The sequence below is a fragment of the Talpa europaea genome, assembly GCF_964194135.1.
Source record: "Talpa europaea genome assembly, chromosome: 8".
Classification (NCBI taxonomy): Eukaryota; Metazoa; Chordata; class Mammalia; order Eulipotyphla; family Talpidae; genus Talpa; species Talpa europaea.
The window spans coordinates 120976692-121102600 of NC_140075.1; the positions used below are offsets into that span (position 1 = coordinate 120976692).

The 125909-nt window shown below is 60.6% G+C and overlaps 3 protein-coding genes across 3 annotated transcripts; 1 reads left to right on the plus strand and 2 right to left on the minus strand.

Annotated features, from left to right (window-relative positions):
- Positions 1–10399: 10399 nt before the first annotated feature.
- CINP (cyclin dependent kinase 2 interacting protein) lies at positions 10400–18622 on the minus strand (the record flags this gene model as incomplete). The annotated part of the gene is made up of 4 exons (XM_084240337.1): positions 10400–10776; positions 11481–11610; positions 16242–16371; positions 18441–18622. Coding segments are annotated over 4 exons (645 nt in total), but the record flags the coding sequence as incomplete, so codon positions are not given.
- A 6122-nt stretch (positions 18623–24744) lies between these two features.
- TECPR2 (tectonin beta-propeller repeat containing 2) lies at positions 24745–57813 on the plus strand (the record flags this gene model as incomplete). Its single annotated transcript, XM_084240338.1, has 21 exons — positions 24745–24963; positions 30380–30508; positions 30871–31002; positions 32767–32924; positions 36272–36357; positions 37682–37741; positions 37986–38266; positions 39107–39207; positions 39626–39759; positions 42538–42855; positions 44016–44989; positions 46793–46976; positions 48487–48660; positions 51242–51521; positions 52417–52558; positions 54295–54535; positions 55051–55140; positions 55517–55572; positions 55819–55828; positions 56264–56497; positions 57740–57813. The coding sequence occupies 21 exons, from the start codon at positions 24745–24747 to the stop codon at positions 57811–57813; spliced, it is 4077 nt and encodes a 1358-aa protein (XP_084096464.1).
- A 15781-nt stretch (positions 57814–73594) lies between these two features.
- Positions 73595–74521, minus strand: ANKRD9 (ankyrin repeat domain 9; the record flags this gene model as incomplete). Its single annotated transcript, XM_084239872.1, has 1 exon — positions 73595–74521. One exon carries the CDS (start codon positions 74519–74521, stop codon positions 73595–73597), a length of 927 nt encoding a protein of 308 aa, XP_084095998.1.
- Between the last annotated feature and the right edge of the window lie 51388 nt (positions 74522–125909).

A 125909-nucleotide genomic window follows, 5' to 3' on the forward strand; every position in this document is an offset into this window, starting at 1 on the left:
CTTTTGTGATTAAGGCGATTGTTATTATTATGGAAGCGATATGGTTTCTTATCTTTATTGTAGTTCATTGGCCTGAGTATGTCAGATTAATGATGATGGCTAGCATTAATAGCATTCAGGCTTGTGTTAAGAAGTATTTTGTTGCTGCTTCTATTGAGCGTGGGTTGAATTTTTTTATTAGGATTGGGATAACTGCTAGTATATTTATTTCAAATCTGATTCAGATTATTAGTCAGTGGGAGTTAATTAGTACAATTATTGTACCTAGTACTGTGGTGAATGAGATTAAGGAAAATACTAGTGGATTTATTAGTACCGGAAGGATATAAACCAGCATTTTCGGGGTATGGGCTCGATAGCTTATTTAGCTAACCTTACTGTAGAATATGGTGTAATGTAGTAGCATGAAGATTTTTGAATTCTTAGGAGCAGGTTCAAGTCCTGCAATTCTAGAAATAAGAGGGCTTGAAACTCTATAATTTACTCTATCAAAGTAACTCTTTTTTTTAATTTTTTTTAATAGAGGCATGCTTTATTTATTTGTTTGTTTGTTTATACATGCACTGGGTACAGTCAGAAGCGCGGGAGGGTGAGAGAATTCACCAGAGCCAGAGCGGGGAGCAGAGCAGGCAGAAGGACCGAAGGACACTGCTGAGGGGAGCAGCGGGCGGCAGGAGAGGTCTGCGCGCCATGTGGGACCCTCCTCCAGTGGCCGGGGAGCAGCCGAGGATCGAACCGGCACCGCAGAGGCCGCGGGCAGCTTCGCAACCCAGCGCTCAACTGCTGCGCCACCGGGGAGGGTAACTCTTTTATCAGACATATTTCTTATGTTTGTGGTGGGATTCCGGATAGGAGCGCTGGCAGGGATACATGTCCTACGCACAGTGCCAATGTTCATGGTAGGAAGTTTTTTCACAGCAGGTGCTTAGTTGGTCATATGGGAGTCATGGGTGTGAAACGCGCACCCACGGGAATGAGATGGTTGAATCAGTGCTTTGTTTTTTTTTTTTTGTTTTTTTTTTTATTTTTATTTTATTTTTTTTTAATAGAGGCATGCTTTATTTATTTGTTTGCTGGTTTGTTTGTTTTGTTTATACATGCACTGGGTACAGTCAGAAGCGCGGGAGGGTGAGAGAATTCACCAGAGCCAGAGCGGGGAGCAGAGCAGGCAGAAGGACCGAAGGACACTGCTGAGGGGAGCAGCGGGCGGCAGGAGAGGTCTGCACGCCATGTGGGACCCTCCTCCGGTGGTCGGGGAGCAGCCGGGGATCGAACCGGCGCCACAGAGGCCGTGCGCAGTTTCGCAACCCAGCGCTCAACCACTGCGCCACCGGGGAGGCCCTGAATCAGTGCTTTGATTATGAAGTTAATTGAACATAGTTCTGGCATATATGGGTTGTGAAATGCTCCCAGAAATAAGACTGTGGTTAGGACATTCATTGTGATGTTTGCATATTCTGCTAGGAAAAATAAAGCAAATGGGCCTGCTGCGTATGCTACGTTGAATCCTGACACTGATTCTGCTTCTCCTTCTGTTGGATCGAACGGGGCCCGGTTTGTTTCTGCTAGGGTTGAGATAAATCACATTATAGCTAGCTGGCATGATGAGAATAGGAGTCAGGTGTATTCTGGTGTGATAATTAGGTTTGATAGTGAAAAGGATCTGCTTATTAGTAGAACGGATAGTAGAATGATAGCTAGTGTTACTGCGTGTGAAATGGTTTGTGCTACTGCTCGCAGAGCGCCAATTAATGTGTATTTGGAGTTGGAGGCGCGACCTAACCATAGAATGGAGTATACAGCTGGGCTTGATCCTGCTGGTATGAACAGGACACCTAGGTTCATGTTGATTTGTGGGTCTGGTATTGGGAGGGGGATCCGTATGGTTAGTGCTAATGTTAGGGCTAGGATTGGAGTGATAATAAATATGGAGATTGATGAGGTTAGTGGTCGTAGTGGTTCTTTAGTGAATAGTTTTACAGCATCGGTGATTGGTTGTAGTAATCCATATGGTCCTGCGATATTGGGGCCTTTTCATAGTTGTATATACCCTAACACTTCGTTCAATTAGCGTAAGGAATGCTACAGCAAGTAGGATTGGTACAATTAGGGTTAGGAGGTTAATTATGTACATGTTGTTAGGGAGAGGAATTGAACCTCTGAATATAAAGGTTTAAGTTTTACGCAATAACCAGGCTCTGCCACCCTAACGAAGCCCTTTTCTTGGGCAATGTTATTATAAATTACTAGATTAAGATGAAATCATCTATTAATTTTAAGGCTCTCGTGTAGGGTTGGCCTTATTTCTCTTGTCCTTTCGTATTGGGATAAATAAGTAATAGAAAATGACCTGGATTGCTCCGGTCTGAACTCAGATCACATAGGACTTTAATCGTTGGACAAACGCACCATTAATAGCAGTTGCACCATTGGGATGTCCTGATCCAACATCAAGGTCGTCAACACTATTGTCAATATGGACTCTTAAATAGGATTGCGCTGTTATCCCTAGGGTAACTTGTTCTGTTGATCAAAATTTATTGGATCAGTTGTGATTTTTTTACAGGTTTTGACTTGTAGGTCTTAACTAAAATCTCTCAGAGCTTGTTTTATGTCCCGAGGTCACCCCAACCGAAATTGTTAACTCAGTTATAGTTGAGTTGTTGCCTGTCGGGTTATATTATTGTTTTCTTGAGTTAGTTAATTAAAGCTCCAAAGGGACTTCTCGTCTTATTTTGTTATTCCCGCCTCTTCAAGGGAAGGTCCATTTCACTGATTGGAAGGAAGAGACAGTTAAACCCCCGTGTGTCCATTCATACAAGTCCTTCATTAAAGAACAGATGGTTATACTATGGAGAGCTGTGTGGAGATTTCTGGACCTACTAAACATAGAGCTTCCATATGATCCACCAATTCCACTCCTAGGTATTTACCCAAAGGACACAGAAACATCAATTCCAAAGAACACCTGCACCCCTATGTTTATAGCAGCACTATTTACAATAGCTAAGCTTTGGAAACAGCCCAAATGCCCAAAAATAGATGACTGGATCAAGAAGATGTGGTACATATACACCATGGAATATTACTCAGCATTCAAAAAAGATAAACACATGCAATTTGCAGCAACATGGAAGGGATCATGCTCAGCGAAATAAGCCAAAAAGAAAAAGAAAAATACCGGATGGTCTCACTCATAGCAGGAATCTAGAAAACTTAAATAAGGGACCAGGAAAATGAATATAAGAAAGTGAAAATCAAAATCAACAAAAAACTATGAACCAGAGACACTTTTTGGGGGGTGGGGGGCGGGAGGGGAGGGATTGGGGTCAGAATGGGGCGTTTGCAATTGTATTGGGGAATTTTATAAATAAAATTTTATAAATTTTATAAATAAAATTTATTATTTAAAAAATAAATAAATAAATAAATAAATAAAAAAGAACAGGTGGTTATGCTACCTTTGCACGGTCAGGATACCACGGCCGTTTAACTTATGTCACTGGGCAGGCAGTGCCTCTGATACTATTAATGCCAGAGGTGATGTTTTTGGTAAACAGGCGAGGTTTGTGTTTGCCAAGTTCCTTTTTTTTTTTTTTAATTAATATACTTTTTTTTATAGAGGCATGTTTTTATTTATTTATTTGTTTGTTCATTTATACAAGCACTGGGTACAGTCAGAAGCGCGGGAGGGTGAGAGAATTCACCAGAGCCAGAGCGGGGAGCAGAGCGGGCAGAAGGACCGAAGGACACTGCTGAGGGGAGCAGCGGGCGGCAGGAGAGGTCTGCGCGCCATGCGGGACCCTCCTCCGGTGGCCGGGGAGCAGCCGGGGATCGAACCGGCGCCTCAGAGGCTGCAGGCAGCTTCGCAACCCAGCGCTCAACCGCTGCACCACCCGGGAGGCCCTTGCCGAGTTCCTTTTACTTCTTTTAATCTTTCCTTTGGTTGTAGCACACCTGTGTTGGATTAACAGTTTGTGTAATAAGTGTTTTATATATAAGTTATTAGTTTGTTAACTATCCGTGGGCTATCCGATCTGATACAGGTTTGTGCAGGGAGAAATAATTCTTGTTACTCATATTAACAGTATTTCTTCTATTTTGATATAGATTGGTCCAGTTGAAGTTTGGGAGTTAGTTATATTGTTGGAATTAAAGTATTTTTATTGCAGAGCTTGAACGCTTTCTTAATTGATGGCTGCTTTTAGGCCAACTATGACAATTTTTTATACTTACTGTTCATTGAAGGTTGTATCCTGTGTCTAAAGGGCTGTACCTCTTTAGGTTAACATTAAATCTTACAATTTTTAAAGGTTTGGGCCTCCCCTGGTGGTGCAACAGTTGAGCGCTGGGTTGCGAAGCTGCCCGCGGCCTCTGCAGTGCCGGTTTGATCCCCGGCCACGGGCGAGGGTCCCACATGGTGTGCAGACCTCTCCCGCCGCCCGCTGCTCCCCTCAGCAGTGTGCTTCGGTCCTTCTGCCTGTTCTGCTCCCCACTCTGGCTCTGGTGAATTCTCTCACACCCCCCACCCCCCGCATTTCTGACTGTACCCAGTGCTTATATAAATAAATAAATCGTTTTAAAAATATATTTTTAAGTTTTTTTTTTTTTTTTGTATAAAGTTGAACTAATATTCTTTTCTGGACAACCAGCTAGCACCAGGCTCGATAGGCTTTTCACCTCTACCTGAGAGTCTGCTCACTGTTTTGCCACATAGATGAGTTCCCTCTGACACGCTGCTCGCAGGTAGCTCGTCTGCTTTCGGGGCACTTAACAAGTTCTCTTTGCTGAGGTTTTCTAGTTAACTCATTATGCAAAAGGTAAAAGGGGAAGCTTTGCTGTTCATTAATTTAAATTTTTTTCCACTCGGTCCTTTGTGGTACTTTTTCTATAGCGCCTTAAAAATATTTCTATCTCGGGCCTCCCCGGTGGCGCAGCAGTTGAGCGCTGGGTTGCGAAGCTGCCCACAGCCTCTGCAGCGCCGGTTCAATCCCTGGCTGCTCCCCGGCCACCGGAGGAGGGTCCCACATGGCGCGCAGACCTCTCCTGCCGCCCGCTGCTCCCCTCAGCAGTGTCCTTCGGTCCTTCTGCCTGCTCTGCTCCCCGCTCTGGCTCTGGTGAATTCTCTCACCCTCCCGACTGTACCCAATGCTTATATAAACAAACAAATAAATAAAAATAAATCTTCAAAAAAAAAATTTCTATCTCCTATACTTAAATTTTGATAAATGTTTTGTTTATGTGTTAGTTGTAACTGTAGTCTGTTCGCGGGGCTAGCTTGAGTTCAAAGTGGTCACTGTAATGAAATCTTCTGGGCGTAAGGCAGATGCTATTGTTTAAGCTACACTTTGGTTAGTCCAAGCACACTTTCCAGTAAGCTTACCTGGTTACTTGTCTCCTCTCGTTCTTATTACCTGTTAATTATTTATAGATAGTTGGCATTGGCACTTGAGGAGAAGGCTGTTATTGTGTCTGAGGTGTAGTGTATTGCCAGGAATAGTCCGGCGAGGATTTGTCGGATTAGGCAGATTCCAAGCAGTGAGCCCAAGTTTCATCATGATGAGATGTTCGATGGTGCTGGTAGGTCGATGAGTGAGCTGTTGACGATTTTTATTAGTGGGTGTGTCTTTCGGATATTTGTCATTAGAATTCTTGTAGTTGAATTACGATGATTTCTCATGTCATTGTGTTAGGGGGAAAGGATGTCCTGAGCTAATCCCATACAGGCTTTGTGGACCCCACCCCCACTCCAGACTAAAGCCATCAAGACATTGGGAAAGACAAATCCCATCACCACCAAGGGGAGGGTGGCTGGGACCTAAGCGTGGAGTTGGGCAGCCAGGTTGGATAAAAAAACCAAACACGTTGGCCTTGGGGGGGGCTCGCTGTCGCTTGCCTCCTGGCTTCACGGCTCCTGGCTCGCGCCAGCTCTCAGAGCGCCATTTGGGATTCCTGATCGGCGGATCGGGTAGGAAACATTTAAAACTTTGTCTCCCACTTTTCTCCCAGAGCTGGACATTTCCTCCTTTCCCCTTCCCTTGTGAATAAACCTTTTATGAACCTTTCACGTGTGCCTGCAGTAGAGCATTGATAAGTCCTTTTAAGCGCGCGGGTGAGGAGCCACAGTCAGGCACCCCGTTTTGTATCGGGGCTGCTCTACAACAGTTTGTCATGGTGAGAGTCCATGTGGGAATAACATTTATTATGTTTAAGTACTATTTTGGTGGTAAGGTTTGTTGGGTTTTCTTCAAAACCTTCTCCAAATTTATGGCGGGTTGGGGTTGATTGTTAGTGGTGGGGTGGGGTGTACTATTGTATTAAATTGTGGTGGTTCATTTTTAGGGATAATGGTGTTTTTAATTTATTTATGTGGGATGTGGGTTGTGTTTGGTTATGCAGCGGCCATAGCCATGGAAGAGTATCCTGAGGCCTAGTGTTAAGTTTATTTGTGCTAGGTATGTTAGCAGAACTGTTACTTGTTGCTTATTGTATTCATGATAAAAAGTTAGAGATTGTATTCAATTTTAGTGGATGGGGGATGGGTGATTGATGATACCGGGGATGCTGGGGTTTTTTGTGAGCAAGCCGCGGGGATTGCGGCTTTACAGAGATAAGGTACTTGGTTGGTTATTGGTACCGCATGATCTCTAGTTATTGGAGTGCTGGCTGTTGTAGAGATTACTCTACAACAAATTAATATCAAATTAATATCAGGTTGAGGACTAGAGCGGTTAAGAAGGATAGAGAGTCTACTCTTACTAGTCCTTTTTGGCTCGGCACCAGTGTTGAGGTGGTTATCTGAGGGTGAGATAGGCTTAAGGAATAGCAGCTTCTATTCATGTAAGGTCCAGTAGCATTGAGCCTTGTCTACCCCCTGGACCCGCTACCCCTGGACCCTCTACCCCCAATCCCGGCACCTTATTTTCCAGCGATGCTCTGGTTGCTCCTCGTCGCTCCTTGCTCTCTCGGCAGCCTTTATGTTCTCAGCCCCCGGCAGGTGTGCCTCATGAACAAGCCCTTCCCCCGGGTGCCCACCCTCAGGCGGCCGACGCCAAGCCCACGCTCCCCAAGGCCCCCAGTTTTCCTAGCTGCAGGTTTGCCACTAAGGCGTTGGGGATGGGGACGCAATCTTCCCTGACCCCTCCATTTGCCGTCCCCGGACAGTCCCCCCGGTTTCTCTGGGCCTCGGCCCCCTGCGCCGTGACCCGCGCGACCTCAGGACAGACCCCGCGCGGACCCGCTCCTGCCAGCGGGCGACCCTCCCCGGGCCGCGGCCCCAGCGCCGGCCACCCCCACGCGCGGGTGCGCTGAGGCCGGGGACCCTCAGCTCCGGGGGGCCGCCCGGCCCCGGGGGTGCTCACTGCGCCCCCCCCCCCCGCTCCAGATCTCATCGCCGCTGCCCGCCCGCCCGCCCGGCCAGGGAGACCAGCTGCCCGCGGCCGCCCCGCCCCGCCCCGCCGCCCCCGCCAGGCCCCGCGGCCCCGCGCCCGAGCCGAGCCGCCGAGCGCGGCCTCTCCCCACAGACCCGCGCCCTGGCCCGAGCCCCACGCGCCCGGGCCTGCTGGGGCCGCGCAGGGTCGCGCGTCTGGCGAGTTCGGGAGGGACCCGCGGCGGCTGCGAACGCGGAGACTCTCCCGCAGCTGGGGGCGCCCCCGGCTCGCAGCCCGCGCGCCCCGCTAGCCCCGCGCACCCCCCCGCGCGTCTCCTCGCAGGCCTGCGCGCTGCGCTTAACCGAAATATCCCAGGGACCCAGCGCGTCGCCCCCCAGAATAAATCATCTCGGTTCCCATGTGGGGTCCCCCGGCGCGTTTCCACGGCCAACCCCTGCCCCCCCCCCCCCGGGGGAGCGTCTGCTTCCACCCCTCGGCTCCTCCCGGCGCTGCTCCTGGCGCGCCTCGGTCCTGCGCCGCGATGGCTCGGTGCGCCCCTGCCGGCACCGCGGGGGCGGGGGGCTCTTCTTTTTCCCCAGGAGTTACTTATCGTGCATGCAAGCCCTGGGTGCAGGCCAGAGCTGGGGCGGGGGAGAGGATGCGCCGGAGAGTGGGGAGCAGCGGGGAGACCGGAGAGGCCGGTGCGCTGCGCCTGGCGGTGGGGTCCCTCTCTGGCTGCGGTGGCCGGGGAGAGCTGGCTGGCGCTTTCTCTAAGTCCTGTGCCCCCAGTGCAATTATTTAGTTATTTATTTCCCTCATGGCCAGGTGGGCGCGGGCGCTGTTGCCAGGCTGCACCCCCCCCCCCCGGGGCTGCAGCTGGCAAGACCTGGGGTGTTCCTGGAGCCTGGCATAGGAGGACTAAATCCACCACGAGGGCCCCACACATGACTTGGCACCTCCCAGTGGGCCCACCTCCCAATACCATCAGCTGCGAGGGTGGGGATTCCACCAGGAACTCGGGGGTGTTTAGTCAGACCACCGCATCTCTGGTGGTGATGAAGTGAGCTGGCAGCATGCAGGACAGGGAGCTGCTTCGCTCCAGAGGCGGCCCAGGCACACCCTTCCTCACCTCGGGACCCTCCTGCAGGAGCAAGGAGGGGGACCACCCACAGCTGTTTTCTAATTAGTGAGGTCTTTGTCAGGAACAGAGCACTCACGAGTCCAGAGCATGTCAAAGACCCTCCTCTGACCTGCTGTTGTGCCTGGCCCTGGCTAAGTGCCTGTTCTCGCTGACCCCAAATTCCCCCGGCGGGCACCAGGCCCCAGCGCTGACCCGCCTCTGGCCTGCTCTCCACCTCCACGCCAGCACGCACTGGCCCCGCACCTGCAGGTGCACCCGCGGCCTCTGCTCGCCTCTCACTAGTCACCCGGCCACACCCGGCTGCAAAGAAGGTTCGACGCCTCCCTAACTGGCAGCCAAGTGCCAGCCGAGTCTTAGATGAAGCAGAGAACAAATACCAAGGGCAACCGGCGGTGGCTGGCGCCGCCTCCAGAGGGGCCACTGCAGGGTGGGCCTGGAGGACCCAGCAGCTTGAAAGGGTGAGGGGGTACGTGTTCTTGCTTACACGCCACTCAGGGATGGCGGGGCCCAGCTGTGCCCCCCCCCCAGACACCGTTGGTGGCCACACCAGAGAGAGGGCTCCAGGGGGGCCAGGCTTGCAGGGGGAGGCCCGTCTGCTCACAACTCAGGACCAGAATCAGCCGCGTGGTCTCGCCCAGGCAGGGCGGGCCAGCAGGCCGAGCCCTGGCGAAGCTTCCTTCCTCCCGGGCCTCGGGCGCTAGCCCGGCGCCCCACTCCGGCGCCGCCTCGGCGCGCACGCCCACAGGTGCCCACGGGTGCCACGGAGGAGGCGCGAGGGCTCCCCTCCCTGGGCCCCATGCGCCCTCGGCCGCCAGGGACGAGCTGACGCGCGGCTGCCCCGGGGCTCGGTGCCCACCGCCATGTCTGCGCGTCGGGCTTCAGCCCGGCCCCCACCCCACAGCGCCCCGAAGGCCGCCCCTCCCAGCTGCCCGCGGTCCTGGGCGCCCGCTGGCCACCCGGTGATGCCTCGGGGGCGGACACCCCGCGCGCACCCTCGCTTTTGGGGCGTCCGGGGGCGCCTTCATCCCCATTTCAGAGACCGTTCCGCGCACGCAGCTCGCACCTGCCAGGGGCTGCTGGTTCCCGGCCGGCTCGGATCCTGCCCGCCAGCCGCGCCCACCGCGTGGGGGAACCTGCGGCCCCAGGCCCGCTGGGGAGAGGGGCCCGGACTCCCTCGTCGTTCTGGTAAGGTGGGGGTGACCCCCGCCCGGGCCGCCGGGGCCCTCCCGGTCTCCTGAGGGTGGAAGTCTGGGGATGTTTGTGACTGAAATCCCGACCCATCAGCCTGTAGTGAACGGGCTTCCCCATGCGTCGTGTCCCTGAAGTCGGGGTTTCCGAGTATCTACTGAGGATGCCCCAACGGGTCTCAACACACCCCCACCAGCCTTTATTTTGGGAGTCCTTCTCTTCCCGGCAGCCGTGTTCCTGGGGCCCCAGGACTTCGTGGCCTGGGACTGCACCCCACACCCACACCCCACAGCATGCAGCCCCTCATGTCTGCTTTGGGGGGGGCAATGGCAGGCCACCCTCCAACACCTGGCTGCACACACCGCCCAGCTGCAGGTTTGTGCCAGACGCATTTAGACAAGAACCTGGGTACAGGCCAGATGCGCGGGAGGGTGAGACAGAGTGGGGAACAGAACAGGCAGACTGACCGAAATACACTGCTGAGGGGAGCAGCGGGGAGACAGGAGAGGTCTGCTGCACCATGTGGGATTCTCGCTGGCCAGCAGGGATCGAACCCACGCTGTAGACGCTGCCGACAGCTTCACAGCGCGGCGCTCAACCGCCTGCGCCACCAGGGAGACCCAAAAGTCTTTTAAAACTTAAAATAATATACTGAACTGGGGCCATCTACACAAGTGTCACATATTAAAACACACACAGCTCCGAACACAGTCCCCCTGGCCAGGAGGAGCTCGTTTATTTCACACACAGCCTGGGACGGAGGCCCCCACGGGCGGGGGGCGGGGGAGTGCTGGAGAAGTGCGCTGACTGAGGGCCCTGGGATGGCAGGCGGCGGCCAGGGGCGGGCACAGAGATGGCCGGGTGTCCCGGGAGGTCACAGCGGCCGGTGGCCCGTCTCGAGCAGCAGGCTCTCCAGCTGCAGCTTGCTGTTGCTCTCCACGTAGGGCTGGTGCAGCCACATGGACAAGTAGCTGAGGACGAGGCCGCGGGCCTTGGTGTGGGCGAGCTCCTCGACGATGGTGCGCTTCAGGCGCAGCTCCTGGCCGTACATGTCCGCGAGCCGGCGGGAGACCTCGTCTGCAACACATGCGCGCCCTGTAACGGGGGGCAGAGGCGCCTGGCCTGCCCAGGACCAGCATCTGCCGGGCAGAGGAGGGCCAAGCGGCCAAGCACCCACGCCAGCCGGAGCGGGCAGGAATTAGGGAACCCTGTGACGTGAAAGAATTCGGCCCTTTGCCACTCACGTCTCAGCAGCGGCCAGGACGGGAGTGCCACCTGCCTCCAACCACTGCCCGCCGCAGCCACAGCCCGCAGGGATCTCACCTCCTCTCCCTTACTTAGAGGCAAGGTCTCAAATCAGCACCAGGAGGCGTCGCCCTTCCTTTAAGTAAGCCGAGGGCAGCCCTCATCTCTCAGAGCCCGTTAAAGCAGCAGTGCGCCTTCCCAGAAGCCTCCCTCCGTCAGTCCGGCTGAAATGACCTCCATTTATACTTAAAGCAAAAAGTAAAACTCCCTACTCCCTAAAAAAACAAAAACTCCCTCCCCGGGCAGAAATGGACCCCCCCCTCCCGTTTTGAAGGGCTGGCAAGGCCCCCGGCGCCTGGGCTTACAGCCTTTACTATTCTTTGCTGACTTTTCGGGCCTTAAAGGCAGGAAGAAACGCGCAGCTTAGGGTGCCCGCCTCCCGCCTCCCGCCCTCCGTGGATGCGCTTGGATTTCAAAGCTGTGTCCTCTGAGGCGCCGGCGCGCCCACGCTCTGCAGAGCAGCGCAGAGCACTCACAGAAGTGGGCCGTGGGCCAGGTGTGGAAGAGGGGGGGCCGCCTGGTCTCCTCCCCATAGTGGTAATTTTCCAGCTCGCAGATGCCCTTGGTGGTTGCAGACAGCCTTTCCATTTTCATCTGTATTTTGGTCTGAAAAGACATTGATTGGGACCGTGAGAATTCTGACATGGACCGAGGTCTCAGATTCAGGAACGTTTTAAGGTTTCAACGCTAAGATGTGTAACTGGTGACACCGAAGTCCTCTCAACACCGTGAGCTCTGAGCACACAGCTGCCAGGGCGTCTTCAATCTGGATGCTTCAGCTGTCACCTCCACTTCCAGTCCTGGAGGAGGAGCTTGCCGAGCCCCACTTCCTGGGATGGCCCCAGAGCCCGGTTTTGACGGCACGATCTGCGGAGTCGCAGGCGGGCTCTTGCGTCCAAGGAGGCGGCATCAGAGGAGCTCAGAGAGCTTACTACGTGCCCGAACAGCCTCCGTTTCCTCGTTTATAGAATGGCAACAACACAAGGGGGCCTGGCATGTTGCACGCAGGAAGGAAACCTGATGAACCCGATGCCGCCAGGCCGCCACGCAGCCAGCTCGGACCACGCCCAATACTGCTCCTGCTGGCGGCACAGCAAGGGTGCCCCACTGCCCGCTGGGCCAGCACAGGGGCCCGGGCACCCGCTCACGGGGCACTGCTGGCAGCCGTGAGCCCCCGGCGGGAACAGGCCCAGGGCTTGTTAAATAAAAGGGTCAAGAAGCTAAGGCTTCAGACAGAATTAGCAAAGGTCTGGAGGGGGAACAAGAATAATTAATCGTCACAAATCTTGATTTCTCGCCCTCAGTCCTTCAGCCACCCTCCCATCACATCTGAGGTGACGAGCACCGCCCCCGCTAGCACCGGTCTTCGCAGGACCACACGCCTTCCCGCAGGCGCTCTGGTTCTTTATCTCGCTTGGCCCAGCCCCAGGAGCTGGGCTCTTGGTTGCTGACCACAGCTGGGAACATTCTCAAGGTTGCTGAGCTGGAAGGAACAGGGCCAGGACCCGAGACCTCGCTTTCTGAGCCCAAACCCGGAGGCCCACTGTCCGATGCACCAGCGGCAGCTCCCTGATACACCCACTTCTGAGAGCTCGGAGGTCAGGACCTGAGGTATGACACCAGGCCGAAGGGCAGCTCCATTCTGGAGCTCCTGCTGACAGAGACCAAGTGCTGCTGCCACACAGCCCTCCTGCCTGAAGCCCTCTTGGGGTGTTCATCCAGCTCAGGTGGAGGCTGCACCCCTAATACCGCCCTACCCCCAGCTCCAGGATGAAGCTCACTCAGGACACACAAAGCTAAGTCTGGGAAACATCTTCTCTGAAGACTGGAGGGAGGCGCTTTCCGCCTGGGCACGGGAGAAGACAGCCCCAGAGCCACCTGAGGAGCCTCGGCCTGGGCTCCTGCTCTTGCCACGGCCACTCAGGCCAGCAGGGCCTGGCCCGGATTTCCAGCCTCTGTCTGTGCCACCAGCACCGCCGGCCAAGGACAGAGCCTCGTTACGTCAGCCTGAGTGGCCTCCCTCGAATGTGTCACCGAAGACCTGCCTCACAGCAGGAGCCGCGCTGGCTCCTTGTGCAAAAACCAAAATAATACTTGAAGACCAGAGGAAAATAGGAAAAATATGAATAACCTTAACATCAACATCTGATTCTGAGCATAAAATGAGAACTTATTTCCAAACCAATTTGAAATTCACTATAGTGAGAAATTCAGTGTCCAACAAGAAGTCCCAGATTTTGATTTTTAACACCTTTTTCCAATAAAAGGCTCCAAGGACGCCGGGGAGAAATGGCTGACTCCAGGGCGGAGGCAGGACGTGCACCAAGGAGCCTGAGGAACTTGCCATGCCAGGACTGTGAAGAAAAACCAAAATGACAAACTGACAAGGGACACAGGAGCCAACAGAACCCCCAACAGCCAAAGGGGGCAGTTTGAAGAACAAAAGAAAGCAGCTCTGAGTGACACCCCAACAGAGAACACACACAGCACCGTGTGGGCGAGCGGCTGCGGGATTAGATGGGAGACACACTCCAGGTGCCGTATCCGCAGGCTCCCCTCGGGATGCCGGCCCCGTGACTCCTGGAGGGGAGGGCACTTCCCCTGCCCCACCCCGCTCCTCAGCCTGAACTGAGAGCACAGACCAGGCCAGGGGAGTCCTTGACATCCCCGCCGCCCATGGGAGCCCAAGGAGACGCGAGCACTAGGCCATGTGGTGTCCGGCGTGGGCGCCTGGGCAGGACGAGGGCCCAGGGGAGATGGCCACTGTGCCGCTGCTGCTAATGACCCTGTGTTGCTATGACGCACCCGCTGAGGGGGAAGCAGCGGGTGTGAGTGCGAGGGCGTGGCTGGGGCGCTTCACAGACACGCACCATCTGCCCCACTCCCCTGGAAATTTAAAACTGTCCTAAAAAATAAAGTCCACTGGGTTAAAGAACACACAGGACGACCTGGTGGGGCAGGGCCTGACAGGAGCAGCCCTGGGCGGGCAGGCTCTGCGGCCTGCGAGCTCTGGACTGGGGCAGGTGTGGGGGGAGACGCCGCGTTTCTTCAGCACTCACCAGCATGGCCCAGACCTTAGCTGACTGCAGTCACTTAGAACCCAGGGGTCACCTTCAGCTGGCCAGGCCTTCCTCACCTGGACCCTCTGGGGGGCTTCCAGAAACCAGGTGCCGCTGCCCACATCCAGGCCCACATTTCATCTGCTGCTGCCCCATCCTCCGGGCTTGCTGACTGGGCTTTCAGGGCCGTGACGCTTCCTCCTAACTGCTCTGAGATTCCTCCCAGGCTGTCCCTTCTCAGAGGGGCCAGGGGGCTGAGGAAGGGGCCCAAGGTGCACCCCTACTAGTGGGGAAGACAATGGTGGGCGATGGAAGCCATCAGCTTTGAGTTCTCACCTGCAGGGGCGCACCCCCCTTCCCCGCGCACGCCCCACACCCCTTCTGTGGGTGCTGGGAGAGCGCTGTGAGCGCCCTGTGAGCTGAAGGGGCCAATGGCGCTTAAAAACGAGGCTGTCCTTGCACATTTTCTAGAAGTCACGTTAACGTGGCAGTGTTTCTTGTAACACTGCATCACACACTTGGCCGCCTCCAGCGGATCTCAACAGTCCCCATCACAAGAAAAGTTAACTTTGTACTTGAAAAAAAGGGTTTCTGGGCCTCCCCGGTGGCGCAGCGGTTGAGCGCTGGGCTGTGAAGCTGCCCGCAGCCTCTGCAGCGCCGGTTCGATCCCCGGCTGCTCCCCGGCCACCGGAGGAGGGTCCCGCATGGCGCGCAGACCTCTCCTGCCGCCCGCTGCTCCCCTCAGCAGTGTACTTTGGTCCTTCTGCCTGCTCTGCTCCCCGCTCTGGCTCTGGTGAATCCTCTCACCCTCCCGCGCTTCTGACTGTACCCAGTGCTTGTATAAATAAATAAATAAATCTTTAAAAAAAAAAAAAAAAAAAAAGGGTTTCTCCTTGCAGCAGTTTTGGGATTCTGCACTGTTTTCTGCCAGACAGGAACGCAGCAGGCCCAGGAGGAAGAGGCTCTAGTGGGAACTGGGATGCTATGGATGGTACCAACCCGCAACTGATGCTTTGGGTGACAGGCCCAGCCTGGAGGCTGCTGGCTGTTCAGTTATTTCAATACAGGAATTTGGGTCAACTTTGGAAATAAAAAGAAACCAAGAAAGTGCCCAGCTATCAGTAGATGATTACTACACCACAGCTCATCTTTGTGTCACTGCACGGTCCGGCCTGGAGTGAAATCCTCGCCCGTCCAGAGTCACATGTAAGACACTGCCCTGGACGAGGAGCAAAGTGAAGAGCAGGTCCCACAGAGTCACATGCCTGATCCCCTGCCTTCCTGAGGGTCCCACAGAGCCACATGCCTGATCCCCTGCCTTCCTGAGGGTCCCACAGAGCCACATGCCTGATCCCTTGCCTTCCTGAGGGTCCCACAGAGCCACATGCCTGATCCCCTGCCTTCCTGAGGGTCCCACAGAGCCACATGCCTGATCCCCTGCCTTCCTGAGGGTCCCACAGAGCCACACGCCTGACCCCCTGCCTTCCTAAGGAGCAGCTTGAAAGAAGCCACGGGTCCCGCTCAGAGCTTGGCCTGACTTGGAGGCTGTTCTCCAGGTCTGGGAACCACGCCACAGATGTTCCTGGGCACAGTATTCCCAGACCTGACGCTTTAGAAGCGCTTCCATCACAAAGGCTAAAGCAGAAAGAGTCCAACTGCCACAGGTTACTTTTGCTCTCCAAGTGCAAGCAAGTGCCCAGCCTTTTCCCTGGCTCTGGCCGACGACAGGTGTTGAAGCCACACCTGGGCACTGACATTCAGTCATTCCCTCAGAAACAAACATGTTGCGTTTCTCAGATGCCAGGGGAGGACCCACAGGCCAAACCCAGCCCATGGCCTAATTCTTAATGGCCCAAGGCCAGGAATGGGCTTTACCTTTGTCAATGGTGGTAAAAAAAATCAAAAGAACATCCTATGACATGTGAAAGAGGCACAAAGTTCAATGTTCAGGGTCTCAAAGTCCTGTGGGGGCCTGGCCACGAGGCTCCGGCCCCATCCTGGCAGGTGGGGCTGCGCAGCAGAGGGGCCACAAGCCTCATGTGAGCAGGACACACACAGCAGGGGGCATCGCAGCCTGGCAGGGGAGGGAGGCTGGGAAGGGAGGCGTGTCTGAGTAGGGAGTGCCCGGACCGCATGGGCCCAAGCGGGGCGGTGAGCGCAGGGTGGGTCTCGTCTCACCAGGCCGTCCAGGGTGGCCCGCAGCTCCTCGCACAGCGCCTCCAGCTCCAGGCTATATTCTGGAAGCATCTTTTCTACATTGTCTCCGCAAGCTGGGCTGCTGCCTTCTAGTTCTATCTCATCTTTACTCCTGGACAGAATGGAAAAAACAGGAGGAAAATCACTCTAAGTTCCCCTCATCTTGTTACAGCAACAAATATAGCAGAAAACTGGACATCCACAACTGTAGCAGTCACGCTGGGCCTGTTCCATGCCACAGGTGCTTCCTGGCCCTGTGCACGCTGACCGCAGCTGGCAGTTCCTAACTGGCCTAGAGCAAGCCAGTCAGGTTCGCACTGTGGCCTCCTCGGTGCAGGGCAGGTGGTGCCAGGCGCACGAGGTGGGTGAGATGTGGCCCACTGCTCACCCCAGCATGTTCTGGGTGAACTGGAGGTCACCTGCAGGTGTGAAGTTAGTCTGGAGGGGCCACAGTTAACATTTAAGGGAAAATCAGACATGAAATGGGAAAGGAAGCATCAGAGGGCCTCATGCAGGCTGGGGCGAACTGCTTCATGGAACCGGCGAGCAGGATGCCCCAGGAGAGGGGGCAGAGAGCAGGGGTGTGTGCCTGAGGGAATTCAACATGCCCCAGGAGGCAAAGACCGCATGCTGCAGAGAAAGGTCGGCTGGACGAGACACGATGTGTCACATGCGTCATGACTGAGCCATGAAGTACAGGAAAGCGCAAGCAAATCTTCCCACCAGAACTGGCAACTGCCGAGAAGATTTCTTTTCGTAATTCCTTTGACCTTTTTAAAAAGAAATTGCTAAGAAAAACACATTCCAAGTATCTCCTCGAGACTGTCCACTCTGATGCCCGGACCTCTCTGCGCATGGTGGGTTGTCCTGCACTGTCTACCTGGGCCGTGTCAGACCCCACAGGTGGAAGAGCGCAGTCCTCCAAGACACCCCCCAACCACTTCAGATGCCAATCCCAGGCCAGGCTGTTCCTGCGCTCCTGAATGACTGGCTACAAAGTGTGGGGTCCCCACGCTAGGCTTGATGAGTTTGCTGGAAGGGCTCACAGGCCTCCAGACTGGCTTACTGGTGAGGACACTGCAGGAAAGTGATGAAAACAAGTGAAGACAGGCAGGGTAAGGCGCTGGAGGGCACAGCCTCTGTCTTGTGGAGTTTGGGGTGCTGCCTGTCTGCACACGGTGCATTTTGTTTACCACCCGGCAGTACCCTGGGCTTCACAGAGGCTTCCCCAGGCAGGCACAGCTGGAGAGCAGGTCACCTCCAGCCCGCCCCTTCCCAAGGGTGGGTTGGGACTAACATCCCAACTCTGCTGGTGCATGGCTAGTTCCCCAGGATCTTCCCAAAGTCCCCTCATCATGTGCATTTAGATGGTGGGGTATCGGGGACTCACTGAGGGACGAGTCGTGGAGCAGGTTTGCCGGCAAGGCCCGGCGGCCTGGCTACTCCCTAGCAGCAGCGAGCATGACTGAGACACGACGAGAGCAGGAGCAGGGTCTGCAGACATGAGCTGTGATCACCTTCCGCCGGGAGCGGAAGGGCATGGGGACTGCATGTGTGGGGAGGACCCCCATGCAGGTACTTGATGTCCTTCCCTAGCGGCTCCCAGACCGCATCAGACATGGCCACACAGTCAGCCAATGGCTCACGGGCGCTACCGCCACCGCGCAGGGCGGGCCGTTGTCTTGGGGCAGTCATGCTGGGGGCTTCTTCCAAACCCCACATGCGCAGGCGCAAAGAGAGGTCACAGGCGTGGCCGAACCACGAGACACCCCTTCACCTTCACCATCGAACCTTTCAGACCTGGAGGCTGCGGCCTGGACGTGAGGACAAAAGGCCGACTCTTACAAGCAAAGGCCTTCATTCACCCTCAGCCCTAGGAAAGGACAGGGCTCCGGAGCTGCGCTGGCCAGGGGTGCGGACCGAGCCTCAAAGAATCACAAGCAGCATGAGACGCCCCACCGCCCGCGATCGCTCCTCCCAGATCCCACGCGCAGGCCGCAGCCTCCGATTCACTTTCACAACTTTATAAGCTGACGCGGTCAGGAACAACGGGAGGGTTCGTAGCCCAACAGCACACACAGCCCGCCCTGGCAGATGTCACCACGCGTCCCCGTCGCCGACACTGCCGTCCCGCCCTGAAAAGCTCCAGGGGAAGAGCGCAAGGGGCGTCACTGTACTTACGACAAGCTGATTTTCAGGTTGGCAATGTTACTTGCAGTAGCGAAACCTGCATCATTGAGGTTTTCCCATTTCAGGATCAAATTATGCCAATCAGCAGCATTGTCCTTAATTTTTCTTGCGCTGACAGACAAGACAGGCTTTCTGGGCGTTGAACTTTCAAGGGTCTTTGCTGGCAGGAGACAAAAGAAATGTAATTGTTATGAAACTCATGATCTTAGTTGAAAACTAATGTCTTTACAACTTTCAGCAGTAGCGCTACCTGAAAGGCTGCATCACCTGGAGAATAAAAGTTGTGGAACCTAAGAAGTTTGGATGGACATGGAAGTTCCTGGAACAAGACAAACGAAAATGGCTTTTACCCTTTCAGACTCACCAGTGAGCGTTGAATTCTTTCCCAGCTAAAAACCCTCTACAGAGTTCTACCTTAAGCATTCGAGCACTGGAGAGGTTGGGGAGTTAAAATTGGGGTGTTTAGCTAGAATACCAGAGCCCCCCACACGCCCCGCTACAGCTCTCCCACCACATGCCTCATTTTTGAGACCTTATGCCTGTTCAGAAACTTCGGGTTTACAGGGGCTCATCTTTCCAAGTCAGTGACAAGGCTGGACCCCAGTGACAGGACAACCTCCACTTGTCACTACCCACGTAAGATGCAGGAGGAAGTCCAGAGTCCTTCCCAACCTGGCTCCCTCTCTACTCACCACACAGCTCAACCCCCACCTCGCGCCCCCACATCCAGCTGAAAGGAATCACTGGCAGGTCTTCAAAACTTGGGCCTTTGCACATGCCATGCTCTCTGCTAGAAAGCGCTTTCCTCCTTGAGTGAGCATCCCCCCAAATGCCAAGGTACAGAGACCCTCTCTCCTGTGGGAGGCAAGCCCCAGACCACCAGAAGCCAACTCAGCTGTTTGAGCTCTCCCTGCCCGCCCACGCCTGCTGCTCTCCTCAGACTCTCCCTTCAGAAGCTCCTGACGGCTCCCAGGGCCACGCTTCTGTGAGCAGCCCCTTAAGGAACTCAGGACACTACAACAGTTTCATTGGGGGACCTTGAAGACTGGCAACGGGGTCTGAACCGCAAATCTACCAGGGTCAGCTGTGCCATCGCAGCCAGGTGACTAACGGCTGGGGCATCGGTGTGCTCACTTATAAACTGGGAGCCTGGATGTGCCGCCAGATTTATCTTTAGCGCTTGAGCCCTGAGGTCCTGGCGCCCAGCAAGTGTCCCACAGCGTCCATCCCACAGGTCAAAGGTCACTCCCAAGTCCAGGATGCCGCTGTGCCATGGGTGGACTGGCTTGTGGAAGAGGTGGGTGGTCTGTGGCTGTCTTTGGGTTTGGTGAAAGCTCAAGAACTGAGGAAGACGCTCTCACTCATTAGATGGCAGGTTTATCGTAAAAGGGTATGAAGCAGGAAGAGCCAGGTGGGAAGGGGTGCACTGGGCAGACTGCCAGGCCCTCCAAGGGAGCCATGCTCCCTGAATTCCCCCGCGTTCCCTGACCCCGCAGATGCCTGGACCCCGTCCTTGTGGATTTTCATGAAGTCTTTACTACAGGCACAACCGAGTACATCATCAGCCACTGGTGACCGGTTCAACCTCCAGCCCCCTCCCCTCCCTGGGACTCAGTTTGACTGAAAGTTCCAACCCCCTCTCCAAGTCCTGGTTCTCCTGGCAACCTGCCCCATCCTTGGGTTACTTTGGAGCTTTCCAAATATCACGTCAACACCGCGCACTGGTGGGATGGTGCGCGCACAGCTGCCGCCAGCCCCAAACCCACCTCATCAAACAGGCTCAGCCTCCTACCTGCGTCCCACCCATCGCTTCTTCCCGGCTCACCCGCTGCTTCTGCTCCGCGCTTTCCCTGTCAGCGCGTGCCCACCCACCCGCTCACTCTCCCAACCAGCACAGCGATCTCGCCTTCATCTCCCGGTTACACAGCTGGCCCACGTTTGCTGAGCACCCACAATATCCCAAGAGTGGGGGACGAGGCGCGGGGCGCCGAGGCCGACCAGGGCATTTTCACGGAGCTCCCTTCCCGGGGAGGCCGCGCGGGGGCGGGCGGGGCGCACGGAGCCCGCTCGGGGGGGACGGAGGGAGGCGCGGGGGCGGGCGGGGCGCACGGAGCCCGCTCGGGGGGGACGGAGGGCGGCGCGGGGGCGGGCGGGGCGCACGGAGCCCGCTCGGGGGGGACGGAGGGCGGCGCGGGGGCGGGCGGGGCGCACGGAGCCCGCTCGGGGGGGACGGAGGGCGGCGCGGGGGCGGGCGGGGCGCACGGAGCCCGCTCGGGGGGGACGGAGGGCGGCGCGGGGGCGGGCGGGGCGCACGGAGCCCGCTCGGGGGGGACGGAGGGCGGCGCGGGGGCGGGCGGGGCGCACGGAGCCCGCTGGGGGGGACGGAGGGGGCGCGCTCGTTACACACTCGGGGGCCCGCGATGGCGGACGCCCGGGGTGCGCCCTCGCCTGCAGTGAGTCCGAACCCAGCCCGGGGGTGCAGGAAGACGCCGCCGAGCCGCTCTCCGCGCGGCGGAACGCCCCGTGGGCCGCCCGGCCCGAGGCGCCCTCCCCGCGGCCGCCCGGCTCCCGCCCGCCGCGGCCCCCGCCCCCGCGGCCCCCGCCCCCGCGGCCCCCGCCCCCGCGCACCTGCCATGCGGCCCGGCTGCCCCCGGAAGGCGACGCGCGGCCGCCCCCCCCGGAAGCCGGACGTCACTTCCCCGCGCGGGCGGCGGGGCCGCTCTAGCCGGCGGCGGAGCGCGTTGCCCGGGATACCGGCTCCCGGCAGCCCCCGCGCCCGGAGCCCTCCCCGCCTCCCGCGGCCCGGCGGGGCCGACGCGTCCGGAGCGGCCGCCGCGGGAGGTGAGTCCGGCGCGCGCCCCTCCCCGCCCCGCGCGGCGGCCCCGACGGGCTCGCCCGGCCGGCCCGGCCCTCCCTGCGCGGCGGCGGCCGCCCCAGCCCGCCTGCCGCGGGGCCGCCGGCTCCGGCTGCCTCCCCGCCGTGGGCGCCGGCCGCGGGGGGCGCGGGCCGGGAAGGGGCGCGGGCGGCCCGGCGCTGCCTCCCGGGCCCTTTGTCGCTGCGCTTGCCCGCGACGTCCCGCAGTGGCGCCCCGTTTCCTGGTGGGTGAGGCGGCCTCGCCCGCGGAGCCGGCGCTGCCCGCGGGGCTCGTGGCTCCTGCAGGCGGGGCCTCGCGCCCGGGAGGGACAGGAGTGCCGAGGGGTCCCCGACCCAGGGCCCAGCACCCGCAGACTCTGCCGCGGCTGGCGGCCCCGCTCACGCCCAGCGTCCGGGCAGCTGCGGACACTCGGGCCTTGCTTTGCTTTGGTCACTTGGCTTATGACGTCCAGTGCGCCTTCGTGCAGCAGGGAGGCTCTGGAGGCTCCCGTCTGCCCCCCCCCACGGGCTCGAGGTGCTGTGGGGGATTAGATGCCGCCCTGCCCTGGGAGAGCTTCCCGTGAGGCACCAGCAGGTGTGGGTGCAGGGGCGGCCCTAGTTGCCTTTTGGGGGCTGACTGGGAGGCCATCCTGGGGGAGGAGGCAGGAGGATAGCCCTGAGGGAGGGCCTGGGAAATAGCTTCTGTGGGTGGCAGCTATTTCCAGGCAGACACTGGAAAGAGCTCATGGACGGTGATGGGAAGCCAGCCCGGCGTGGCTGTGATCCTGCCTCATGCCATCTCAGTCAGAGGGGACCGGCGTGGCTGAGGGCGGGCGAGGGCTCCTGGTGGAGGGCTGCTTTTTTGGAAGGAGGTGGACTTTGCAAACACAGGCTCCTTGGCGGCATGACCCGGGGCTGGTGAAAAGCTGCAGTGAGGCTGTGTGGACGGAGAGCACCCTCCGGGCCTCAGGGTCAGGGAAGTGGCGGAAGGTCATCTGCCACAGAGCCCACTTCCCCACCCTCCTGTTCAGAATGAGATTTTCACTCTCGAGAGGATAGCAGCTGTCATAACCAGACTTTAAAAGGAGACCGTAAGACCAAAAAAGAAAAAAGAGACAAAAAAGAAGAAAAATTAGGAAAGCAAAATTTAAAAAAAAACCTGCTTGTGCAACTGACATACTGCCCGCCACTTCCTGGAGGGTTTGGAGGGTGGGTGTGCCCTGGATGCTGTCTTGCCACGTTCCGCTGCTGCGCCTCCTCTCAGCGCTTCATCTCCTCGTTCTGCGGAGAACGAGCCCATTGTATGGATTCACCATCTTCTGTTCTTTTCAGGGCCAGCCAGTCCTCGCTGACATCTGTTCACTTCGGGCTGTTCTGAGTAGTGGTATGGACATTTGTGCACAGGCTTTTGTGCAGACACAGATACTGGTTCTCCTAGGAGTGGGGTTGCTGGTCACGTGCACACTGTCCGCCTTTTGAGGAACTGCCGGGTTTTGCCAGAAGGCTGTGGCGCTTTCTCCCGTCCGTGGGCACCCGGACCTGCAGGTCTGGTGGCACATCCTGGTGGGCGTGATGGCCCCTCACCAGTCTGGTTTTCACTTGTGATGGTTGGTGAAGGTGAGCGGTTTCTCCCGTACCGACTGTACCTCTTTGTAGCGGTGTCTGTTCAGCCCTTTGCCCACTCAGAGATGCGTTGGACACAATTCCCGTATCAGATCCACAGTGAGCCGGTGTCTGTCCTGGTCTGTGGGTTTTCTCTGCGCGTTCTCGTCCGTGCCCCGGGGGGCCCGAGGTCTTCCGTGTCCAGGAAGTCATTCTGTCTGCTGTGTCTGGGCTACAGAGGCTAGGGCTGCACGGGCCAGCGCCGTGGAGGACGTTGTCTCAGGCACAGCCTGGGAGAGTGCGGAGTTTAGGGTCTGGGGCTAGCGCGGGGGACGCTAGGATTTCAGCTGAAACGATTTTTACTCAAAATTTGATGGTGACGCCACCTGCGCAGTCGTGACCGTGTCCGACCCCCTGGAGCGGGCAGTACTACCATCGTGTGGCGGCGCTTCCAGGGGCTGCTTAAAACCGCCAAAGCCACTCAGGTGAGTGTGCAGGCTGAGGGAAGAGCAGGTCGGCGCGGCGGGCCCAGTGCTGGGCCCAGCCTGCACGGCGCCCTCCTGCCTGGGCGTGGAGCTGCCCATAAAAGCATCAGTCATGTGGGTGGACGTTTGAACTCCGAATGTCATAATTCCACCACTAATTAAAGGGACAGGCGGAAACAGCCCTCGCTGACATCTGTGACGTGCTCGGCCTGTCTCGCTGCCCGGGGAGGCTGCAGCCGTAGTGAACCAGGCTCGGCCACACATGTGGCGAGGGCAAAGGATAAAACGGTCATCCCCTGGGAGTGGTCACGGAGCTGGCAGTGCCTGCGATTCAGTGACCAACGCGCCCACACGCGTGTCTCCGGCCCTCTGTGCCTGTAGCACGTGACGGGCGTCCTTGGGCTGTTTTGTGTCTACATTTGCTTACAGTGAGCGTTTGGAATTGTGGAAAGACAGTGCCCCAGGCAGAGGGGACTGCCGGCGCCACGCCCGGCGGGAGGAGCGGGAAGCCAGGCTGGCCCCTCAAAAACAGAGCCCGCAGTTGGCGGGGGACCCCACCCAAGCATCCCAGGACCTTTCCACTCGGTACGCCTGGAAGTGTCCGTGGAACCTGTAGGGCTGCGATACCCTCCGGGCCTACCCCGGCCCAGGGTGTCCAGAGCAGCTGCTGCCCTCCACTGTGCACCTGGGGAGGCCGGGACGCGGCGGGGAGATGCAGGTTCAGGTCCGGCCCAGTGGGTTCCGGCGCCTGGGGAGCCTCGGGGCTCAGTTCCTTCACCTGAGTGTGGGGGAGGACGGGCAGGAGGTGAACGATGGACTCCTTGCCCTTCGCTCTGTGCATGGCCGGGTGAGGGCGAGGAGGCCGGGTTGCCAGCAGCTCCGCTTCTCCCCTCAGGGGGCACCAGTCTGGGTCTGAGAGGGGCTCCCCCTTGCAGGGCCGGGTCCTCACTGTTCTCCTCCACACTCCGTGCTCTCGGGAGTGGCGCGTTCCCCATGTGCCCCGTGGAGCCTGTGAGACACGGTGCACGCCCTTGGTGTCGCCCTGGGCCCAGGCCGCTGGCTCCTCGCAGCGGGCTTGGCTGCACTGCAGGTCCTCCACTGCTCGGTGAGACCAGGCGGTGTGCGAGGACGGGCCGTGGTGACAAAGTGCCCCAGGGCGCTGGCTCGTGTTCACGCGTAAGCTCTCGCTCGGAATTTGACTCCCGGGACGTTCCCTGTGCCACTGTCAAACTAGACTTCTCTTTGACGTGACCAGACACTGAATGAGCCTTAACGCCTGGTTCTTTAGCCCCCAGGTCCCCAGATGCCGGATCAACACAGCTCCTCTTGCCTGAACACCCTCTGGAGACCTGGCCATGGCGTCGGTGGCGGAGCCTGTCACCTTCAGAGAGTTCTGCCCTCTGTACTATCTCCTCAACGCCATCCCCACCAAGATCCAGAAGGGCTTCCGCTCCCTTGTGGTCTACCTCACGGCCCTCGACACCAGCGGGGACTACATCGCCGTGGGCAGCAGCATCGGCATGCTCTACCTGTACTGCCGGCACCTCAGCCAGATGAGGAAGTACAACTTCGAGGTGAGCTGGCTGAGGTGGCTGTAGCTAACACTGCTTGAGCTTTAAGCCTTTTTTCCGTCTCCAGAAATCCCACATTCTTTTTAAAGAGACTAGTTTAGCATCTAACATAGAGTAGAAAACTTTGGAAGTAGGCATTTTCTCCTAACTGCTGTGTTTTGCAGGGTACCTTGACTCGCTGCCTTTAATACTCTCCCACTGTGGTGTGGAAACTTTTATGAAAAAAGAATTGATGTCATGTTGGCTGGTTTCCAAGACATGTGCCTCTTACACGATATCGTTCCATGCCATGGGGACCGCAGCGACCCCTGCTCTGGGCCACTGCCTTAGCCCCTGTCAGGTGGTGGTGGCACCGCCATCATGCCCACCTATTTAGTCAGCCTCGATGGCTTGTGGCTCCTCCCTCACAGCTCGGGGCTCTGTGATTGGTGCTCCCTTACAGACCTAGACAAAGCTCTTAAGAGAAACGCTTGTTAATATGTGTATTTTAATCTATATTCCAGTTACTGTTCTAATGCTAGAAGTTTTTCTTTAGCCTTTGTACTCTGTTTTAAATAGCAGATGTGGTTGATCCCCGGCCAGGGAGCTGACCCCCAGGGCACTGCAGACCTCTCCTATCTCCCCACTACTCCCCTCAGCAGCTTTTATCCTGTGCCAGGCATTATTCTATTTTTTTTGTAAGGTTTATAACTGGGGTGCAAACCAGAGGGGTGGGGGTAATTCACAAGAGACAGAATGGGGAGCAGAACAGGCGATCAGATCTACTGAAATGCACTGCTGAGGTTGCAGTAGGCGAGACTCCTAGGAGAGGTCAGCTGTGCAAGCGTTATTCTAAATCTTTGTGTGTATCAACTCATTCCTGTAAACATCTGAGGTCGGTGTTACTACCAGCCCCATTCTGCCGGGAGACAACTGAAGCCCTGAAAACTTACATGATCTGCCACAGTCAGGCCATTGGTGAATGGCACTGCCTACTTTTAAAACTTGGGCAGTTTGACTCGACTTTACATTAATCATTTATGTATGTAAGAGCTATTTTCTTTAATAGCTGATGGGTTTGACTGATAAATTCCCCCAAACGTTTAAGAACATTATGTAAAACTAGTTATGAGTTAACATGAAATCTCTCAAACACTTCACACTCTGCAGTGAAGAATATGAATCCAGCAAGGTAGACCAGAGATCCTGCGAGACATGTCGTAATATAGCTGCTACAAACTAAAAACAAAGAAAAATCTTAAGAGTGGCCAAAGAGGGTCTCCCTGGTGGCCAAAGGGGTTAAATCTCAGTGCTATGAAGTGATCCACAGCCACTGCAACATGAGTTTGATCCCCGGCCAGGGAGCTGACCCCCAGGGCACTGCAGACCTCTCCTATCTCCCCACTACTCCCCTCAGCAGTGTGTTTCAGTGGATCTACCTGTTCTCCCCACTCTGTCTCTGGTGAACCCCTTCACACACACACCCCCTCCCCACACTTCTGGCCTGCACCCAAGCTCTTATGTGTGTGAATAAATAAATCGTGGGCGGGCAAAAAAGAACAGCCACAGAAAAATGTCCTGGTACCTGTAAGGGATAGTAATTTGAGTGACTGCAGTTGTATCCTCAGGAGCCACACAGGCTGGGGAAATGCCGCTGCGTTTTTAAGTACTCACAAAAGAATCATCAACTCAGAATTCTTTACCCAGAAAAAATAGCACTCATCTGTTAGATGACATTTAAAATATCAGATGAAGGAAAATAAGGGGGATTTGTGCCAACAGACCTGGTTTAAAATAATTGCTTCATTAAGTGTTTTTTTTTTATAAAAATCAAGTTACTTTTTATATTTTTTTTTTAAAGATTTATTTTTATTTATTTATACAAGCACTGGGTACAGTCAGAATCGTGGGAGGGTGAGAGAATTCACCAGAGCCAGAGCGGGGAGCAGAGCAGGCAGAAGGACCGAAGTACACTGCTGAGGGGAGCAGCAGGCGGCAGGAGAGGTCTGCGCGCCATGTGGGACCCTCCTCTGGTGACTGGGGAGCAGCTGGGGATCGAACCGGCGCTGCAGAGGCCGCGGGCAGCTTCGCAACCCAGCGCTCAACCGCTGCGCCACCGGGGAGGCCCGCTTCATTAAGTTTTTGAAACAAAAAGAAAATGATGCCAGAAGGAAATAAGGACTATCAGGAGCAATGGAAGAGTAGTAGTAAACATCTGGGCAAAAGCAGCACATCACTTTCATCCTCAAGTTCTTTAAAATGTATTTCATAGTGGAAAGCAAGCGAGCACTTACTACACTGACTAAGTCTTCCTTATGCACAGACACTGGAATATGCGAGATGGTGTGAGAGTGGAGATGGGGGCCCCATCATAGTGGGGTCCTGCGTTCTGCTTGGAGAGGTGTAGTACTGATGCCAGAAAGATTTTGAAAAGCTAAGTCATAAATCCCTAGAGCAACCACTAAAAAAACTGTACGAGATGGTGTGGTAAAAGCCGCTATAGATAAATCGCAGTAGGATTTTTCAAGTGTTCAAGCAACTCATAGGAAATCAAGAAAAGGGAAACAGAAGAAGGCAAAACAGAAAATAAAGTGGTAGCCCTGATCAGAACACACCAATAAATTAAGAGTACATGATCTGTATGTACTGATTAAAAGACAGAAATTCTGGCATGGAGAAGAAAAGGGCATGAACTTACTACATGTTATAAGAAATTCAGTACGGGGGGCCTCCCTGGTGGTGCAGTGGGTTGTTGAGCACAGCGCTGTGAGGCTGTCCACAGCCTCTGCAGCGCGGGTTCGATTCCCGGCCTGGCCAGGGAGATTCCCACATGGTGCGGCAGACCTCTCCTATCGTGCCCACTGCTCCCCCCAGCAGTGCTTTCAGGTCTGTCTGCCTGTTCTGTTCCCCGCTCTGTCTCTGGTGAATCCTCTCACCCTCCCATGCCTCTGGCCTGTGCCCCAGCTATTGTATAAATAAAAAATAAATCTTTAAAAAAAAGAGAGAAATTTAGTACAATTGTGACATAGATGAAAAATAGAAGGGTGGGCCGAGATATACCACATAAGCACCATTAGCACTAGGCTGGAGTGGAGACATCAGTATCCAAGTTTGAGCAAAGAAATAGCCAGCAAGAGCTGTTATGTGTGGTAAGAGGGTAGGTTGGCCAGGAAGGCGTGGCTCTCCTCCATGTGTACATACTAAGCACCAGAACTTCATTATACATGAAGCCAACACTGACATAACTGAAAGAAGCAGTAGATAAATCCACAATTGTAGGGGAGACATCAAGGGCCTGAGGGCACCACTGATCCCAGCGTGCCCTCTTCCAAGTGCACCAGGCGCACCCTGAGAGGCGGTCTGGGTTGTGAACACACCTCAGAGTGTAAATTAAGCAGCTGTCCAGGTCCTGGGGTTTGCTTTGTTCTGTTTTTTACTTTTTAATTGAGGTATAATTTCATGAAGTGGGCAAATCTCAAGTGATGCGTTTATCTGTGTGCGCACCTGTGCAGACACCCAGGTGAAGACACAGCTTTTCCCAGAAGGCCCCCTCCTGCCAGTTCCAGGTCAGTCCCCTCCCCAAAGTGCCTACTCTGACTTTTCACTCTGTCCAGTCGTCTGCTAACCCCTAGGGTTTAATGCATTCCTGGGAGCCTCTGAGTGACATTTGCTCCCCTTAGAGCTCTTATAAAGCTCGGGCGCACGCAGTGGGCACCACTTGTCCTTCCTAGAGACGGAAAGCCTGTTCACCTGATCTCACAAGCTCGGCCACCAGACTGAAAACCTAAATGAGAGTTGAGTGCTCCCCAGAAAGGAGCCACGAGTTACCCTTAACTGCCAGTTTTAAAATTTGACCTAGAACCTTACAGGTGATCTAGAAGGGTTTTGTGTCTCATCTGCTGTGCTTCCAAGGAAAGTGACGTTCTGGGACCATGGCCCACGGCACAAACGAGAGCACCCAGCAGGCTAGGAGGGGGCTCCTGGGAGAAGCCCTAGGTGTTTTTAGCAGGTTCTCCCTTAATGAGGGGGTGTGTCCCCGGGGCCAGGCCCCACACACAGCAACCTGAATGGCAAAGTCAGTTTTTTGTGCGCCTGTTAGAGATAGATCACAGTTGTGGAAAATCACAAGGGAAGTAGAAAGTACTTTTGTTTTGGAAAGAACACGGAATTTGGAGTATTAAGGTTTGAAGACCTCGTTAAATATGGACGTGCTAAGTATGTAGGAACAGAACTGGAAGAATAGCCCCTCCTTGCAGGCCGTTCCAAGAGACGGCACGGGAGGCCTGCATGGAGGCAGCTGCTGCACCCTTGTCCTCGCTGCCATCCTCACTCTGACCAGGTCTTCTCAGAGGCTGCTTGCTTCCTGGGGGTTGCCGCCTCCCTGCACCGGGCCAAGCTGCTTGTATCCGACCCCTCCCCAAGGCCAGGCCGCTGGCTGGGCTTCCGGCGGCCCCCCTCTCCTGTTTGGGGGCCCCGCTGACTGCACTAACAAGCCAGGGCTCTTCTCTTCCTTCTGGAGATGGACATCTGAAGCCTTCCCTGTATCACGATCTGGCACAGTCATATTTATAGCCCTGAGAACACCCCGGAGACTGGAGTCGCGGAGGAAAGCGAGCTCTGCTCGCCGCCGCCCACATCCTGGGGCGGCGCTCCCCACATCCTGGGGCGGCTCTCCCACGCCTGCCTCAGGCTGCAGCCCAGCTCCCAGCTCTGTGTCCCTGCTCCCTGCCCATCACCTTGACGTTCCTGCCCGTCGCCTTGGCGCACCCACACCCCTGCGTGGAGCGCGCTCCCGGCGTGGACAGGTCGGCTGCTGTGTCAGTCACTGCAGCAGGGATCCGAGAGGCTCCCTGGAGACCTGGCCGTAGGTCAAGATGGCTATACATTTTCTGAATGGTTTCAAATTAAAAACGATCACTCAGTTGTTGTTGCAACCAGTTATCTCTGTGCAGTGCTGGTACACGTGCTATTTAGATGAGCGGCATGCTGAGCTGGAGAGAATGTTACTTAATACAATTACTGACCTAAGAATCAAATCACAGTAGGAACCAATTTTTAAACATTCTCAGATGTCCTGTCCCCGTGATCCTGGCAGCAAGCCCATGTGGCAGGCGGAGCATGGGGGGCCTGGAACATGGCATGGGGGGGCTGGAGCACAGTGGATGGGGGGAGCATGGGGGGCCTGGAGCACAGAGGGGCAGGTGGCGCATGGGGGAGACCGGAGAAGCACGGCCTGTGTGGCTGAGTGACTTGTCCACCCTGAGAGAAGGGCGCAGGCTGGGAGTGGGCAGCTCGCGTGACACCGGACTCCTGTTTTGGGGAACTAGCTCTTGATAAATACTCCTTGGTAAGGAATCCGTATGCTCGCACTTGATTTCTTTCCGAAATGAGGTTTTCGTTGGTAACAGGATCATTTGTGTTGGAACTTTTCCTCTCCCAGGGGAAGACAGAACCCATCACGGTGGTGAAGCTGCTGAGCTGCTTCGATGACCTGGTGGCCGCGGGCACTGCCTCCGGGAGGGTCGCCGTCTTCCAGCTGGTGTCTTCCTTGCCGGGGAGAAACAAACAGGTGCGCGGGCACCCGTGGGGCGTCTCTGAACTTGGTGGTGAATCCCAAGAAGACCTGGGAAGGAGAGCCCCTCCCTGGCCTGGAGAACACGTTGTGGGGGGCCGGGGGAGGGGGACGCAGGGCTGTGTGTGGCTGGGGTTGGGGGAGCGCAGGACTGGGGCATGGGGCTGCAGGGCCTGGGGGTGCTGGGGAGTGGGGGCGCAGGGCTGTGCAGGGCGGGCTTAGACCTCGCTCTCTCTGGCTGCTGCCTGTGGTCGTGCGGGGCTGGGGGGCCTTCTCTGCGCCCAGGGGTGACATGCCGCCCATCCCTGTGGCCCCCCTCCATTTTACCCTTTTCCTCTATTTTCGTTGTTTATCCGTAGCTTCGGAGATTTGACGTCTCTGGTATTCACAAGAACAGCATCACCGCGTTGGCGTGGAGCCCCAACGGCATGAAGTTATTCTCGGGAGACGACAAGGGAAAGATCGTCTACTCCTCTCTGGATCTGGACCAGGTGATGTTACTTGTGGAACTACTGTTGACCCCCTTTTACCTGGAGAAACCACATTCCTAGTTTTATTTCTAGTTCCTCGATCACAGCCCCTGAATAGTCCCAGGTGGCATCTGTCACATTTCTTCAAGCACTTTCCTAGCATCTGATAAGCTTCCGCACTGGCCCTTGTTGCCACTGGAGCGCTCGCTGTTCCACCGCCACCACTGTAGCTGCTGCTGCTGCCGCCCCCGGGTCCCTGCTGGGTGTAGGGGCAGGGCGAGGCTCTTCCTGGCCAGCCCAGCGCCGCCCCCACAGCTCCTGGGCTGTGTCCATCCGGAAGGACAGGACGTGCGGCCCGGCCACCAGCCCTCGCCGAGCAGAGCTCCGTTTCAGACAAGGCCCTTTCCTGCTGTGCGCAAGCTGAGCCCACCTGGGCGGTCTTGTCTGCTGGCCAGCCCGAAGGCGCAGCGCGGGCCTCCTCTCTCGTCTGTGGGCTCCGTCAGGGCGCGCGGACTCGCGAGTGCCCATCCCCAGGACTTCCACAGTGCTGCCTCAGCTGTTGGGCTGCAGGAGCCCTTTACCTTTTTTTTTTTACTTTATTTTTAAATTTATTTATGCATACAAGAACTGGGGTACAGGCCAGAAGTGTGGGGGGTGAGAGGATTCCCCAGAGACAGTGTGGGGAGCAGAACAGGCAGACTGACTGAAGCACCCTGCTGAGGGGAGCAGCGGGGAGACAGGAGAGGTCTGCTGCGCCATATGGGTTGCTCCCTGGCCAGGGATCAAACTCATGCTGCAGAGGCTGCGGCCAGCTTCATAGGTTGCGTCTTAACCCCTTGCGACACCAGGGAGGCCCCCAGCACTGTACCTTTTTAAAGAGAGGCGCATAGAGGGTGTCTGTCTGCGTGGGCTGCGTTTCCCACATGTGCTATCTTAGAGGGTGAAACAACCTTAAAAATACTGATTAGAACTTTTTTTTTGGTGTAGAAGAACTAGGGTGTAGGCCAGAGGTGCGAGGGTGAGAGGACTCCCCAGAGACAGAGTGGGGAGCAGAGCAGGCAGATCCAATGAAAGCCACTGCTGAGAGGGGCAGCAGGGAGATAGGAGAGGTCTTCTGCGCCATGTGGGTGGCTCCCTGGCTGGGGATTACACTCAGGCCATTGTGATAACAGCCTGAGACTGACCCCTGGGCCACCAGTGAGGCCCACATACAGAACATTTTCAAAGAAGTTGTATGGAATTTCCACATGTTTCTATTTTTTTTTTTTCCTTTTTCTTTCTCTTTTCTTTTTCAAAGATTTATTTATTTATACAAGCACTGGGTACAGTCAGAAGCGCGGGAGGGTGAGAGAATTCACCAGAGCCAGAGCGGGGAGCAGAGCAGGCAGAAGGACCGAAGACACTGCTGAGGGGAGCAGCGGGCGGCAGGAGAGGTCTGCGCGCCATGGGGGACCCTCCTCCGGTGGCCGGGGAGCAGCCGGGGATCGAACCTGCGCTGCAGAGGCTGCGGGCAGCTTCGCAACCCAGCGCTCAACCGCTGCGCCACCGGGGAGGCCCCAGATGTTTCTTGTTAAGCTTGATGTGCCATGAAACAGACATTAGCATGCACTTCTCACTGGTAGGGGCTTCCCAATGGTTTCCTCACAGAGGGCGGCAGTGAGTCTGAAGAAGGCTCAAGCAAACATCGTGAGGGGTGAGCTCACCTAGACATGGAGGGAGCACGCCAGCATCCAGAGGCAGTGGGGGTGCTTCACTCCACCCTGAGTGTTGCCTGGCTCTCCGCAGGGCATCTGTAACTCCCACCTGGTGCTGGAGGAGCCGTCGTCCATCGTGCAGCTGGACTACAGCCAGAAGGTGCTGCTGGTCTCCACCCTGCAGCGGAGCCTGCTCTTCTACACTGAGGAGCGCTGTGTGCAGCAGGTGGGCACGCAGCCGAGGAAGAGGTAGGCCCCCCGCCACACCCGAGGGGCTTGGAACTTCCCGGGTTTCCTATTGGCCACATGTGAGCCAGTGGCTCCACTCCTAGGGTTCCCCGACTGCCCAGGATGCCGCCTCCTGCCTGCAGGCGGAGACAGGAGGGCTGTCCTCTCAGCTGGGGCGGGGGGAAGGTGGTCTGGCGCCAGCAGGCGGCATGTTGGTGGCAGGCGGCATTGGGCGCCAAGCTGTTATAGAGCAACCCCGATATAAAAACGGGTGGCCTGGCTGTGGGTCCTCACCCGCGCGCTTTAAAGGGACTTATGAATACTTTACTACAGACACACACAAAAGGGTTAATAAAAGGTTTATTTACAAGAGGAAAGGAAATAAGGAAAATGTACAACTCAGGGAGAAAATAGGGAAATAAAGTCTTTAATGCGTCCTACCCGATCCGACGACCTGGAAACCCAAAGTCACTCCCAGAGCTGGCTGGACGCTCCGAGCTGGCCGAGAGCCCAAAAATGGAGAGGGCAGCTGGCACCGTGGCCTTAGGGAATCGGCCAGGTGGCACATGGCCCAGTGAACACAAGAGGGTTGCCATGGCAGCGGGGGAGGGTGGGAAGGAGGTGGTACCAGGGTTGGTGGGTGGTGATGCGGGCACCCCACAGCTGGCTGGTGCTGGTGCCCAGGAGGGTAAAGTCGGGGAAGCCGGCCCTGGTGGCCTGGGCAGTGCAGCCACTGCTGCTCTTCAGCTTCTCCAGACCAAACACCCCTATATCACATTGATAATTTGGCCTTTTCTGAGCAGCAGCCTCCTTCAGGGTCCCTGGGGAGAAGCAGGATCCCACGTGGTGGCTCTGTGGGATGTGTTCCCGGCTCCCTGCTGTTCGTGTCCCCCTGTTCCCGGTCACCCTGTCTTTCAGAAGGAGGGTGGATTAAAACGAGTTACTTTCCACATGGGTCATGGGCCTGCATCTCCTTTGAAACCCCGCCTGCTGCATGTGTGCGTGTATGTGCATGTGCCTGCGAGCCTGCATGTGTGTGTACACGCCTCATCGGCTGCGACCTCCCGGAGCCCTGACGCCGGTTCAGCAGCGCTGATTGACAGTGGTCCTGTGCCCAGGGCGGATCCGGGTGCAGAAGCAAACAAGGCGTCCCTTTCCCGTGGTTGAACATTCCGCCAATCCTGGAGGCAGGAGCTAACCGGGCTTCTGCAAAGGACTTGATGCCTTCTGTGTCTTGAAGGCTTGTCCCTCGTGTGCTGTAGACAGAGGTTGGAGGGCCACTGTGTCCACCCCAGGAGCAGTGCATCCGGCAGCAAGCATGGGCGAGTGCCAGCAGACGGGCAGCACCTTGGGACAGTGAGCAGGGGTGGAGGGCATGGGCTGCAGGGGCTGCTGGGGAGGAGGCGATGGAGCTCTGAGAGGGTGTGGGGGCAGGGAAGGCCTCCATGAAGAGGTAATGCTTGAGCTGACAGTGTGGGGAGGCCCGAGAAGCGCGTTCCCGCCTCGGAGCAGTGAAGGCCCAGACTGGGCCAGAGCTGGGCATGGTCAGGGCACAGCAGGGGTTTGTGCGCTCACGTGTTCCGTGGAATGGGCTTGGGGAGGAAGGCCTGGTCCAATTTTCAAGTGGTCCTTGCAAAGCCATTAGAGGTGTCAGTTGGGAGTGACCCCAAGCTCAGATTCTCCCTGGCCCTGCATGGAGACGCCCAGAGACAGCCAGGGGCACGGGTGGAAGTGGCCCCTTGCCGAGCGGTTGTGGGCGGGCATATCTGGAGAGAGGAAGGACAGGACTGGACATAGTCCCCTTGGAATGCCCCCTGGACATTTCCCCATGGAAATAGGGAGCCAGGGGGAGAAAGGCATGGAAACAGACTTCTGCTTGCTTAGATTAAGCAGCCAGATGGATAGTGAAGCCATTGCACTAAGCGGGGGGAGACTGGGCCTGGGCCTGTTCTGGGTATATGGAGTTTGGGGTGTCTCTTCAGGGCCTTAGTGGGCACCACAGTGAGGAGGCCTGTGCAGGTCTGGAGCCTGGGGAGGGGTCACAGTAGAGGTCAAGATCAGGTCATCAGATAAGGAAGGAGTCGTGGCCACCCTGACAGCAGCCGAGTTCACCAGGGATGGCCGTTGCTCACCCGAGGCTGAGAGAACTGCGTGGCCTCCGCCCATGTCCAGGCCCGCTCTGCCTGGAGACACAGCTGTGTGAGCGAGGAAACAGGTCTCTGTCTCAGGGGCCCACATTCCTGGGGCAGACACTGCTGAGTAGACGTGTTCTAGAATGTTCAGTAGTGATCATTGGGCCTGGAGCTAGTGAGGACGGAGCAAGCAATAGGGCATCTCATCTGTCTAAACAGCAGGCCGGGAAGGCTCCTCCCAGGTGGGGTCTGAGTGGACCCTTAAAGGGAAGAGCCAGGAGAGGCCTCTGGAGGGAAGCCCTGGGCCTGACCGAGGGGGTTGAAGAACCCCAAGGCTGGGGTGTGTGGAGCCGAGGGGCCGGGAGGCCTGTGTGATGGGGGCGGGGGCTGCTTGCTTTCACAGGGAACGTCCCCTTGCTGCTGTATGGGGGGCTCGGGGAGCACCAGAGGTGACCCAGGAGAGAGGTGGAAGGACTCATACCAGGCCAGGGTGGGGAGGGCCTTGAAGGCAGAACTGACGGGTCTGTGTGCATGCTGGCTCTGGGTGTGAGAGAAAGATGGGTCGGGCTCACGGCCTGAGCAGTTGGGTCCACGGGGATGCTACCTGCTGACCCAGAAGGCTGGGGAGAGGGGAGAGGACATGCCCTGGACAGACACACACACACACATACCCCCTGCACAGTTTGCACAAAGGGAATGCGTGTAACCCAGGGAGGGGAGGCCCTCCTTCCGGAAGAGGAAGCCGCAGCAGGGTGCTGGGCTTGGAGTTTCTGGGAGGGGTCGTAGGGTTCCACAGCAGGAACTGGGCTCTGGCACCTCCCTCCTCGTGAGCAGGGCCAGGGTATGGGGGCACCGCAGGGGGCAGTGGACGGGAGCACAGAACTCGGCCGCGCCTCAAGGGCACATTGCTCTGAGAGTCCAAGGGGGTGTAGGCCAGCGGAGCACAAGGAGGCCCCCGCGGGCAACCACAGAGGATGGGCTGGCCTGAAATGGGGCCAGAGGGTGCCCCCGGGGAGAACGTGGGTCCAGGTGCAGGCCCAGTGATCACATCCGGGAACCTCCTCAGATTGGCCCAAACACAAACTCCCAGAAGACCTCAGAGGCCCCGCCCCTTGACGTGCTGTGTCCTTGGTCCGGGGTATCTGACAGTCTCTGTGTCCGAACCTCAGCCAAACCACCTCTCCCCACGCCCTCAGTGCCAGCCCCTGGGCCCTGCTCAGCATGTCCTTTCCCCAGAACGTCCCATCCCTTGCACCCAGCCTGGGGGCAGCCAGGGGTCGGGGGCACCCAGCACACGCGGATGTGCACCTGCTGCGCCCAAGGTAGGCGCTCCCTGGGCGTTTGTTGAGATGACACTCACATACCTGAGATGAGCCGGTCCGCACGGGGAGGAGGCTCTCGAGATTGTTGTCAGGGAAGGAGACGTCTAGAAGTCAGGTCTTCATCCAACGCTCTTACTCTTGGCGCGGAATTGGACGCCCCATCCCTCCTGGGCCCTGCTCATCGGGATTTCCTTACTGCGGGGCCCTGGGAATGAGGCCCTGAAGTGTGGAGGGGCGCCCAGTCGCTGTGACCTGCGTGCCCAGGGTGCCTAGGCAGCCTCCTGGGCCGGGGCACTGCTCCAGCCAGTGCACCTCAGCCTGGCGTGGGCACCGAGCACTCGTGGGGGCACATGACGAGCATGGTGTGTGCCTGTGTCCACGACCTCATCCGGCCTTCTGCGGCCGGACACAAGGCAGCCCAGGCACTCTCTGCAGTGGGGGTCAGCGGCCCACAAACATGGTGGGCCTGAACCCCTGGGATTGGCGCTCTGGGAGGCTGTGGGTCGGCCAGGATGGCTCCTGGGAATCTAGATGGGTGGATTCGCCTTCAGAAACCTTAGGTCGTCTTCCACACCATGTGTGTTCTTAGCAACACCCAACTTCCCCTCCCGAAATGCCCCTGCACCCTCGGCTCCTGGGTCCTCGGAGAGCACGTGCAGCTGCCACCTGTGGTCTCTGCCAGAGTCAGGGTCCCAGCGGCTCAGACACCCACCGACAGGACTGAGGGTGTGGGTGGCAACCCCACCGCGGTGGGAAGGAGGGTACAGCCGTTGTCAGCCAGAAGTCTCAGAACGTAACGTGTAATTAAAAACAAGTTGCGCGGGTGTACGAGTAGCATCTTACTGTTCTCACGTGGAGATGAGAGACCGCGGGGCTGAGTCGTAGAGTCTTTGGGGACACACAGCTCGGGGCTGATGCAGCAGCAGGGGCCCGGGATAAACAACCACTGTGAGTCCGCAGTCCCTGGGGACGGGGCAGGATCTCGGGAAGATGAGCGGCCGCAGTGATGTCACGGATGCACGTCCTCAGTGAGGGTGGGCCCCCAGGGGCACGTCAGTACTGGACCTCGTAACTCGGACGTGTAACGTGTCTGTGTTACATGCATTCTTTTATTTGTGTTCGCTGCATCATTTAAGTAGAAAAAGATGCCAGGCCCAGGACCGAGGGGAGAGAGGCCCTCTGGCTGGTCAGAACAAGTCTGTCTCGATTCTGGACGTAAAGCTCCCTCCTGGGCTGGGGCAGGCGAGCAGTCAGACTCTGGGAGGAGCCGCGCCTCAGAGCAGGGCAGCGCGGCAACCCCTGGATTTGCCACCTTCTGGCTCAGGCGCCGCTATGGAGAGTCGTGATATCTGCCTGGCAGGGCTGCCTAAGGGTCAAGCTGGAGGTGAGGCGCCAGCCCTGCCCTCTGTGGGCAGAGGGGGCTCGTGTGTTCATTTCACAACAGACCGGCCGTAGAAGAGGAGCTGAAAAAAATCTGTCTCACTTAGGCTTAGCCAAAACCTTGTTGAAGTTACTATCAGGAGTTGACAGCTCTGTCCCTTCGTCAATCCATGTCTGTTTTCTTTTCTCTTTCTTATTTTTTCCTCCTGATTTCAGCACTGGAAAATTTGGGGCTTGTTTCATACCAGGACTCTGTAAGCAGAGCGACCTGACCTTGTACGCCTCACGGCCTGGGCTCCGACTGTGGAAGGCTGACATCCACGGCACCGTCCAGGCCACGTTCATCTTAAAGGACGTCTTTGCGGGAGGAGTCACGCCTTTTGAACTGTACCCACGTCTGGAATCTTCCGACGGGGGCAGCTGCAGCTTGCCGGAAAAGCACCTGGGGCTTGTCTCCTGCTTCTTTCAAGAAGGCTGGGTATTGAGCTGGAATGAATACAGTATCTACCTGCTAGACACGGTCAACCAGGTAAGTGGAGCGGCCCCCACCTTGGCCTCAGGGCTGGAGAAGGCTCACCCAGGGGCTTCCAGAACCAAGGAAGGAGACTGGCAATTCTAGTGCTTTCTTCGGGCCAGCCAGGAAACTCAAAAGAAGGTCCAATTTGACATTCACTGTCCTGTCCCTGCCAGAAGTTGTTTTTAATTTTAGCACAGAATTAGACTTGTTCTTCACTTGGACCATGTTTTCTCTGACCACAGACTGCTCTAAGCGTGTTGGGAATCACGGGGCAGAGACAGGGAGCAGAGAAGGCCCTGCCCACAGTCACGCCAGCCGTCTGGTGGGAGAGGCCTTCTCCTGTCTCCTCTCACCAGGAGCCATGTTACTCTGCCCTGTTTTCCCGCTCGCGGCTCTGGGGCAGCGCCAGCCCCGCGCGTTGCAGTGGGCACATTTCTATGTCAGTCAGTGGTAACAGGTCACCGCTAGAGGTGGGTTTAGGAACCAAAAAAGCAAACAAAACCCCAAACTTTAGTGTTGGTTTCTCCTTGCCTTACGAGCAAGCGTTTGCTCCAGTGGCAGTAGCTCCCGCCCTTCCGGCCGCATGTCAGCAGAAGCAAAGCTCGCCCACTCCTCATGACGCCGCCTGACTGTTGTCAGCCGGCCCTGCGGCCGAGCTGGAGAGAAACCTAACCCAGAGCGCAGTCTCGCTCGAGCCTTCGTCCTGGGAGATTCTGGGCTGCGCGGCTTCCCTCTGGGAGCACGGGCAGGGGGTGACCTGTGTTGGGGCATCGCCCAGGTGCCCTTTAACCCTGAGTGTGTTTCTTAAGACGGTCTTGTGACCCCTCCATGCTCCTCCCCTGTTCCGTCAAGCTGGCCGCCCTGGGTGCTCCTCGTGTGGACACCCTTGCCTGTTGGCAGGGTCAGGATCCCGCGTTGTGCATCGGTGCCTCCCGAGTGCGCTTTGCCAGCGGGTGTGCTCCCTCCATCCTCAGGGAAGACGTGGGGGCGGCCCGCCTCCCCAGCAGACGCGGTGTTGCCGGCGGTCTGAGCGTGTGACCGTGAGATAGGGGCCTGCAGGCCCACACCACACTGCGAGCTGCCCAGCAGGCCACTCAGGAACCCACTGCCCTTGCCCGCCTCTGAGACGGGTGCTTCTGTTGTGTGTTCAGGGCGCAGGTTCTTCAGTCGCTTGTTCATCCGAAACTGAGCCCCAGTGCACCCTAGTCTCCACATGGGCACCAGCAGAGTTCTGTTCCTCTCAGCCTGGGGTGCCCTGCGGGTGTGGAGTGGCGCTAGGGGCATCCTGGGCCTCCCCGCGGAGGGCAGGCTCATCCCTGCTTCCCAGGGAGGCAGCATCTCACCCTCATCGGGGCTCTCCCCATTACCAAGGGAGACGGAGGAACTGGAGCGGAGGCCTGGGGGTGTGGGGCAGCAAGCTGGGCTGTCCGGACTGGCGGGGCGCCTGGAGCGAGGCCTGTGCGAGGCCAACAGCCCCTGCCAGGACCAGGGCTCCAGTGCCCCGGGTAGGGAGCAGGGCGGAGCACATCGGGGTGGCTAAGGGGGGGGGGGGCGTTTGCGTGCGGGCACAGAGCTGGCCATGCCTTGCTCCCTTGGCTACTCTGTCAGCCCTGACCTGACAGGGGCAGGCCCCCGGGGGCATCCTGTTAACACAGAGCGTGGGCGTGACCATGTGTGGCTGTCACTTGTTGGGTTCCGGCCCGTGCACGCTCCAGATTGTGCCACTGCTCGGTGTGGTGATGTGTGTGTGTTTCCGACAGGCCACGATCGCTGGTTTGGAAGGATCGGGTGACATCGTGTCTGTTTCCTGCACAGAAAATGAAATTTTTCTCTTAAAGGGAGATAGAAATATTATAAGAATTTCAAGCAGGCCTGAAGGACTGGCATCAATAGGTTGGTATCTGTCACGAAATGTGCTGTGTGCATGGTATCGTGTCCATAATTCACAGAACTGATGTCATTTTGCTGGTTACCAGGCTACAGCTTCATCTAAACAAGGGAGGGTTGGAAGGGCCGCCTGTGACTCTTAACACTCCGCTGATGCTTTTCATGAAGGTCCCCACTTCGGGGCGCACGTCAGACGGCCGCCCCTGTGGTAGAAGGTGGGAGGCTGGGTAGCGAGGTGGGCGAGCCCCACAGCCATGGCCTCCTCTGCTTCCAGGACGGTGTTGGGTTTACACACCAAAAGACATGGATTTGTGGAAGATTTAGAACATTCAGTCTGTCCTCTGAGACAGGTGTTACCTAACACAACTCATCTTCTAAGGGTTGATTAGTCCCTGTCGTGCTTTTGACTCTAGTGATTCCTACTGGCCCAGGTTCTCAGGCAGGTATTCTTGGCACATATGCTTAGGCTCACTGCAGGCTGGGTCCTGAGGGGATCACAGCAGCGTACCCCTCACCGTGGCTCTTGGTCTCCCTGTTGCTGGCCCTCTGAGCTCCTGACACACATGCTTTTAGAAGCCTCTGAGCAGCCCGCCTGAGGCTGCAGCTGTGGGCAGGAGGCTGAGGCCTGGAGGCCCAGCGACAAGCCCAGGGCAGCACGCTGATGCGCATGGGCAGGTCCATCCGCCCCAGCTTGGAGTGACACGCCCCACCCCCACCCCCCGCCCCCGGCTTGCTGTGCTGCGGCCACGTGCCACCCGGGGCCAAGCAGCTGTCCCTGTGTCTCCAGATTTCTGGGCACCTCAGCTCAGCCTCTCCTCCCAGTGAAGCTCCCTTCACTGAGCTCCTGGGTCCCTTCCCTTTGCCGCTCCAACTCCAGGGCCGCCCCCTTGACTATGCACCTCACTCTCACAAAGATTGTGCTTTCCGGGCACCAGGATCTCGGGGCTCATCTCTGTCACAGCGCCTGGTGTGTAGGCCCCTCAGTGAGTGTGTTGATGGACGGGACGGTGTCCTCACTTTGCAAGTTAGAAAGCCAAAGAACAGGTATGTGTGACGCAGCCAGATTACCACACAGAGTCCGCCTCAGCTGGCATTTGTGGCCACCTGAGTCAGGTAGCCATAGCAACACATGGTATCCTGGGTCTCGACCACTGGGGTGTCTTCACTGTTATTTTACTCTCGCTTCAGAGAAGGAGCAGGGATCCTGGGCAGGAGTGAGTGGGCAGGCTGCAAGCCTCCATGTCCAGCTGAGCAGGGAAAGAGGTGGGGGCCTGCCGTGAGCACGGAGGGTGTGCACCCCCAACTGACGCGTGGGGACCCACAGCAGTCAGACACGTAGCTCTCGAAAAGATGCGAATATAACACGCGCTGTGTCGGCCCTAAGCGTTCAATCTCTTGAGAGATGGAAGGAAAGGGGGTGAGCCGCTTACGTCACAGTGGGCAGATTGGGACACACGTCGTCCCAAAGCTGTGACTCCGTGGACACAAATAAGCTCCAGCCCCGCGCGTGGCTCCAGAGGCTGGGCAGGGTGGGGGGATGCTCAGTGGCTGTGGGAGCCACACATCCCTCAGAACCCACATCTGCCCACCTGCTCCATAGCCACCATGGCCGAGGCCCGGGCCTCATGTTTTGCTTGGCTGTAATTAACTTTAGTCTAACTGGCAACACGTGGCTGCGGCCCTCGAGCCTAAGATCCATCCTTGTGTCCTCTTGAACGAGTCCCTCGCCTGCCCTGGGCATCCCGCGTGCTCGGAGCTCGCAGCATGCCCACCCAGGGTCCTGCTCATGCAGGCAGCCCGATCCCCGCCCCCAGCCCGCTCTGGTGCGCGCAGAGGCTCACAGCTGACGAGAGGCTGCTCGCATGGGTCTGTGGCTTCATGCTGAACCCCGGGCCCAGGCGGTGGGGTGTGTGTGTGTGTGTGTGTATGTAGCTCTCAGTCACTGGGCTGAGCTCAGGGGGGCCATGACCCAGAGCCTAGCCCCCCACTTGTGTCAGCACTGACTCCTCAGTCTCCTTCCTGCCTTGAGCTTGTCACAGTGGAAGGTCTCCTTTCCCTCCTTGAATTTCAAAGCGCTTGATTCCAGGAGCATGTATTTTCAAGCGCGTTGTCGTGTGTCAGATGAGCTCTGGCTCTGGCGCTTGTGAGCGGGGCTTACAGCAAAGCCTGTCCCAGGCCCAGGCTGGGTGCGTGTCCCTGAGCCCTGTTCGCGGACCTGCATCTGCTTCTAAATTACCTGTCAGTTCGAGTGACAGGTGCCGGCTTGGCACCGATCCTGTATTGAGTCACTTGAAGGGATGGCAGTGGGGGTTCCCCTTACTGTGATTCCTATGTTTTGGGGGTCAGCCTGGACACAGCCTCGGTTAACCAGCTCTAACCCAGCTCTGCTCCCACAGTGCGCGACGGGCTGGAGGCGTCCGGGTGTGCAGAGTCGGGCCATGTGCAGCGCCAGGAGAGGCCCCCGTGTGCCCCCGCAGCCGAGACGCGGCTTAGAGGCTCCTCTGTGGCCAGCTCCGTGGCCAGCGAGCCCAGGAGCAGGAGCAGCTCGCTCAGTTCCCCTGACAGTGGCTCCAGGCTGCAGGCCGCCCCTGAGCCACCACAGGACAGCCAGCCTGCCCCGCAGAGGCTCCGCGCCATCAGCTCGGAGGACTTCGACCAGGAGCTCGTGGTGAAGCCTCTCAAGGTGAAGAAGAGGAGGAGGCGGAGGAAGCCAGGTATGTCTCAGGGCACGCCCATCCCGGCAGCCCGCCAGCCCCGGAGCGCCGCGTGAGACCAGGCAGGTGCACTTCCGGGCACGTGCGGCCTTCAGGAGTGCCCCCATGAGGCAGCTGCGCGGGCCTGCGCCCCACCCCCATGCCACTCAGATGAAAAGCTGGCGTCCTCCTGTGTCCTCCGGCCCTTGGGTCTGGCTTGGTCCTTTCTGGTGTTTAAATGAAGATGGTGATTCTTGGGCATCCCTGACAGTGGGAGACATGCAGGGCCTTCCTATACTTGAGTGTCTTACAGGGACAGCCATGTGCTTTTTTTACTGACTTGGAGGTGTGAGTGACCTCATGGGACACGGGAGTCCCCACGGAAGTGTGTCTGGCCAGTCGTCCACCTCCATGGGGGATGTGAGCAGATGTGGCTTAGCACTGAGTTTTGTAGACTTTTTACTCCTTGCTGCCCGTCAGGCCTCTCGCCACAGGTCACTGCACTGCTGAGGGACGTGCCATCTGACCACCCATCCTGTTGGGCCCCTCACAGGTTTGGCCCCGGCCTGTTTGCCTCCTGGCACCTCATGCAGCTCGGGCCCCTCGGCACCCCGTAGTGCCTCCCTGCCATGGGGCCGTTGTGCTAAAAGGGTGTGTTCACCGATTAAATAGCTTTTGTTTAAAATGTATTTCTTGGGCCTCCCCTGGTGGCGCAGCAGTTGAGCGCTGGGTTGCGAGGCTGCCCGCAGTCTCTGCAGTGCCAGTTCGATCCCCAGCTACTGGCGAGGGTACCACAAAAAAAAAAATAAAATAAAATGTATTTCTTTTTTTTAAAGGTTTATTTATTTATGCATATTTATTTATGCATTCACCAGAGACAGAGTGGGGAGCAGAACAGGCAGACTGACTGAAATCCACTGCTGAGGGGAGCAGCGGGGAGTCGGGAGAGGTCTGCTGCGCCATGTGGGTAGCTCCCTGGCTGGGGATGGAACTCGTGCTGCAGAGGCTGCGGACAGCTTCATAGGTTGTGTTTTAACCCTTGCGCCAACAGGGAGGCCCCTAAAATGTATTCCTTCTTGAACAAAAGTTTTATTTTCTAATTAGCTTCATGTTGTCCCCCGTAAGTCCATGGTACTGTTTTTGGAGTGACGTCCCTCATTGTCGTCATTTTCCTTTGAAAGCAGAAGGTGGGAGCAGGAGCGCCTGCGACAGTTCCCTCGAGTCGACTCCCTGCTGCGAGTTTCCTGGAGACAGCCCCCAGCCCCTGAGCGCAGACCTGCTGTCCCTGACCTCCAGTCTGAGCAGCATCGTGGATGGCTCAGGCACAGACTCTCCCGGCCGTGAGCGCCGCCCCAGTGGTGAGGTCAGTGTCCCGCAGGAGGGCTGTGGCCCTGAAGCCCTCAGCGTCCCGGAGGCGTCTGAGCCCGCCCCGCACTTAGCCCACGAAGACAGTGGCGGCAGGACCGAAGCTCCACGATGCGGCCCCGCAGGCGAGGAGGGGCTGCCTGGGGTGCTGAGTCCAGCCTTGCCCCCGAGCGAGGGTCAGGGCAGTTCTGAAGTCATAGACCTTGAAGAGGAGCCGAGTTCCGGGGACCACAGGTCGAGTGGCCGACAGTCGCCTTGCCAAGAGCGGGGCAGCTCGACAGAGCCCCAGGAGACAGGGTGCGGGGACCCTGATGATGCCCAAGGCGCTTTTTCAGAAGCCCCCCTCCTGGACGCGCCCCAGGACATCCGGGGGTCCGCCAGCCTCTGCCTGCCGCCCAGTGCTGAGCTGTGGCTGCTGGAGGCTGGAGCTGACCCAGGGAGTGCGGAGGAGCTCAGCGGAAAGCGGGACTTCCTGACCCAGGTGGGGGCCCCTGGCCCTGACTGGGGCACAGGCCAGGAGGCCGTGGCCGCCTTTAAATGTGACCTGGGGAAGGCGGGAGGACTGCCGGCGCCCCCAGACTCTGCCTTGCCTGCCAGCACCCAGAAGCCTCGCCTGGAGCAGCCTTCGCTGGACCCCGCATGGACATCGAGCGACGAGGAGGACATTTACGCCCATGGGCTTCCCTCTTCGTCCTCAGAGACGAGCGTGGCAGAGCTGGGCCGGGGCCGCTCCCTGCAGGACCTGAGCCAGCGCAACCCCAGAGACACGGGGCAGCTCGAGCCGGGCCAGGTAGGTGGCTGCTTGGAATCGTGTGCAAATCAGTCGTTTCCCTTCTCGGAAGGGAAGTACGCTCCTGCCGCAAAAGCCTGTGGACAAATGTTTTGAAGTCCTGGTTTTGGGGCGCTCCCTTTGTGGGGACTTTAGTGGCAGGAAGCACTGTGACCTGTCGTCCAGCTTGGTGACCACCGTCCAGAGCATCCCCTTGCTGGCTCTGTGTGCCCACCAGGCCCCCTCAGCACAGGCACCTGCCTCGGCAGGTGAGAGGAGGGAGAGCCAGCGCAGGAACGGGGCCTCCTCCAGATGGCGCCCCAGGCTCCCAGGCCGTGCAGAGCCAGACTCTGGAGTCCAGATTCTGTCAGTCTGCCCGGTTCACGTAACTGAGGCACTTTTCAACTGTTCTTGTTCCATTTTATTTTATTTTTTTATAAGATTTATTTGTGCATACAAGAGCTGGGGTACAGGCCAGAGGTTTGGGGGTGAGAGCGTTCACCAGAGACAGAGTGGGGAGCAGAACAGGTGGATCCACTGAAACACACTGCTGAGGGGAGCAGCGGGGCGACAGCAGAGGTCTGCCGCACCCTGTGGGTCACCTCTCTGGCCGGGGGTCGCACTCAGGCCGCAGTGGCTGCTGATAGCTTGACAGCACTGAGACAGACCCCTGTGCCACCAGGGAGGCCATTTTGATCATTTTATAGAAAAACTCACTTTTCAGAAGTGCTTATTTTCCTTGATTTCTAATTACTGGCTGGGCCTGGCTCTGGACATGCTGTGTGTGTTTCCCATGAGGGGCTGTGAGTTCGGTTGTGAGTGTGGACTCAGCCACGTGTGCGTGCCCCCAGGCCCACGGCTGCTGGGCTGGTCACTGCCACTGGGGTCCACTCTCGCCAGCCACCCTGCCAAGCCCTTCACAAGTTCAACTTATTTATCTCTCAAAAGCAAGGCAGACCCTGAAGTAGGTTCCACTGTCGGCCCTTCTGGCAGGGCAGGAGGGTGGTCACGCTTGGGACACAGCAGCTGGCTGGGTCCCGGAGCCAGCAGAGGGCCATGCCCGCCCCTGCCCTGCCTCAGGCAGACGGCACTGCCCAGTGCTCTGCTCAGCCAGGGTCAGGCCTCTCGCTGCCTCTCCTGTGTTCATGCTTCCGGGGTTCTGGCTGGCACTGCCTGGTGCTGGGGCTGCCCCATGAAGGTGAGCTGGTGGGGCAGCTGGCATGAAGCCCTCCCAAGGGAGGGGAAACCTGGTACTTTGAGGACGCCCCCTGCCTTCAGGCTCACTGGGTAACCAGAAAGCCAGGGGATTTGGGGGCTGGGGGAGCCGTTAAGCTTTGTCGTGGTGAGCAGGGCCAGGCTGCGGGCGTGGGAGTGCTTGTCTTTGAAGCGGCTCCTACCAGTGTGGGGGGGCCCCGCACACACACTCTTAGAGGCTCTTAGCCTACAGAGGCTTCACTCAGCTTTGATTCTTGAGTGCGGCCTAGTTGGGCCGGGCAGGGCTGTGCCACCTGCCGGTGCTTGGGCGCACCAGGGCCGCCTCCCACGCCTGTGCTCAGCCCAGGGGCTGGGCTGCCGAGCGCCTGCCTGCCTGCAGGACAAAGCCGGGCCTCGTCACATAAGCACCGGGCTGGGAAAGGTGTCGGGGTGTTGGAGGGCTGCCCAGGGACACTCTGGGGTCTCTGTAGGGGCAGCAGCTCCCCTCAGAAGGCTTCTGTGAGAGCACGGTCTGGGGACAGAGGCCTCTGTGGAGCCCCTCTCGTGGCTCTGGGTGCTGACCAGGGCAGCGGTACCCGCCCTGCAGAGCTCACAGCGCTGTGCTTGCAGTTCGCAGAAAGCTGGATGGGCTACTCGGGCCCCGGCTATGGCATCCTCAGCCTCGCAGTCTCCGAGAAGTACGTCTGGTGCCTGGACTACAAAGGCGGCCTGTTCTGCAGCGCGCTGCCGGGCGCCGGGCTGCGCTGGCAGAAGTTTGAGGACAGCGTCCAGCAGGTGGCCGTCTCGCCCTCAGGTTCGCTCCCCGCACCCCCCTCCCCGCTCCAGTGCATGCCAGACCTGCCCTTCCTGCAGCTTGGGGCTCTCTCCAGAGAATGAGATGGCTTCCCGGACAGCGGGTCTTCAGTAGTGGGCACACGCCCGGCTTGAGTTGTTGGCTTCTGTTGAGTGCAGTTGTGAGACGTGAGCATCCTTGCGAGCTGTATAGGTGACTTGAATTTTGAGGGTTTTTTTTTTTTGAGGGATTTCAACATATTACTGAACAAATTCTGTTTTCGTGTTGCTTTAAGGCAACTGAAGTGGTTAATGAAGATGGGCCCCAGCCACACCAGACACGAGGCCTCGTTCTCCTTTGTAGCGAGCTGTGTCTTCGCTTGGGCCGCCTGTTCCCCTCCCTGGCTGTGAAGACAAAGCACTTTCCTTTCACGCCTTGCAGAGTGAATTGGAGTGGACAGTCCCTGCCGGGGCCTGCCAGGCCGGGGCCCTCCCGTGCCGGGACCGTCCTGGGCCCACCGTCTGCCATGTTGCCCACGTCACCCGTGGGCCTGGCAGCGCGGGCAGGAGAGCTGCATCTCTACCCCACGGGGGCCTTCATGTGAGGCTGAGCCTAAGCCGGCCCCCCAGGCACAGTGACCTCACCTCTCCCCTCTCCCTGATTTTTGTCACGCTTCCAAATTCTGGTCTGTTCAGGGTTGCTTTGCTTTATCAAAAAATATTTCTCCTTACAGACCAGCGAGAGACCAGCCAAGCCTTGGCTGGGGTTATGTAACTGCTCGTGCTGTTCTTGCTCTCATTTACCTCTGGTCCGGCTCCCTGGCCGCTTAGAGACTTGGGTTATTTCTGAATTGCATTCATCACACCATTCCCATACCCCCAGGCCCTGCGGCTCCAGTGAGAGTGCTCGCCACCAGATGCTGCTCTCAGCAGAGGGCATCTCGGCCCCGGGAGGCCGCAGACCCCGTGTGCTATACCCCCCCTGAGTGTCTCAGGCCCTGGGCCCGCCTAGCTGTGCTCCTCTGTCCCCTCTGTTTTCGCGCCTTGCCACGCCCTCCACTCGGGGCGCTGCCTTCTTCCTGCCGCCGTCCTCTCCATCCAGCAGGGCCCCTCTCTGCGCGGAAAGAGGACAGTTCCACTCAACTGCGTCTTCTCACGCCCCCGTCCTCTTAGCTGGCCAGGAAGGAGACCTCCCTTGGCGCCCTCAGAGGGTCCTGGGGCCGCAGGGCTGCCGCACGGTGCTCGCCGGGCACGCGCCTCGTCAGCCCTGGCCGTGTGGCACGGCTGCCTGCCATGTGTGGGTGCCTGCCTGTGCCCGGCTGGCGCTCAGCATGAAAACCCCTGACAGCCCAGAGCAGCCTCACCCTGTTCCCCAGATGAGGTAACAAGGCCTGGACGCTGGAGGGGACGAGGCCCCGGATGGCAGCCTGGTGGACGGTGCGGGCCCGCATGGGCTGAGTGCTCTCCCCCCAGGGCCCGGAGGAGGCGTCTGTGTGCGGGACAGCGGGCAGAAGCCGGCCTTCTCTCCACAGGGGCTCTTCTCTGGAAGATCGAGCAGAAGTCTAACCGCGCCCTCGCCTGCGGCAAAGTCACGGTCAAGGGCCGAAGGCACTGGTATGAAGCCCTGCCCCAGGCCGTGTTCGTGGCCTTGAGCGACGACACCGCCTGGATTATCCGGACGAGCGGAGACCTGTACCTGCAGACAGGTAACAGCGTCCCGCGGAGGACAGTCCCGAGGGCTCAGCTGGGTTCCATTAAATCTCTCTGGAAAGGGCCTCCCCGGTGGCGCAGCGGTTGAGCGCTGGGTTGCGAAGCTGCCCGCGGCCTCTGCGGCACCGGTTCGATCCCCGGCTGCTCCCAGGCCACTGGAGGAGGGTCCCACATGGCGCGCAGACCTCTCCTGCCGCCCGCTGCTCCCCTCAGCAGTGTACTTCGGTCCTTCTGCCTGCTCTGCTCCCCGCTCTGGCTCTGGTGAATTCTCTCACCCTCCCGCGCTTCTGACTGTACCCAGTGCATGTATAAACAAAACAAAAACAAACAAACCAGCAAACAAATAAAGCATGCCTCTATAAAAAAAAAAAAAAAAAAAAAAAAAATCTCTCTGGAAAGAGTATTTGCCATTGGAACGGAGCAACCGTTTCTTGCTACTGACTCAGCAGCGGGACAAATTAATTTTTTTTGTTTTTATTTATTTTTTTAAAGATTTATTTATTTTTATACAAGAGCTGGGGTACAGGCCAGAAACGCGGGGGGTGAGAGGATCCACCAGAGACAGAGTAGGAAACAGAAGTGGCAGACTGGCTGAAATACACTGCTGAGGGGAGCAGTGAGGAGATAGGAGAGGTCTCCCGCGCCATGTAGATATCTCCCTGGGATCGAACCTGCACTGCAGGGGCTGTGGACAGCTTCACAGCATGGTGCGCAACCAACTGCTTGTGCCACCAGGGAGGCTCAGCAGCAGGACAAATTTAGAGCAAGACTTCCCGGCACTGTGCAGGGAGGTGCGGACGCTCTCCTGGCGGCTGACCTGGCGCCCTAGGGCTCCTGGCTGGCCTCTCAGCAGCTCTGTCCCGCTGCCTATGCAGATTGATGGTGCTCAGAGAAAACTCAGAAAGTGACTGCGATAAGGAGCAGTTTGGTCAGGGAAGCTGCCCTGAGGGGGCCTGGGCTGCTGCAGGAACACACGGGGATGTATTTATTAAAATGAACGGGTGGAAGTCACTGCTCATAGACTGTCAGCAGAGGGGGACACGCTCCCCAAGCAGCGTGACGCGCCTGCATCAAAGACAGGAGGGAGGCGGCTCTACCCTGGTCGTCAGGAAGCCGTGTTAGGCCTCCATGAAGATCAGCCTCGTAACCGTTTGGTTTGCTGACCCTGAGAGAATGTTTTCACCCCTATTATGACATCAGCCGGAGCGGACCCGCTGAGGGTGCGAGTCTTGACATCCAGCGGGGCGCAGTGGCTCGCTCCTGTCACCCCCAGCCCTGGAGCCTGAGGTCGGTGGAGTCTGGGTGCACAGGGGTTCAGAACTACGGTGCTGTGCAGATCGGGCATCCACCCTGGGCCTGGCACCCACATGGGGCTGCTGGAGGCCCGGCCCAGGCCGGACATGGGGCAGGTCCAGCTCCCTGCAGTAACACGTGGGACATCTGGCAAGACCCGGGCTCTTAGGAAAAAAACAGCCGTGACGTGGGGCTCACTGCCTTGCACAGCGCCCGCCCTCCAGTTCTGTTCCTGGGGGAGATGGGTGCTGCTGGCCTGGGGTGGGGATGGATGACCTCAGCCAGGAGCGCTGGAGGAAGCCCCAGGGCAGTTTTACAGGCGCCCAGACCTAGTGGGCTGGTCTCCGGGCTGGCCTGGGCACTTGGTCCCCATTACGGGGACCCCACACGGTTGAGGGCAGTACTCAGGGCTTTGACTAGTCGGGGAACACATTTGAGCTCTGAGACCTGCCTGTGGGCTGGGCCAGGGAATGTGGGTCTTGGTAACAGCTACTCAGCCCGCTCCCCGGTGAGCTGTGAGCTCAGGCAGGGCGGCTGCGAGGAGGGCTGAGGGCCTGGCCTTCCACAGCCCAGCCGGCCCCCTTTACCTGGGGGTGCAGGGTTTGGGGCGTCTAGTTCAGCAGTGGAAACCCCACCAGATGAAAGCAGGGAGGGCTGCTTGCTCTGCTGGAGTTCCTCCTCCTCGGGAGGCCCCTCTGGCCCCACTGAGCTGAGGCCTGGCGCTCTGAGCACTGGGGACCCTTGCGCCCGGCCTCACTGGGTCCAGTCCCTCTCTGGCCCTGGGTCCCATGTCTTGAGGACGCCAGGAAAGTCGGATTTGTTATTCAGTTTCCAAGAACACCTGAAAATACCAGATAGGTGTTACATTTAAACACAGTCTAACCATTCGGCATTGAATGGACCGTAAAAAGAATATAGTGGGGCCTCCCTGGGGGCGCGAGGGGTTAAGCACCGCACTGTGAAGCTGTCCGCAGCCTCTGCAGCACAAGTTTGATCCCTGGCCAGGGAGCTACCCACACGGTGCAGCAGACCTCTCCTCTCTCCCCGCTGCTCCCCTCAGCAGTGTACTTCAGTCAGTCTGCCTGTTCTGCTCCCCACTCTGTCTCTGGTGAACCCTCTCACCCCCTCATCTCTGGCCTGCACCCCAGCTCTTGTATGCATAAATAAATAAATATGTTTAAAAAAAAAAAAAAGAATATAGCAGCACGCCAGAGGCGGCAAGCAGACACGGAGCAGGTGTGTGCGCCTGACCGGGCCTCCGGCCGCCTGTTGTCTCACTGGCAGGTCTCAGCGTGGATCGCCCCTGTGCACGCGCCGTGAAGGTCGACTGTCCGTACCCGCTGGCCCAGGTCACAGCCCGCAACAGCGTGGTGTGGGCGCTGACGGAGCAGAGGGCGCTCCTGTACCGGGAGGGCGTGAGCAGCTTCTGTCCGGAAGGGGAGCATTGGAAGTGTGACATCGTCAGGTACCGCCAGGTGGCGTCCCGTGGCCCCCCGCGCCCCGGGCTTGGCGGCGGCAGGCTCCGCAAGGGCCCCTTCCCGGTCTCCATGGTGACGGTGTCTGAGTGGGCAGCCAAGCTTGCGCAGCCTGACCCTGGCACTGCCTGACGCTGACGCCAGGCTGGGCAGTCGGTGCTCTGCGGCCCCTTGAGTCTGCTGAGTCTGACCAGAACCACCCAGTGGTGTCATTTATGCTGACAGCCTCAGAGTGTTGGGAGCCAAGTTTTTTGTTTTCTTCCTAGTCAATTAAAATTGATCTCTTTACGGGGTTACTTTGTATCTTTGAAAACTTTAGTCACAGAATTACCACCAGATCATTCTGCTAAAGTGAGGTTATTAGTCAGTCTAGGAATAGGTAGATCAGGATATTCTTGGTTCAAGTTGATGTCCTGCGGCTTTCAATGAGTCCCTGTTGTGTGAACTGTGCTGGGCCAGGTGGGCAAAGGTGGCGGAGCCCGTGGGGCCTCGCAGACTGACTGGCTCTGGTTGCGCAAGGGCACGCACCAGAGTGGGCGGGCAACCCCAGGGCTGTGACTGCACTTGCAGAGGTGAGGGCCCCAGGAGTGGAGGGCCATCAAGCCTGGACGCTGGGGAGGACTTCCCCGGATGGCGGGAGGGGGAGGGCATTGCCCACAGAGAGGACAGTGTGTGCCCTGACAGGGGCTGGGCCTGGTCACTCCGTGGAGGAGGGTGTCACATAAGGCAGGGGCCTTTGGGGCCTTGAGCGCCTTGTGCCTGCTCCCCTCCACTTAGTGCGCTCCAGAGCTTCCCCTAACACTCCAGGCCCCATGTGTCTTTCAGAAGCTGCCGTGCCTGGGCACCTCCCTTCCGCACAGTGATTAACCAGAGCTCAGGCTTCTCTTCTCCTCCCATGCCACGCCCGGGGGCACCGGTTACCAGCCCTCCTTGACAGCGCAGTGCTTTCTCGGGGCGCTGACTCCCTGTGCTCCTTGTTTGCAGTGAAAGGCAGGCTCTGGAGCCCGTGTGTATAACCCTTGGGGACCAGCAGACCCTCTGGGCCCTGGACGTGCGCGGGAACCTGTGGTTCAGAACGGGCGTCGTGGCCAAGAAGCCCCAGGGAGAGGACGACCACTGGTGGCAGGTGGGTGCTGAGCCCTGCCTGGGCTGGGCCCAGAGTCAAGGGTTCCGGCCCCCCTTTCATAGGCCCCGTTTCCCGCGCAAGGGCCCCGGAGGCTGGGCCACGCTAGCAGCCCACACTTTTACTTTTGTGAGGCAGCGCACCAGAGGCCGCGGGGCGCCCGCGGTGCTGAGTACACGGGCTCTTGATGTTTTTGATTTGGGAGATTGAGAACCTCCTTAGCCCCAGTGACAGCCGTTTGGGAGTGCGGGTAATAATGATGTTTAAGTCTGAACAAACACGCTAAGAAGAGACATGAGACAATAGGTTTGAAAAACCCAACCCACAATTAAAGTCCAACTATCTTTGCGTAGTCAAAGGTCTCTTGGTAAATGCTATTTCCAAAGAGAGGAGGATTTTCCCACATGCTCCCAGAAAAAGAAACACTTTGAGAAATGGGAGGGTGTGATCAAAGTAACTTGCCATGCTGATGCCCCCAGGCCTGGGCTGTGTTTTCGACAGCATGCTGCCCCGTGACCAGGGTGTCGGGCGGCGTCCTGGTCTCCCCAGTGGGTGAGGGCCACTGACCCCCAGCCATTGGGTCTCGCCCGCTCAGCCCAGCCTTACCTTGTTGAGGCAGGTCTCCCATTAGGCCTGTCAGGTGAGAAGGTGGAAAGGAGCAGCGTTTGCTCTTTGACCAATGTGTGTGCATGCACACGTGCCTCTAATTCCACACCCCAGATGAAAAATAGTACAAGTGATTTTTTTTAGGATTTATCAATTTATGCATGCAAGAGCTGGGGTTTAGACCAGAGGTGCAGAGGTGAGAGGATTCACCAGAGACAGAGTGGGGAGCAGAGCAGGCAGATCCAATGAAATCCACTGCTGAGGGGAGCAGCAGGGAGACAGGAGAAGTATGCTGCGCCCTGTGGGTCAGCTCCCTGGCCAGGGATTGAACTCAGGCCCCACTGGCTGCAGATAGCTTCATCATGCGAGACTTAACCCCTGCGCCACCAAGGAGGCCCCCTCAAATGATTTTAAAATACCTTCTCTGCACATGGAACCACACGGTGGTTTTGTATACATACAGGTGTGTGCATACGTAAATTCTGTTTCTAAGTAGCCCAAGGAAAGCTTGGCCCATTTTGCCTTCCTATTCGGAACGCTGTCTTTAGGGAAGTGTGGCTCGACGGCGTGGTCTTTCAGGAATTTGGAAGGAGAGCCCTCTGATGCTGAGCCTGGCTTCGTCACCCAGGAGCCAGCTGTGTGTCTGGCTGGAGACTCTTCTTTCTTTTAAAATTTGTGTCCTGTTTGTCTGCAAAGCTTCGTGCTGGACTGGGTCTGTCACGGACTTCCCGTGTGGAACCCCCTACCTCTGGGTGAGGTGAGGGTTGTGCATGCCCCTAGAGGGGCAGAGGGCCCCGAGCCCCTTCCTTTCTATGTGTCCTTGTTTACAGTAAGTCAAGTCCTCTGTGGCAGGTGACTTCACGTTCACTCAGCTCTGGGGGTGTGACCTGGGGGGGTCAGGCGTTGTGTTCTCTGTAGTCGAGCCCAGCAGGACAGAGGCCTGCGCAGCCCAACTGTGAGAGCTTTATAGCTGTTGGCTGCCTGAGAAGAGAGAGGTTGTCGCAACCAGAGGTTCCCAGTGAATGTGTCTGTCGGGAAAGCCACATTGGAGCCGGGTGGCATGGCAGCCCCTTGCCTGGCAGGCAGTGGGCAGGCAGGTGGCTGCACTGAGAACAGGGTGTCTGCCCCTCCAGGTGAGCATCACAGACTACGTGGTGTTTGACCAGGGCAGCCTCTTCCAGACCATAATCCACGCCACGCACTCGGTGGCCACAGCTGCCCAAGTGCCCGTGGAGAAGGTGGCGGACAAGCTGCGCCTGGCCTTTTGGTCTCAGCAGCTCCAGTGCCAGCCGAGCCTTCTGGCCGTGAACCACAGCGGCGTCTGGATCTCCTCGGGCAAGAATGAATTCCACGTCGCGAAAGGAAGCCTCCTTGGTGGGTGAATTGCCTTTCTCTTCACGTTGGCCTTCCCGGCAGCCTCGCCTAAAGCCAGCCTTTAAGGAAAGCCTGGGGCTGCCCTGAGCAGGAGACTCGGTACTGGGCGGGCACCCCTTCTCCAGCCTGTCGCTCAGGACCAGGGCCCGGGCTGGACGGTGTGACTCTCCCGGGACCCGGCACGAAGAGCAAGCGAGGACCAAACACGAGGGCAGGCACAGTGCGGTCATGTGGGTGGCCCGGGCCTGAAGAGCCTCGCCGGGGAGCAGTCCTGAAGCCCCGTGGGCAGGGCGGGCCCAGCAGATCCCCGGCCTCGTGCCTTTGCTCCCCTTGGACCGGGGGAGCCCCACCAAAACCGGGGCTCTGCTCGCTGGTGGTAGGAGGAGGCCGGGGATGGCTGGGACCTAACCTGAGGACCGTCTGGCTGTGGGAGGTGCCAAAGTCCATCTTGTGCAGACTCAAGCTCTGAAGTGGGGGGCTTTTCTTCAGCACCCTCTTTCCATCCCCCTTTGCAGGCACCTACTGGAATAATGTGGTTCCCCGCGGGACGGCTTCTGCGACAAAGTGGGCCTTTGTGCTGGCTTCCGCTGCCCCCACGAAGGAAGGTTGGTCAGGGAGGCCGGGGCGAGGGCTGGCAGGTGGAGAGCTGGTGCTGTGGTCTCCTGTGGCCGGGGAGGGGGAGCGCTTGTGGGCCTGGGGAGCGCTGGGCTGACACAGCGGGCAGCCCTTGGGGGCAGAGCCCGGGGTCCCGAAGCTGGATGAGCTGACCACAAGTGCCTCCTGGGGAAGCTGAGCGAGTCGAGCACCGAACAGTTTCTGAGCAAGGGGGTGTTCAGTATGGGCCCTGGTCTGTGGCCAGTGGCCACCAGGCCACTCTGGGCACCTTCCCGTTACCCTGTGGGTTCCTCTGTCCTCCTGTAGCCTCTTTCTGCCTGGCTGATAGCCTCTGGCCAGCCTAAGCCCCATGCGTGCCCCTGGTAGGGCAGATCTGGGAGCCGGGGGGTCGCCAGCTGCCCAGTGAGCTGGGAGACCGAGCAGTTAGGTGGCCCGGGGACGTGGCCGAAGCTCCTCCCAGGACTGCACTGAGGGGCACATGAGCATGCACTGGAAGCCCGGTCGGGATGGGTGAAGCCCCGAGTAGCAGGGGAGGAGGGTGTGCTCGTGCAGCAGGTGGGAGCCACACCCGTCCCCATCTCCGCTGCGGAGGCCGACCCTGTGGCGTAGGGCAGGTGCAGTGGCGGCCCTGGGTACTGCCAGCCCCTCATGCGCTTCCGCTTTTCCAGGCCCAGATACGTGAGTCCAGACCTATGGCCACGCGTTAGAGAACAGGAAGGCGGTTTTAGCCTCCCTGAGGGTCATTTCCATTTTAGGCTGAAATTTCAACTTCAGGGCTCCTCAGACCATGAGAATGACGGGGCGGGGCTAGAGGTGAGGGTGGGGAGAGGCTTCCACTTCTCCAGCAGCACCCCCAGCCCTGCCACTGGAGGGCACGGCGCACCTGGCACCGGGCTGCTGAGAGCCAGGGACCATGTCCCCACAAATCACTGTCTCCCGCACTGTGGCCTGGCCCGCTGCGACACCCCTGCCCTGCTTTTCTCCCATGCCCTTCAGATCGCAGCTCAGGCCCTGCTCCCCGGCTGGTGGAGCGTCTCCCTCTGACTAACCACAGCCCCAGCTCCCGCGCCCAGGCTGCCATGCGCCTCCCGTGACGGACGCCCTTTCCCGCAGGAAGCTCCTTGTGGCTGTGCCAGAGCAGCAAGGACCTGTGCAGCGTCAGCGCGCACGACGCCCAGTCCCGCCCCTCCACTGTGCAGCTGCCGCCCGATGTGGAGATGAAGGCCTACGCCGCCTGCCACGACGCACTCTGGGCCCTGGACAGCCAGGGCCAGGTCTTCATCCGAACGCTGTCCAAGAGCTGCCCCACGGGCATGCACTGGACCCAGCTGGACCTCTCCCAGCTAGGTACGCCGCCTCATGCGCAGGCAAAGCCCCAGCCCTGTGTTGCGTTTGTGTGGGTGCTTAGGTGATGTTTTGGAAGATGCTGGATGTCAGGGGGTGGTCACAGACCACACAGTAAGGGTCTCCCCTCCCCTGCGTGGAGGAAGCTGCCCTGCCAGTCTGTGGAGCCAGGCACAGAGCTCCCACTCTTGGGGCGCCTGCCCCAGGGCCCTGCCCCCGCTGACAGCTTCCCTCGACTCTCCTCCAGGGCCAGAGGGGCAAGTGGGTTGATGTTGTTTATGAATGACCATCTCTATGCCGAGGAATATGCTCGAAAAATGAGCCCACACCATCAGTGTCCTTCCCGCAAATTTCCCATCGCACGGTCACTTAGGTGTGGCTCCTGTGAAGGCCGAGGCTCGTGGGTAGGTGCCCCTGAGGGCCTGTGTGGGCCCGGAGAACACGCCACCGTCCTGTGTCCCACCCAGCACACTCTTGTGTGTCTCCTGGCATGTCCTGGAATTGATTGCACAAGCACTTGATACTTGAGAACATGTGTTTACAAAAAGGGGAGAGGAGAAAGCAGGGTGGGTGGGTGGTCCTCTCCCCCGCCACAGCCCCCCGGCAGCATCTCCAGCAGACAAGGACCCCCCACCCCCACCCCAGAAAGCAGGCCTGGCCTCGAGTCTGCTTGAGCAGGCTGCCGCAGCAGCAATCTCAACCCACGTGGCTCCACCAGGACACCATGTGGACATCCGGTGAGGCCCCCCCAGAATAATCCAGCTGAACTAAAGCAGCTGGTTCTTAGCTGAAGAAGCAAGCGCTATCCAAGATCCAGGGTTTTCCACTGTCCTCTCCGTTGCTCATGCTGTGGCCTCCCCCTGGCATCCGTGCCGAGCCCCTCCTGCCTCGAGAGCACCTGCGGCCCCTGGACTGGAGTGACAGGCCAGTTGCGGCCATCTAGAGCGCCTGACACTGCCCAGAGATCCTGCGGCCTGAGCCCCAGCAGAATGAGTGGAGACACCCCCACGCCCTCCGGAGCTGGAGAGGCAGGCCCTGGTCTTTGTCCTCCCCATCCCGGGCCTGTGAGCTGTGCCGGCCAGGCTCATTGGCACAGTGGGGTCAGAAGCAAGTCTGGGCACTGCACCAGCCCTCTAGCCCCTCCGCGGGGCTGCTGCCCTGCCCTGGAAGCCCAGCTCCATGCGCTGGCTCCAGCTCTACTCAGTCTCCGCCCTCAGCCCAGGCCTCCCTCCCACCACTGTCCAGTCCTCCTGGCGCTGGCTGGAGACTACAAGGTCACAGGTCTCCGAGCTGCCCCTGTGGGCCTGCTGAGGCAGTAGCCACTTTTGTTGGGGGGTGGACTCAGTGATGGGGGGCTGAGTCTCAGGGGGCTTGAGTCCCAGTTTGAGTGGAAGGAGGCAGGAACAGGCTGTCCCAGGTCCAAGAAGTGGCTGGAGCCTCCAGAAGCTCAGCAGGCGGAGGCTGGACAGAAGGAAGTTCAGGGGGAGCTCGTGGGCAGCAGCTCACTGAGGGTGGGTGCTGGAGCCGGGGAATCAGCCTTCACTGGGCCGCCTGCTTCCAGCCACATCCTGAGCTGGTCACACGCTGGCACCCAGCCCAGCCCACCACGGTGGGTGGGTGCGGGTAGGGCCGGGGTGGGCCAGGCAGAGGCAGGATGGAGCAGCAGCTGCCGTGCTGGCTGTGTGCAGAGCGGGGCCCAGGCGAACTGCTGGGTGAGCCCTGAGCCTCCGGCGTCGCTCATGGGACCGGTGCCCCATCCCGGAGCCAGCGCAGGGTCACGACTCTACGAACCACGGCTGTCCTGGGCAGGCGCCACCCTGAGAGCTGAGACGCAGCCGGCAGGGGCTGTGCTGGGAAGCTGGCCCTCAGCATCTGTCCCCCTCCGGCTCTGGTGCTTGTTCCTCTCATGGCTCACTGGCTGGTGCAGAATGACGGCTGGGGGGCGTGTGTGGCTGTGGGCCAGCAGGCCAGTGGGCCTTCCTACCGACTACATGGGTGCAGCGTGAGTGCAGTTTGCGTGCCGCCTGCCCGGAGCCCCGAGAGCGAGGGGTGCGTGCCCACGGCCAGCGGGGCCTGTGCGGCGGGGCCCTGGCACACTCATGCTGCTGTGCTTCTGGGGCGTGCTGGGACCCTCTGCTCTGGGATTGGCTATGCTGGGTCTCAGCTGTGCAAGGAAGCACTTTCAGGACCGAAACTCTCCTGTGTGCAAGTTGTCCATAGCACACTCCTCCCTCAGGCGTGCTTTTCATCTGGCTGTGCTCTCCTCCAGCTGAGGTCTGCTGGGGAGGGCAGGTTGCTTTTTGGCTGTTCGCGATCCTCGGCCAACCAGTGTGGTCAGGGGTGTCTCACCCACCCGCCTAGCCCGGGCCCTTGGCTCTTAGCATCTGCTTCCCTCCTGCCTTTGCCAGGGCCAGAGCCCCTGCAGCGACCATCTCTTGGTGCCAGGGGTGCACAGCTCAGGAGGTGCACCCTTGCCGTCCGGGGACTCTGCTGCCTGGAATCCAGTGTCCGAGGAGGTGCCTGGGCCTCACAGCCTGCCCCGGCCTGGCTCCAGCCACCAGCCCTCCCCAGGCGCCAAGCCTGGTCTTCCCGTCTCCAGCTCTTCTTCCTCCAGGCATCAGTTGAGACCATCCTGTCCCCTGACCTTCCTTCGGTCGATGATATGGGTGCTGTGCGCCTGTTCTGGCTCAGGAGATGTTTGCACATGGAGCGTGGGGCGCATCTGCACCAGGGAGCACGTGCTCAGCCACAGCCCACACCAGCGGGAAACTGAGCTGTCAGGCAAGGCTGTTGTCGTCGTGGCTCCGTTTATAAGCGGCTCGGGCGTGCGAGTCAATCCTGTAGGTGGCCCGGATGGTGGTTCCCAGAACCGCTGCCATGCGCGTGAAGATGCCGCGCGCCCACAAGCCTCCATGGTGGGGCATCTCGGCTCCAGCCCCAGTGCACCGGCCAGCCGGGCTCGGGCAGGAGAGGTCCATTTATCACGGCTGTTCTGGGACACGCTTCTCTCCGTCTGGCCTTTCCCGCCTAAGTGTCCTTGGCCCGAGCACAGAGAGCGAGAGCTGTCCCGGTGCTGAGAACGCCCCCGGCCCATGGCGAGGCCGGAAGGCGCTGCCCTGGCCCCACTCTGCAGGACTCCCCGCAGGGTGAGCGCGCGGGAATGCGATTCCTGCCGTAGGTTCTCCCCGAGACACAGCCCCTCCTTCCTGCCCATGCCCATTGCCAACGTGGCGTTTGCGGCTTTGCGACTAAGAGAATTCCTAAATGTCACGCTGCTGACCTGGCTGTAGAGTCTAAGTGCGGAGTTTTGTGGCTTATCATCCCAGCTTGGGGAACAGAATCCACTTCGTTCAGCAGATGCTGGCGAGCCCTGGGGCGCTGGCAGGTGCGGCTCCTCCTGGGGTCTCCTGGCTGCGCGCGGGTGGCGGACACTCGGCCTGAGTGTGTGTGTGAGGGCACAGTAGCACCGTGTTGTGCACAATTTGTGCAGACAAGTTTTAGAAACAGTAAAGCTCCAGATAAGTGCCCTTGTTTTAAAATAAATACATGTTTAAAAAGAAATTAAAGAGAAAACATCTATTCCGTAGAATAAAATAATTAAAATTTCTCTTAAAGGGTTGGAAAAATCAGGGCAGTGCCAGCAGGAGTGTCGCAGCGTCTGCCTGGTCAGGCGGGAGGTGGAGCCCCGGGTGCCAAGGCGGCGGCGTTGCCATGCACCCGCCCGGCCATCTGCTCCCCCAAAGCGCCGTCTGCTGTGCCGCTGCTGGACGCATCTGCAGAAGTGACAGGCCTCTGGTCCTCGCAGCCCGCCCGCAAGAGCCGAGGTGCGGGCCGGGGTCTGTGTGGCCTCAGGGCTGGGGCAGGAGGGCAGACGTGGCCTTTACTGGCTGAGGATGCAAGGGCTGTGGCCTTGGCCCAAGCAGCGTTGCTGCCGCCCAAGGGTGCCTGCCAGCTGCCGCCGGGGGCCGTACAGGCCATGGCCATCTCGGGGGTCTCGTGGAGGCTGTGCCCACGGTTGTTCCCTTTCTCCCCACAGCAGCGACTCGATAGTGTGGGAAAATAACTCAGGAATGGTAAAAAGAAAAAACAACAGTCCAAGAAAACTGGCAGCAGGAGACTGGGCCTGGGGCATCTGTTGGCCTGTCCACCAGCCCACGGGAGCGGCGCCGTGTCTGCCTCCAGTCCTGCCCCAGGGCCTCTTGCCCCTGGCGGTCCTGGGGACCCGCTGTCACCCTGTGCTCGCCGCCGCCCGCCTCGGTCCCGCCGGGGCAGGGTGATGGCGTCAACATTGATTCATGTTCAATTCGCATTTGTTTCTCAGCCGTTCCTGGAATTTACACTGTAAGTACTTTGTTCTGGTTGGTACAAAGTGCTGACCGTGCAAAGTTGGCACGCACGGGCATCTGACTCCCTGGTGAGACATCCCGGGGCGGCCAGGAGAGGACAGTAGAGGGGCCTCCTGGGGAGGGTCGTCTTTGGGAGGAGCTCTGCGTTGGCATCGAGGTGGTGGAAACCCGACCTGGTCCCTGCGCAGCCTCACAGCCGGCCACCCACCCTCCCGAGCGCGCCAGCGGATGGGGACTGGCGAGAGCCGCCCACCAGCCCATGTGGCCACCCCAGCTATTCGTCCTCTGCTTCAAAGTCCACGTCGCCCTCAAATTGGAAACACTGCTAAGAAAATGAAGAGGCTGCAGGCCAAGGGGCAGCATGCAGCGGCACGGCCAGTGCTAGCCAGTGTCCAGACCCCCAAGACCCTCGACGCAGCTTCCCCGTGGGGCGCTGGCCCAGGCAGCCAGCACTAGGAAGGCACACGGCGCCCAAGCACAGGTGGCAGGCGTGGTAGCATGGCCACGACAAGCTCCGGCACCAGCTGGCCGCACACAAGCTCAAAAGGGTGCCGGGCCGCGGCAGCTGCTGGTGCCATGGATGTGGTCGAGCGGGCAAACCAGCAGTTTCCTTAAAAAGCAAACCTCTGCCCTCTGGCCCAGCAGATCATGCCTCGGTGCCTCCCGTGAGAACATGGTCTCTGTGAGATTAGCGGCAGCAGCCCACGCCCCCACCTGCAGGGACCAGACAGGCTGCCCGGCCCGCGATGGGTGAGGCGGCCGGGAGGGCAGTGCCAGGCCCTCCCGGGCTGGGGGCAGGGTGAGCAGTGTGGGCAGTCGCTGGCACCTGGCTGTGCGGGTGTGTGTGTCAGGACTGACGGGCTGAAGACCTGAGTCCTGAAGTCATGGGGTGTGGAGTCCTGGGGGTCAGAGGGTGCTGCAGAGCTGGGTCCCCCTAGACCACCCTCTGCCTCTGGCCTTGCCATCCGGCCATGGGGTCCTGGGAAAATGTCTTCATGGCCAGTTCCCCGGGGCCTTGTGTTGAGCGGACGTCTGTGTCGTGAGGCTGGAGAGATGGGCCTGGATCCCGCCCGGCAGTGCCTGCTGGCCGCCGCGCTCCCACCAGCCGGGGTGCTGCCAACTGTTTTCTCCGGGAAGACTCCTGTTGTTCCCCTGCTTACAATCAGCTTTCCTGACAAGGAGAAGTATGGAAAGACACGGCTCCGGGGAGAGGGGCCTCACTGCGACTCTAAAGTCAGGCCAGTTTCCTGCAAGATGAGCTTCCGCCCCCGAACGCAGCGTCTGCTGGCGGCCGGCACCCGTGTCAGGAGGCAGGGGCCCTGCACTGGCGGCACCCCGGCTGCCTCTCCCTGCCCGAGAAGGCCCGCAGGGGCCGGCGGGGACTGGCAGCCGCGGCCCTGGGAATGGCCGCGCTCGTCTCCTCAGCAGCAGGTCCATCTGCGGGCGCGGCTCGTCCGTTATTTGAAGCTAAAGTCAGAGCTCCCGGGCTGCAGGGAGCTCAGCCCTGCCGCAGGGGTGACCGTGGCCTGCTCCCCTTTGTCTGCAGGAGCCGTGACGCTGACCAGCTTGGCGTGTGGACACCAGCACGTCTGGGCCTGCGATTCTCGGGGTGGCGTCTACTTCCGCGTCGGGACACAGCCTCTGAACCCCAGTCTGATGCTTCCAGCCTGGATCGCAATCGAGCCGCCCACCCAGGTCAGCAGACTTGCTCCTCAGTGAGGCCGGCCGCCACGGTGCTCTTGTTGGGGGGAGGCCAAGCTGGCTGGTGGCGGCCTCCTTCTCATGGGGCGGCCGTGTCCGCGCCAGGCTGCCCCAGGCCCACAGCTCATCCGGCTGTATAGCTGTGGGGCTTGGCGGTGCTGGCAGCACCACAAACTTAACGGTCCCGCCCGCAGAGCGCTTGAGTGCCTGTCTTTCCCGGAGCAGCCCCGCAGCAGGCACATGTCTGGCTCCAGGGCATTATTAGTTGCCCTTACAGGTACCAGGCTGGTGGCTGTGCTCAGTGTGTTTCCGTTGAAACTGGTGAGCAGGGGACTGCGGTTGAAGGAGAGCTGTTGCTCCACTCCCCTAGTCCCAAGGCCCTGTACAGGCCAGGCAAGGGCGGCCCTGAGCAGACAGCTCCGCGGGCACGGGCGGGCATCAGGGCTGGGGCAGGGCCAGTGTCCGCAAGCGCTTGCCTTTCCGCGCGTGAGCCCTCGGACGGGTGGGGTGCAGGCCAGTCGCGAGGACCCAGTCCCGCCTGTGGGACATGGCCTGTGCCGTGAGCTCCTATACCTGAGCCAGGAGTCGGGGCCTCCTTCCCGGGTTCCAGGGTGAGTGTTGGTCGGGCCCGCTGGCACCTCGTGAGCTGGCTGGGCTTTTGGTGTCGTGTGGGGACCCCGCCCGCACCGGTCAGAGCCCACTTCTGTGTCCTCGCTGTGGCTGTTGCAGCTTCATCTCTTGTGTTTCGGTGTTTGGTTCATTTTCTTTTTTTAAAGATTTATTTATGCAGTCAAGAGCTGGGGTGCAAGCCAGAGGTGTGGGGGGGTGAGAGGATTCACCAGAGACAGAGTGGGGAGCAGAACAGGCAGACTGACTGAAACCCACTGCTGAGGGGAGCAGCGGGGAGACAGGAGAGGTCTGCTGCGCCCTGTGGGTTGTTCCCTGGTCAGGGATCGGACTTGTGCTGCAGAGGCTGTGGGTAGCTTCCTAGTGCTGTGCTTAACTAACCCCTTGCGCCACCAGGGAGGCCTTATTTGGTTCATTTTTAAATCTTTTTTTTTTTTTTTTTATAGAGGCATGTTTATTTTGTTTGTTTGTTTTGTCCACACATGCACTGGGTACAGTCAGAAGCGCGGGAGGGTGAGAGAACTCACCAGAGCCAGAGCGGGGAGCAGAACAGGCAGAAGGACCGAAGGACACTGCTGAGGGGAGCAGCGGGCGGCAGGAGAGGTCTGCGCGCCATGTGGGACCCTCCTCCGATGGCCGGGGAGCAGCCGGGGATCAAACCGGCGCCGCAGAGGCCGCGGGCAGCTTCGCAACCCAGCGCTCAACCGCTGCGCCACCGGGGAGGCCCATTGGTTCATTTTTTTTTTTTTTTTTTTTTTTTTTTTTTTTTTTATAGAGGCATGCTTTATTTATTTGTTTGCTGGTTTGTTTGTTTGTTTTGTTTATACATGCACTGGGTACAGTCAGAAGCGCGGGAGGGTGAGAGAATTCACCAGAGCCAGAGCGGGGAGCAGAGCAGGCAGAAGGACCGAAGTACACTGCTGAGGGGAGCAGCGGGCGGCAGGAGAGGTCTGCACGCCATGTGGGACCCTCCTCTGGTGGCCGGGGAGCAGCCGGGGATCGAACCGGCGCCGCAGAGGCCGCGCGCAGCTTCGCAACCCAGCGCTCAACCGCTGCGCCACCGGGGAGGCCCCCCATTGGTTCATTTTTGATGGCGTGAGGCAGGTGCCCAAACCTGCCTGACGTGTGGACGTCCAGTCACACAGAACCCTTAAAAACAACTATTCGTTTCCCAGTAACTGCCTGGACAACCTTGTCAGAATCATTTGATCCTAAGTGTGAGGCTTTACTACTCTTTGCTTTTATTCCAGTGACCCCCCCATCAGCCCCCACCCAGTGAGGGGCCCCAGACAGATGGGCTGCGTCTTTGGGCAGCAGGGGCTGGCACCGTCCCTGGCATGTTATGGGCACCACCTGGCCGGCCACAGCGCGAGCACAGCGGGCCCGGCCCTCGCGGTCTCTGGCGCTCGGTGACGGCACCAAGAGCACTGAATGCGCAGCAGAATCTCACAGAATTAGCAGCAGCGTCGCTATTCCTGCTTCTCGTCTCTTCTCTGGTGAAACCTCCCTCCTGTGTGGTTCTGGGGTGAAGTTTCAACCAAGTATTCAAAACAAATGACTCAGTTTTCAGACTTGCTAACGTTTGGAGGGATCTAGAGAAAATATTTATAGTTGTGTTTAGTGTCTTCTTGAGCTTGCTGCTTCAGACAGAGACGTTTCTGTCCCTTTAGTGGTGGCTCTAAAGCAAGTTGGCGGTGCTGCCGCCTGAGTAGGAGAAAGGACTCACCCAGGGAGGCGCCCCTGTTCTTCCAGGTGGGCCTGGTCTTTGCCCCGGGCACCCTCGTCCCAGCCCACACCACCTGGGTCCTCCAGGGCAGGGCCCTGGGCTGAGCCTGGGAAAGGGACTCCTGGACCCTCACTGACGCGGCAGGCGGGTGGCCAAGCTGGCATCTTATTTTTTTTTTTTAAAGATTTATTTATTTATACAAGAGCTGGGGTACAGGCCAGAGACGCAGGGGGTGAGAGGACTCACCAGAGACAGAGTGGGGAACAGAACAGGCAGACGACTGAAACACACTGCTGAGGGGAGCAGCGGGGAGACAGGAGGGGTCTGCTGTGCCGTGTGGGTAGCTCCCTGACCTGCTGGGGATCGAACTCATGCTGCAGAGGCTGTGGATTGCCTCATAGTGCGGTGCTTAACCCCTTGTGCCACCAGGGAGGCCCCAACCAGACATTTTTTTTTTTAGAGGCATGTTTTATTTATTTGTTTGTTTGTTTGTTTGTCTTGTTTATACAAGCACTGGGTACAGTCAGAAGCGCGGGAGGGTGAGAGGATTCACCAGAGCCAGAGCGGGGAGCAGAGCAGGCAGAAGGACCGAAGTACACCGCTGAGGGGAGCAGCGGGCGGCAGGAGAGGTCTGCGCGCCATGTGGGACCCTCCTCTGGTGGCCGGGGAGCAGCCGGGGGTTGAACCGGCGCCGCAGAGGCCACGGGCAGCTTCGCAACCCAGCGCTCAACCGCTGCGCCACCGGGGAGGCCCCCCAGCCAGACATCTTAAAGATGAGTTTAAATCCAGCTGCTTTGGCTATAAATTTGACAGCAAAAAATGAAAGAAACCTCTAGAGAGGCCCTCAAGCCTGGAAGGGCTGTGCTGAGTGCCCTGCATGAGGAGGAGCCCCTCACGGCGGGGACAGGCCAGCGCCCAATGTCCGCCTCACCCACCCCGGTGGCACCCCCAAGCGGGCCTCGCTCTCACACCAGGGGACAGAGTCGGAGGAGGAGGCACCCGCACCCCACAGCCGCGCGCACAGCCCAGCGCCTGCCCCCAGAGCTCCGAGCGCTGACACTGCGTATTCCTGCCTGAGATAAAATGCGGGACGTGGGATGATTAATCCGGGCCTTCGTGGCTGCGTTTGGGACACTCCGGTGAATGCCTGTGTCCTGATGGACGGCGCTGCGCGGCCAGTCAGCCTTGCCCGGAGGAGGGCTGTTCTCAGCGCCGCCGGGCAGAGCTTCCGGGAGCCCTGAGCCTTGGAGCGGAGGCGCTGACGGGCTGCTGCTCCTCAGGCCGCCTTCCCAGGCATCTGCTGGAATCGATGCCGCCGACCGACCGTGGTGTCATCACACACGTCAGTTTGGGAAGGACTTTTTTGTGTTTCTTCTTCAAACACGGCTGCTGCCTGCGCCCGCAGCGTCGGGCACCACACTGGGACCGGGGGCGGGTCACCGCGGTGCCACCGTGTCACCACCCACCCCTCGCCCAGCCCACAGGCCCCGCCAGTGCGCGGCCCCTTGCCCCGTCCTCCTGGCTCCCCCTCCCCGCCCAGCCCTGCGGGGGGCGCGACCTTGGCTTGATTTCCCTTCCTCTGCCCATGCGCTGTGCCTGAGCCTGCCCGCCCGCCCGCCCCCGGTCACAAGGGGCCGATTTCCTCCTTGTGCATGGCTGAGTGGTGCCCGCTGTGTACAGGCCTGCAGCGCGTCCCCCCCCCCCCCCCCGGGGCAGGCCCTCCCTCCTCCCAGGCCGGGCACACCCCTGGTTGGAAACGTCAGCTGTCACACGTCTCAGGTCTGTTTGTGAGCCCGACTGCATCGTGGGCTTCTGTGCACCCGTCCGTGGGGGTGAGCGTTTCCCATGTGCTGGTGGCCCTTCCGGTGTTTTCTCAGAAATACCTTTTTTTTAAGATGTATGTATTCAGGCATACAAGAGCTGGGGTACAGGCCAGAGGTATGGAGGACTCATGAGAGACAATCTGGGGAGCAGAGCAGGTGGATCCACTGAGATCCACTGCCGAGGGGAGCAGCGGGGAGACAGGAGGGGTCCGCTGCACCCTGTGGGTAGCTCCCTGGCCGGGGTGGAAGTGGTGATAACTTGATAGCGTTGAGACTTAACCCCTGAGCCATCAGGGAGGCCCCCACCTTGTTCCTTTTTTTTTGCTTTTTGTGTTTCCATATGAGCCCGTGGCCAGGCACACCCCACTGGGGGGTTAGTTTGTGCACCAGGAGGTGCCGGGGACCCTGGGGATGCCCAGCTGTCTGCACTTGATCTTAGCCAAAAGGCCGAGAAGCGATTGCCCAGCTGTCTGAACACCCCAACCCCGTGTTTGTTTAAATGGGGCTCGAGAGCCTCCCTCAGCCACTGCAGCCTGAGTCCAACCCCTGGCCAGACCTTTCCTGTCTCCCCATTGCTCCCCACTCTATCTCTGGTCTGCACCATAGTTATTGTATGCATAAATAAATCTTTAAAAAATAAGTGGGGGGCCTCCCTGGTGGCACAAGGGGTTAACCACTGCACTATGAAGCAATCCACAGCCACTGCAGCACGAGTTCCATCCCCAGCCAGGGAGCAACCCACAGGGCGCAGCAGACCTCTCCTGTCTCCCCGCTGCTCCCCTCAGCAGTGTGTTTCAGTCAGTCTGCCTTTTCTGCTCCCCACTCTGTCTCTGGTGAATCCTCTCACCCCCCACACCTCTGGCCTGCACCCCAGCTCTTGTATGCATAAATAAATCTAAAAAAAGAATGGGGCTCGAGAGGCCTGGGCTTCTGGTGCAGAGAAGGCAGCCCCTCCCCCACCCCCCAACCTCTACAGCAGCTGCCCAAGCAGAGGCCTGAGAGGATGTGCTTGGCCTCAGCTGCCTCAGCAATGGCAGGAGACACGCACTTTTCAAAAACAAATAGCAAACAAAAGAGCGAATCCAAAGGTGACAGCTCGGGCAGCATGGGCCCTGCTGGGTGGCGTGTCGCGGGACCCACCCAGTGCCCCCGCCCATGCCCCCGCCGCCTTGCATCGCAGATGCTGTTGTGTGTGGACCCTCCGCTCGCTGGTGCCGGCTCCTGTGGCAGGAGCGTCTTTACTGCAGGCGCAGGAACGCCGCAGCCCGACGTGTTCGCGGCCGTGCCCCGGAGGGAAGGGACTGGTCGGCTGCTCTGCGCCTGGGCAGCTGGGAGTGGAGTCTGGAGGCAGGCGGGAGGAATGGGGCGCGCAGGCCTGCAGGTGCGTTTCAGTGGGCCATGTGGCCTGGCCGTGCGCGCACACAGCACCGCCCGGCACAGCAGCGCCCCCAGCGCAGCACCTGCATCGATTCCTCCTCCCCCCTCTCACCCGGTGAGCCCCCGGTGCCCGCGGTCAGCGACGGCCGTGGGCCCGGTGAGTGCTGGAGGACACCCGCTTGGCTCAGCCTGGCGCACGGGGCCGTCTGCCCGTGTCTCTGAGGCTAAGGGGCCGAGCTCCGAGGGCGGGCCTGGTCCCCCCTGTACCCCTGTGCTCCAGACCCACCCTTTTTCTCCCCAGCCTGCCGGGGCCACCTTGGTCAGCGTCCACTCCAGCCCCAACGACCAGATGCTGTGGGCGCTGGACAGCAGGTGGGGCGTGCACGTGCGCACAGGGGTCACAGAGGAGATGCCCGTGGGCACCGCCTGGGAGCACGTGCCAGGTAGGCTGCGCGCAGCACTGGGCCCTGCGAGGGTGTGTGCCCGTCGCGCACCAGTGTCCCGGAGGCCCTGCCGGTGTCCCTGCCCCTGCGCCAGCCCCCACCCCAGGGACGCCCCCATGGTGTCTGAGACCACATCCGCCTGCCCGCAGGGCTGCAGGCCTGCCAGCTGGCGCTGAGCTCCAGGACCGTGTGGGCCCGCTGCCCCAATGGCGACCTCGCCCGCCGCTATGGCGTCACCGACAGGAACCCCGCCGGGGACTACTGGAAGAAGGTCCCGGGGAGCGTGACGTGTTTCACAGGCAGGTCCAGGCCCGGGCGGGCGTGCCGGATGGGGGGCCCTGGGCCGCCCGGGTCTCCTCACCTGAGGGGAAGGGCTTTGCCAGCGCCCGGGGTGGAGAGCATGCTAGGACGCCTGCCTTGAGCTGGGGCAGCGTGGGAGGGGGTGTCCGGGCCTCTGGACATGGCCTGGGCTCTGGCTCCTCCTGTGCCTGCTCCCCCAAGGGCGCCTAACGAGCGTGGCTGGCTCTTGCCCTGCAGTGACCGCGGCAGATGAGCTGTGGGCCGTGGGCCCCCCCGGCTACCTCCTCCAGCGGCTGACGAGGACCTACGGCCACTCGCGCCGCGCCCCCAGCGACCACGCCGCCCCCCCGCCCCCTGAGCAGCTGGAGGACGAGTGGGAGGTCATCTGACTGGGAAGGCGGGGCCGAGACGGGCATGGTGGACACGGGGCTCCGAGCGCTCCTGCTGGACACGCTTCGCCAGCTCCGGGCCAGACACGCCGATGAGCTGGGAGCCCCATGAGGTTCGTCACCTCAGCGTCTGCCTCCCTTGGCCCCCCGCAGCCGTGACCGGGGCATGCGGCCATGGCAGCGGCGCTCCCCACTCCCCAGGCGTCCCGCTGCATGCGTGGCCGTCGCCGTGCGGCCCTGCCCGCTGCAGATCACACCGGGCCTCCCTCGGCGGCGAGCCAGGACCCGGCCAGCCAGAGCCCGAGGCCAGTGTCCAGCCCCGACGTGCCCTGTGGGGGCTGCTCTGTCACAGGCCCCACCCCCACCTCTGAGATGCAGGTTCCAGCACATTCCATGCTCAGCTTTCCCCGGGAGCCCCAGGCGTGCCCGAGAAGCGCGGGGCTGGGTAGGGCTGTGCAGGGCGGAGGCGGACAGGGCACTGTCCCGCACACCTCCCCGCCCGCCCCTGGAGACACGCAGCCAAAGGGAAGGCCGGGGGCAGCTGGAATGTGGCCAAGCATACGCGCGTCCTGCCGGCAGGCCCAGGGCTGGGGCAGTCGGCCGCGCTAGCACACGGAGACGTGTCCAAGGGCTGTGTCCTGCCACGGGTGGCCATGGTCAAATCCAGAAGCATCGTCCAGGACGAATCTACTAATGATTGCCTTTTGTTTGTTGTATTACAGACCTGCATACGATACCTCATTTGAAATCAAATCTCGCGAATTTAGACATGTATTTTCTGAAACCAGCGGAAGGCCTTTCTTCCTTCCCGTGGTTTCTCCTGAGCCTCTCCTGTCCTTGGCTCCAGCTTCAGAGAGAGTGGCTGCCCCCCGTGTCCTCACGGTGGCAGGACTGGCTCCCACAGGCAGCTCGGCACCAGCAGCGGGTGTTTGGCACCAAGGCCAGACTGGAGCCTCCTGTGGCCAGGCCTGGGCTCCCTGGCGTCCGAGCTGCTGGCCTGGCAGCTGGCCCCGCCCTTCCAGAGGCAGCTCCAAGGCAGGCGCCTGCCTGCTGCCACCTTAGCCCAAGTTGGCCCAGGGCCCAGTTCCCCCGTGCAGTGTCCAGGAGCCCCCGGAACACACGTGAGGAGTGTCCTCTGATGGGCCCCGCTGGCCATGAATGCGGAGGCCCTCCAGGTCTAAATGAGGGCGAGCCGCTGGCGCCCAGCTCTCTCCTCACACTCCGACAGGAGCCCTCGCCCCAAGTGTGTCCTCCCTCCAAGTGCGTCACAGGCAGCGGCCCCCAGGCGGGGCTTCGGCTCACTTTCCTCCGGCTTCAGTTTTCAGTTGTGCTTTCAGCCAGGGCGTCGACTTTCCCCGCCTGGACTTTCCCCGCCTGTCTGGCATCGTTGCTGAGGGTCCCTGGTGGGCACTAGGGCGGGCGATTGCCAGCCCAGCCGCGGCCAGGAGAGGGCGGGCAGACGCAGTTTCCTGGCTCAGTCTCAGTGTGGGGCGGTTTCCGGCTAGCTGTTCTGGGCATGGTGGCTCCCAAGTGCCCCTGGGTGGGCCACTTCTCACGCAGGCCCGGCTGCCGGCCCCACACCAGGGCTCAGGACCTGCCTCACCCAGGCCTGGCCGCTGGCCCGTTGCAGAAACTCAGGACCGGGCATCTGTCTGCTCAGAAACCAAACCCGACTGGCAGAGACAGCCGGGGGAGCCAGCCGACGGGACGAGGCCCAGCGACGGCGTGAGGAACACCAGCACCAGCCGCGCCGAGGCGGGGTGGCCACGCCTAGTGGGCGTAAAAGCCTTGTGTGCGGGTGCGGCCTCTCAAGTTGTCAGAACCCCCAACCCCTGCCGTGTGTGCAGGGGTGGGGAGAGTGTCACCAGGTTTCCCGCACTCCAGGGCCCATGAGAGCCCCTTGCCCACTGGCCCCGGCCGCCGCTGCCACAGCCCGCGGGGCTCAGCTCGCCTGCCTGTGAAGGCTGCACCCGAGGGCCGGGCTCCCGGAGCTCCAGGCCCGAGTCCCCAGGGGAGACCTGCAGATGCACCGTGAGGCAGGGGGCGCCGCATAGTGTGGGCGAGGTGGGTGCTGGCCCGCCTTACGGAGAGGCGGGAGCGCTCGCCTGGGAAGTGAAGGGAAAAGCCATGGAGCAAGAGAAGTTTGATTTCTTCAGCGGGATGCATCAGGGGGAGACAGGCCACATGCGGACGGAGGCCAGAGGGCACCGCAGTGTCCCCGCAGGCCCAGGGGCTAGTCGGTCCCCAAGGCACGGCCCTTCTCGCCTTGGAGCCCAGCCTCCGCCTCTGCAGCGTCCAGAACAGCTGTGAGCGGGACCACAGACGGCCTGTGGCGAGGGCCCTTCCCTGGGCAGCTCGAGGCCGTGGGCGCGGGGGCCCCAGTGCGGGGCAGAGGAGACACAGTCACGGCCAGACTGGCCCCCGGGGCAAGTGCGCTCTGTGTCCTGACCTGTAAGCCATGTTCAATGTATAATTTATTCCAAAAATAAATAAAATTCACATTTGAAAAACAGTCCCGACAGTAACCGCGTGGCCACCACCAAGCGATGTCACCAGAGAACGCCAGGGCGTCCTCACGGCTCCCGCGCCCAAGCTGTGCCGTCCGGGGAAGCACCGCGCCTGGGAGTCAGACCCGCGCCTCGGGCCTGGTGAGCCCAACCACGGGACCGCAGCCGCCTCTGCACCTGGCCTGGCCTGGCGGGCAGGGGGACGTCCCCCGGGGCCTGCCCTTGGGCCTCACAGGAGCGTGCGTCCCGCCCGCCAGCAGATTCTTTTTTAAAGGGGGCTCTGGCTCGGCCCCTGGCCAGGCCACGGCTGCACCCCACGCACACTCATCCCGTCCGCCCCCACGGGTCTCGGCGATGCCTCATTTCAGCTTCCCTCACCGCCCTTCCCTGATCCCGGAAGCATCCTGCTCTTAACAGGACTTGGGGCACTTCAAGGAAGTGGGGGGCAGGCGGGGTCGTCAGCACAGGAGGCGAGGCCCAGGGAGGGAACGGCCACCCTCCCCCTGCTCCTAACTGCATGGGTGGACAGCACGGTGCCTTGGGGCAGGGACCAGCCTTCACCACCCTAAGGGTCCTGGGGTGCCAGTACCGGCGGTGGCCAGGTTTCCTTGGTAACTGGTAAAATGAAAAAGCAGCCACACGTCACCCAGAGAAAAGCGGGTCTTGCTCCAGGCAGAGGCTTCGGGGCCCTGGGACAGCCAGGAGCTGAGTGGGCTGCCTGCTGGGGACACCCGAGCTGGGCCTGGCTGGCTCACGGCTCCCTCGTCCTCATCACCAGGGCGATAAAGATGGCCCCGTGTCCCCTGCCTTCCCTGGAGGGCCCAGGGGACCTGATAGGCCGGTGCCGGGCTCCTCCCCGCCAGCAGCTGCCCCCAGATAGCCTGGGAGCTCCCCTTATCAGCCCGCACCACTGCCCCAGGTCCCTGCTCGCACCGCGGCCTGAGGGGCCGGGCCGGTGTCCCCCGTGGGTGCAGACTCTGGGCTGGCCATGGCCACCCGAGCCTCACCCTCACCCCACGGCCATGGGAGGACAGGCCAAGGCACTGCCCCCCCTCCCCAGGCAGTCCCAGGAGCACCACCTCGTCAGGGCAGGCAGGGTTCAGAGACGGCGCAGGCTCCTCGCAAGTAGGTGGGCACACTGCGCCCAGGCCAGGCGCTGCCAGCCAGGGCCCCCAGGCCAGACCCTCCTGCTGCCCGGGCCCCAGAGGCAAGGGGCAGGGTGGGCAGCAGGCAGTCCCGGGCAGACTGGTCACTCTGCTGGGCAAACCCTCAGCTCTGCCGGAGGCGGCACCCCAGCCCCGAGCCAGGGGTTGGGTCTCCGGGTCCTGTAGGGCTCCTTCCTCTCCCCGCCTGCTCCCCCGTCCCAAGGCGCCTCCGGGACAGACCCAGCTTTCCAGGCAGGGTCCCCATGTGCAGGGCCCCCCAGCCGCGGAACCTTCGGCAGAACCGGCTGGGGCAGGGCTTGGCGCACGGTGGACACCAGCGCCCGGGCGCGCAGAGGCCCTCCGCCCCCGCCCGGGGCGCCGCGGAGCCAGGGCTGGGGCCGCAGGCGCTGCAGCCGGGGCCAGGCCCGCCGCTGCTCCCCGGGGGCGGGCGGGGAGGGGGGCGCGGGGCCGGGCCGAGTGGGGCCCGAGGTGGCCGGCGCTGGCGGGGACGCGAGTTTGGAGTGGGGGGCGGGCGCGGCCCGCGGCGGCGGCCGCCCCTCCCGGCCCGGGCCGTTGGCGCGCGCCCCGCGGTCACTCCCGGGGGCGCCAGGCGCGCGCCCGGCGGCGGCACCAGAAGAGGCGGCGGCGGCCGGCGGCCACCGCTCCGTGTCGAGTCCGGGGCCGCGCCCCGAATCGGCGTCCCGGGCGGCGCCGGGCTAGCCCTGGCCGGAGAGGTCCAGCGGCTGCAGGAAGGGCGGCAGCGGCAGCTCGTCCAGGGCCTCGGGGAAGCGGCCGGGCGAGATGGCGGTGACCAGCACCTGCATGGCGCGCGCGAAGAGCGAGGGCGGCGCCAGGCCCGCCAGCCAGCGGAACGTGTCCTCGCCCAGCAGCCGCTGCCAGCGCGGCCGGTCGCCCAGCAGCTCGCGGCGGGCCGGGCCGGCGGCGCCCGCGGGCGTGTACAGCGCCAGCAGGTCCAGCAGCAGCAGGCGGCGCCGGCGCGGCTCCCCGGGCGCCCCGGCCGCCCCCGCGTCGCGGCCCAGCTGGCGCAGCAGCAGCTCGAGCGGCGTGAGGCCGCCCGCGTCGCGCAGGCCGGGCGAGGCGCCGTGGCCGAGCAGCAGGAACAGGCACTCGGGCCGCGCCAGCTCGCAGGCCGCGTGCAGCGCCGTGCCGCCGCCCTCCACGCGCGCGCAGCCGCGCCGGTCCAGCAGGCGCGCGCGCTCGTCGGCCGGGAAGTCGCGCAGCGCGCGCAGGATGCGCCGCAGGATGCCCACGCGGTTGTAGCGCACGGCGAGCGCCACGTGCGGCCCCGGCGCGGCGCAGCAGCGGAAGCCGGCGGCGGGCGCGGCCAGCGCGCGGCGCGGGAAGGTGGCCAGCAGGTAGTGCGCGTAGGCGCCGTGGTCGTGCACCAGCGCGTAGAGCAGCGCCTCGGCCGGCGAGTAGGCGGCGGCGCGGCCGCGCTCGTCCCAGTGGAAGGCCTCGCTGGCGCGCATGTCCTCGAGCAGCCACACGGGCAGCCGGTCGCGCACGGCCTGGTAGAAGGCGAAGGACGACTTGCGGCACTGCTTCTGCGCCCGCGCGCGCGCCGCGCCCGCGCCCTCAGGGCCGCCCTCCGCGCCCCCGGGCGGCCGCGCGTCCCAGGGCATGGCGGGGGCCACCTGCGGGCAGAGGAGGGCGCGGTCAGGGTCGGGGTCAGGGTCGGGGTCGGGGCCGCCCGCCGCCCCCCAGCCCCCCGCCGGCCACAGCCCGGATCGAGCCGCCCCTGGTCTCCCCTGAAGCTGCCCCTGGAGGCCCGGCCCTGCCCGGCCCGGCCCCACCCGCCCCAGCGACGCCCACCCTGCAGCCCGGGCCCGCGGCCAGAGCTCCTGCTCCCGCCCGCGCCGCCTGCACCCACCCGCGTGGAGAAAGGGCCGGGGCAAGGGTCCCCCCCGCGCCCCCTGACCTCCCTCCGGAGCCGACCGCCGCCCCTCCCGCGGGCACGCCGGGCACAGCGCCGGGCACAGCGCCGGGCACAGCGCCGGGCGCGCCCTACCCGGCTCCCGCCCTACCTGGCTCCTGCGCCGCGTCGCCGACTGGGGGCCGGGGTCACGCGCCGTCTCGGGGCCGCGGCGTCCTCATCTGCGGGGGGCGCGGGCGGCCGTGAGCGCGGCGGGGGCTCGGCACGTCCTCGCGGACCGCGGCCTCCCGGGAGGGCGGGGCCGCAGCCCGGGCACTGGCGCGCGGCTCCCCGCCGCCCTCCGGGGGCCGCCCGGGTCTCCCCCCCGGGGCGCGGGGACGGCGCTGGGGCCCCCGCCGCGGGGCGAGCTGGGCAGGGCCGAGTCCGGGCGGGGTCTCCCGCCTCCCCCGGGTCTCGCGGCGGACGCGTGGGGACCCCCAGCCCCGGGCCCCGCCCGCGCCCCCCGCGCTGCCCGCAGGGCTCAGCCGCCCGCCCCCGAGTGCCCCGGGCGCCGGGACGCGCCGGGCAGGGCCGGGCAGGGCCGGGCAGGGCCGGGCAGGGCCGGGCAGGGCCGGGCAGGGCGCGCGGACGCAAGCGGCGGCGGGCGGAGGGGGCCGCGCGCTGGGGGCGCCGCGCCGGGTGCGGACCCCGCGCCGGGCCTGGGCGCCGCAGGTGCGCGGGGCGCCGGGGGGCGCGGGCAGCGGGGGCCGGGCAGCGAGCCGGGGGGCCGCCCGGGGCGGGGGGGGCGCGGCGGGGCGGGGGGCGCGGGCGGCGAGGGGGCTCACCGTGGGGCGCGCCGGCGAGGGTCCCGGGGCGGGGGTCGCCGCCCGCCGCCGCCGCAGCGCGCTCTGAGCCCGGCGGGATCCGGGGCGGCGGGATCGGGGCGGCGGGATCCGGGGCGGGCGGGCGGCGGGGCGGGCGGCGGGCGGCGCAGTGCGGGCCGGGCCGGGCCGGGCCGGGCCGGGGAGGCCCGCGGGCCCGTGCGCCTCCGCCATTGGCCCGCGCCCCCGGCGCCCGCCGCCGCCCATTGGCCGCCGCGCTGCACCATTGTTGCGTCACGCGCCGGTGGGCGGGGCGCCCGGCGGGCCCCGCAGAAAAGTTGGGAGAAACTTGAGGGCGCCGCGGCGGGCGGGGCCCCGGAAGCGGTGGGGGCGGGGCCTGCGCGCCCCGCGCGCTCCCTGCCGGCGCCGCCCGCCCCCCGCCCCGCGTCGCGCGAGCCTCCGTGACCTTGGGGAGCGCCTGCTCCGGGGCTGCGGGGCGGCGGGGGCCTCGCGAGCCGCTGAGTGCAGTGACCCCAGGTCACCGGCCAGGAAATGGGGGTGCACAGCGAGGTGGTCTCCAAGTGAGGAGAGGCGCGGCCAGCACTCGGGGTCCCCGCTGGCCTGCGGACACTTGCGGGGCTTGGTTCTCTCTGCAGAGTACCCAGCTTTGGGGGTCCAGGGCTCAGGTCCCGCGAGACCCCCGGAGACCCCGCCAGTCCACCCCACAGCACTGCCGGCCACGCAGCGTGACCTCGCGGCCCGTTCTACCCCGGGGAGCCGCCCCCCAGAAGTACGGAAACTGGGCTCCTGGCCAGGGCTGGGCCAGCTGCCACCTGCCCCCCTCTGGCTCAGCTGTCAGGCCTCACCCCATCCCTGAGTGTCGTGGGGGCTGGCGAAGAGGATGGAGGTCCTGCGGTTGACAGTGGCCCTTGGGGCCCCAGGCCTGAGGGCCCCCTCTAGGGAGACCTGCGCCCTGACCCCATTCTGCTGCCCCCAAGGGTGGGGCCCCCTTCCGGGCCTCCATGGGTACAGGGCGCAGGGCAAGGACTTGGCTGGGAGCCTCGCCCGCCTGTGCCCTCCCTGCCTCCCCTCCCACTGACCCTCCTTGTGGGCGCTGCCAAGCACCCCCCAGGCTGGCTCTGCCCACGGCGAGGCTCTCCGTGGACATGGGTGCGGCTGGAAGGACCAGTGGGCGGGAAGGCCTTCCTGGCCCGGGCACAGCCAGGGCAAAGGTCTGGGGCGGCAGAGGTCGGGCAGGCGGGGCTCGCGGGGCCTGGGATGTGGGGCAAGGAGCGCGTCTGCTGGAGTCGGGGCGGTCGGGGCGGGCGCCGCGGGAGCCAGGGAGCCATTTCTTGCACGCAAGAGCCAGGCGCCAGCCTCCGCAGTGGCCACAGGCCTCCTCCTGAGGTCACTTTCAGCCACACCCTGGGCAGGTGCTGGCTCAGGGCAGTGAGCTGGCTGGGCAGGTCCCCCGGGGAGCAGGATGTGGAGGAGGAGGGGTGACTGCCTGCCTTGACACCCCACATTGGGATGGGATTTGACCTTTAACCCCATGATGCGCCTCCAGATCTGGCCCAAGATGGGCTCCCCTGATCCTGGGAGCGCGTGACTCACTAGGGCAGGTACCCATGTGCCCCCAAGGGGTGCAAGTGATGGGGGTGCAAAAGCAGAAGGTTTTGCAGGTGGGTGACGGGCTCCAGGCAGAGGCCCCCCCAGGCCGGCTTAGGCTTTCTCAGGCAGCCTCTGGCCTCTGCAGAGAACCTGCCCGGAGAGAGGGCCGCGGGCGGTGAGAGATGGCAGGAAAGCCCCAGTCCCTGCGGCGTGGCTTCTGCCCCCCTGGGGCTTGCCAGGCTCCTGGAAACATGGGCGGGCGGGGCACCTGTGACCTGCCCGTGGGGGGAGAAGCCGTGCTCGTGCCAGTCTCTCTGGGGAGAGTGTCCAGGCACAGCAGTGGAGGGTGGGCCGGGGCGGAGTGGCCTCTGGGCGACCGCGCGCTGGGCTCCTGGGAACCCCAGTATTCCAAGGGGAGGTGTGGTTGGCTGGAAGGAGGCCTCCAGCCCTCAGAGACTGACCAGGTAGGTCAGGTGCCCTTGACTAAGCGTCATGCGGGGCAGGGCCTGTTTGAAGATGGCGGGGGACACGCGCGGGCGGGGGAGACGGGCAGGGCAGGCAGGGGACACGGGCAGGCGGCTGGCCGTCGGGGGGGCGGGGAGGAAGGGCTTGCCACGGAGGGGGTTCCCACGGGGGTACAGGTGCCTGTGGACTTGCTGCTGGGCCAAAGCTCTGGGCCAGGCCTAGGAGCCCGACCTTGAGGAGGCCAGTGGCGAGGGGGCGCGCTCCACAGGACGGTCAGTACCTGGGGCTGACGCTGGCGAGGGCGCGGCTCAGGGTGGCCTCTGCTCGGCTCCTATTTTCAGGGTCATCTGCGGAGCATGAGCGGGGGGCGCCCTGGCGAGGCCTGCAGAGCTGACCCCGGCCCGCATCAGGTGGCCCCTGGCAGCCCTGGAGCTGCCGGTGCAGGGAGGCGGGTGCCAGACACTGAGCTCCAGTCAGCTCCCGGCCAGCAGCGGGACGGGCCGAGGTACAGCCCGTGGACGCGCCCGCCGGAACCTGGGCAGCGCGTCAGTGGCTCGTCTGGCCTCTGAAGGAAGGCGTGCGGGGTGAGGCTGGCCACGGCCCATGCTGGAGGCGGCCAGGCCGGCCAGGTGAGAGGGTGGTTACATCCCACCGCCTGCCCCGGCGTCCTCCCCCAGGGCTGGGCCGACCCTCCCGGCCAGCCGTCTCCCAGGCCCAGCTTGAAGAGCGTGCGGACACCCACGACAGGGCGAGCCCTGAGGACAGCGGCAGCCTGGGAGCCGCAGGTCCCGCACCCCGGGAAGGAGCGTCAGGGCGAAGAGGCCCCCCCAGCGTGGGGATGAACCTGCCACTCAGGAGCCTCAGCTTCCCGGGGGGCCATGGGGGACAGCTCTGGCTTCCCCACCCGAGGGCAGAAGAGGGAGAGGCGCCCTCTGTGTGGGCAGGGCCGCCCCCTCACAGCACGGAGGAGCGGGGAGGACACCTCTGGGGCCTGGCCGCGCGGGGTGTCCCCACTGCCCGGCGGCGACCTCTTTTGATATATCTTGTCCCAGATTTGGGCCCGCGCCTGCCTCCTTCCAGGGGTGCGGCTCAGGCTGTAGGTTCTGTTGGCCTAATTCTTCGTGGCTTCAGGAGAGAATCCAGCCTTCGCGCCCCGTTCCCTGCCTGCCGCCCCCGGGGCTGCCGTGGCTGGAGTGCGGGTCCAGCCGCCCGGGAAGCAGGTGAACCGAAGGTCACTCAGCGGGGCGGGAGGGCCAGGGAACCCCGCGGCACAGGGCCAGGGCCTGCTCTCCTCCCCAGCAGGCAGGGGGCACCCCAAGAGCGCCCGGGAGCGGGCTCCCGAGGGAATGACTGTCACCCCGTTACAGGTCAGGAGGCTTGCTGCAGAGGGGGAGCCTGCCGCCGCCTCCGGCCCATTTCTTGGGACTGCGGGCGGCCGGAGCCCCTGACTCCCCGGCTGGGGACTCGGGGGAAGCCCCCCCCCCAAGACCAGGATCCCGCGGCGCTTCCGAGCAGCTTCACTCACTGACCTGGCCAGTCCAGGCCTCGGGGTCTGAGCGCCTGGGGCGAGCGGCAGGGAGGCCGCCGGGGGGAGAGGCGCCCCCTCGCCCAGCCCAGACCCGGCCCCCGGCGCCCACTCCCAGGCGCCCCGGCCCTGGCCTGAAACCCCGGGGCCGCCTCCAGGGCGCCGCCTTCGGGAATTCTGGCCGTCAGCCCCGGGCTGCGCCCCGACGGGCCCTCGACGCCCCCCCGAAGTCTGGCGGGGGGTTCCGGGAGGACCCGGCGAGGGGGATGAGCCGCCCCCGCGGGGGCGGGGGGTGCCTCGGGGCCGCGCGGGGCGGGCCGTCCCTGCGGGGGGTGGCAGGCGCCCCTAAAGCTGGTGACTGCGCGCAGGGGTCGCCTGGCCGGGCGGGGGGCGCGGGCGGGGAGGGGCCGCACCCCGCGCCCGCCGGCCGACCGGGTCTCTGGCCTCTCTCGGCGGGGTGAGCCGCGCGGCCCCGCCTCAGCGTGCGCGGCCCCGAGCGCGGGCCGGCGCTGCCCCCTGGCGGGCCGGCGGGGGACGGCGGGCGCCTGGGGCCCGGACCTCGGCCGGGCGCCCCCGCCCCGCGCGCCGCTCGCCCGGCGGCCTCCGCGGGCCCCGCCTCCGGCTCCGGCCCGGCCGCGAACGCGCCGTCCCCCGCCGCTTCCGGGGCGCGGCCCCGCCCCTCGTGGGCGCGGCCTGGGCCTGCCGCGGTCCCGACAGCCAGTTAGCTTGCCCTCCCGTGGTGGGCGGGGCTTCGCGCCCCAAAGACCAATCAGTCGTTGCCCTTTCCTTGTGGGCGGGGATCTGGCCTGCAGCTGCCCCTGCCGGCCAATCAGTCGCTAAGCGCTTCCTTGTGGGCGGAGCCCCGGCCTGTGCTGCCCTGACAGCCAATCAGCAGTTCGCTCTATCCTCGTGGGCAGGACCCGGGCTGGCCCCGCCCCGCGGCGGGGGCCCTCGTGGCGGCTGCACCGCAAGGGCGTCCGCCCCTGCAGCAGCCGCGGCCCTGCTTCACCAGCCGCCCCCGAGGACGGTGCAGCCCGCGAGCTGCAGGCCCATCGCCCGTGGCTGTCGCGCGGTCACTGTCCCCGGGGCTCAGCCGGGGTCACCGGAGGACCTTGGCCCTCCCGCCCGCGGCTAGTCAGCGCCGGCCCAGAGGCAGCTGGCCCCTTGCTAGTAGTTCCCGGTGCGCAGGGCAAGTCCAGCTCCACTGCTGTCCCTCCAGGTGCTGTGTCCCTCCAGGTGCTGTGTCCCCTGAGGTGCTGTGTCCCTCCAGGTGCTGTGTCCCCCCAGGTGCTGTGTCCCTCCAGGTGCTGTGTCCCTCCAGGTGCTGTGTCCCCTGAGGTGCTGTGTCCCTCCAGGTGCTGTGTCCCCCCAGGTGCTGTGTCCCTCCAGGTGCTGTGTCCCCCCAGGTGCTGTGTCCCTCCAGGTGCTGTGTCCCTCCAGGTGCTGTGTCCCCTGAGGTGCTGTGTCCCTCCAGGTGCTGTGTCCCTCCAGGTGCTGTGTCCCTCCAGGTGCTGTGTCCCCCCAGGTGCTGTGTCCCTCCAGGTGCTGTGTCCCCCGAGGTGCTGTGTCCTTCCAGGTGCTGTGTCCCTCCAGGTGCTGTGTCCCCCCAGGTGCTGTGTCCCTCCAGGTGCTGTGTCCCTCCAGGTGCTGTGTCCCTCCAGGTGCTGTGTCACGGGGCCAGGGCGAGCGGCCGAGCCCGCAGCAGGCGGGACCTCCCAGGGCAGACACTGGGAAGCAAGGTCCTCGGTGCCTGGATGCTCCAGCAGCGGGGATGGAATGGCAGCGGGCCGGAGACCTGCGGGGTCTGGAGTAAGCAGGAACAGCTCCCGCGGAGCCCGGCTGGAGGGCCCAGCAGCTCTGTTCTCCCTGCTCCTCCTCGGGGCCCTGCGGAGGCTGGAGGATAACCAACCACTGTGCAGTGGTGCAAATGGGGGAAATGGCTGCTTGGAGGCAGGTGCTCTGTGGGCAGGGGAAGCAGGGTGATGTGTGTGATGGGGCGTGGGGGTTGGGTTGCTCTAGATGAGGTGGCCTGGGAGGGCTTCTTGGAGGAGAAGGCTTTTAGGCTGACAGGAGCAAGACTCAGATGGCCAGCCAACGGGAAGCCCAGTCCAGGCAGAGGGACCAGCTGAGGCACAGGCCCCGAGACCGGAAGGGCCTGGCGCAGTTGGGGATGAGAGAGAGCCAGAGTGGAGGGAGGGGCAGGGTCAGCTGTGTTGGGCCTCGCAGGCCTGGAGATTGAGGTCGGTTGTCTCTCCACATGCAGTGCAGGGCCACTCCGGAGCACCGTGACCGAGGCCAGCAGGGTCCGGCAGAGCAGCTGCCTCCCGCCAGGCCCCTCAGGGCCCCTCGGAGAGCAGAACGCAAGCCTCGCTGCCCTTCTGGAGTGTGATCTGGTGTGGGAATTTAAGACAAAACACGCCGCTGACAGGACTCGTGGGCTAGAGAAGGGGCCGGGGTGGGGTGCTGGGAGGGAGAAGGGGCGAGGCGACACTCTCAGGAAAAGAAGGTAATTCAAGGGTGGGGCTGGGAGACGACGTTTTTGACCTGGAGTTAGGCAAAGAGGCCTTAGTGGTTTTTTGCTTTCTTTTTTGTATAAAAGAAAAAAATTGATAAATTGAGCTTGGCCAAAATTATTAACATTTGCTCTTTACAAGATACCAACTGATCAAAGGAGAAGCTAAGCCTCAGACTATGGGAGAATGTTTGCAAATCATTATTTCTGGAATATGTCAAGAATTCTTAGAACTAAATGACACACACCACTTTTTTTTTATACTTTTTTTTTAAGATTTATTTATTTATGTATTTATACAAGAACTGGGGTACAGGCCAGAAGCGCGGGAGGGTGAGAGGATTCACTGGAGACAGAGTGGGGAGCAGAACAGGCAGACTGACGAAATACACTGCTGAGGGGAGCAGTGGGCGCGGCGGGAGAGGTCTGCCGCGCTATGTGGGATTCTCCTTGGCCGGCGGGGATTGAACCTGAGCTGCAGAGGCTGCGGACAGCTTCACAGTCTGGTGCTCAACTGCCTGCACCACCTGGGAGGCCCCACGCACCACCATTTTTAAAAAGGGGCAAGAGGCCCTCCCAGGTGGGCAGGGGCCAGCCTCAGTGCTACCACGCTATCACAGCCGCTGCGGCCTGAGAGTGAGTTCCAGCCAGGGAGCTACCCACATGGCGCGGCAGACCTCTCCCGTCTCCCCGCTGCTCCCCTCAGCAGTGCGTTTCAGTGGATCCACCTGTTCCCCTCCTCACTCTGTCTCTGGGGAATCCTCTCACTCACACACGCACACGCACGCATAAATAAATAATTTTTTTTAAATAAAGGAAAATGCTGGGGATCCTTAGAGCCCCCCTCACCCCCCATCCCTCAGAGCCTACCAGGTTGCAGCGCTAAACCCTGGGGGCCTAGTCAGTGCAGTGGGGTCCCCAAAGTCAGGAACCTCTGCTGAGCTGCTCCCCAGGGCCCTGGGACCTGGCTACAGAAAGCAGCCCGGGAGGGCAGGAGGCCTGTGCAGAGCGGTGAGTGCTGCAAACCGCAAGAAGTTCAACCCCCAAGTTCAAATCCTCCCAAACGGGAATTAGTCCTTCCAACAAGGAGCTCCAGGCCCGGGGGACCCTCGGGGCGCAGGTGAGGTGGCGATTATGGCGGGCAATTAGGGGCTCGGCTCCTGGGGTGGGGGTGCTGCTGGGGTGAGGGTGCCCTGCGAGGGCAGCAGCCCCACCCTCCCTGCGGGGGTCACGCGGGACCCCAGGCCTCACTGACCTGCTCTGGACCCAAAGGTAAGGGGGGCGCACACGCCCTGGCGCGGGGTCCTCGGTCCCAGGCGGGGCCGCAGGGTGGCGAGGTCGGGAAAAGCACAGGGTCACGGCCAGGGAGCAGGAGCGGTGTGGGGAGCAAATGGGGTTCGCACTACACCTCCGCCCCGGCATGAGGCTCCAGGTGCCTCCCGAGGAGCAGGGGGGCTGCCCAGGCCGGCACTGCTCCCCCAACACGCCTGCCTGAGGTTGCACCAAGCTTGGGGGGCAGAGGCCGGGACCCCTCGGGCCAGCCCTCCCGCCCCTGCGGCCCCGCCCCGCCCCGCCCCGCCAGCGCCCCCAGGCCAGCCGCGGGTGACACCGGGATGCTGGCCCGGGGAGCCCCGCCATGGGCCAAGGGCAGAGCCAACCAGACGTCGCCCCGGAAACTGGCGCCCCAGGACCTGGAGGTGCACGTGGGCAGCGGCTGGAGCTGGGCGGATGGGGTGTGGGGGTGCCGGAGTCACCCCAAGACAGCCACGGAGCGGCTTCCAAGACCAGGCATACCGGGGCCTTTGGGGCAGTGGGGGGAATGGGGTGACAGCAAATGCCCTAATTGCTGGGTCGCAACAGCGCCCCCCATTCAAGGGGCCGAATGCGACCCCCCCGCGGGCTGCCTCCCCCAGCAGAGGGCCTTGGCGGCTGCAGGGCCCTCAAGGAAGGACAAGGGGGACTTCCGCGCCTCCCCCCCAACCCCCCCCCTCCGGCTCCCCGCAGAGGGAGCGAAGCTGCGGGGCTGGCGTGTCCGGCTGGCGTGTCCTCCGCGGCCTCTCCAGGCCCAGAGCAGCCCCGCCGCCCGCTAGCCAGGCCCAGAGAGGCGGCCCCGCAGCCCCGTGTGCGCCTCTGGGCCTGACCCCCGAGTCCAGCGGCCCAGCACTGCCCGGCAGTGTCTCGAGAGGGGCCTCCGCTTCCCTCACCTGTCCCGTGGGGTGGGCAGGGCCAGGGAGGGCCCTGAGTCCCTGGAGCCGGGGAGGGCAGTGGTGATGCCTGCTTGTGGGTCCCCACCCGGCAGACACCCCGGCAGGGGCGCAGCAGGGGTGCGGGAGAACACTGCGGGGGGCCTGGGGGGAGACAAGCAGGTGCGCCTGGTGCGCCCCGCCCCTTCTTTTCTCCTGGGGCGTCTCTACTCTACGAAGGGGTTCTGCTGCTTTTGAGCTTGCAGGTAAGATTTCCTGTGAAAAGGGGTTAAGTTACTGGAAAACATTTGGGGCCCCTGAATCCCCTGGAGGTGTGGCATCGGGAACCCCAGAGCCTGCTCTTCTCCACAAACTGGTTCTTCTGGTCAGGCCTCCTCAGAGGAAGCGCAGAGTTGGGATGAGAGGAGCAGACCCACCAAGGTGACACACCCCCCCATCCCCGGCCCTGCCCACCCCACGGGACAGGTGAGGGAAGCAGAGGCCCCAAAAGTTTAGTTTGTCTCCAGACTCCGGATGTCTGGAGGCGGCAGGCGTGGCAGTGCCGGGAACCTGGGCGCCTGCCGTGGCTTTCGTTTCCAAGATCACCTCCTGGGCCACGACAGCTGTTGAAGGTCCTGCCCCTGCGTCTGCATTACGGCCAGCAGGGGGGAGCAGGGGGCGCCGGGGTGGGGTGCCGGGCCCTTCATGGGCCCATTTACGTCCAGGCCAAAGGGAAGGGAGGCTGAGGGAGCGGCCGAGGCCCCCGCAGCGGATATTTCTGTCCCTTTGGGCCCTGGGTATGCAGCGGGGAAGCGGAGCCTGCAGGACGTTCGGCAGCTCCTCCGCAACGAGAAGCCCCTGGGCCAGTCCCTTGCCCTCTCCGTGAGGGGCCGGGGGACCGTCTGCAAGGCCACTCCCTGCCCTGAGGTCTCCTGACCGCCCCCCGCTCCCGGGCCCAGGTAGGCTGGGCAGGGCCGGGCCTCTCCCGTCCGCGGGCTGCCTGGCCCACGGCTCACAGGTTAGCGGTTTTCCCCTGCAAGTGGATTGCCACGGCCCGGCAGCCCCACGGCCGGAACCCTCACCAACTAGGAGGAGCGCCCTGAAGACGAGCCCGGGCACGGGATGGCAGGACGGACGGCAGGGCTAGGGTAGCCCGGGTCCTCCCGAGGGCACCGAGGGCGCAGACTGGAGCGCGGAGCGTCCCTCGAAGTGGCCGGAGAGAGGGCTAAGGCTGCGCGGCTGCCTCGGCGGAGGCCGGGTGGGCCGGGAGGGGTGCCGATGGCGCCGGGGCACAGGGCCCCCTTCCTCCCAAGCCCCCTCTGCCTCGCTTGCTTCCTCGCCATCCCTTGTATTACCTGGGTTAAAAGTAAGCCAAGAAGTACACCAGGCGCGGGCGAGCCGTGACGGTCCTGCGGCGTGGCAGGAGCTGGGCTGCGGAACGGGGAGCGGGCGCCGGTGCCGTGAACCCGGCCTGGGCTCCTGGGCCCCCGCGGCCGTCCCCAGGGGCAGGGAGGCGGGCTGGCAGGAGGGACCCGGAAACTGTGCAGGGTCTGCCACGGGGTCGGGGAGGTGTGTGCATGCCAAGGGGACGCCTGGCCCTCTGGCCCCACCCCGGAGGCGCCCGCGGTCAGGCAGCAGGGGGGCCGTCCTGGGCCCTGGGCTCCCCGACCCTTTCTCCCGCCTGCGGCAGCCGGGAACACAGACGGAGAGGGCGGGAGGCCGGAAGGCTGTGCTGGTTCCACACGAGCTCTGCTGCTTAATGCGCAGGACGCGTGACCCGCGGGGCAAAGCGGGGTCTGGGTCTAGACGCCCCGGCTCAGATCCCAGGCCCGATCCACCTGCTGTGTGACTTGGGACAGGTTTCCCGCCCGCCACTCCCTCCTCGTCTGCAGTCGGTCACGACGGCAGGTGAGATGCTCCACCTCAGCGCTGGGCACAGCCAAGGGCCCGGACATGCTCCCCCGGCCTGGGCATGGGCACGATGGCCGGTGGCCACGGGGACACTGAGCATCCTCATGGCGCCTCCCAGCCTGGCCCTGACCCACCACGGGCTCGCAGACAAGCCCGGGGCATCGCCCGCTCCCGGCCAGGCCGAGACTGGATCTAAAGGTGATGTGAGCCTCCTGTGGCGCGTCCACCTGCGCCGGGCTCCTGGGCAGCCCCCCGGCAGACTCGGGACGGCGCCCTGGCCAAGGGCTGCTGGGCCCCGGCTGCTGTGCAGAGGCGCACACACCTCGGGGCTGGGCGGGCACCAGCGTCAGAGATGCTCCCCTTGGGAGAACAGCAGCCCAACACTGCCCGCTGCGCCCCCGACCAAGGGGCCTCTGTGGCCTCAGCGGCCCCAGGCCCAGGCCAGCCTGCTCCCCTGTCCCCACCGCGGACAACTCCCTCCCTCGGGCAGGAGAGGAAGCGGGAGCAGAGCCCTCCTCCCTGGGGCAAGACCCAGAGACCCTCTGCAGATGTTGGGGGGCGGGCGGCGGGCAGCGGGCAATGTCTCCACCTCGTCTTGTCAGGGCCCCGGGAACTCCAAAGAGGGGGTCAGTGCCCACACCAGCCGGCTCCACACAGGCCCTGCCGCTTCCAGACTTAGGGCATCGCCGCGGAGCTGGCTTCGGCGGCGGGTGGGGCACCCTGGCGAGGCTGGGCTTTGCCTTGTGGACTTGGGCGTGTCTGTCCACGCAGACTTTCCTGCTTTCCACCAAGCTGGCTGGCCCCCCTCGGCCACCCCCTTGGCTCCCCGAGGGCCTGTCCTCAGGGGCGCCCATCAGCGGGGGAGCCGGTCGGGAACTGGCGGTCAGGCACGCCCTGGCTGACGCAATGCCAAGAAAGAGGAAGTCAGTGCTGAGGAAGTGCCAGGAGAGATGCCCGGGCGGGCAGGCAGGAGGGGGCGCCCTGGCCCGCAGAGGGTGGGGGGGAGCCCCCCGCGCCTCTCCCCCTCCAGCGTCCAGGAAGCTGGCGGCAGCCGGGCGGGCGAGGGCGTGGCGGGGAGCCTGCCGAGTGGGGCGAGAGGGCGCCTCCGGGTCCTCCCAGCCGCGGTGCTGCCGCAGCCTCCACTCCTATGGAGAAAGCCCAGCGGGACTCGGACCCCAGCTCCCGCCAACGGGCCCGCGCGCCTCCCGCCCAGCGCCCAAGACCCCGCGCCCACAGTGGACCCGGACCTTGGGGGTCAGCTGCTGGGCTCTGGCCTCAGGCGGCAGGACAGGGGGTGGGGCAGGCCGCTCCCGGCTGGCACTTCCCAAGGGGTGTCTGATCCCCCTCACACCCTGGAGGTGGGGGGTTCCGTTCCAGGGTGGACGCCGACACCCCAGAGACGCAGGAGATGCTCTGGTCCCCCAGAGTCCCGTGGGCCCTAAACTGCCGGTCCCGGTGGAGCCCTTCCAGGGGCCTGGCTGGCCAGGTCTGGCCCCAGCCATAATTTGGGGCTCACTGAGGCCCTGTAGGGGACCCGAGATTCAATTAGGATATCCCTTAAGGCACCCGCTGGGGCAGGAAGGCCACAGGGCAGGTTTCTGACCCAAGCACAAGGGGTAAAGGCGCGTCCTGGAGCCCTTGGTGGCGTCTTCAGGCTTTTATTGACTTTACCAGGTTCACAGCAGGCAGGGGTTCCGGGGGGCCGGGAGGCAGCCCCCCGAGTCTCCCCTCTCTCTGGGCTCTCGTGGCCTGGCTTCTCTGCTGGTGCTCTTCCGGCCTCGCGCTGGGCCTCCTTCTGGTGGGCTCTTCCGTTCTGCTGGCGTCCCCCCGACGCCACCCCTATCAGCCCAGTCTCAGCCTGGGTGCACCCACTTAGGCACGCCTGCACCCCACTCCAGGTGCCCTCCAGCGCGCGTGCAGGCCGCAGAGCCGCTGTCACGCCTCATGGCGGGGGGGCAGGAAAGCAACGTCATTTACTTTACCCTAGAGCCCCAGCCAGGGGAGCTCCTTGGCGGGGTGACCTCACCGAACCACCGCAGGAGCCCCCCAGGGGAGGTCACCGGGCAGCAGGATCACCAGGATGGAGACCTGGAGGCTTTCCGGGGAGCCCGGAGAAGGGCTCCACGCCGGGCCTTGCTCCCGGGCAGTTGGACGAGCAGCTCCTGCGCTTCGGGCAGGACCCCGGAGATCCCACGCGTCCCCGACACCCAAGCTCCGGACTCATGTTCTTGGGCCAGGACCCCCTGTTTCGGGCTGTGGAGCCTGGGTCCCAGGAACTGGGTTTCAGATCCCAGTTTCAAGTGTCTACGGGCCACAGGAGGGTCGGCCCCTCACCCCGGAGGAGGCGCCAGTAGTGGGGTCAAGGGGGCGACCTCCAAACTCCTGGGCCACCTCCAAAGCGCAGATGCCTGCCTTGCTCCAGCAGGGGGCACTCAGGAGCTCCCCCTTTCAGGGAAGTGGAGACTGAGGCCCAGGCCTTTGGAGAGGGTCAGGGACCGGGTCCAGGGCGCCTCTGGGCAGGGGCCAGGGAGTGGGGTGACCATCCACGACCCAAGCCAGCGCCTCCCTCCCACGTCAGTGGGGGCCTGGCTCGCGCTTGGAGGCCACTGCCTTTCAGGCCGACGTGCGCTCTCCGGGCTGGAGGGGACAGGCCCTACCTAGGGAGCTTGGGCCGCGTGCTCCCGCCCCCAGAGCGGGCTGCGAACTGGCCATCTCCCCAGAGCTGGGCCCGGCTGGCTCTGCCAGGAACGCCCATGGGGGGGCGCACGCAGGCCAGGCCAGGCCAGGCCCCACCCCCACCGCCAAGCTTCCCAGCTTCCGGCTGGTCTTCCTGGGAGAAACTGGCAGAGGGAGAGTGGGGTGACCCCTGGCCCCTGAGGACCACGAGGGGCTGTGCCTCAGCAGGGTACCCCTCCCCCAGCCCCCACCCTCTTTTTCGCCCTGAGGGGGTGGGACACAGCCAGGCCCAAGCTGGCTGGGTGGAGGGGAGCTGGCAGGGGACCCGGCAAGGGGCCGGGCTGGGAAAGAGACCAGGGCCCCTCTCCGTGCTGCTCCCCTCGCCCCACCCCTCCACGCCTGCATCTCCGGGCTGCTCTGGGGAGTCCGGTGGGAGGGAGCAGGCTGGAGCGCAGGGCCCGGACACATCCGCGCTGAGGCCTGCGTGTCCCCAGCCCGCGCAGGTGGCCGGCAGGCTGACGGGGTCTGGGCGGCGGCAGGCTCCGTGTGCGGGGCAGGGTGTGGACAGGGGGTTTCCACAGGGGGTCGCGCTCCGCGGCACACCCCGGGGTTCAGGATATCCTTCCTGCCCAAACGCGGCCCTCCAGCGCCTGGCCCGGCATCTTCAGGGCAGAGCAAGAGAGGCCGCGCCCCAGCCTGAGCGGCAACTTGGACAGCGCCCAGCCCACCTTAGCCTCTCCGACTGGCGCCGCCCGGGGGGTGACGCAGGTGAGGGACCTGCTCATGCCGCAGCCAGCCAGCCTCAGGTCCCAGCGCTGCTGCTGCTGCTGCTGCTACGACTTGGGGGCATCTGTCTGCCTCTGGCCGGCTCTGCCCCTCCCTTGGGAGGCCGCCCCCAGCCTGCGCTGCGGCCCCACTCCTTCCCCAGGCTGCAGGAAGAAGAGGGTTTCCCCAGAGCCCGCCCTGCCCCGGGCTTCTCCCAGCGCCTCCTCTTCTCACCCCCCCCCAGCTGTGGCAGCAGGGCAGGGCCCGGGTGGGGGCAGGGGCGCCTCCCTGCTGTGGGCCGGACTGGGCTCTCCAGGCTCTCTGGCCCTCCGTCTGTCAGGGAGCGGCCAGGAGGATGGGCTGGGACCCGGAGGGAAGGCTGGAGCAACAAGGGCGGGGCCCACTGCAGCCCCCGGGAGGCGCTGGGCTGGGGGTGGGGGAGATCTGGGAGGCTGATGGGATGTGGCACCTGGGGGCTTGAAGGGGGGGTTCCCTGCATTTGGGCGTCTGGAGGCCTTGGAGCCCTGGAGCTGAAAACACCTGCAGCTGCAGGTCATTTTACAACAATCTGGCAGGAACATCCCCCCATGCCTGCGCCTGGCCCCCTGCGGGCCCTCTGCGGGCCTGCCCGCCCTCCAGCCCACCCTCACCCTCCAGGCCCCCTGCAGGCCTACCCACCCTCCAGGCCCCGGGCCGGCCCACCCTCCAGGCCGGGGCAGTGGCCCTCGGGAGCCCCCCGCACCCCCCCAGCGTCTGGGGGCCCCAGGGGGCCGCAGCCCGTGGAGTGGGCCGGTGGAGAGCGTCAGAAACTGCTCCCGACTGCGGTGTGGATGGTGTGGACGGGTGGACGGCGCGGACGGGTGGACGGTGTGGACAGGTGGACGAGCCCCTCGCCGGCCGGCGCGGGCCCTCTGCTTCCGGCCGCACCACGGGGCGGGGGAGGGGGGCGCACAGGGTCCCCCAGGGGCTCCCGGGAGAGGCGGGCCCGGCCCCGTGTGGCGTGGGGGGCCTCCGAGGCCACCGCCCCTCGCTTCGCCCCCTCCCTACACGGGCGGCGGCTCCGGTGCCCACTCGGGGCGGCTCAGGCGCCGAGCCGGGGCTGGCACCCCTGGCGCCGCGTCCCCGACGGGCTGCGAGCACGGGGCGCCTCCCGGGGCCGCCCCCCGGAACCTCCCGGCCGGCAGGGACCGGGCCTATCCCGGCCCACAGCCCAGGCCCGGAGCCGGCGCCTCGAGGGGCGAGCCCGGGCCTGGCACCAGCCCTGCGGGCCCCGAGGCGGGGCTCTTGGGGCGGGGCGGGGTCAGAGCTGGCGCCGCGGGAAACCCGAGGCGGGGGGGGGGGGGGGGGGGGGGGCCGAGTCCCGCGGGGACCGGGGAAGCGGGCGCGGCGGCCACACGAGGCCCAGGCGCCGCGGGGGGGCCGGGGGTCATCTCGGGCGGCCCGACTCTGGAAGGGGGGGCGGGCTGGGGGCGCGGGGGTGGGGGGGCAGGCCCGCCCCGGGCCGCGCCGGCGTCCGGATGTGGCTCCCAGCCCCGCCCCACGGAGCCGGCGCCCCGCGGGGCCCCTGGAGGCCGTGCCCCCTCCGCGCCCCCTCCGCAACACCCCCCCCCCGCGCCCCCGGCCCCCCCCAACGCCCGGTCCAACCCGTTCGCCTGGCGCCCCGCTGGCTGCCTCGCCCCACACCCCGCCACCCGGAGCCGCCCCTCAGGGCGCCCTGCCCCGCCGCCGTCACACGGCCAGGCCCCGCCTCCAGGGAGCCCCCCCCCCCCCCCCCCGTGTTCCCGCACCCCTGGAGGTGCCCGTGAAGCCTGCACCTGGGCGGGGTGCGCGGCAAGAGGCCGGCCTCCCACCACCCCAACAAATGCGGATGTTTGGTTTCTCCTCGAAACCCGCTTCCCAGCATCCGCCTGCCCTGGCCCTGGCTGAGGCCTGTGCTTCGGGCCTCCTGTCCCTCTTGACCAGCCTCAAAAGCTCCAGGAAACATGGCAGCCCCCCATCTCACCACTCGCTCAGCCCCCGGACCCCCGCCCTGGGGCTGGCCTCCCCCTCCCTCTCTGCTCCCCTGGTCTCTGCAGTTGCCGGGCCAAGCCGCTCCCCTGCCCACGGCCATCCTCGCGCCCCAGAGTGTCCACAGCGTTTTCCCTCCTTTAAGGCTCGGCTTCAAAAAGTGACCCAATTCCTCTGGGCCTCGGTTTCCTGACAGTAACCGGAGGGGACTCGTTCTCTGGGTTGGGGGAGGGAAGCCGAGAGAGGGGCCCACCTGTAGGGGCCCTGGCACACAGGGTGCCCCGCCCCCCTCCCGCTGGCCAGCCCACCCATCCACCCAGTGTCTCCCCCTCCCATCACTGGGCCTCCCCAGGTGGCGACCATGTGGTGTCCCCCTCCAGAAGCAGCCCCAGAGGCCCAGCGGGGTAACATCTGGAGGAGCTGCTGGGGTGGGGGCAGAAGAGACACCCCACCCAGGGGGCAGGCCAGCCAAGGCCACACAGGGGGCCCTGGGCTGGGGGACAGTGGGAACTGGGGTAACTTGGGGTACTCAGTCCACATGGTCCAGGTGCTTTTCCCCCTCCCGTGTGGAGCCTGGGCTTCCCTGTCAGGAAAGTGGGTGCAGGGCCCAGCTCCCTGCCAGGGTGCCCTGAGGGCACTTGATGTCCAGAAGTAACTGTAAGGCCAGGTCACTGGAAACTCCTCGGGGGCAGAGGCTTCAGTGACCTCCATCCACCACTGTGATGGCCTCTGTGGCCCCCACCCCTTGGAAAGCCCCTAGGGAGCCCCTTGGGGAGCTCAGGCTGGGCAGGGGAACCTCCCTGCAAGGCAGCTGGCCAGACAGCTGGGAGCGTGAGCCTAGGTTCCGGGCGCGGGCAACAGACACCCAGGGACTTGGGGGCCGCCTAGGGCTCCGGGGGTGGGTGCCGTAAGGTTAGAGCCCTGACCTCACGAGCCTCGGTCACCCGCCCCACCCTGGGCACCTCCTGAGTAAGGATGCCCAGCTTGGGCCTGGGGGACGCCTGCTGCTGGTGGGACAGGCACCCGTTCGGACTCCCCAGGGTGCACAGGTGGGCAGCAGAAGCTCTGCGCCCGGGTTGGAGCTCCCCAGACCCTCTTCCTCACACCCCAGGAGATTAAGGGGGAGCTTTGAACCCTATCCCACAAGGGAAGACTAATCCAGTTGCCTTGCAAATTACTGGCCTCCCTTTTTTTTTTAAGATTTATTTTTTTAAAGATTTATTTATGCCTACAAGAGCTGGGGTACAGGCCAGAGGTGTGGGGGTGAGAGGACTCACCAGAGACAGAGCGGGGAGCAGAACAGACAGACTGACTGAAACCCACTGCTGCGGGGAGCAGCGGGGAGACAGGAGGGGTCTGCTGCGCTGGGTGGGTAGCTCCTCCCTGGCCGGGATTGAACATGTGCCGCAGTAGCTGGCAAAGGCTTGACAGGGCTGTGTCTTTAACTCCTGCAACACCAGGGAGACCCCCACCCCCCCACCCCAGCCTCATTTTTTTTTTTTTTTTTTTTGCAAGGCCTCAGCTGCCCTCCTCCAACTCCTCAACTCCTCCCTCTAACTGTTCCTGGGCTTGTAAGGACTGGGTTTGTTGACCCATTTTACAGGCAGCAGATGGGGTCGGGAGGCCCTGCACTGGGGAACCCCTCCTGGCTCCCTCCTCTGCATGTGCCCCAGCCCCACCCCACCTTAGAGACTCTGCTCCCCAGGCCCATCTTGCCCCAGAATCTCTCTAGTCTCACTCACTTCCTGCCTGGGTGCCCTGGGTGCCCAGCAGGGAGGGCACCCACGTGCCTGCTTCTTTCTCCCCCTCCTCAGCCCTGCTGGCCAGTGAGGCCAGAGGGCAGCCCGCAGCCTGGGTTTCCCAGCATCCTGACAGGTCTCCAGGGCTGGAACTCCTGGGACCTGAGGTCTGTTCCCCTTCCTCTGGGGTCCCCTGGAGGTCTCACCCAACTTCCAAGGTTTCCAGGGGTACCTCCACCCCAGCCTGAGGCAGGAGGTTTGTCCTCCCAGCTCTGGGCCTGTGAGCCTGCATCCACCCCTAACTTTGGGGCCTTGAGGCTGCTGAGCTGGGGCTGCCAGGGCCGCCTCGGGCAGGAAACTTTTGGGGGTGGGGGAGGGGTGGAAAGGAAGAACATGAGGCAGAGAATGTCCTGGTGTCAGGGGAGACCTGGCCTGAGGCTAGCTCAGGGCCAAGGCCTGACTTTTCAGCCTCGGGCTTCTTAGAGCCCTCAAGGGCCTCCTACTCAGTGGCCCCCTGAGGGCTGGTGGTCTGGCTTTCTCTGCCTCTACTGATCCTTCCTGGTCTGCCAGGGGCCCATCCCTGGGGGCGGCAGCGAGAGCTTGAATCACAGGATGACCTGTGCTGCCTTGAGCAGGAGGGCCTGTGGGGTGGGGCTGGCCCTGAGGGGTTGGAGGGGTGAGGGAAAGAAAGTTGTCCAAGCAACTGACCCTGGGAGGGAGAGGACTGGGGGGTGTGGGGGTGGGGTGGGGACTCAGCACTAGGGCCTTTGGATTTGAGTCAGCGCAACTAGGAGTCTCGGTGGACCTTCCGTAGGGGTGCGCCAGGGCTAAGTGGCATCTTAGTAGACCCTCTGGTCCCCATGCCAGCTTGGGAAGAGCGTTCTTTGCTCGGTCAAGCCATGCCCCTCACTCTGGAGTGGCTTCCTGGAGAGGACACGGGAAAAGGAACCACATCGGTTGGCAGGTGTTGCATATGTGAGGTCCTGGCTGAGACAGGTTGGGCAGGGAGAGACCAGCTTCTCCTTGCATCAGGGAGAGACTTTGGGGGGCGGCGCCCCAGGCTACCAGTGCATGGGAGCCACCTGGGCAGTGCTCCAGGAATCTAGGAGGCAGAGGGGCAAGGCCCCAAGGGAGGGGCCAGCACGTGCCAGGAAGGAAGCAGCTGGCATGCCTGGAAGAGTCCTTTTTTTTTTCTTTTTTTTTTTTAAAGATATATTTATTTATTTATACAAGCACTGGGTTCAGTCAGAAGCACAGGAGGGCGAGAGAATTCACCAGAGCCAGAGAGGGGAGCACAACAGGCAGACTGACGAAATACACTGCTGAGGGTAGCAGCGGGCGAGACAGGAGAGGTCTGTGCACCATGTGGGACCCTCGCCGGTGGCCGAGGATTGAACTCAACCGCTGCACTCAACCGCTGCGCCACCAGAGGAGGCCCTGGAAGAGTCCTGAACAGAACTTGGGTGTCAAGACTTCGGGGTCAGTCTGCCCATCTGTCAGGTCTCTCTCTGAGGCTGTTAAGGTACCAGCAAGGAGCCAAGAGAGGCCTTTGTGTGTCCTAGGGGGGCTTGGTGGTGGCAGGAGGCGCGCGGTGGTGCGGGTGGGCAGGGAGAGGCAGGAGCCACATGGGAGCTCAGGCTGGGGACAGAGGGAGGAGGCAGCTGGCAGGGAGGAGGAGAAGCTCTCTCTCTCCTGCGACCTCTGCTTCCTCTGCAGGAGCCAGAGTGACACAAAGAAGGGCGTGGACACAGAGGAGACCGGCCATGGGGGGAGGGGGAGCAGCACCTTTGAGGCAGATAGAAACCAAGGGGACTCAGTAGAGGACTCAGCCTCTTGGGACTCCCACGAAAAGCACCCCTAAAGCACAGGCCCCAGGGGCTCTGGCTGGGCTTGGGGAGGCAGGGTGGGGCGGGAGCCCAGGGTCACTCCAGTGATTTCCTGCCCCCTCCCCCACCCAGCTCAGGCAGGGCCTGTGACTTGCTTTTAACCCACCCAGCACCGCAAGGAGCGGTCCCTGGGCTGGCGAGTTGTTCAGATTCTGTGCACACCAACTGGAGTGAGGCGCTCCCCGCAGGCTGTGGAGGAAGCCCCTGGGACAAGGGCCTGCGGCTTCGCCAGCCACAGGCCACTAGAAGCCGGGCCCCGGGTCACATGGCCACAGGACAGGGGCCTGCCAGCAGTCATGTGGCCTAGTGACGTGGTGATCCCTAACAAGTATGTACTTGACGTTTGCGCCCCCACCCCCACCCCCTGGTACAGCCCTCCTCACCCCTTGGGGTTCCCTAAGCGAGAGCAGAAAGGTGCGTGCTGTTGGGAGTGAATGACTGGGCTTTCAGAAGCCCCTAAAGATGGGGGCTGGCAGGGGATTCCAGTCCCTCCCTCCTGGCTTCTAGGGCGGGGCCGACGGCCACAGATTGCATCAGTTGTAGAAGGCCAGTGATTTCATCGGTGCTGGAGGCCTATTTTACGCATCCTCCATAAACCCAAAAGCAAAAGGAGGAGGTTGGTAGAAATCCCCGGTGGGTGCACAAGAAGCCGTGCCCTCCTCACCCCCAAACCTTGCCGTGCTTCCACCTGGGTGTTCCTGAGTCAAATCCTTTTATTTTTTATTATTTTTAAAAAGATTGATTTATTTATGCATACAAGAACTGGGGGGTGAGAGGTGTGTGGGGGTGTGAGAGGATTCACCAGAGATTGGGGAACAGAACAGGCAGATTAACTGCAATACCCTGCTGAGGGGAGCAGCGGGGAGGCAGGAGAGGTCTGCTGTGCCCTGTGGGTAGCTCCCTGGCTGGGGATCAAACTCATGCTGCAGAGGCTGCGGATTTCTTCATAGGCTGCGTCTTAACCCCTTGCACCACCAGGGAGGCCCCTCAATTCAAATCCTTTTTTTTTTTTTAAGATTTATTTATTTATTTATTTATACAAACACTGGGTACAGTTAGAAGAGCCAGAGTGGGGAACAGAACAGGCAGACAGACGGAGGGCACTGCTGAGGGGAGCAGCGGGCGGCAGGAGAGGTCTGCGCGCCATGTGGGACCCTCGCCGGCGGCCGGGGATGGAACTGGCACTGCAGAGGCTGCGGGCAGCTTGGCAGCCCAGCGCTCAACCACCGTACCAGCAGGGGAGGCCCTCAAATCCCTTTAGAATAAAGTAGTGATCTAGTAAGTAATACGCTTCTCAGAGTTCTGTGAGCTGCTGCGGTAGCAAATTCATCAAATCCAAGGACGGCTTGAGGGCACCCCTGATTTGTTGTCAGTACATCAGAAGCAGAGGGGGCAATCTGGGCTTGCAGTTGGCATGGGGGGGCAGTCCTGTGGGGCTGAGCCCTTTAACCTGTGGGATCTCACACGTCTGAAATGAGTTGAATCATGGGACACCCAGCTGGTGCTGGCGAATTGCTAGATTGTGTGGGAACCCTCACTTTAGAATTGGTTGAGCAAAACTAGGTGCAGAAGCCTTTAACTTGGAGGCAGATTTTTCCCCAGCTGGCCTTCCAGATGAGCCCGTGGCTGATGACACCTTGATGGTAGCCTCGTGGGATCCTGAGAGAGGGCAGCCAGCTGGAAGTCTCAAGCCACCAGGCTAGGCAGTGCCTCACGCAGCGTGGGGAAGAGCACTCCCAGGTCCTCCTGCAGCGCCTCAGCCAAACAGGTTCGTCCACTTTCCCAGCTCTGTGCTCTGGCCTAATCTCTGGGGAAAGAGTCCCCAATCCCGGCTCCAGGCATGGCAGGGGCAGGGAGGAGCGAGGGGCTAAAATAGTGCTGGAGAGAGTGCAGCTCCGTGGCCCTCCCCGGCCCTGCTCTGGGCACGTCGGGAGCCCAGCACACCAAGAGGCCTGCTATGGAGTCCCCTGAGCAAATGAAATACAGGGTGGGAGAAAAAGGGACTCCCCTGAAGAGCAGACCTTAATGACCAGAACATAGAAAACAGGAGCGGAAGAGACCGCAGAATCAGAGGATGAGGCCAGGAGTGCGAAGTGCCAGTGCTGGTGCCAGAGTTTTGGAAGGAGGTTCCCAAAGGGCGTGATTCCCCGTGGTGTAGAGGCCACTGCTCCGGCACACACCCCAGGCACAGCGTGGTGCTTTGTGGGAGCCTTTTCCAGAGCACAGGGATAAGCCAAAGATTCTAAACGCTTCCTAGGTGGAAAGACAAGTTTGATGGAAAAGGCTGAGGGTGACAAAGGCCATGGGCACCGCAAAGACAGCACTGGAAGCTGGGCGGTGGAGGAGATGCCTTCAGAACGCCAGCACAAGTAACTTCCAAGCTGGAATCTTATACCCAACCGAGCTATCCACAAGCGTGAGGCCGGACGAGGATCTGGCAGACAGGCAGGGTTACATCCGTGTCTCCCACAGCTTTTTCTCAGGAACTGTTGGAAGATGAGCTCTAGCAAAAAGAGGAATTTAAGAAAGAGAAACACACGGGATCCCTGGAAGCTGAGCCGGGACCCGGGCAGCAGGGAGGTGCAGGTCGAATCTCACTGTGCCAGGGCGAGGAGAACAGCCAGCCAGCAGGGTTCCTAGAAGGGCACTTCAGGGCGGAAGTCAAGGGTGCGATACTCGGGGTGTGTAGGAAATGGTACGGAGAGATAGCCGGAGCACTGGGAAGTCTTCACGGTTGGAACAAAGAAAGTTATTAGTTATCTATTGTTGCAGAACCAACTACTACAACTTGTCTTATCATTTCCACGGGTCGGGTGGGGAGTCTGGGCGCGTAGCTGTGTCCTCTCTATAGGGTTTCACAGGCTACACCCAGGGTGCCTGTTGGGACTGCAGTGTCCCCTGAGGCTCCACCAGGGAAGATATGCCTCCAAGATCTTGGAAGCTGCTGCTGCTTTCATTCCTGGCCACAGGGGGCTGAGGGCTTCCAATTCTTGACCCAGGGCTGCCCTCAGCTCCTGGGGAGACCACGCGTGGCTCCTTGCCACAAGGGCCTCTCCACAGAGGCAGCCTGAAGCACAGCAACTTGCTTCTTCCAAGCCAGGGAGGGAGCAACAGCAAGATGGTTACCGCAATTTTACGTCATGTAATCATGGATATTCCTTGCCAGTTTCCCCAGGCCAGGCCTGCAAGATGCAAGCGTGAACACCAGGTGACAAGGTCATTTGGGAACCATGTTTAATGCAGCCTTTAAAAAGGTAATTATTAACTTCATACTAAAAGTTAAACCGAAAGGAAAGACAGGTTTCCTTCACTCTCTGAAAATAGAACATTCCTAGGAAAACTTTTGTAACCTGAAATGGCATGAGGAAGCAATTTAGGGCCTCCCTGGTGCCCTGGGGTTAAGTCTCAGGCCATCACACGGCCTGAGTTCGACCCCAGGCCAGGGAGCTACCCACAGGGTACAGCAGACCTCTCCTGTCTCCCCACTGCTCCCCTCAGCAGTGGGTTTCAGTGGATCCGCCTGTTCTGCACCCCACTGTCTCTGGTGAGTCTCCCCCCTCCCCCGCCCCGCACCTCTGGCCTACTTACACCCTGGTTCTTCACACACGCACACACACACACACACAAAGAAGTAACTTATTTATACGGAAATTTTTTGTGCATTCCAGACACAAATAACACCTATAACTGGAACTAGCCCTAAGTCACAGCAAACCAGGAGGCTGCCCCAGGCACACAGCTTCTGGGAGAGGCCAGGCTGGTGCCACTGGCTCTAGTCCAGTTCTGCAAAACCAACACATAAAAGCAAAAATCCTCTTGGAGTTTCTTGTGGATAGTGAAAACAGGCACTAATGTAGGACTTTTTATTTATTTATTTTTTAATTTATTTATGCATACAAGAGCTGGGGTGTGGGCCAGAGGTGTGGGGGCAGGCAGACTCACGAGAGACAGAGTGCGGAGCAGAACAGGCGGATCCACTGAAACCCACTGCTGAGGGGAGCCGCGGGGAGACAGGAGAGGCCTGCTGTGCCCTCTGGGTCAGCTCCCCTGCCTGGAGTGGAACTCAGGCCACCGTGCTGTGGAGAGCTTCATGGTGCTGAGACTTAACCCCTGCGCCACCAGGGAGGCTCTAATGTAGGACTTTTGAAAACACCAGGTGACTCACGGCGCAGGTGTGAAGAGCGGCGCGTCCCTGCACCGCTGGAGCGGGAGACAACAGCCCGAGAGTGGCGGTGAGGAAGCCGAGAGCGCTGGTGGGAGCAGGAGGTGTTGCGCACAGGTGAGGAGAGGTGACACAGGCCGAGAGCGTGGTGTGGGCGCGTTGCCGGGAGGGGTGAGGAAACCAAACTCCGGGTTCCGCAGGAGGAAGACCCCAGATGACGGCTGCATCAGGTAACGGCGCGGAAGCCCGAAGCAGCCAGAGAACTGAACGCGGTGGTCTCTGGGGTGGGGTGGGGGTGTCCTCTGGGGTGGGGTGGGGCAGGCCTGAGGCTTCTCATCCGGCCTGTTTACCTTCTTAAAGTCTGCGCGTGTCGTGTGCGCTCTTTAGACCACCGCGCCGCTTGCAGAGAAGCACAGGCCAATGGAGAAAGGCGGGGGCCCAACATCCCCAGGACCGAGCGGCCAAGTCCCCAGCAACCCCGGACCACCTCGCTGGGGAGGGGCTGGGGGACGGGACCGACACACACACACACACACACACACACACACACACACGAGGGAATATGGTGGCGGCACTTCCCCTAGGGGAACAGGGCAGCTGCCAAGGGAACGAGGGATGGGGTGGGGAGGGACCCTCTCCAGGGTGGGGGGAGCCACAGGCTCAGGTGAATGGATGTGGCCTGGCCACCTCCGGGCCGGGGCGCATGCCTCTTCTCCAAGCCTCCGTTTCCTCAACTAAATAATGGGCATGGCAGCCTCGCCCAGAGGGTCGTGGTGGTCAACTGACAACCAGATCATCCCTACCCTGTGAGCCCAGGAGCCCCTGGAGCCCGGCGCAGAGGCGGGGGAGTGGGGGGGCGGGGGGGCCGCTTACTCCGCCGGGAGAGTCCCAGTGTCTCTCCCTCATCCGGAAGCCCAGTTCTGACAAGGGGCACGTTTCCAGAGCTGAGGCATGTGACCGGGCCCTGGCCCCTGTGGTTAGTGTCCTGGTTGCTCGTTTGAAAGCTGCTGAGAGTAAATCTTAAAAGTTCTCTTCGCAAGAAAACAAACCGTGGGGATGGATGTTGGCTCAAACGACCACTTTGCAATACGCACAAAAAGCAAATCACACTGTGGTTCGTGCAGGTTATACCTCCATATAAAACCAATCAAAATAGGGGCCTCTCTGGGGCGCAGGTGTTAACTCTCAGCACTATGAAGCTATCGATCTACAGCCACCTTGGCCTGAGTTTGATCCCCAGCCAGGGAGCTACCCACAGGGCACAGCAGACCTCTTCAGTCTCCCCTCTGCTCCCCTCCGCTGTGGATTTCAGACAATCTGCCGGCTCTGCGCCCCATTCTGTCTCTGGCGAATCCTCTTACCCTCCACACCTGTAGCCTACACCCCAGTTCTTGTATGCATAAATAAATAAACCTTTAAGAAATAAATAAAATCAATCAAAATAAAATACTCCCAATGAACAAAGATGTGTCCCCAAGTCTGAGCGCTAGGGAGTGTCTGGCCTCTGGCCCCATCCTGGCTCAGGCCCTGGCAGGGGGAAGTTCTGACTTTATGTGGCTCTTTAGCAGCCCTTCCCCCACCTCGGATTCCCTGGCTCTACAAGGAGCCAGGGTCGGGTGTGGGGGCTCCGAGCAGTGACAAGCAGACACCCACCCAGGTCTCTGGGCCATAGTGGAGATTTCCTTCTAGGCCAGGCCACCTCCCCACTCCTGCCCTTGCTCAGAACCACCTGGCGCGGACCCCATGTCCCGGCCTGAGCTCCAGAGCTGGGTGCTCCCAGGAGGGCAGGAAGGGTTCTCTTCAGCCCAGCACCCCATGCACATACCCAACTGCAGAAATGAAACTGAACTTACGGGACAGAGCTTACCCTTCCCGGGCCTGATGGTCTGGCCTATCTGATTTAATTTTTTTAATGCCCATAGCTTTATTCGTAATTGTCCCAGACGGAGAAACAACCCGGCGAGCATCGCTGGCGAACGGATCAACAAGCGTGGTGTGTGGGTGAAAAAGCGCCACTTTGCAGTGCAGTAAACTGGGGTGCACAGTGTCGCGGGTGAATTTCACAGACGTTACAGTGGGTGGAAGAATCCTTACACAATGACTGAAGATGGTGAGCATCCATTCGGAGGAATGGATGGCTGCTGCACCTCCCCCTGCAGTGACCTTTAGGGCTAACCGATAGGAGCTCGCTGATAAAGGGTGATCAGTTTAAGATAGTGAGAAGTTTTTCTAGGAGTGAATGCTCGTGGTGCTGTGTGTGTGTGAGAGTGTATGATTACGGCTCCACGGCCTCGTGGCTACGGAGTCTGAGTGGGCTGCACCCACAATTCCCGTGGAGGAAGGTCACACGGCATAACGGTCATCTGCTCTTCGGAGTAGCCTGGTCCGGGACTTATACGGACAGACCTTAGCTAAGACGCCTCCGCAAGTTCCCGCAAGGGACACGGGCCGGACAGCACAGTTGAAAGAAATCTTTGCTTGTGCGAACGAAAGCACCACGAGACCATGGGTCAACAGCAGACCAAAAACAGAGATCTTTTTTCTATCTATATTAAAAAACATGATTGAAACACGTGGTATTAAAGTAAATAAGAAACCTCTACTGCAACTTTATGAATTTATATTACGGGTATGCCCGTGGTTTCCAGAAGAAGGTAGTTTGTCACTGGAAACTTGGAAGAAAGTAGGAAAAGAAGTGAAAGAGTTTTATGCCCTTCATGGACCACCTCAGGTTCCGAGACAGGCTCTGGCCTTGTGGGTACAAATTAGAGATTTGTTGGTTGATGCCACTGAGGCAGAATTATGGGAAGGCCAACAGGATGAAGTTCAGGATAATCCCAAAAACAATAATAATCCAAACACGTCATTATTCGCTCAAGCCTCTGCTCCCGTATTAAAGGAATCCCTTTCCCAGTCAGAGGATGAGTTTAATGATCATGAATATACTGAAATGCTAGATAAATTAACTTTCAAAAATGATAAACCCTCCCGCCCAACCGCTAACCTTTTCCCAGTTGTTACCAAACCTAAAATTGCATTACATAATAATCCTAATCATATCAAGGCCCATCGAGGCAGTTAATCTATGGTGAAAAAGTGGATCGGAGGTTGCCTGGGATGGGGGTTTGGCTGAAAGGATGAAAATGTTCTATTGGGGGGAAAAGGCTGTCCTAAAGCTGATTCCATGCAGGCTTCGTGGACTCCACCCCCACCCCAGGCCAAAACCAAAGCCACTGGGAACTCCAAATCCCGTCACCACCCAAGGGAAGGTGGCTGGGACCTGAGGGTGGGGTTCAGCAGCCAGGTGGATATAAAAGGCAGACACGTAGGCTTTGGGGGAATCCCCCATTTTGGCTCTCCGCCAGCTCGCAGCGTCTGGCCAGCTCGGAGAGTGCCTTTGGTTTTCCAGGTCGGCGGATCGGGTAGGACGCATTAAAGACTTTATTTCCCTATTTTCTCCCTGAGTTGTACATTTTCCTTATTTCCTTTTCCCTTGTAAATAAACCTTTTATGAACCTTCTGTGTGTGCCTGCCGTGGAGTATTCATAAGTCCCTTGTAAGCGCGCGGGTGAGGACCCACAGCCAGGAACCCGTTCCGTATCGGGGCTGCCCTATAACAGTTCTGCCTCATGACTGATGCATTCACTGGTCAAGACTCTAGAACTAGAGACTTAACCTGGGTGCATCGCACTGCATGATGGTTTTGCACAAAAGGAAGAAAATGCTGGTCGTTCCACATGCTAGCTCGGTGGCCACCGTGGGGCTATGCTCACAGCTGCGGGAAGAACAGCAGGAAAGAGCCACGTGCACAAAAGGGCACGCCTTGCTGGCTGGTGGGGACTGCTCTGGGGAGGAGGAACCTGAAACTTCCCCCTTTTCGTGGGGACCACCCTATTACAGTTTGAGGCTGGGAGCATGAGAAAAATCAAAATGCACAAGGGAAGCACTCCGGGGGCACTGGAGATCCTGGGAGCCTCTGGCGGTGACTCTTGTGCTTCTTCCTGTGAAGTCCTGTGGCCAGAGGTGTAGGTGTGTACTGGGGTGAATGAGAGAAGGGGTGCGAAGGGAGGGAGGGAGTGGGGCGGGGTGGGCCAGGGGAAGGGCTCCAGGCCACTAGGATCCCACTGGTTTGTTCGTTCTGGGACTCTGGAACCCTCGCTGGACTGGCTGCTCTAGGTGGTTTCTCCTCCTCCTCCTGACCCAGTGTGGTATTAGGGTGCCTCCACTGATCACTGAGGCCTGATTAGTTGGAAGGAGACCCACCCACCCTGGGGCTGAGGTCACTCCCACTCCCACTGCTGCAGCTACCTCCTCTTGCCAGGCCCCACCCCACTCTGAGTGGCATGGACCTTGTGACAGGCTTTGAGCTCCTCCACATTCAGAAAGCAGAATGAAGCAAATAAAACACCCCAGGATGGCTCTGGGTGGCCACTGCTCCCTGCATGGCCCCCCACCCCCAGGCCTGAGAGTCTGCGCCCATGTGTGGGAACATGCTCTAGTTCGGCTGGAAGCTGTCAGGTCCCCAACAAATTGTCATGCCTTGCCTGGGGGTGAGGACTGTGACGGGTTCCCCCAATTTTGAACCTTGAAGCACAAACAGACTGGAGGAAAAGCCTGCACATTGCTGGCACAGTCCCAGGCAGCCCCGGGGGCCTCTGCCCTCCTGCCAGGGTGGAGCCTATGCAGTGGGGCAGCTGTGCCCAGCCCCTCCACAGAAAGCCCTGCCCAGCGGCCTTTGCTTCCACCCCTGCTCCCCACCTCCACAGGGTCCAACTTCTCCCCAACAAAGGTCCCAATCCTGGAATAACAATGGACTGATTGCAGCCTGCTCCAGCTGCCCTGAGGCTCCCTGCAGTAATCCTTTAATCCCCTGAAACAGCGGGTTCTAGTGCAGTCATTCCCACTTACTCAGGGCAGGACTGAGTTCACCCCAGACTCTGGTCCCCAGTGGAGGCTCCCACCACCACCACGGGGCTATCAGCCTCCCTGGCGACTGCCTCCAGCCAGGAGGCCTGCTGGACTCAAGTCCTGCTCGCTGGCCCGCTCACTGACCCGCTTGCCTGGCGCTCTCCTGCTGGAGACTCTCCTGGACAGAAATGCCTTAGGACCCAGTTGTCCCGCCTCAGGGTGGCCACCCCCAGGAACTGAAAGCAGGGACATGAGCTCTGCACCTGTGCCACTGGCGGCATTACAGCAGCCCAAAGGTGGGAAAAAAAAAACCCAAACGTCCAGCATCAGATAAACAGGTAAACAGGAGTGGCCAGCCACACAAGGGGGTGTTTTCAGCCTTGAAAAGAAAAGAATTCTCACACACGCGCTGCGCGTGCTGCAACATGGAAGAACCTTGGGTTCAGGGAAATGAAAACCAGCCACACAGGACAGAACTGGGATTCTGCTTGAGGCTCTGCCCCGATATAAAAACGGGGTGCCTGGCTGTGGGTCCTCACCCGCGTGCTTAAAAGGGACTTATTAATACTCCACTACAGACACACACAGAAGGTTCATAAAAGGTTTATTTACAAGGGAAAGAGAAATGAGGAAATGTACAACTCGGAGAAAATAGGGAAATAAAGTCTTTAATGCGTCCTACTGATAGCGGAATTGTCAGGCCTAGTCTCCCAGCCAGGGACGGATCCCAGGCTGCAGGGGCCGCGCTGAGCCCCGGCCACGAGACCCCCACAGGCTGGTGTCCCACGGAGCCACAGCGGAACTTTGCAGACGCTCAGGCCAGCAAGTGAGAAGAGGCAGGTTTGTTTAGAGAAAGAAAAAGTTTATTGAGGAGAAAAAGAAGAGAAATAAAGCGGGACTCCCAGGCCAGGAAACTGTTAGGGAGAAATGATGTCCTGAGCTAATCCCACACAGGCTTTGTGGACTCCACTCCCACTCCAGACTAAAGCCATCAAGACATTGGGAAAGACAAATCCCATCACCACCAAGGGGAAGGTGGCTGGGACCCAAGGGTGGGGTTAAGTAGCCAGGTTGGGTATAAAAACCAAACACGTGGGCCTTGGGGGGGGTTCGCTGTCGCTCGCCTCTTGGCTTCATGGCTCCTGGCTCGCGCCAGCTCTCAGAGCGCCATTTGGGATTCCTGATCGGCGGATCGGGTAGGACGCATTTAAAACTTTGTCTCCCACTCTTCTCCCTGAGCTGTGCATTTCCTCATTTCCCCTTCCCTTGTGAATAAACCTTTTATGAACCTTTCGCGTGCGCCTGCAGTGGAGCATTGATAAGTCCTTTTTCGGCGCAGGTGAGGACCCACAGTCAGGCACCCCGTTTTGTATCGGGGCTGCTCTACAACAAAACCAGGCCAGGGAGGGGCAAGGAAGCCAAAGTGGAGTTGTGTCCCAGGGAATATAGACCTTCTTTCCCTCATTATTCTGAAGCCCCCTCAGTCTCTCTGTGATTGGTTAGTTCTCAGCTGTTTCACTTAATTTGCTGCTGGGCGGGGGATCTTCACATTCCTTATCTAACAGCTTTCTCTTTCCCCATTTGTTGCATCTTTATCTTTATGGCCCAGTCCTCCATGCGCATCTCTGCATTGAAGTTGAACAGCTGCCCTTTTAAGTTGTCCATAAATTAAACCATTTCTCCAATCTCTGCCTCCCTTTACCATCTGAGGGAAACCAAGGCCAGCGTTAACAATGTTGTCCTTGGTCCTGGGATGTTTGTTTTTCCAGGTGGAATTAGTTACACTCCTCTTGCTGCCTGTATCTCTGAAGCCTTCCTCGATTCTCCAAGGTCCCCTCCTGCAGTGTCCCTAAAACTGCCTAATTACCCTGACTTGCCCTGTGTCTCACTACCCAATCTGCCGACCTGGAAACCCAAAGGCACTCCGAGAGCTGGCCGAGCTGCAAACAGGCGGAGAGCCACAAAAAAGGGACCCCCCAAAGCCCACGTGTTTGGTTTTATACCCAACCTGGCTGCTTAACTCCACCCTCAGGTCCCAGCGACCTTCCCTTTGGTGGTGATGGGATTTGTCTTTCCCAATGTCCTGACGGAGTTGGTCTGGCGTGGGGGTGGGGTCCACAAAGCCCGTATGGAATTAGCTTTAGGACATACTTTTCCCCTAACAGCCCTAGTTCGTTACCTAGAGACAGAGTAGAATGGGGTGCTGCGGGGCTGGCGAGTGGGGAGCTGTCTAGTGGGGTAGAATTGTGTTTTTGCAAGGTGAGAAGGGTTCTGGGGATGGGCAGCGATGGCCACAGCGCATATTTCACACCCCTGAGCTGTGCACTTGGATACTAGTGTGTTTGAAAAACAAGGGGTCTCCCTGGTGGTGCAGGGGTTAAGTCTCAGCACTATGAAGCTGTCCGCAGCCACTGTGGCCTGAGTTCCATCCCCACAGCCCACATGGCGCAGCAGACCTCTCCCCTCTCCCCACTGCTCCCCTCTCCCCTCAGCAGTGCGTTTCAGTGGATCTGCCTGTTCTGCTCCCCACTCTGTCTCCGGTGAGTCCTCTCACCTTCTCCCCAGCACCTCTGACCTGCACCCCAGCTCTTGTATGCATATATAAATAAAAAACAACAACAACAAAAAAGAAAAACAATTAGTCCTGGCTGAGCCAGTGCTGGGGGTGGTATTAGGCCGCCTGCCCTGGACCCCTAGGCGCCTGGGAACGCTCCCGCAGTCACCACATCGTCCTGGTGAGGACCTCGAGGCCGCCAGGTGACAGGCTCGGGCTGACAAGGTAACAGGTGGGAGAGACAGCCAGTTTACAATGGACGCGGGGCCATTCACGGGCCGGGCAACTCAGATACCCGTCTCCTCCGGCTGGCCAAGGTGGACGGCAGGCCTCTCTTAACCCCTGAGGGAAGGGCCATGGATGGGGAATATTTGTCATAAACAAACAGTGAAAAACAAGTTGAAAAGTAAAAAGTAAATAAACTCTCCCGGCCCGCATGGCCCCTGGGCAGCACCAGCTACTTATGATGGTGCTTGACTGGTGGGGCTTAGGGTAAAACAATACTGTGGGGTCCCTTGTTCAACAATTAAGAGTTGCAAGAAGTCAGCAGCTGAGCGTTGAGCTTACGGTGGCCTCTGCTGGGCTCAGGTCCCTTGGAGACCAAGCAGGGGCAGCTGGAGGCTCCAGTGGGGGTGGGCTGCGCAGGGGCAGGGCCCCCGATTCTGACCCTGGGACTGTCTGTCCCCTCAGAGCAGTTCCAGGCCCAGTGCCCAGTCAGTCCCCCAGGGGTCAGCGTGGGCCGGTCTGCTTGGGCGGGGCCGCTGGGGTTCTCCAGCCGCACCCGCCTGGGCCTGGGCCTGCCGGCTGCCCGGCCTTGGACCGAGACCCGCGCCCCACCCGGACCTCCGGAGAGGCTCTGCGCCCTTCCCGCGGTGGGGGGGAGGACCGGGGCCGGGGGACTCGCCCGTGGGCGGCGCCGGCCTTGGGTGGGTGCCCGCCGGGTGCCCGCGGGCCGCCCGGGCCCCTGGCCCCTCTCCCCTCCCGAGGCCGAGGCCGGGCGGGGCTGGGCGCGACTGGACACGCCCGGCGGCGCCGGGGGCAGCGCCCAGACCTCGCAGGCGCCCCGCCCCCCCATCCCCTCTAGCCCCCCCACCCCCCCTGGCTCCTGGGGGCCTCCTCCTCCAGGCCGGGCCTCTGGCTGCAGAAACCCCGCGGGCCGCGGAGCCGGAGGAGGAGGCCGGCAGACGCCAGCCGTCGTCATGGCGACCGCGGGAGCGCCGGGCAGCCGGGGCGAGACAGCCGGGCCGGGCCAGGGCCGCAGGGCAGGGCCCCGGGGCCAGCGCCGCCCGCCCGCCTTGCGTTCTCTGAGCCTCAGTTTCCCCAGCCGCACAGGAGGGCCGGGTCCGGCAGCTGCTCCGCGCTTGGCTGTATTTTCCTCCTTTCCGTCCCCCGCTCTCCCGCCAAAGCGAACCACGCGGAGGGTCCTCCTAAGGGAGAGCTGCTGAGCTCTGGGGCCCGCTCGCCTTTCCCCAGAGAGGAGGCTGGGAGGGGTGCGCTGGGAGGGGGGCAGCGGCTCTGGCCCTCAGGGGCCCTCCCAGCTGGGGACTGGGGTCCTGGAACAGACAGGGATGAGCCCCGCGCCCCTGTCTGGCTTCAGCACCCCACTATCCTGGGGCCCAGGACCAGGCACCGTTGCCCTGGTGGTCGAGGCCCACGGCACCCTGCTCCCTGACACTTGTGCCCTCACCTGCTGGTCTGAGGTCGCAGGGCCAGGCCTCATGGGCTGCGCCTGTGTGGGGCCTCTGCACTGGGGTCCCGGGGGCTAATCTGCGGGTGCAGGAAATCTCCTTAGGCAGGACTCACCCAGGGTCCGCGGCGAGGGATGGTCCAGCCCCGGTGCCCAGAACCATGGGCCCTGGACCAGGCCGGTAGGCCCAGTTGTAGGTGAGCCAGCACCTCAGCACCCTTGGGGGTCTGGGGTGATCTCCTCGGTGACACTGCTGTGGCCCCAACTCCTCCCGGTGGGTAGCTGAGCAGGGGCGTGGAGTGGGCCTACTGAATGGGGCAAGGAGGGGGTGCCCCACTGCAGCCTCCTCCCCCAGCCCGCCCTCCCCAGTCAGGTGTGAAGGCCTGATGGCCTCCCTGGGGGCAACCTCGGGACCTCTGGCCAACTGAGGCACCACGTGGTGTCGGTGTGGATAAAACACACCAGATGGTGCTGTGTCCTCGCCCTACCGACTCCCCGCCCACCCCGGCCTGGCTGGGGAAGCTGGGGGCTTTGTGGGGAGAGCGTTCTCCACCTGAGCCTGAGGCCCGGAACAAGACTGGTTGGAAAGAGCCAGAAGACGCTGAGGTGGGAGCACGGCCTGGGCAGCGGTGCCTCGGTCTGGGGTCAGTGGCTGGGCGTCGTGTCCAGTCGGGCTGAGCCACAGGATGCAGGGCTGTGGGAAGGACGGTCTCCTGCTTCTGCCCTGCTCAGCCAGGCAGTTCCGGAACTTGTTTGGGGGCTCAAATGTATCTGTTGGGTTTTCCTCATGGATAGGTTGTGTGTCACACCCCTGGGCCTTCTGAGGATTCCCAACAGCCCACAGGAAGTCGGAAACCATCCACTTAGGGCCTTGGGGAGACAGGACGCAGAGCAGTTGTGCGGCTTTGCATTCTCCCCCATGGGGAACATTCCAGAGCCTCGCTGGGCCTGGGGGTGGCTCTGCTTCCCTGAGAATATGCTGAAGGACCCCCTCACCCCCCAACCCCCACTCCCCCAACCCCCACCCAGGGGCCGTAGGAGACCTACTTTTAGGCCCAGAAAGAAGCTCTCCAGTGAGCTTCTACTCCAGAGCTGGGCAGCAGCTGTTTCTGCGGGAGGGCCTGGGGGACAGGCCAGAGTCAGCTGTGCACTGGGCAGGCCCTCGGGTGGCCGTCGCTGGGTGTCCTGCCCTCTCTGGGCCTCTGGGCCAAGGCTAACCTACCTCACAGCCCCAGGAGCTCAATGGTAGGTCAGGAAGGGGGGCCTGGCTCTCACAGTCACCCCACTCCACCCCTACTCCCCAGTGGCTCTGGGGGAGGTGTCTGGTCTCAACCCCCACCTCCCACCTTGCATGTGCCCTTCCCCCCTTGGGTGCCCTTCCCTGCCTTGTTGGCCCAGTCCTCCATTGTTCTTCATACAAGCTGGCCCCTCCTCCAGCCTGGGAGGGGACACGCCTCTGGGTGGGGACAAGGTCTCTGTTCCTCTAGGTCCCAAGCTCAGGCCAGGCTGCCCCGGGTCAGCTATTTGTGGAACATCTGGTAGACAGTGTCCTCTGAACAGGAAAAGACCCTGGGTTCACTGGCCTTATTGTGCAGGTGGGAGACTGAGGCTCCACCCTGGAAAGTGATGAGGCCCCAGGCAGCCCTGGAGCCAGAGCTGGGGCTGCAGCCAGGGCAGCCCCCCCCCACCCCATTGCAGGGAGCTCACGGAGGGTCAGGGGCAGCTCAAGAGTCTGGCTCTGGGCTCAGTCCTTGCTCTGACCCCCAGTAGGTCACTTCTGCCTCTCAGCCACCCACGAGCCTGCAGATGTTTTTATGCGCTAACCTTGCTGAGATATGATCGTTGTGTTGAGACGTGACCCGCATGTCCGGGGACAAGGAGGGACGGTGGCTCTGTGGGAGCTGAGGGTTTAGTCCATGGCATCTTTGGCACGTGCTCAGCTGGGTCAGTCTGATTCTAGAGCCTTGTTACCACCAACTTGACCTCCAGCCTCCTCCCCCTGCCAGATCAGGGCCCAGAGTGGTGGGAAGTGGGGGGAGATGACCTTGGCTCCTTCCTGCCTTGGCGCCGCAGCAGGGACTTGGGCCAGTCAGAGAAGCAGGGGAGGGGCACTCCAGGGGAGGGCTGGTCGGTGCCAGGCCCTTCCTGAACAGGCTGGGATGGGGTTCCTTCTTCAGGGGTCCCAACATCCAGATGGTGGGAGAAGCTGGCAGGGACCATGCAGGGTCTGGGCTTGGGTGTCAGACTGAGGAGCTGGTCGTTAGCCCGGAAGTAGCTGGGAGCCGAAGGAGGGTTGGTGCTGGCCTGGCTCTAGTCAGGCGGCTTGGGGGCTGGACTAGAAGCGCTGGTGAGGATGAGACTCCCGGCCAGGAACAAGCTGTAGTCCTTGCTGTGAATGCCCCCAGGTGGGGGTGTCCACAGCAGCTCCCAGGACTGGCCAGGCAGGTTCGTGCTGAATGAATGAATGTTGCAGGAGGAGCAAGGCCTATGCTCAGGACTAGAGCCACGTAGGAGGCAGGCCCGGTCCTGCGTGTGCTGCTGATGGTCAGCCTGGCTGGGAAGGGGTCTGCATGTGGGCCTGCCTTCGTCGGGAACTGGAGAGGGAGGCTCTGGGGCCCTGGCTGAGCTGGGGAGTCCCCGGGGCTGTGTCCTAGCTGCACTTGTGTTTGGGGAGTCAGCTGTCCCCTGCAGCAGCAGCTACCAGGCAGCCTCTCCGGGACCCCACAGTTGTCCTTTGGGGGAGACAGGTGGAGTTGAGGAGCAGCTGTGCATTCAGGAGCCCTCTGAGACCACCAGGCGCCCTGGACCCAAGACCCATGAAGCCAGGATCTTCCAGCACACGGCCAGGGCGATGAGGCCAGGGGTGGCTGGACACCTGCTGCCCGCTGACCGTATGGCTTGGGCTTCCTCTCTGAGTTAGAGTGCACTGGATGGGCTAGGAAATGTGGTAGCGATGGCACCCCAGGATCTTTTCTAACTTTTAATTGTCTGCAGACTTTTTATACGCTAACCTTACTGAGATATGATCATTGTGTTGAGCTGTGACCCACATGTCCCAAGCCCGCCCGCTTGGAGCACCCGGTCAGGGGTTGTGAGTGTGCTCACGGGGCTGAGCAACTACTCCCCAATTTTAAAATATTTTTATTACCCAGAAAGGAACGCCACACCTAGAGACACCCTGCATGTCCCCGCCACCCGCAGCTGCTGGCCTTTCTGCTTCTACGGGCCTGTCCCTTGCGGTGTTTCATACCCACGGAGTCATGACGTGGCCTCGCGTCACAAATTTCTTTCATTTACTGGAAGGTTTTCAGGGTTCGTCCACATTGTGCTTCATTTCTTTGTATGGCGGAAGAATATTCCAGGGAAGGACAGACCACCTTCTCCAGTGGACGGGTTTAAGCTGTCCGTTTCCTGGCTCTTAGGGGACATGCTCGTCCGGCCTCTCGTGCGCGTGCTTCTGGTGGGCAGAGCCTTCGGTTCTCTCACGTGGACACCTGGAGGTGGGATTTCTGGGACTCTGGTAAGTCTTTTTGGGGAGTGGCCAAAATGCTTCTCAAAATGCTTCACAGCCTCAGCAGCGGGGGGAGAGTCTCCGGTTCTCCACCTGCTGCCAGCCTGTTGCTTGTCCGTTGTGGACGGCCCCCCGGCTGGCGGCCTCACTGTGGTCTTGCAGCACCCTGCTGCCCAGTGGCGCCAAGTGTCTTCTTGTCAACTTGTTTGCCATTTATGGGTCTTCTTAGGGAAATGCCTGTTCAGATCCTCTGAACCTCTTTTTAAAAATAGACTATAAGGTTTCCATGGTGGTGCGGGGGTTAAGTCTCAGTGCTATGAAGCTGTCCACAGCCACTGTGGCCTGAGTTTGATCCCCGGCCAGGGAGCTGCCCACAGGGCGCCGCAGACCTCTGCTGTCTCGCCCGCTGCTCCCCTCAGCAGTGGATTTCAGTGGATCCGCCTGTTATGTTCCCCACTCTGTCTCTGGTGAGTCCTCTCACCCCCTCACCTCTGTCCTGCACCCCAGCTCTTGTATGCATGAAATAAATAAAATAAGTCTTTAAAAAATAAAATAAAAAGACTGTAGTTTTTAGGTTCACAAAAAATGGAGCAAAGGGGAGTGGTTTCTCCTAGTCCCAGTGCTCAGCCATGTTTTCATGGCACATTCTTTTGAAGGGTCATTTTCTTGCTCTTGCTTCATGTCCATCACAGGCCAGCAGGGCCTCTGCTCCAAGTCCCCCCACTCCAGGACCCAGCCTGGTGGTCACCATGGCAGGACAGAGAGGGGAGGAAGCATCAAGTCACCCGGTGCTTCTTAAAGCTTTTCCCGGGAGGTGACACACGACGCTACTCACTCAGCATGGCAAAGCAAGGCCCAGCCGCACCAGCCTCCAGGGAGACGTGCGCTCTCCCGTGTGCCTGGAGGGGGTCTCCAGATTGTGTGAGCCCCAAGCGACTCAGGACAGTTCAGTTGGGCTGGCCCTGTAGGATCTCGGAGACTTCGTGCCCCAGCGCTCATTGCCCTGGTCTGGAGGGAGCAGGTGGCCCCTGGCAGGAAGGCCCAGACTTACTCAAGTAACAGCATCTCGAGGGATGAGTGTTCCCTGGAATCCCCTTTGGGAACCGCCGCCTTGGCTGGTGGCCAGCTGCTGGAGCAGGGCGGGACAACTTTGGAAAGCTCTGGATAATAAATATTTTAGGCTTTGCAGGCCACAGGCCCAGCTGCTCAGCTCGCCTGTTGTGGTGCCAACAGCCTCACGTGACACACAGGGGACGGGCGTGTCAGGGCCCAGCAAAACAGCGTTCATGGACACTGACGCCTGAGTCCTTCCATATCATTTTCCTGATTTCTCCCAGCCATTCACAAATATGAAACCTCTCTCATCTCTTGGCCTGCACGAAGAGGACGGTGGGCTGGGTGTGGCGGGTGGGAGTTTGTGAGCCCCTCCCCTGGCGGCCTGGCCCAGCACCCTGCCTGCCTCACCCGCGGCCTCAGGGACCCCCCCCAGGCGCAGCCATGTTCTCTCACTCCAGCCCGTGCAGCGGCTCCTGCCTATGGCCTCACAGTCCTCTCAGTTTGGGGACCTTGAGGCCTGTCTCTGCCTGGGCAGAATCAGGGGGTCCCCAAGGCTGCCGACTCCTCGTGCCTCAGGAGTCCTTGGCACGCGTCATATCTGATCTTTTGTGAATGTATCTGCTTCTTCGAACTTCTGGAAAGTGGTGACCTCAGCCCCCAGACCCTGATCTCCAAGCCACGGAGGAGGACCTGCCCGGAGCAGACTCTGAGGGGTGAAGGAAATGGGAGCAGGTGGGCAGGGGTTCTGCCTGAGCCCTGCCTGGGGTGGGTGCCCAGGTGGGGAGGGTGGTTTGAAACACGCGGGGACCAAGGCCAGTCTGCTGCAGCTATGTTGGAGGAGGGTGAGAGACACAGCTGGGGCTCTCGGGGTGCTGGGGAAGGAAGTCCAGGCGTGTCAGCAGTAGGAGGCCGTGCAGTTCTGGAGCAGAGGAGTAGCTTAATGAATTGATGTTTGGGGTGAGGCCGCTTGGGGAGACCCACTCCCACCTCTGTGCCGGCCAGCGCCAGCCCCTCTGGCCACTGTCTGTGACTCGGAGCCTGGACTCGGGCCACCTGTCTGTGACTGAGAAGAGGGAGCCCTTCCCAGTCTAGAGGCCCCCTGTGTGCCCCTCAGAGGTGTCTGTGAACGCCCCAGCAGTAGTGGCAAGGTCTGGGTCGAGTTCGGGTTCTGCTCCTGCAACTTCCTGGGGTGTCTTGAACAAACAAGCCCCTTTCCCTCTGGAGGCCTTTCTGGCCACATCTCTCAAATAGGAACAGTCACCCCTACCCTGGAGGCCTCCTGGGGTGCCCTGAGGGTTGAATGCAGCGTAGCTTCGAGGGACTGGCCGACAGAGAGGTGACCCTGATGGGAAGCCCAGTGTGTGGCCCCACACCTGGCCCATTGTGGACTCCCAGTTTGTGGAGCTGCCGTAAAGCAGGAGAGCGGCCTGAGTGGAGCTGAGGGAGCACGGGCGTCTCCATGCTTCCCCCAGCACCGCATGAGCCAGCAGTCCCGCCCAGGCTGCACCCCAGCCCGTTCTTCAGGATCAGCCCGGAGGATTCCTGTGCAGGTGACATTCTCCCCGAATCTGAGCCAAGTACCCCTCATTTTACAAGTGGGGAGACTGAGGCCCAGAGAGGTTCAGGGGCTCATTCAGGCTGGCCAGAGGTGGAGTCCATCCTGGCCGAGACACAAGGCTCTGCCATCCTCTCCCCTGGGGGCCCACCCCACACCCCCTTGCAGCGACCCCTCCCCAGGAGACACAGATGCCAGGACAGACAGGTGCGGGGAGTCAGAGCCACTAATTAGTCATGTCATTTTTGGCATTTCACGCCGCCGCAGGGAAGTGGAGAATGTCATTGTCAAAGTATTTTTGAATATTTGCCTTCTCAGCAAGAAGATACTGTGAGTACACCCAGTCTTCTATACAGACAGATCCTAGTGGCAACAAGTGCCATCAGCTGGCAGGATCTGGGAGCTTGGAGAGAGATCTGGAAGAAGCAGGTGCTGTGGTCTCAGCTGCATGCTGCCCCCAGGCCCAGGCCCTCACCCTGAAGGGCTCACTCATTGCTCAGGTATTTGTGGGTGCTCGCTGTGCACCAGGCCCCAGTCTACACTCTGGAGCAAAAATGTGAACAGAATTTGGAAATCCCTGCCCCCAGGAAGCCGCCTTCCTAAGAGGGAGCTGCATGGTACCAGTCAAGAAGGTATGCAAGCAGGGCACATGTGCAAAGGAGAAAATAAAGTGTTTGGGGGTATGTGTGTTTCGGGGGGGGGGGTAATTTTTCAAAAGGGTGGTCAGGGATGGCTCAATGAGCAGGGGGGGCCTTAGTCAGGCTCTGAAGGAGTGAGCCCAGGAGATATGGGGAAAGAGCATTCCTGCCACAGGAGTCAGCAGGTGCAAAGGCCCTGAGATCTGGGTGTGTTTGGTCTGCTCAAGGCGCAGCAGGAACAGTGGGCAAGAGCTGAGTGGAGAATGCAAGATGTCAAGCCGGTCTGAGAGGCCACTGTGGGGCCCTGTAAACCACTGGGCAATCAGTTTTCCTTTGGAGCAAAGTGGGGGCTTTGGAGGCTGCCGGCCAGGAGATGTGCACCATCAGACGTCTGTCTTAACCAGATTCCTCTGTGCCTGTGGGCCCGTGGCGGAGGCAGAGACCTCCTTTAAGTGAGCGTCTGGAAGGACGTCTGCCTTGAGGAGCCAGGACTAAGAGTAGGAGAACAGACTTCAAGTGCTCTGACCAGACCTGGGTGCGCCTTTGGGCCCAGTGGCTGAGATTTCACTTTGCTGGAGGCTGGGCATCTCCCTGGGGGCTGCAGCTTCCTGCAAGTCAGGCATGCAGATTTCTACAGATAAGATGAGGCAGGCTGATATTTTTGAGTACAGAGTGATTTTTGGAATGTAGGGAATTTCTTTGGGTTGGCTTCTGTGGAAGCTTGTCACTGCTCTGTGCTTCTGAGTGGGGCAAAAGCTAGGTAGGAAACATGAATATTTGGCTAAGTTGTAGTTTCTCTTCACAAATAAACAATTAACAGATGCAAAAAAAGAATGAAAAAAGAATAAAGCTGAGAGGTGCGGACCCCCCACCCCCCAGGGAGCAGGGCAGCCCCCAGGGTGCTGGGCAGCAGGAGGGAGGTGCTGGGTTCCCTGTGCCTGAGGCAGAGGACATGGGATGTGGCCTGAGGAGAGCTGAGGTGAGCTTGCGGGAGAAGAGAGCCTTGTCCCCTCAATGGGGCAGGGGTGGGGTCAGCGCCTAGCAGGCCTCCTGGAGTTGAAGGGTGAGTCTTGGCCAGAGACACAGTTGGGGAGTTGGGAGGTGGTGCTGTTGCTTGAAGTCACAAGCCTGCCTGTGTCACCATCACAAACAGAGAAGAGAGAAGATGCTCTGGGGCCAGAGGGGACAGGGTGTGTCTACACAGGTGGTCGTGAGTGGGCCTGGGGTCTGGGGTTGTCCAGCCCAGAGCAGTCACTTCACTTTCCTGCTCCAGTCCCACCAGGCCCCGGGTCTCTCCATCACGGGCCACTTCCTCTGCCGGGACCTTGGCTGGGGCTGCAGGGACAGGGCTGGTGCTGAGGGACACAGGGCAGGTGTATTGCTGTGACCAGATGCAGGTCCCCCTGGGGCCCCAACTGGTCCTCTCTGGTTCTGTAGGTGGCCCTGGCCTTGAATCTGAAAGCTGGGTTCCAACTTTGCTCCTTCAGTTCTGTGTGTGTGTGTGTGGGGGGGGGGTGAAGTATAAAGTCTGTCACTTTTGCCACTTGAAATTCACAATTCAGTGGCTTTAGTGTATCACAAGGTTGGGGGGCCATCTTCAGCTGCAGAGCTTTTGTGCCCCCCGAGGGCTCCCTGTACCAGCCAACAGTGGCCCTGTAACAGGGTGGTCCCCAGGAAAGGGGGAGGTTCCCTGCCCCTCCCAAGGAAGGGTGGAGCTGAGCAGAAAGAGGAGAAGCTGAAGAAGAGACTGAGGAAGGAAGCAGGATGGAGCCAGGAGACCTGGAGGAGGCGCATAGAGCCTAGAGACACGTGAAGAAACTGCGCTTGCCTTTTGGTCGTGGACTGGGTGACACAGATGTGGGTGAGACCCGTGGGGAGGTGACCATGGCAGCTTTTATCTTGATGTTGATTTTGCTCTTTTCCTTCTGGGCTTGTCCGGTTGTTTGTGACCCTTTTCTGTGGGTCCCCACTGGAAGATGCTTTAGACTTGGGGCAGGCCTTGGGGCCTTGCTCTGGGCCAATCCCATATGGATGGACTTTTACCCACGAGGGGACGGGTAACTTTGGGTGCTTCATTTAGAAACTAGACTCTTTGCCTTACCTGTATTGTTTCCTAGTTTTATTAAAGTTCCTTCCCATTAAAGTCTCCTATGTTTTGTGTTGATGCGGCGGATGGCAGAACCCATTTAAAATAGGCAGGTTTGCGGGGCTTGGGCTGCCCCTCTCCCTGTCCTATAACAGCCCCAGGCCCGCTTCTGCCCAGACTTACAGCTTTCTGTGCCTGTGGATGTGCCATTCGAGGCACTTTATGATCAGACCCTCTGTGACCCTCGGTGGCTGCGTGTTTGCAAGGTTCCAAGGTTGGCCCACCTGGAGCCTGAGCCCCTACTCTGTTTGCTCCTTTTCTAGGCGTGGCCCACCGCCCTTGGCCAAGTTCGTGTTGCGAGTGGGGATCCCCAACTCCATCATGTGGTCCTCAGGACGCAGCACCAGCACCTCCTTCCGCTCCTTTGGAGGATTTCTGAGCTTTACAAGCAGCCTCTGGGACAGGTGTCCTCTTCTCTCGGGGCCAGCAGGGCAGGGTGTCCACACCCAGGAAGAATAAGGGGATCCCCAGGGTGTCCGAGCCCTCTGCAGGCCCTCAAAAGGCCAGGCTCATCTTAGGAGTCCAAAGTCATTCCTGCCATCCCCGCCTCATAGGAGGCCTCCCACGGGCCCACCCAGGGGACACAGCCCCTACCGTGGCCCACAGCCCCTACCCAGCTGCCTGGCCTGCATACGGCTGGCCCCAGGTGCCCAGAGTCAGGTGCTGGGGAGGGAGAGGCGGGGAGAAGCTGGGCTACTAGAGAAGGAGAGATAACAAATAAGAACAAAGAGTCTATAACTGTCGTGAGATAAGCTGAGCCTGGGGCCTGACAGGGAGGAGGCCCTGGGGGCCTAAGGGAGTGGGGTGTGGGGAAGGTCCCTTGAGGAGGAGTCTGAATTAGGGGGAGGAGGAGGGGGAGAGGGGCTGCAGCCTGAACAACAGCCTGTGCAAAGTCCCGGGCAGGTGGGAAGGAGGAGGCCGGGAGTGGAGGTTGAGGAGGGAGGCCCGGTCAGCTGGGGGTTTGACTCTTATCCTCAGGGCAGCGGTAACCCTTGGCTGGTGTCAGCCCAGAAGGATCCTTGGCTGAGTCCTCCTTTCAAAGGTGACCTTGTTGTAGAGCAACCCCGATACAAAACGGGGTGCCTGACTGTGGGTCCTCACCCGCGCGCTTAAAAGGACTTATCAATGCTCTACTGCAGGCACACGCGAAAGGTTCATAAAAGGTTTATTGACAAGGGAAGGGGAAATGAGGAAATGTCCAGCTCTGGGAGAAAAGCGGGAGACAAAGTTTTAAATGAGTCCTACCCGATCCGCCGATCAGGAATCCCAAAATGGCGCTCTGAGAGCTGGCCGCCAGCCAGGAGCCGTGAAGCCGGGAGGCGAGCGATCGCGAGCCAGAGAGAGCCCAAGGCCCACGTGTTTGGTTTTTTATATCCAACCTGGCTGCCCAACTCCACCCTCAGGTCCCAGCCACCCTCCCTTGGTGGTGATGGGATTTGTCTTGCCCAGAGTCTTGATGGCTTTAGTCTGGAGTGGGGGTGGAGTCCACAAAGCCTGTATGGGATTAACTCAGGACATCACTTCCCCCTAACAACCTGACCACTGACTGTCCTGAGGAGAGGGGGTGGCGGAACAACGAAGCTGGGGTGGGGGCAGCCCAGGTGCGCGCTGTGCCACCCTGCCCTGGGGCAGGCCCCGAGTGACTCTCTGGACTGAATGTCAGTGCTCCCCATTGACCAGTCCAGTCTCCACTGTGGGCCTCAGGGAGCCCCCTTGCCTGCTGGCAGGCCTTCCTGGCCCAGGGGCCTATGGGGATAGAAGGCCAGGTCGTCTCTCACTGAGTCCGTGGGTGACAGTTACAGCCCTCGCTAGTGCTGTCTACAGTCATAATGGAAGGAAATGGTGGATTTCAGTTCATGAAGGCCTGTGGCCAAGGGCCAGTCCTCAGCTGGGAAACGAGTCGTGAAAGCCTTCTCTCCAGGAGGAAAGGAACACTCCCCTCTCTGTGGGGCTGTAGTGGGCCGGAGGTTGGCCTGAGAGCCGCAAGCACTGCTCAGGGCCACTTGGACAGCTGAGCCAGTGTTGTTTCTGGTGGGGTCACTCTGAGCAGGTTTTGGTTAAAGATCCAGCCTAACTCCACGGCAGTTAGCAGTACGGTGTCTTGAGTCCCTGATGTGTTGGGGGGCTCTGTGCTGGGACACCCCCAAGTCAGATGCACCTCTAGGTTCACACAGAGGTCAGACACTGGTGCTGTCACCACGGGGCTGTGTGGGGACGGGCCCTGAGATGGCCAGTGGCCAGGAGGCCCTGGGGTAGAGGACCCACTGAGAGGCCTGAAGGGCGAGCACACACGATTTGGGCAACAAGGGCTGAGGGGAGCAGCGGGGCCTGGGCCCAGCTCAGAAAAGGCCCCAACAAAGCGAGGCTTCCCTCCAGGCGCTTGGGGGTGGGGCCTATCTCAGCGGCTCCTCCAGTGTGCTGTGGGCCCTGGAGGGAGTGATCCTGGAGGCTCCAGGCTCATCTCAGACCTGCGCTTTGAATCCTCTTGGGGAGGCTTCTTAGATAACAAGTAGCTGCTCTTGAAGGTATTGAAATGCAGGCTGGGGCATACTGCGCCTGAGGGGCCAGGGCCTGGGGTCCTCTCCCAGCTATTTTGGCAGCAGACTCTGGCCACATCTACAAAGTAGATCATGATTCCAAGGCTGGGGTTGAGGCTGATGAGACCATACAACAGGGACCTGACCTAACTGAGCTTGTAGTACTGGGACCCGTCAATGGCCTTGGGGGGGGGGGGTCACCTTGCTGCGGGCATCATGGCCAGGCAGTAGAAGTCAGCAGTATTGCCCAGAGAGGCGTGTAGAGGCCCAGCCTGAAATCTCAAGACTTGGCAGGAGGCTGATGTTCCCCGCCCTGGGCAGAAGAGAATGCAAACAAATGACATAGAAGCGGAACCCATGTGTGATGCCTTCTTCCTCTCAGCTCTTCTGATAATCACCTCTATTTTTATTTACTTATTTATGTATTTATTAATTTTAAAAAGATTTATTTATTTATTTATACAAGCACTGGGTACAGTCAGAAGTGCGGGAGGGTGAGAGAACTCACCAGAGCCAGAGCGGGGAACAGAACAGGCAGACTGACGAAGTACACTGCTGAGGGGAGCAGCGGGCGGCAGGAGAGATCTGCACATCATGTGGGACCCTCGCCCGGTGGCCGGGGATCGAACCGGCGCTACAGAGGCTGCGGGCAGTTTGCAACCCAGCACTCAACTGCTGAGCCACCGGGGAGGCCCTAATCACCTCTATTTTTACACAGCTTTATTAAGATAGTATACGTATACCATGAACGCACCCATTTACAGTGTGTGATTCATGGCTTGTATAGATATTCATGAAACAGGGGGTCTCCAGGAGAAGGGGTGGTTCCAGGTTCCCTGCCCCACCCAAGGGAGTGTGGAGCTGAGCTGGAGGCGAAGCTGCAGAGGAGGCTGGGAAGGAAGGAAGGGAGCAGGATGGGAGCCCGGAGGAGCCTGGAGGAGGCGCACGGAGCAGAGACGTGTGAAGAAGCTGCACTTGCTTCTGGTCCTGGACTGGCTGGAACAGACGTCGGGGAGAGACCCGTGGGCAGCTTTTATCTTGATTTTGATTTTGCTCTTTTCCTCCCAGACTTGTCTGCCTGTTTCTGACCGTTTTCTGTGGGTTCCCGCTGGAAGGTGCTACACACTGCAGCAGCTTTCGGGCCTTGCTCTGGGCCAATCCTGTTTGGCTGGACTTTTACCCATGAGGGATGGGTAACTTCAGGTGCTTAACTTGGAAAACGTATTTTTTGTCTTCCCTGTGTTGCACACTAATTGTATTAAAGTTCCTTTCCATTAAGGTCTATATGTTTGTCTTGATGCGGCAGATGGCAGAACCTATTTTGAACAGGCAGGTTTGGGGGTTCTGGGGTGACCCTTTCCCTGCCCTGTAACATCCAGACATGTGCAGCCTTCAGCACCCTCCATGCTAGGACATAGTATCTCCTGCAAGAGAAACCCGTCCCCCTTAGCAGTCACTCCTTAGTCCCCTACTCCCCCATCCCTGAATCTGACAATCTACTTACTGCCCTGTATATACACCTACTTTGTTTTATTTTTTAAAGATTTATTTACTTATGTATACAAGAACTGGGGTACAGGCCAGAGGTGGGGGGGGTGAGAGGATTCACCAGAGACAGAGTGGGGAACAGAACAGGAAGGTTGAAACACAGTGCTGAGGGGAGCAGCAGGAGAGTCAGGAGAGGTCTGCTGCACCATGTGGGCAGCTCCCTGGCCGGGGATTGAACTCTTGCTGAAGTGGCTTCATATAGCTTCATAGTGCTGTGTCTTAACCCCTTGCACCACCGGGAAGGCCCCTATGTGCCTACTTTGGACGTTTCATTAAATGGGATGGTAGAAGATGAGGTTTTTTTTTTAAGATTTATTTATTTATGCATACAAGAGCTGGGCTACAGACCAGAGGTGTGGAGGTGAGAGGACTCCCCAGAGACAGACTGGGGAGCAGAGCAGGTGGATCCACTGAAATCCACCGCTGAGGGGAGCAGTGGGCGAGATAGGAGAGGTCGGCTGCGCCCTGTGGGTCAACGACCTGGCCAGGGATTGAACTCGTGCTGCAGTGGCTATGGATAGCCTCATAGTGTTGCATCTTAACCCCTTGTGCCATCAGGGAGGTCCCAAAGATGTAGTCTTTTGAGACAGATTTCTTTTATTTAAGGTGTTTTCAAGGTTCATCTATTTTGTTTTAGTACTTTGTTCCTTTTCATGGCCAAATAATATTCCTTCATATGGATACACCACATTTTATTAATCCATTCACCCTTGGCGGATGCGAAATTGTTTCTTTTTGGCTAGTGTGAATGATATTGCTGTGAACATTTATGTACACGTTTTCGTGTGGACATGTTTTCAATTCTTTGGGTTATATATCTAAAAGTGGGATTGCTGGGTCATATGGTAACTATGTTTAACTTTTTGAGAACCTGCCAGACTGTCCTCTAAAGCAGCTGCACCATTTCACATTCCCACCAGCAGTGTGTGAGGGTTCCAATTTCTCCACATCTTTGCAAACACTATCATTATCTCTTTTATTCTAGCCATACTAGTGGGCAGGCAGTACTATCTCATTGTGATTTTCATTTTCATTTCCCCGATGGCTAGTGTTGAGTACTTCATCACGAAATTATCGGTCATTGGTATAAAGTCTTTGGAAAAAATGTCTATTCAAGTACTTTACCCATTTTAAAATTAGATTATTCTTGTTTTAAATATCAAGTTATGAGAAATTATATGAATTGTCTTTTTGTTACAGGGTAAGGGGTACCTGGGGACCCCCAAACCTGTCTGCTCTAATAGGTTCTGCCAGCTGCTGCATAAGACAAAACATACTGTAGTGCAGAAGGCTGTCAATGGAAAGGAACTTTAATACAATTAGCGTGTGACACAGAGAAGAGACAGAGTGTAGTTCTAAACATTTTCCAAATCAAGCACCCAAAGTCACCCTCCTCTCGTGGGTAAACGCTCAACCAAACAGGGTTGGCCCAAGCAGGCCCACTGAGGCCTGGAAGTTGCCGCGTCTAAGGCACCTTCTGGGGGGACCCACTGAAAAGGCGTAGAAGGGGCCAGGCAAGTCTGGAAGGAAAAGAGCAAAATGAAAATTACCCCAGCCAAGATAAAGGCCCCCATGGTCAGCCTCCCCACGGCTCTCTCCCGACGTCTCTGTCTCTTTTGAGTGTCTCCTTTCGTATCCCCCAAGTCCCTGGTGCAAGTCCAAGGGTGAGAAGAAAGCGCAGCTTCTGCACATGTCTCTCTGTGCTTCCTCCGGTCTTCTTGTACCCCTTCCTTCTCCCAGGCTTCTCTCATTTCTTTTCCCTACTCGGCTCTACCCTTCCTTAGGGTGGGGCAGGAACCTGAAACCCCCTCTTTCCCTGGGGACCACCCTGTTACATTTTCACTTTTTTGATGGTATCATTTGCAGCACAAGTTTTTAATTTTGATGAAGTCCAATTTATCTATTTTTTCTTTTGTTTCTCATGCTCTTGTAATTGCACCTGAGATGTCTTTGCCTAAGTTAAGGTCATGAAGAGTTAGTTCCATGTTTTTTTCATAAGAGTTTCATAGCTCTATAGCTAGGTTTATGAACCATTTTCAGTTATTTGTGAAATTTAAAAAAAAAAAGATTTATTTTTATTTGCGCATACAAGAATTGGGGTGCTGGCCAGAGGTGAGGGCAGGTGAGAGGATTCACCAGAAACAGAGTGGGGAGCAGAACAGGCAGATCTATTGTAATACACTGCTGAGGGGAACAGCAGGGTGACAAGAGAGGTCTGCTGCACCCTGTGGGTCAGCTTCCTGGCCAGGGATCGAACTCAGGCCACAGTGGCTGGCGATAGCTTGAGGGTGTGAGATTTAACCCTTGCGCCACCAGGGATGCCCTATTTGTTGAGTTATTAACATGTTAGGTTACAAGATCTGTGTGGGGGCCAATATTTTCTCTGATTTTGGAGGTGAGTGTACGTTGCTATTCAGAAATTTTTTTTTAAAGATTTATGTATACAAGAACTGGGGTACAGGCCAGAGGTGAGGTGGGGGGTGACAGGATTTACCAGAGACAGAGTGGAGAACAGAACAGGCACATCAACAGAAGTACACTGCTAAGGGGAGCAGTGGGCGAGACAGGAGAGGTCTGCGGTGCCATGTGGGTAGCTTCCTGGTCAGCCGGGGATCGAACTCATGCTGCATTGGCTACAGATAGCTTCATAGTTTGCGTCTTAACCCCTTCCGTCACCAGGGAGGCCCTATTCTGAGATTTCTTCAACTGTAATGTGTCGAGACAGTATCATGAGTCTATGGGTGACAGAGTCGCAGCCATTGCTAACACCGCCTACATTCATAGTTGAAGAAAATGTTAGATTTCAGCTAAACGTTAATTTCAATAAAGATGTAATTACCCTTCCAGGTTGATGGTTTCCCTGAATTCTATCCAGAGAGCAGGCTAAGAACTGCTAAAAATCCTAATCAAAGTGTCTGTTTCTCTGTAGTCTTTTTGGGGTTTCATCCCTCCCAGGACCAGCTTCCAGCCCCAGTCCACAGTCTGGCCTCTGCTTTGCTCCACCACTGGGGAAACCATTCTTACCTAGCAGAATTTTCTACAAGTCATGTAACAATAACACTAATACGAATCTAGCGGTAAGAATTACAAACACTATGTGTGGAACCAGACATTTGATGCTCGTCCTGGCCCCTTGCCTCCCAGCACTCTGAGGAGGACTCTGGCAGGGCTAGGGTGGCAGGGCTTTGCGGCTTAGACAGGCTGCCCCCTCCACTGGCCAACCACGTGGTTTAGGCAGATTAGTTCGCTTACAGGTGCCTCAGTTTCCGTTTCAACAAGGTGAGGATGAACAGGTCAAAACTGTGTTCGCCTGATGGGACTATGGGGCCAACTAAAAGAGCTCACAGTTTCAGTGCTGAGAGCAGAAGCAGGCATCGTTACGCCCTAAAATATTAGTGATGATTGTTAAGCCTTTCTCGGGCACATATGCCCATATTCTGCCAGCACATGCTTTCCCTAGTTCTGAATCAGATTAATGCCTAATTACTAGTATCATTCAAGAGTCTTTCAAGTTCTCAGAAACTGAAATTTCTCAACTTAAAAGGCCAGGATCTCAGGTGTGGCTTGGGGGTGTGAGACAGTTCTGAGGATCCTACCAGGCTCTGCCTCTGCCTCAACCCTTCTTTTTCCACATCCGTGGGGTACAGAGGGCTCCTTTTCCCACACCGGTGGGATAGGATGGGCAGCGTGGCAAGGGGGGGCCCTCTTTGCACATCTCAGAACCTGAGCTAAGCATCCCCCGTTCTGACCCCCACCAGGAGCCCTGCCCTAGAAGAAGTCAAGTTCCCAGCTTTCCTGGCCCCTTGGAGCCTGATTTATGGAAAACAGGCTCCACCTGAGAGTTACAGAAAAAATTCCAGAGCAGATCCTGATTGGCCCGCTTAGGTCATGTGGCCACACCAGAGCCAATCACCGCAGCAGAGGGCTCAGGGACCTCTGATCAGCCAGACCTGGGCCACATGCCAGGGGCTGGGTGGAGAGAACGCACGGCCCCGCCCCTTCGTGGACAGGCTGCCGCTGGCGCCTCTTGCCCAGCTGTCCTGCAGGGGTGCTCAGCGGGTGATGCTGTGCGCCTGGTGCAGGAAGGGGCCGGGGCAACCCCGACAATTGCGGGTGGAGGGACGAGGGTGGAGGCTGCAGGGAGAACCGAGTTGGTTTGTCTGTGAGGTAGGAGAACCAGGTGAAGGTGGGCATCCAGGGTGCAGAGGGGAGGGGGTTTCTGGAAGGAGGGCTGTGAAGGGACTGTGCGGCTGGGAAGGGACCTCCGTGGGGCAGCAGGGAGGCGGTGCTGAGGTGTCTTGGCAAGAGTGGGGAAAGAGGGCCGCGGAGTGGGATGGGGAGGGCAGCGGTGGAGGGAGTAGAGGTAAGGGGGGGGAGGCAGAAGGGGGCTTGTGCAGAAGGGGAGGAGGCAGAAGACAGGGACACCCCCCACTTTTTGTTTGTTTTTGGTAAATGCTCCATTTTTTGGGTAAATGGAGCAGAGAGGCTGATGGCACGATAGTAGCGTGTTTTCTCACTAAAGAACGAGGCGCGGCCATCTGCCGGGAAGGCGGGCGGGGGTCGAGATGGAGGAGAGGAGGCGGGGGTCCTCTCTCCTAGTGGGAGAGCGCAAGGGGGTTTGAGATCCCCAAGTCCCAATCTGAAGGGCTGTGGGCGACCCCCTCCCCACCAAGGTGATTGGCAGGGGCAGGTCGGCGGGTTTCTAGCCGGCTGGAGGGTTCCCTGTGTCGGAAGGAGCGAGGGGCCCTAACTTGA